The sequence below is a fragment of the Mobula birostris genome, chromosome 1 (assembly GCF_030028105.1).
Source record: "Mobula birostris isolate sMobBir1 chromosome 1, sMobBir1.hap1, whole genome shotgun sequence".
Taxonomy (NCBI): Eukaryota; Metazoa; Chordata; class Chondrichthyes; order Myliobatiformes; family Myliobatidae; genus Mobula; species Mobula birostris.
Window position 1 is genome coordinate 108,951,465 of NC_092370.1, and position 144,179 is coordinate 109,095,643.

The following is a 144,179-nucleotide window of genomic DNA, read 5'->3' on the forward strand; positions in this document are numbered from 1 at the left end:
TATACCCATCAAATTTACTTCTCATAGTTTTGCAGGTGTGTTTTCATACTTGTTGCAGCCCAGAAAGTGGCAGTCTTCCAGCCCATCCATTTTGGGGAAAAAAAAAAGTTAAATGGGAAAGTAAGCTGACAGGTGGTAATAATTGACTTTGCGATATGGCCTGAGTAGGCAAGGAAGTAGCATGTACTGTGTAATGAAAGTAAGTACGAGGCTATTTGTGCTGGTGGAAAGAAAGAAAACAGAATTATGAAACAATGCAACTATTAAATGTCATTGTTTCGGTATTTGGATCTCCATGTACATGAACTATAAGTTAGAATTCAAGTACAGCATGCTATTTGCTGAATTAATTACATGCTGATCTTTATAGCAAACAAGATTGACAAAGAAACAAAGATCTTTTGCTATAATTGTGCAGTATTTTGGTGAGATTTTGCCTTCAGTACTTCATACCATCACAGAAAGGTGTTCTTATAAGGAAAGACTGACAGGAATAGAATTACATTCCGTTAGGTTTTAGTAAAATGAACTTTAATCTCACAGAAGAATATAATATCCCAAAAAGGTTTGACATCATGGTTGCCCAGAGTGTTTACTTTAGCTAATGAGTCCATAAACTGGCGACACCACCTCAGGATATTTAAGACTGGTGAGTTACTCTTTAAAAAGAAGGGTGGCAACTTGTGCTTTCAATATCAGAAAAAGCTCAGATATCAAATTTATTTATTACTGAGATCGTTCGATTTATGAAATTCTAGAGAGAAGGTAGAGTTGAAGTATAAGATTAACCTTGAGCAAGAAACACAAAATGCTGGAGGAGCTCAGCAGGTCAGGCAGCATATATGGAAATGAACAAACGGTCGATGTTTTGCGCTGAGACCCTTCTTCAGATTAACCTTGATTTTGTTAAGTTGCAGCAGTCACATAATTTACTTCTGTTCAAGGTTCATTTATGGTCAAAGTACGTATGCAGTTTACAACCCTGAGATTCATCTTCTCCAGACAAAATGAAACAAAGAAAACCATGGAACCTGTTCAAATAAAGACATCAACCACCACCCCCCCACCCCCCATGCACAAAAAACAAATTGTGTAAACTGCAACAAGAAAGAATGAGGAAAAACGCAGAATATAAAAACACAAATTCAAAACAGTCCTATTGAACTACAGTCCAATTCAGAAACCTCAGACCCAGGACTTCAATACCATCCATCAACAGCATCGAGGGAGAGAGAGAGACCATTCAACCTCAGGACCTTCCTTCAGGAGCAGCGAGCAAGAGGGGGAGAGAGAGCGACCGTCACATGCAGACACCACCTTCCGGCAGCAGTGACTGAGAGGCTGTTTGGTGGTGCTGAATACTCGCTTGTCTTCCGTTATTACCTTCTGCACTTACCTCAGTTTTAGTCTTCCTTGGTGCTTTAATCAGTGAGAAATGGAGTTGATCTTGGTCTCTAAGCTTCTTGGCCTCAAGGTTGCTCACCTCCTGGAACCTTCTCAGAGACAGCAAAGTGTCAGATCACTCAATCGGCCTGAAAACTGCAGATCACAGGCTCCAACAGGACCAGGAACACATTTAAAAGAAGAAACAGTTTTGGAAATCTATTTTTTCTACAATTTCTAAAGCTTTAAAAATTAATTTACAACCTAATAAATTGACAGTTTTGTTTGGTATAATTCCTCAATATATTCATGGTATTTCTATATCAGACCAACATGTAATTGCATTTGTTACATTACTGGCTAGAAGGGCTATTTTATGAAAATGGAAAGATGCTTCTGCTCCCACTTTGATACAATGGTTCTCTCAGATGATGCTATGTCATAGTTTGGAAAAAATCCGAAGTTGAACTTTTGATCCTTGATCTGACTTTGAGAAAAGGAGGGGCTCTCTTGCCTGCTACTATCATTTGATTCGAGTTAAGTAAGATGGTCCCCTTCTGATTCTTGGGTAAATGGATTTGGTTGGCGGATTGATGTCTTTTTCTTTTATAGAAGCTTGTATGGCGTATAGCTCCATGTTTGTGCTCCAAATGGTTTTTTTACTTTTTTTTTGTTAGCTGGGTTTTTTTTTGTTTTCCTTAGTAGGGTTTCTTTTTTCTTTCTTTCTTTTGTCAAAAAAAATAGCTTTAACATTTTGTTTTTTTTATTATTATTCTTGATATACTGTTTAGCTTGGTTAATAGTTTGACTCTTATTATACATATTGAGATATTGACTTGATTATTTTAATGTTTTTTTGTTGTTGATTTTCAATAATAATTAATAAAAAGATTTAAAAATGAAAATAAAAGAAAAAGAAGACATAATAGAAGTTTAACAAAGAGTCTTGTGGATTATCTGGAACATGTTGCCCGAGGTAGCGTAGTTTTTGACCAGAAGTCTTAAGAAAGTGAGTTGAAATTCAGGAATATGAAACTGAGGAAATTAGGATACATGGGACTTTTGGTGCACAGTAAGTTTTACAAAGAAACATGAGACATTATTCTTTTGTACTTGTACATAAAACACAGGAACAGAGTTATGTTTCATTTGGCATAATGTAAATTATATAGAATAAGTGAAACTATAGATAAATTAAATCCCATTAGCTTGGTAAACATGGAAATAGAAAGTATTATCATCAGTTTCAAGTAAACAGAAGTTATATTTTAATGGTTGCATAATTAATGCAGGTTTATATGGCTTGTCATATGGAAGAAATAAGATAAGTGTATAAAAACATACAAATTGTGAAAGTTACTTCATGGCCAAGATACTGAATTCAGTACTGTAATGCTGAATCCCCTGTCAATCTATCTGAATCTATTGTTAAGTACGGCTCTTTATGTTCTTGTTTAAATTGCATTGCATGTAGTAGATAGTCAATAAATGTATGACATCTGACTTCCATGTTTATCAGCCTTACTGCTTTGAAGAAGAAAAGTACTTTCACATTACGCATTAATTCACTCAAATAAAAATTAGGTTTTTTTTTCAGGGAACACTTTACAAATGCCTTTTGAAATGATAGGTGGCTGAGAAATATAGTGCAGTTGGTGATGCTTTTCGACTTTCAATGGTTATTTCATAAAATGTTGCATAACATGGTATGAAAAATAAAGGCTAGAGTTCCAATTAATGGTTCAATTGCAAAGTATTGCAGATCATGGAAATGCAGGCCATTATATTGAGAAAGATGTTCATTCATTTTTAATGAAGAAACAATAGGTGGTATTGCATTGTGTATATGTTGAGGATTTCAAAGAATTGAATATATATTTAGCATTGATTTGTGGTCCAAAGAACGAAGTTTCATAACTCTTTAGCTGTGTGTTGAGTTTAACTCCAATATACTAAAGATCGAGGTAATGATGCAGCACGGCACTGTATACCCAAAGACCTACTATAGCTTCAGAAGAGTGAAAGAATGCTGCTATTTAAATTTAAGTGCCAATAGCTTTTGCTTGAACTTCTGGAAAGATCTCTCAAACGTGTCTATAACCACCTTTTTCCACATCTGCTAGGACAGTAATACTTCAAGGCAGAAGAATTTATGAGATCCCACAGTCCCATAAAACACATAGCCCATCAAATGCATGTATCCTTGTGGGTTACTATTTCAAATTTAAGCAGGAGAATTTTGATATCCATTCCCCAAGCTTTCTGGAACATATTTTGAACCCTCTACCTTTTGACTCACAGACAGAAATTACACTAACCAATTGTTTTGTTCCATGTGCAATTATGGAAAATGGTATTCTCTGACAGTAAACTAAACCCCTCTGCTGCTGTATCATCTTACCCTCAAATCAAGTCCCAATTTTCACATGGAAGCATAGACATAGAAGTTGAATGTAGATATGGAGGGTTCCTGTGTATTATATATAGAATGGGACGCTGAATAGCAAGAAGAGTGAAACTTTGCTGATTTTCTTGCCCTCCTAGAGTGCTCACTGGGGTCAAGTATTGTTCCTCCATTGTTTGATGTTTATTACTGAAGAATTGGTTTATCAATATTTACAATCCCATTAATTCATTTTTACAGATCAACACAACAATGTAAAATGCCTCATTAAAATTAGAGCCCAAATAACTACAAATTTCTTAAACAGATTATATCCAAAACAAGATAGAGCTGAAGAAATATTAAAAAGTTTATTAAAGCAAATTATGGGAATAAAAATAGAACAGGAAAGAAGAAGAACAGTTTGCAAGCAAAAAGACTTTGGGATTCCTGGTGGAGCTGATACATTGAATATACAACTAAAGTACAAAAGAAACTAGAGAAAAAGTAAGTAGAAAAATTGAACAGTAATGGATAATTGTAATCTAATTCAGAACACAACATTATGTCTTCATAAAAACAGGAAATATTAGTTATGTCACATATATGTGGTAATTCCACCTTTTTCAAATGCTATAAAATGGATGATATTGAATTGGCCACCAAATCTCCACCAAATTCAATTTTCTCATGGAGAGGAAAGAAAAATTGGTGATGATGTATATAATGTGTGGCTAATACAAAATAATCAGTTTTATTCCATCTATTAAAGTTAAAAGTACATGCCACAGATTTTAACTTCAGCACAGTATCAAATCTAGTCTCTGAGGACAGGGAAATTTTTCAATAAATTTCAGTTCTCTGGCTCTCAAACATTAATCAGTCAGATGATGTATTTTTCTATACCTTTCTAGAATGTTGATACTGTTTTTGTTTCAGTTTGACAATTGCAAAAAGTTGACATTCAGTATAAATCCTTTGTTAGCAATGATTCTGCTTTGGCAGCCCAAGGATGAGCACGTTATCCTAACTCCATAGAAGCTGACCCTGCATACTATATGCATACTTTGTTCATTTATCAGTTTCAACATGCGTTTTATTCCCCCTATCTGTGTTTCTTAGATCGGTGGTAGTTGTATGTTAAAGGATTGCAGCATCACTTTAATCTCTTCGCTGAACTGGGATTCTCAATAGAAAGAAACAAGCCTCCATCTTCCTCGATATTAGATCGTGAATCTTCAGCAGCCCTTGTCTAACTCTGCAGATGTCTATTAAGAAGGGGCGAAGCAACAACATCATACCTAGGTAGTGCTTGAACTACTTCATATGTGGATGACGTTGTTGACTCAGACTGCTTTGTGACAGTGGTTGAGGTTTTTGACGTGATAATTTTGTTCCCAAAACGATCAATTTCTTCATATTTTTCCATGATGGTCTTCGTACCAACTATTTCACCTCCATCAGGGCCTGTCTTGAACTCCACAACACTTTTGCTTCTCTGGGGCACTGGGCTCTGAGTTCTATCGACAACGTTGGTTTTAAATCCACTCAGAGAGATGCAACCTGTAGGTGAGTTGGCCACATTCTCACTCCCTTTAACAATGTTGCTTTCCTTTTTGCTTGTTTGAATGAACTCATTGTTGGTATCTTTTTGCACAAATTCCTTTCTTGGCACCGAATGTTGTTTTGGTAACTCTGTTTGTTTGCTGGCACTTTTGTATCCATTGCAAAGAAAAAAACCATTGCAATCGTCAATGGTTGTCACTTTTGCAGAACAGGGTGGGACAGCTTGATTTTGAGGAGAGGGTGAAAAGGACTCAATATCAAGATGTGAGGCAGATGATTTTGTTTTCAAAGGACCTGCAGGTTTTCTAACTGCTGATTCAATAGAAATGTAGGAAGGAGATGATAGAGAGCCCACACGAGCGGAAACAGGTGGAATATCCAATGATGGCCTGGCTTGATCCAGTGACTTTTCTAACTGTTCTTTGTGAGAATGATATTCTTTCAATTGCATGGTGTTCTCTGAGCTTGATTTGCTGGAGGCCAAACTGATTTTCTTGATATTGCCAGGAGTAGCGGAGTTTGTGGCAGCTCCCAGTGACTCTCCGAATAAACCAGAGAGACCTGCAATGTCAGACTCTGATTTCAGGTTGGAGACTGAATACAGGGCTTTCTTAATGGACTCCTCAATATGTAGTAACTTTGCCAATGTCTGCTCCTTCAGATATGTTATCTCTGCACTTGCCCTTTCAAGATCTTCAAACACAAGTTCCACTGAAGACAAACTTTCTGCTTCATCTTTGACCATCCTGGGCTGATTCTGCATCTCATCCTTCCGGCTGTCAACTGCTTTAAGTTGCTTTACCCCATTATTCTTAGGCACCACCCACTCAGGCACATTCTCAAATAAACTCTTCAGACCTTTCACATCAACTTTAAAAGTCTCCTCTTCAAATTCTTTAACTCTGGTCAATATTTTCTGCAATTCTTCTCTTTTCTTTAGGTTTTCAAAGATCTCCATTGCTGCTTTCACGTTTCCTCTCATTATCTCCTCCTTGTGAACAGATAACCTTTTTCTGCGGTCATCCTCTGTCTCTTTACATTGTTGTCGGCCCTCTCGCATGACAACTGCATCTGGTCGTGGGCTGTGCTGCAGCTGTTGGTCCAACAACACTTGTTGGTCATTTGCAGCTAGTGCTTGGTTACTAAACTGGTGCTGGTTGGAGCACCCATGACGTTGGACAGTCTGACACTCTGATTGTTCAAACGAAGCTTTGCCTGGCTGTCGGTGATGTGACTCGGCACTCAGTTGTGCTTGTTGGTAGCTCTGTGGGGCAATGATCCTGGCGGAGGTTGTCGGCGACACAGTTTTAACTTGCTTTGATAAATTAGATCTATCCTCGGTCATTGTCCGATTCCTTTCTGGGTTGTTCGGCAGGCCAATTTGAGTAGAATTTGGTTTGTTTTGGGTACCAGAAGTTTGAGGAGCAGATACCATTCCCTGAAACATTTCAGTGCTTGCTGTTCTTTCTTTTGAACAGGACTGTGCGAACCGCTGGACTTCCGCTGCAGCATTCTGTTGGTTAGGTATCACTTCTGGTTCTCTTGTCATGGAGACTTTGGTGTAATCAAGACATCCAGTGGAGTTTCTTCCTCTCTGCTGCATCTCTTGCAGTGGTATATTTGATAATGGGTGAGTTACCATCGCATTTAACTTGCTCTGCCCTTCCTTTTCTTTCCTGTATTTCTCCTCTGCCAACTGCAAAGGAGTTTTCTTTACCGTGGTGTAAGAAGGCATTGTGGTGGATTTTTCTTCCAAATGAAGCTGTTCTTGTTGCCTCTCTGGCTCCATTTCCTGACACTTTGATGGAGTGGTAGTTACTGTAGGAAGTGATGCTCTTGTAGGTTTTACTGGAGGTGATTTGCACACAACTGGAGGTAATGGGTTTGATTTAGGCATGACTGATGCATAGTTTCTTGGTGGAGGGGGTGGACTTGGAACAGCATGGATTGCTTGCAAATGTTCTGGTTTAGGAGGCAGAGTAGGTTTCCCACCCTGCACTGGCATGTGTCTTGGAGGGATTGAAGGTGGCTTTGGTGCAATAGATGGTTTATTTGCGATGTTTTGTTCCTTTGTCTTGAGTGGAAGTAGTGGAGGAAATTGCGACGAAGCTGGATTTTTCACTGCAGGTGGACTTGTCTGGTTTAAAGGAAGAGGGGTGCCTTCCACTGGAAGATGGCCACAAGCTTTGTTCGACGGTACAGTGGACTTTGTCACTGGAACTGCAGAAGGAAACTCAACATCAGACTGTGGTAGTGAAATCTGATTACAAACAGTTCTAACACCACTCTTCTTTTGGTCACGTGAATGTGACTGGCCTGCTGTTCTATATATCATGGCGGCTTTAAAATCGCCTTTGGATACGTTCATATTAGCTTTTCCCAGGGATTGGAGAGCTGCCTGCAAATTACCTCGGACCACCTCATCTTTCTCAACGGATCTTTGCTCTGTCACTGAATCCTTTAAAGCTTCTATAGTTGACTTTATGTCGCCCTTGACAATTATTTCCTGATCTGCCACTGCCCGATCTTCCTTCTCTAAGGTATTGAACAAGTGCTGACCGTGAGACAGCATCTGTTCTGAGGCAGCTCTCATCTCACCTCTGCTGCTTTGAACTATGTCAGTTAAGTGTTCACATTTCTGACTTTCACTTGAGCAAGCCACAAACGACACAAGTCCTTCCGTTCCCACAGAGGCACTGACCTGATGACTATCCTGTTGGCTCTTTGGTTGTTGGTACTGCTTGACAGTCACATGGGCACTTGCTTGATGTCTTGATGCTGCACTGCTTTGCTGTTGTGTGGAGATCTGAGTGTGCTTCTTTGTCTCTTTCTCCTGCGTATTCCCGAATTGATTGCCTTGGTGACAATGTTCTGGAGCTTCTGCTGTACTTTGTGATTTCCTCTGGAAATGTTCTTGCACCCTAGATTTCTGCTGTATGCTATGTGCTTCGGCAGTAACTTCTCTGAGGTTCTCCATTGCTGTCTGAAGGTCCTGACCTGTGGCATTTTCTGCACCCATCTTAGAAACTGTGTTGGAGGCTTCACTTCGTGAGCAAAAGCTGGATTCTGTACACTCTTTTACTCTCGCTTCTTTCTTATCACATATTGACTCCTGCAGCGGGTCCTTCACATTACCACGAGGAATATGTTCCATATCCAGGATTTTTGTTTGGTATTTTACATTCTCCAGTGACTGCATCTTGGTTTTAACATCACCAGGTGCAATTTCGTCTTTTAATCCTGCATTCGCAGCCTGCCCAAAGGTCTGATGAGCAAAACTGACAGCAGCACCAAATGCACCATCTCTCTGAGTAACACCTTGGCCTCGCTGTGCTTCTGTTAAAAAGTATTTTTTGGTTCCTTGGACATCTCCTGGTATAATATCAGCAACTGACTTTTCAATTTGGCCTCTGCTCTCTGTTAGGTTTCTTATGGCACCTTCAACATCACCACGTACAATCTCCTTTTCCTGAGAGGAAACATCAGGATCATCAGAATCCTCCTGATGGCCTTTGAGATAGTCCAGTGTCCCAGATTCAATGCACGTTGTGTAAAGTTGTACATTTCCTCTTTCATTTTTCTCACGTTTTACTGTTGATGCAGTCTGCTGCTGAGTTGAAGCAAGAAGACTATTAATTGTAGACTTTACATCTCCTTTGATTGTCCCAATTTCAACCTCCTCAAATTGAGGCCGGTTAACAAGAGAATAGATGGTAATCTGAGCAATTCCTTTGTCGGTTTCTTGTATCAAAATCCCTTGCTTCATTTTACTGTCTTCCATTAAAAAGCTAGAAATTGCATGAGTGCTTTCTTCTTTAACAATCTTTTCATTAATGTTAACTCCTGACTGGCCAAAAAGCTGAATCTTACTTTGAGAAATCCTTCCGTTTTCATCTTCCTTCAGCATGATACCTTCAGAATGAAGGGATTCCTTCCTTTGAAGTAACTGCATCAGAATTCTCTGCATGTTTCCACCTATAACCTCTTCTTTGAGAATATGTGGATCATTCTGACTCATCAGTTGATATTTGGCCATTTTTAGAATGCCTGTCTCACTTGATTCAATAATAAGTCCCTTTGACTTGATGGCTCCAGAGCTGATGAGGGTTTCCAAGCTTGTACGGATATTTTGTTCTGTCATCTTGGTGCTTTCTGTGCTACACTGTGAAAGAATGAATGTGTCTAAAGGTGTTGTTTCAAACAACCATGTTGTAGTCTTTACATCTGCACAAGTCACTTCCTCCTTGGTTTCTTTGTCAATTGAAAAGTCTGAATCTTTTAGGCTATCCAGTGGTTGGGACTCAAACAGCCAAGTACATCTCTTCACATCCCCTTTCTGTATATCTTCTCGTTGGACTGTCGTTGTACCCGTGGTTTCTTCAGTTTCTCCCTTCAAACAGTCAATGGGCATGTTTTCAAACAGCCAAGTTGATGTCCTGACATCTCCACTCTGAACATCACTGACACTAACCATCCTCACATATCTCTGGCTTGCTTGTTGCCCTTCAAAGCGTTGCTTGTTTGATTGAACATCTCCTCCCTGAACCTCATCCACTACCTTTATTCTTGGCTGTGCTTCATCTCTGATTGAATCCAAAGGCTGAGTCTCAAATTTCCATCGAGCTGCTGTCACATCTCCTTTGTGCACATCTTCCTGTGTGACAGCTCTGATCACAAATACCTCATCCATTGGCCTGATTGTGTCCAATGGTTTTGTTTCAAAGAGCCACCTGGTTCCTCTTACATCACCCTTCATGATTTCCTCTTTCTTTGCTGTAGTAACTTCATGATACTGGCCTTCCTTATCCCGAAGTGCATAGAGGGGTTGTGTTTCAAACAGCATGGTGCATGACTTCACATCACCCTTGGCATTAGTTTCTTCCTTTGTTGAATGCAATTCCTTCATATCAGTGTCCTCTTTTATTTGGTCCAGTGAATAGGTCTCAAAAACAAACCTTTTGCCACCAACATCGCCCCCCTTTACGTCAGTGATTGTGCTCTTGGGTATTGCCTCTTCAGGCATTTCTTTAATGGAGCTAATTGGGCAGTTTTCAAAGAGCCAAGTGAACTTGTGTACACAGCCCGATCCCGGCTGTGTGCCATCCTCTTCTGAGGATGTGAAGCTATTTCTCTTCTCTTCTGTGTCGCCTATTTCACTGAGTGAAGTGCTCTGATAAATTTCTTTCACTCTTGACACCTTCCCAGACTGGATGTCCACTTCACTTGTGTACCTCATGTTCTGAGCTGCATCAAATTCCCCAGCAAGATTTCCACATTGTTCTGTTTCAAACAGATATCTTTTAGTCTTCACATCAACCCCTTTAACATCATCCATTTGCATGGTGTGGACTTTCAGGTGTTGCTCTTCATTCTCATTGATGCTGTCCAGTGCTTGTGTTTCAAAGAGCCAGGTGTATGATTTGACATCACCTTTCGGTTGCATTTCACAGTCTTGCTTAACTTCAGCTTTTTCATACAAAGCATCCATTGGCTGTGTTTCAAACAGCCACCTACATGTCCTCACATCACCTTTCACTAAATCTTCCTTTTCAGAGCTCTGATTTTCTGTTTTGTTGACATTAGCGTGGATTACATCAAGCGGCTGTGTTTCAAATAGCCACCTTGTTGTCTCCATGTTGTTGGATCGGATCTCCTCTTTGGTGATGCCTTTAACCAATTCCACATTTTGTGTACTTTCATCAAACTGATCCAGGCGGCGGGTTTCAAACATCCACTTATAGTGTTTGACATCTCCACTAATGACTTGCTCTCGGCTTACTGTCTTGACTTGATGACAGTGGCCTGCACCATCCATGATAGCATAAAGGGGGACAGTTTCAAAGAGAACTCTGTTCTCATTTACATTTCCACCCAAGACTTCTACATGATTCCCCACTAATATTTCTTCCGAATTTTTAATACAATCAAGGGGAAGTGTTTCAAAAAGACACTTGTAAGCTTTGACATCTCCCTTCTGTATCTCCAATGTATCTTCACTGCTTTTGGAAGTGTCACATTGTTCTTTGTTGATGCTGTCTATAGAACAGCTTTCAAACACATGAGCCTTATGCTTCACATCTCCCTTTTCTTCTTCTGTAATAACTCTTTTTAATTGGCTAACTTCAAAGCTGTCTTTCAGGACTTCCATTGGCTGAGTCTCAAACAACCAAAGAGTAGAGTTCACATTACCTCCAATTACTGGTTCCTTAGATAGCTCTTCAGGTGAACTTTCTTTTAATGAGTCAAGAGGTTGAGTTTCAAAAAGCCAGCATTTCTGATTTACATCTCCTCCTTCTATCACCCTGACGTCGGCGTTACTTTCTGAATCCTCAGTCTGCTCTTTGATGGTGTCCAAGGCCTGTGTTTCAAAGAGCCATCGCTTTTTGCCAACACTTCCCCCCTGTTGTGTCCCTTCCAGGGAGATGCCTCGAATAATTTTCACCCTTGAGAAATCTCTGTTAATGCTACTGAGGGGCTGTGTTTCAAATAGCCACCGAGTGCTTTGCACATTACCACTCTGTTGGATTTCTTCTCTGCAGATAGATTTGATCTGGTGAATATTGCCGGCAGTATCACGAATGGCACACAGTGGCTCTGTTTCAAAAAGCTTCACGGTTCTGTTCACATCCCCTTTCACCTCTTGTACTTCTGAACGCAGTTGCAATAAGCTGCTTTCTTCCATTGAGTTGCTTCGTCCCAAGTCACTCAAGGGATGAGTTTCAAATAATAGCTTGGTACCTCTGACATCTCCTTTTTGTAATGGTTCCTTCAGAACTGCTTCTTGTAGATCATTGTCCTTGGAGTACATTTTATTCAGGGAATCCATTGGCTGAGTTTCAAACAGCCACAAAGCTGTGCGGACATCACCCTTTGTTTGCTCTTTTGCAACACTGGAATTTGCAGAAAATTCAGAGTGCTGGGAACTGATGGCATCTATTGTTTGGTTTTCAAACTTCCATGATGTGCTCCTCACATCTCCACTGAGGATGGCCTCCTCTTCCTTCAGCTTCTTAGTAGCTTGGTGATCTCCAATTGTGTCCAGTGGCCAGTTATCAAATATCCAGCGCATGGACTGGACCTCGGTTTGAAGTGCTGCATCACTGTTGCCATGGACACCAGTTGTTAAGTCTGCAGCCACGCGTTCAGCATCCAGCACTTCTGCCCAATCCTCAGTGACCACCTCCTGCAAATTTTTCCTTAGCTCTGGGTGCATGTGCTTATACAGCCTCTTCAATTCATTAATTTGCCGTTGCTGATGGAACTTGACAAAGGTCTGACGTGGAGGGGGTAAGATTTTTTGAGTCTGCTCTTTCATTGTTACATCTGGCTTGGTGGAAGCTTCAAGCAGATCAGGAGGTGGTGGTGGTAAAAATTCATCCTCCGTGGTCTGGCTCACTTCCGATGATCGGATCCTATCCAAGTTCCGAGCCATCTTTAGTAAAACAAGGTTATAGGTGAGGATTCATCAGCAAGGGCGCTTGCTTCATGCAGTGTGGTTTAGTGGTAATCAAAATGTAATTCAAATGGTTAGTTATGAACAACTTAAAATGGATTTGCAGAAGAAAAATTATTGAACCTTTCATCAGTGGTGTTGGCAGAAAACATGCAAAGTGAGTTGGCGAGAGAGGAGCATCGATGCACAGCACATAGTTCTCAGCTTTATCAAAACTCAGGAGGACATCCTCACGTTACAGAAAGCAGCACAGCAAGTTATTAAAAAAGTCAGACAACACAAAAGCAGCTGCTTCAACCCACTGAACCCACCTTGACCACCAACTCATCCTGTTATGCTCTCCCCCCATCCTCATCAACTCCTCTAGAATCCACCACTCACCTCCACGCCAGAGACAAATTACCAAGCAAGTCACACAACACTGGGATGTGGAAAAAAGCTAGGTGCAGTCGGAGAAGACTTGCACCGTCACGGCGTGATGTGAAAACACCACAAAGACACCAGATGAGGTCAGGATTGAAACAGAATGGCTGAGCTTTGAGGCTGCAGCTCTAAAAATTGTGCTGCCCCTAGACTTTTCCTCAATGAACAAGGCTCACGAAAAGAGTGAACGTGACATATTCCAGTCAAGGCTGCTTAAATTTATATAAAAATTGCAGTGACTGTGGGCATGGTTATCTTTCCAACATATTTATGCATCTGACCTTCAAAATGTAGTAAATGTATTGGAAAGCTTAAGAGAACAATGACAACTATTTCTGGAATATTCTAGAACTGATGTGTACTGAAAGACTCCAGCATTAAACACATGATGACCAACAAGAAACACACACAAAATGCTGCTGGAAGAAGGGTCTCGACCTGAAACATTGACTGTACTTCATCCTATAGATGCTGCTTGGCCTGCTGCGTTCCACTGGCATTTTGTGTGTGTTGCTTGAATTTCCAGCATCTGCAGATTTTCTCATGTTTGCATGATCAACAGGAATTTTCATTTATATTCTGGTCTTAACAAAACAATATCTGATAAATTATCAACACGACACATCAGGAAATATTAGGCTGGAGATGATAAACCTGACCAAAGAAGAACATTTCAAGACATGGATTGAAACAAGTGTGGGGCAGAGAATTTAGGGTAAGAATTTTAGAGATTCAGGCCTTGGTTCTCAATGGTGGAATAAGTAATTCAAAAATAAATGAGGAAGAGCAAGAATTAGAGCAAAGATATCTTACAGCCAGATAGAGTTGGAGGAGATCACAGAAACTGAGGGATAAGGCAATAAGAGTAAGAATTTTAGAACAGAGCACTATTATAGATCAGCCAATTACTACAAATGATTTCAGTGCTTTTTTAGCCAAGCTTACTCCCAATAAAATCCCATGCCAAAGAGCATATTTCAAGGGTTGGTGACCAGTGAGCTTGGGTTGCTTGCAGTCAGTGGAATATTCCATCTCCCCAATGGCTTTTGCAACAGTATTAGAACACAATTAGAAAGCTTGTGTCAATAGCCTTTTGATCACGATAGTCTCCTATTCTTTTAAAACATTGCTAATTCATTCACTGCAAATTTCACACATAAACAAGCATACTTCCAAATCAAAATACACAAATTTTCACATTAAAGAACACATCATCTCTTGCATTAGTAGTTAGCATGTGATATTAATATGGTTTGTCAATTTGAACAGCAAAAAGATGGGCAATAGTGTCAATTGAAGAGCACCAAATAAGTGATTATGATTGGATCCTGACCAGGGTGAGGAATTGGTGAATGTTGTTTATTACTAATGCAATATTAACAAAATAAATTTTTAACTCTAGTTCATTGGTATTTTTCTTTATGTAGAATGGCAGCAAGACATAGAGATGGTTTACTGAAATGGGCCTAACTGCATTAACCAATATCCAAAGATTAAGATTCATACTACTTTTTGACGGAGGTTAAAGTGAATCAGTGATAGATTATAAATAATAAAAAGTGGCAAAACAGTATCTTCTCAGATCTACCCAAAATCACCGAGGGCTGGAATTACAGTCTGCAGGTGTATTAACTAACATTTCTAAGGATTAATAGTAACATAAATGTAAATTGTTGCGCCTGACTTCCTCTTGGGGATATTCAACAATCAAGACCAAAAGATTCATCCAAAAATGAATCTCCTTGTGCTTTTAATATTTACAGAAAGTATTAAACATGAAAACAGAAGAAAGAAAATTGGTGAGGTGGACCATACTAGCCCTCTGCCGTGAAGTTCAGTGTAAAAGCTGCTGCATTTGACCCCCCACCTCCCAGTAGAGAATGGAAATTTGGAAGGAGAACTCCACAGGTGGTGGTGGGGGGTGGTGTGGAAGAAGGAAGAACAATCACTGATAGGAAATGGTTGTGCAATGTGCTTTCTTGATATAATATTAATAGTGGTGTAACAACTGGTTGGCTTAGAGCAGAACAACAAGTGGGAACTAGTGGAAGCCAAATTTAGGTAAGAAGTAAAGAACTAAAGTGTTGAGCACTCAGACAGTCAAAAACAATCAATTTCAGCAGCATCAAACACAGCCTTTTCTTACCTCTATCTGCTGAGACCTTTTTACTGCTTGTCAAGTACTATCAAGAAGTAACGTTCTAAAAATAAATCAAAGACATTTCATAATTTAGACGAGAATATGTTCTACAAATCTGTTGGAAAGACAGAAAGCCTATACAGGCATAACTGTGGAGCAAACATTCTCATCTTAATTAAACAGTGGTTAGGTCAAAAACAATGTACTACATTTAGTTCTAACAAAAGTTGGTGAACTTGAAATGTTAACTGCTTCTCTCTCTACAGACACTGCCAGGCCTGCTGCACATTTCCAGCTTTTTGTGTTTTTGCTGTATTCAGTTTTACTTACCAGAAATTTAGGAAAGTTCTTGTGACAGTGCAAAAAAGATTTACTGGAATAATTTCAAAGATAAAGGAATTTCAGTTCCTTCAGAATTAGATTGGAAAATATGGAGTTGTTCTTTTTTGAGATTTGTTAGAGAGATTACAAAGTTGTGGTGAGGGCAATGGAGAGAAGCTATTGTTATCAGCATATGGTTTTAGGACCAAGTCATGTGCTATGTATATTACCCGTTGATTTCTAACCTAGAAAGAACCGTGTGCAGAGTAACATACAAAAAATATGACCAGCTTTGAAAAGTGTTTCTTGTTCATTGAATGTTTATCCCAGTCTATACATGATGAAATATTTGCATATGTTTACAGCATAGCTCGTCATGAACAAGCACATTCAACATCCCATCCAACTCCTTGTCTGCAGTATGGTTGTTGCAGTAGCTTCCTTTTTATAGAGTGATAGAGTTGTACAGGATGGAAACAGGCCTTTCGCATCAACCAGATGCTCCATCCAAGCTAGTCTCATTTGACAGCATGTGGACAAAAACTTTGTAAACCTTTCCAATCCCTGTTCCTGTCCAACTGTCTACTAAAATTTGTTATTGTACCTGCCTCAACCACTTCCTCTGGCAGCTGATTCCAAATAGATAGCACCCCCTTTGTTGAAAAAAAATGCCCTCAAGTTTTCTTCAATCACTTCCCTGTCAACTTAAACATATATCCCTAGTTTTTGATTTCCCAAATGGAGGGAAACAGACGGAGTGTCTTTACCCTATCTATGCCCCTCTTGATTTCATACACCTCTCGGAGTTCTCCCCCCAGTCTAATTGTAGCCCATTCAAACTCTCCCTGTAACTAAATCCTGGCAGCATCCTTGTAAATCTGTCTCTACTCTTTCCAGTTTTAATACATCTTTCCTATAACAAGGTGACTGAAATGGAACAAAATACTCCAAGTGTAGCATCACCAATGTCCTCTACAACTGTATCATGACCTCCCAAATGTTATTCTTAATGCTGACTTGTAGAGGCCAGCGTGACAAAAGTCATCTTCTCCACCCCGTCTACCTGCGAATCCACTTTCAGTTTACCTTGTACTTGTACTCTAAGGTCCCTCTGATCTGCAACACTCCAAAGCCCTGTGAAAGTCCAAAGTGCAATACCTGATACTTATCTGAATTAAACTCCACTTGCCATTCCTTAGCCCACTCACTTAGCTGATCATGATCCCGCTATCGTGCATGCGATTCTTTTTCTGGCTTCACTTCGAGTTGTTTTTTTGCTCTCACAATGGCCATACCTGGACAACTTGTAGGATTCAGGATTGCCTGTCTTGAATGCCAAGATATGGCAGACTGTGAATCTTCTGGCTCATCCAGGGCTTCTGGTTTGAGAAGACTCAGTGTCTTCTCAAAGGCACATGCCAAGACCTGGGAGAAGTCAGTGACAGCCCTGAGATATTTCCTCAGATTCAAAGATGAATCCCAGAATATAGTCCAGTTCCACTGAATCTTGCAAATATTCCTCTGCTTCTTGGAGTTTTGCTGTCCCCAGCCCTGTACTGCAGTCCCGAGTCTGTGCCTATATGCCAGCTGTAATGGTTCTACTCATGAAGGGCACTCTTTTGTTCCTTTTTCGTTCTGAAGAACAAGTCGTTATCAATCAATCTATTCTTCTTTTTGTCTCTCTTCTAATTTTATGTCCGCAATGTTACAGTCCAATTGAATCCGTTACTTTTCATTTTACTAACAATATGGTGTGGTACTTTATTAACACCTTTAGGAAACTCATATAGTCAATGTCAGTCACACTACTTTCAATGTAAGGGCAAGTCAGCTCTTGGAGTTTGATAGGCGATTGTGGTGTGACATGATCAAGGACCAATGTTAATATTACAAAAAAGTGTGTGCTGCTCTAATTCTGTAGCGCCCCACAACTTCCAATAGGTGGCAGGAGTGTATTAAGTAAGGATATGCATCCATCATTTGGTTCAGAAATCATTTTAGTGTCGACCAGAAACTGCCCAGTACTGCAGAAGCTAAAACTGTCCGTCTGCTTCATTCTATGCTGAACTTCCAAAGAACTGCCACTAGTTGAGCAAACATTGACCAGAATCAAGTGGAAGATTAATAAACCACTTCAGATAAAAAAAAACAAAGACGGATAAAAATAGCATGGCAAGAATGTATATACTGTGTTTAACAAATACTATTGAATCAGTTCCTTAAAGGGACACAAGTTGTCCTTGTGGGAGATATTCAACTAACTTGTAGTTTGATTAGCAAGCTAGGGCATGCTTCTAAAATCCAAAATCCAGCCATGTTAAAGTATGTGATGCTCTTGCCTGATGCAAATTTAACCATTGTGCCTGATATATTGTACAACATAACCAATTCAGCCTCATGAGTAGCACAATGGAGTGAAACTTGCAATTATTTAGCGTCTTAAAACACTTTGCAGTCAATTAATTTATTATAAGCTACGTATAATTATTTCCAGGGTATCTTTTTCAGGAGTATCGAATAAATTACAAAAAAAATGATAAATAAATTGAGAAGGCAAAGCTACAGCAGATTTTATTGCAGGGCTGTGCAGCTGTTCATCTTGGATTTTGGTTCCAATCGCTTTTTTTAAAAAAATGTTGATGTGCTAAGTACTCTGGAGATTCTCAGAAGGAGGAACTGTTGTGGTTTGATACAAAAAATATAAATTAGACATGTCTTCCCTGAAATTGAGGTTATATGTGTGTTGGAATTTTGATAAATTGGCAAACTATTTCCAGTGATGTAGCAGAAGGTGACGTTCACAACTCCTACAACTGAACTTAGGGTCAGTATGGGCCACTTGTGCTGACGGGCCCATTTCGGTGTTGATCACTCTCTGAGGATTAAAAAAAATGAGCAAGAGGAGGCCATTCAGCACTTTAAAGCTGCCTCAGTATGATCATGGCTGGTCTGTCCTGGGCCTCAACTCCTCTTCTGTGCCAGATCCACATTGCCCTCAATTTGGTATTTTTTTCTACTTCCTACTTTCAGTATTTCCAAACACTTAAGTCTTCAGAGTCCTCTGGAGCGAAAATGCCAGAGATTCACTATCATCAGTGCAAACTTAAGCAGTAGTTTGTGATTGACTTACTAGCAGGAAGTTTGTGATGGTTCCCTAAAATAAAATAAAATAAAATAAAATGGAAAAGTTAAGTACTTGAGCTTTCAAAATTCTAAACTATTGGAACCATTTCAATATATACCTCATCATTGCATTTTTCAATAAAAGCACCTTCATTCTTCTAAACTTCAATGACTATAAATCAAATTTCTTTAGAAAACAAAGCACACCATGTCTGTATGCAGCAAAACCCAGACAACATTCAGGCAAAAGCTGGTAAGTGACAAATACCATTTGCACCACCGAACTGTAGGCAATAATGATTGCCAACAAGGGTCTGTTGACATTCAGCTGCATTACCTTCACTGCACTCCCCCTTTCAGTATCCTAGAGGGTGGTTATTAACTAGAAACTTATATAGAATGCCAACATAAATATGACGACAAGATAAGATAAAAGGTTGGTGATCCTGTGGAGATTAACTCATCGCCTCACACAACAAACCCTTTGTATCATCAACAAGGTGCAAGTCAGGAGTGTGTTCCACTCATTTGGATGAGTGCAACTCTCATGAAGCTCAGCACCATCCAGGACAAAGCAACTGGACTGATGCCCCATCCACCCATGGCGCAGAGTGAATGTAGTATGTACCATCCACAAAATAAATGAACTCCAATTACCCACCTAGCGACTCTGGCAGAACCTTCCAAATTATGAAGAAGGGGAGCATTGCAACCTACATGTTCCCCTCGAAATCATACATCATCTTGATTTGAAAATAAATCACCATTCATTCATCAATGCTGGGTTGAGATCCTTAAACACCCCACCCAATAGCACTACAAGAATAACTTCATCAGCGGGACTCAAGAGTTCCATAAGGTGTCCAGCACCACCTTTTCAAAGGCATTAAGGGACAGACAATAAATGCTGATCCCAGTTTCAGAGAAATGATGATTCAGCTGATTGGAGGAGATTAAAAGGCTTTTTTAAGCATAATGAGAGACAGATAAAGTATGTAAAAAATCTCTCTCATGTTAAGAAGTGGATTCTAGCTGATCAATAATTTAAATTTTGACTTTTGGTGGATTAAGATATTAAGAAATATGGAGTCAAGTGGGTTAAGGTACAGGCCAGCCATGATCTCATTGAACAGGATCAATGAAGGTGAATAACCCCCACCCTTCACCCCACACTCCATTCTTATTCTATCTTATGCCTACTGTAGTCCAACCCAGCTTTTACATTAATATTTTTAGACCAGTTTCAATGTCTCCACTTGAGTTGGTACATTTAATATGAATCACGTATCTAGATATGTAAATAAATAAGGAAGATCCTTATTGCTGCCCTACTGCATCCTTGAATCTACCTGGTTAATTTTCTCAGCTCTTTTTGAAATCTTTAGTGCACTCTCTTAACTCTCCTCTTTACCAAACAGAAAGCCCAAGTACTTAACTTTTCCATTTTATTTTAGGGAACCATCACAAACTTCCTGCTAGTAAGTCTAAGAATCCTCTAAGCAAGGTTTAATAAAACAGGTTCCCTTTTAAGAACACAAGCCAGAACTGCTCACTGCGTTCCCTTGACCTCCACAGCTATGACCGAGAAAGAAAATGAATGGAATGCTGAATACTTCACTCAGGGGCCAGCTTCAGCTTTAGACAGATAGATGGCTGACCTTTCTCCCACAGGGATGACCTCTTGTTCCAATAGTGGCTGGTTATTTCTCTTTGGTGTCCTCAGATACAACAATCTCCCCTCACCTGCAAAAGAAAAAGCCCTTATTATCAAATTTCAATTTTTTTTTTTTTTTACAAACATTGCTCCGAAAAATGATAACATTATTAATGTAAACACAAGAGATCTGCAGATGCTCGAAATCTAGAGCCACACACACAAAACACTGGAAGAACTCAGCAGGTCAGGCACTACCTATGGAAATTAATAAACTGTCGATGTTTTGGACCAAGTCCCTTCATCGTGATTAGAATGGAAGGGGTAAGATGCCAGAGTAAAAATGTGGGGGGAAGGGAAGAGAAGGAGGACAAGCTAGGAGGTGATAGGGGAAGCCAGATGGGTGGGGAAGGTGGAGATGAAGTCAGAAGCTAGTAGGTGATGGGTAGAAAAGGCAAAGGGCTGGAGAAAAAGGAATTTGATACAAGAGAAGAGTGGACCATGTGAGAAATGGAAGGAGGAGGGGCACCAACGGGTGGTGACAGGCAGATGAGGAGAAGAGACAGGAGGTCAGTAGGGAATAGAAGAAGGAAGGGGGAGAGAAAAGAAAATACTAGGAGGAGAAATCAAATAGAAGGAATATGAGGAGTTGTTCCTCCACCCTGAAAGTGGTCTCATCACAGCAGAAGAGGAGGCCATGAAGCAAAAGGTCAGATTAGGAGCGGGGATAGGACTTAAAATGGTTGGCCACCGGGAAATTCTGCTTTTTGTGGATTGAGCTGAGGTGCTCAACAAAGCTGTACCCCAATTTATATAGAGTCTCACCAATGTAGAGACCACACATCAGGATGGAGTAGGTGATCCCAGCAGATTCACAGGCCTCACCAGGAGGGATTATTTGGGGTTCTGAATGGAGGTGAGGGAAGAGGTGAAGGGGCAGGTGTCGCATTTCTGCTGCTTGCAGGGATACATGCCAGGAGGGAGATTAGTGCGAAGGGATAAATAGACAAAGAAATCATGGAGGGAGTAATCCTTGCAGAAACTGGAGAGTGGGGAGGAAGGTAAAGGGAAGTAAAACATTATTAATGTGTTTCTAATTTCCTGACCTCTGTTCCAAAGGCCCAGAACGGTCTACTGAAGATCATGCAGAGATGCCCATGATTTACTGAGACTGGGTTCTTGGAATTAAAGATTACTCTGAGACATAACTTCCTCACAGTTGCATTCCAGTCCTTTGAGATGCAGGTCAACATTCCATGAGCATATTAGTAACTGTGATCTGAGTACCGAGTGACTTGTGTTCACAGATAGACACCAAAGATATTTTACTCCTCGATGGCAACTGGTTTCTCATCATTAAGAAAATATTTCAGTTTGACTTTCTCAGTTTCAAAATGAATGACATCACAGTTTCTACATTAAACACCACCTGTCATAGTTCTGTCTACTCACTTACATTGTCTATATTCCCATGTAACCACTCTGCTCCCAACTACACAACTTACAGTATTCCACAGTTCAGTATCATCTCTTCCTAAGGTGCTTTATAGCGAAAATGATCAGATAGAAGCTGAAATTACAAGTTAGAGAGAGGCCTACAGCCATGTAGGTTATAAAAAGTGGATCTTGTGAGGATTTCCTTGTTTCGGGAAAGAATATAAAGATTGTTGTAGACAGGAACAGGAAACCTGCTTACTCTTCCTGTCGAACTCTGAATCAATCCACTTCCCACAGACTATGAGTGGAAGTCCAGCCTGAGTCATGAGTGTACTTCCTTGAGGTAAAATCTTAGCCCCCCATTTATTTTGATCATCTTACACATTCTAGCAATGTTTATGGATATAAAAGCATTACTACATAAGACAAGATTAGGGCTCTTTTCGATATCAACACCAGTTTTATGCAGTGTACCTATATTTCTCAATTCCCTTAATATCCAGAAATCTATTGACCTGTACTTTAAGGGAACTCGGTGACTGGAATTCCATAGTTCTTCTGAGTAGAAAATTCCAAAGACTTATCACTCTGTCTGCATGGTGAAATTTCTCTTCATTTCTGCCCTAAATGGGCTACACCTCTGAGACTGCAACCCGTCATTCCCGAAGCCTCAGTCAGGGGAAACATCCATTCCATCTTGCTTCCACCTTGTTGAGCCTGGTAAGAATCTCACTTACTCTTTTCAACATTGCTGGTATTCCAAGTGGGAAACCGAGCTCTTCATTTTGAATTCTTCAAGGTTTCTTTATTTATCATTTAAAGAACACTGACAGTGAAGACACATTCCTCACATTTCCCTCCTTTAATCTAAGTAAATATATTACATGTATTCACAAAATGGCCAGTAATGTCAAAGCGGAACTACTCATCTGCCAGTGTCTCATAGTCCTATACAGCTTTTGGAGAAATGTCCATCCAGTCTTTAGTGAGCCAACTGATAGCCAAAAAGGAGCAAGCACACATACACACAAAGAGGGAGCTGCAGTGTCAGCATGTAGCTGCTCCGAATTGTCAGCCAACAATTCAGAGCCTCAGTGCTAAATTAACAATGACCTCAAGCAAAGGGAATGCTAGCCCATCCATTGTGTAGAACAAGGGCAGGAAGAGGCAGTGATCCTTCTCTATAGGCATCACTGTCAACTGGCTTTAGGGCCTTAGGTTACTAACAATAAATAATCACAGGATCTGCTGCACAATCACATCACAGCTTGCTATCCCATTATTAAGCTTTCTAAGCTTTTATTGTCTAGGCAGCTAAATGTCTGACATGCATGGAGACCTTACGCTGCCCTCCAAAGATTCACCAAACCAAATTACGAGAGATCCACCTAGTGTTTTCATCCGTTGAAAGAAAGACCTTGAATTTACATGGCCCCTTTCAGGTCTTCAGTATGATCACTAAAACTAAGTAGGGCAAAATTGATAGCTAGACTCCACACATTTTGAGACACAAGAGAGTGTGGATGCTGGAATCTAGAGCAACAATCTGCTTGTGGAACTCATTAGGTTCAAGAGCATCTGTGAGGCTGTGGAGGAGAAAGGAATTGTTGATGTTTCAGGATGAAACCCTGCATCGGGTTTCTTTATAAAGAACAATGATATTTCTATTGGACACTTCAGCAAGCAATTTGTACATGAGATCACTGCTACCTAGAAATTGGATTTCACCCACTTTTGATGGATCTAGACTGGACATTTAATCCTAGTACCCAAATTACCCAATTCAGGTAACTGGAAGAAATGTCTCTTAATTTGGGAAAATCTCAATAGAAAGTGCTAGGATAATTTTAACCCATATTTATTTGTTATCATTTTAGCTGCACGTTTCCTTTCAGTAGCTGACAGCAAAGCTCATCCAATCAATCCAGCACTGACCCCTGGGAAGTGAGTCAGATCCTCAAAGGATACGCTCCATAGCAGCCTCAGTAAGTTAGCATAAAGGCTATCATGTACTGTAAGTGAGGGAAAAGGATTGGGAGGAGTGGGTATTTGGAGCTCAGAGATCCACATAAACACTCCATACCTACTGACTGGGATAGGTTGGTCTTCAGGCGATGAGGGTCCTGAAACCACTGTTAGGTATGTGAATATCACTGTGGTCCATGAATGCAACGTTTAGCCACATTATACAGAAATGCTATGAATTTTGTCCGTGGACCCTGTGGACAAGAGCACAGCACACAAAAGTGATTGTTGCAGAATTTGAGGCAAAACATCAATATTACAGCAAGCATCCTTTAATTTGCACGTGACCACCAGAGTCTTCTGGCTCTGAGGTGATTGGGAAAATCGATGAAGTTTGGACATGACATCTGATACCTTCATAGTATGAGCTACAGAAATGAGTATGGAAAAAATGACTAATTTATGTACAAGGCTGTCCACTATATTAAATAGCATTTTATGCAAAGTGTTCTCAAAAATAAATTCAGCTGTTGCCATAGCCAGATTCATGCTCAACAGCCAAATGCACGACCACAGTTCTTATTGCCTAGTTGTCTATTGGCTTTGAAAATGTTTGTGATTAACAGTATGACTCTGTGTGTCCTCCAGACATGGAGTGAAATGTTTATTTTCAATTAACTAAACACATGCCTTTGGATATTTTGAGAACTTTGGTAATATTACTACCTCTGTCATGGTTCCAGTAATCAAGAGGAGAATTGGCTGTGGTTCAGGTCTCCACAGGCATGACTGGGAATTGCCCAGAATTGTACCCACGTGACCTAGAGATGCACTCTAGAGGCTCTCCCTTGAGGATTCAGCCCTAATGATTTTCTTTCAGTTGTTGGGTTTCCCAAAGCTTTGGAAACACATCTGACTGTGGTTAAATATAAGAATGTTATGAAGGGGTGGTGTGTTAACATAACTGTCAGTGCAACAGTTTTCAGCGTCACCTGTGAGATTGGGGTTTCCTGCCATTGTCTATACGGAGGTTGTATGTTCTCCTAGTGATGGGATGCATTTCTTCCAGGTATTCTAGTTTTCTTCCACATTCCAAAGGCATATGAGTTGGGGTTAGTAAGTTCTGGGTATGCTAAATGAACGCCAGAAGCACGGCGGCACTTGTGGTCTGTCCAGCATATCCTTGATGCAAGCAATCCATTTCACATCATGTTTCAATGTTTCAACATACTTGTGCTAAATAAAGATAATCTTCCAAAAAAAATCTTTAAAATCTTTAAATGAAAGTAAGTTCCTAACAAGTTTAGGAGATAATCTTCACAACAAACTTTATGAGATAAAATGAGAAAAGTAAAGAGAGAAATAGATATATGGATTGCCACATATTGTTCTCTCATCAGGACTTCAAACTGTATGATGCCTTTAAGTTGATATGTTTTTATACTATTAATTATCGTTTCCTGGTTTGTTTCATTCTTACTTCTATTGCCTCCACACCACATGGGACTAGTTCCCACTGCATATGTATGTTGCTGCATCACAAGCACGTTTCCTACTACTGGGCTTCATCTTGCAGCTTAGTCCTTGGGCTCCAAACCACACATGTGGTTCTTTATTCTAAGCTTGGCCCTGTTCCTTTTCCCTCATTCCCGCAACAGTGGCTTTGTTGGCAAGCCTGGAATCAGCTGCCCATCTCCAATTATCTTTGAGAGGTGGTAGTGCGACACCTTGTTGAACACCATAACCTGTATGGTGAAGCTAACCTTAGCTACCTGTCAGATACGGAATTCCAAGATTTAGACTCGTGGTGATGAAGGAAAGATAATATATCTCCAAGTCAGGATGGTGTGTGACTTGAAGGGGAACTTGCTGATGGTAGAGTCCCTATGTACCCTTGAGATTGTGGAAGAGTTTGTGGCTTTGAGAGGTCCTGTTTAGGGAACCTTAAATAGTTTCTGGAATGCATGCTGGAGCCAATAAGCAATAGTCATTCACACCAGCGCTGGAGGAACTGAATGGTTAAGGCAGTAGAAAGGATATAAATCCAATGGCCCTTTTGCCCTAAATGGTGTCAATCTTCTCATGTGCTGTGAAATTATGTGGAGAGCATTCTCTCACGCTCCTAAATTATTTCGTGTAATTGGTAAGAAGACTTTGTGGGGTTTAGGAGGTCAGTTGCTTGCTGCAGTGTGCCCAGCCCTGTTTTTAGAGTCATCATTCTTATGTGGTTGCTTATGTTAAGTTTCTTGCCAATGGTTACATGCAGAATACTGCTGGTGGCAGCAGGGAGTGGTGAGCACTTCACAAAGACTATGCTGACACTGCTGAACATCAATGGGCTGTTAGATTTTCTCTACTGGAAGTTAGTCATTTCCTTACCCTTAAGTGGCATGAATAATACCTGACATTGATAAATCCATACCAGAATATTATAAAGGTCTTTCTCCAGGTAATTAGAAGCACTCCGAATGGAACAGAACACTCCAAGTCCCAGAGCTGAGATCTTTACCATCAAATATTCACATCTTTTTGTATTACCTCTCTATTACAGATCTTGAAATCTTGCCTTACTGACCTTGGCTCCCTATTATGGTCAAAAACTAGGCAATTTTATAAAATACCTGGCTAGACTCTATTTGGTGTTCTTCAAAACTGCAGATATTAAATCAAATATCAATTATTATCTATGACATGAACAGGCCATAAATCAGAAAGAATATCCATTAAGGCTTCTGCCAATTGTAAGGAATTAGAGGAATGTGAAGTTACTATTTCTGGAGAGGAATTTAAATGAAGATGACCTGAACACTGGCTGTTTAGGGAGCTGTAGTGTTCAGTTGTTGCAAGAGGGCAGGTTCAGAACATGAACTAATTATTTAGGTTCTGACACACTCATTGCCTTTCTTCACACAGTGCTATTTTGCTAGGAATCCCTCAGCAGTCCAGCAGCAGGTGGTAGCCCAGTCCCTCTCCCATTTTAAATTACTGAGTTGTGCCAATACTAGCACCGAATATCATGGAGGCAGATACTGACAGAGTCAGGACATTGATTATCACTGGATCAAAAGATTGTGCTTTGAACACACAAATTATAGGCCGACATTGCAACACACCAAGGCATGCAGCACTTTGAGATGTTCTGCACTGGTCGGACCTTAAATGAAAGCACAGCTCAGCTCTACAGGAGACCTAAAATGTACAATGGCATTGTCTAAAGGATGGCTTTGGCAGCCTCCCAGTGTGCTGTTCATCCATCGATCCAGATCATTAATGCAACCAATCTGGATTAAAAGTATGACAGTGATTATGAAACTACTAGATTGCATTCAAGGAAATCATATGGTTCACTAATATTCTTTAGCAAAGGAACACTGCAGAAAGGATATCATTCCTGTATAAAATTCCAGACATAACAATGTGAGTGACTTTTAATTGCTTCTGAAATGGTTCATAAGTCATAAATGCTGGCTTTATCCTATGAACAGATTTAAAACCAAATAAATCATTTCAATATTTTAACATCCTGCTTCTTCTGGTAGTTTACTGTGCTTAAATTGGCAGTCATTTTTCTTACACTACCACTAAGGTTGCACTTGAAAGTATTTCGTTCTCTGGGACTTCCTATGATTATTATAGATATTTTCTTTATTTGATTCAGGATATGTGCAGATGCTGTGGGCATCAGTGGATTGTTAGTTCCCAGTTTCCCATGCCTATGGCAGTAGTTAATATGCCACATAAAGTGTATGCATATAACATGACCGACAGCAACATACAAAGAATAACAGTGATTTAATTTTATTCAATAAAGCTTAATGATGCATCCTTGTATATTGCCACTGGCATACTGATGGGCAGGTGCATGGACACGTTTAAACCCACTTTGTGTCCATTCTTGTGTGTGAGCCTAAACAGTACAGAAATGATGGCATACTTGGCCATATGGCTACAACCAACATTCAAGTATCAACAGATGTTAATATACAAGTCAACATATATGGGATCTCAGAATGATTTTCCTTTCCCTATTCTTGGCAGTTATAATTATATTGAAATCTTGTCAACTTTTATCAATTAATGCACTTCTGATGGAACAAGAAACATCAACTACCTGGGGTTTTAATTAGAGGGAATCATCTCCAAGAATTTCACAGGACTACAAAAATTAACATTGAAGCAAAAGAGGAGACAACACCATAAGTGACCAAATCTGGGTCAAAGAAGTAAGGGAGATGAAAAGTCTAGCGAGAGAGCTCTTGAACTTCAGCCCTGAAAGCTCTAAAGCACATGAGTCCAGATTGGAGAAATACACGGGAGAGGAATGTTCTAGGGATAGTGAGAAAGGACAAAATGAGTGATTCCATCATAAAAATGAGGCACTGGTAAACAGACCCAGTGCAATGGTAATGACTGCTAGCAGACTTATTCATTGGTTTTCTCAGCTGTTTCTTATTCCTCCTGTAAACTAATTCCACCGACCTAGATTCAGATTGCTGCAATTATAATTGCTATGAAATGAAAAACCGTCAAATGAAGCTAATAAGGATTTATACCTTCTTTATCAAATGCCCCTTTGGCTACATGAATAGAATCTATAGTTTGGTCAACCCTTAGTTGGTTCCAAGGTTGTTCTTATCTGGGGTGCTTTGATTGGCTGCCGGGATGAGACATACAAGACAAGTCATTAGATGCTGCAGACAGTCATGTTTAGTTCTAATGCCTACTTGGTCAAAGAGCCTGTCTTTACTCACACATAGATGACATACAAGAAAGGGACTGGAAGGATACAGCCACTAATGGAATTTGTTCTATTGAAAAGTTGCAAGGTATTTGTAGAGAGAAAGAGCTTTAAGTCTGGAATCTGAATAAAGAAGTTATTGAGTTAATTTCTATTTAAAAGTTAAAAAACAGGTGATGAGTCACATTTTAATTCTTGTGCCAGTACTGACAGAGAATCTGCTTTCAAACAACATACCCACCCTTCCCCATTTACATCACCTCCATCTTCCCTTTCGTCATTCCTCTCTGTTCAGAGCAGGTCAAATTACATCAGGCGGTTCTTTTGGTAACCCTGTAGAACTCCAGATTCCACATGATCTCTCACATTAATTCTGCCTCACACAATTTCTGTTTATGATGAAAAATTCCTCTCCAGTTGATTTCAAAATAACATTCTGTAGATCCCACCATAAAGTCCCCAGCCCTTTAATATAGTCTGCTTTTCTAAGTTCACTCCACTATATACTTCCCCATTCACCCACTATCCAGACTTGAGCAGTTACTTCGAAATCTCTTACTAAAAGCTTCTTTTGGAACCTCTCATCCCAATGTTCTATTTTTGCTGAAATATACCCTTGACTCCTCCTTTTATTCTTCTTTAAGTCCATGCACAGCATGAGATGTTTTTGTTTTCTTGTTAGTTTTAGTATATAATTAGCAGGTTACATTTATTTGTAGCACCAGTCATATGTCCAACTAAATGACATATTAATTTGTTAAGCAGGCAAAGACACTATATAAACTTATATTCATGATGTCTGTGCTATTTGTAATACTCCCTTAGACATAACTAGAAAAGACTCTAGAGCTTTAACCATATGCTTCATATTCATGAGAAATTTCAACACAGACCATGCAACTGTCAATTAGAACATTTCCAGATCAGAGAAACAGGCTTTAAGCTTCCTGAACTTAACTATTCAGTTATGACAATATTTGTAGAATTAATTTTTCATGACAGACATGGTAGACTACCGTTTAAGTGATCAGTACTGCAGGTGTAATTTAGCCCAGATCGATTGTTCATCTTAAGCACTCAACAGCATACAAATAAAAATAAAGTACAATTTGTTAATAATAGTTCCTCAGCAAATATGAGAAGCCCAATGTTATGTACAACTTTTCTGCATCAATAATTTTGTTGTAAAATGCCATTATACTTATGTTCATACAAAAGTGTTTTAGATATTAAATGGCACGCAAAAAGAAAAAATCATTAGAAAAATATTAGGAGAGAGATCTACAACACCCCCCTCCCCTTCCAAATTTCATACTCAAATTAAAACTTACTGTAAGTCAGATATTTCAAACTGAGCTTCAGGCAACTTTCAAAAACTTTATATGGAAACAATTGAATTCCCAAATTGAAAGCTGTTGCTTGTGCTCTGTTACCACAGATGTGTTTCAAGTGGATTGACCAGAAACTGTTTGATGCCTAGCCAGACTGATTATGGTCAGCAGAATAGAAAGAATTTACTGAATCACTAGTCAGCCAGAGGAAACTACTCTCAGGCTGAGAACAAAAGTAACTATTCTGCAATGCAGCCTAATATGTAATAGCTAATGGTCAATAATGCCAATACTATAGGTCAATAATGCCAATATTATAAATAGGGCTAATTATTTATGTTAATGAACTAGACAGCTGTTTCGGCATAATATGCCTAATCAAATTTTGATTCGCGATCATAAATTTCAAGTCATCGTAGTACATCGATTACATGTATTATGCTCTATTTTACTTATGCATTATGATATCCCACTTCAAAAAGTTCCCTTAAAATTCACAAGCAGTATTGAGCTTACCAAAGTCTTTTTCTTCACTTTTCAGTCTTCTTTGGCTGTTTAAACATAGAATTCCAGTTGATAGATTTGAATTCTCAGTACTAATGGTAGGTGGAAGGAGACCTGCTCCAGCTATGTCTGGGTCTCTTTCAGGCTTAGGGAAAATGCCGACAGCTGATTCTCTCAGTGTTCTATGTTTAGGAGGATAAGCTTGCTCTATATATAGGGATTTGGAAGTCTGGCTGCTCCATCAGGCTGAGTCAATCACTGCTTCCAAAAGTCATTGGAAAACTCATGCTGTTGACATCCCTGCGAGCCAAGCGTGCTGATGGCACTTGCTCACTGGGCTGAGCCTTTGGACATAATAAGCGCATGAGTTCTCAGCTAAACTGATGGCGGGGATCCACTTCACTTCCTGCTGTCCTTTAAGATGTTAATGGTGGCTTGATAAGCAAATGACAATAGCATCACTCATGTTTCTTGGAGATATGGTTGCTTACCAAAGATGGGAAGCCTATGGACCAACAAATAATCATCATATCACCAGGCCCCTAACAGAATACAGACCAAATTCAAGAAAACTCATGTCAAGTTTTTCTGGCACATATCTGTCACAAATTTTCCTCTCAGCTGTTTATCATTTAATGTATTAAAAAAAACACTATCTGAATCTTTTAATTAACTTCTAGTCTGTAACTCACTTACAGGTATCCATTTTCCTTTCTGGAAAAGTATTAAACCGTTCAACCAGATTACAAAGGCATAGTGCTTATATCTTTGGTCTTTGGCATTGGGTAGACTCAGGTATATGGGCAGTACTTTCTGCAGTAACATAACCAATAGCTCCAAAAGCCTATAGGGACTGATAATCCACCATTGTTCATGTCAGATTGTTTTGTATTCAATATTTCAGTGATATGTGAGTATATTGTTTGATGAAGCATTCTTTGTATGCATAATTCATTACAGGTTATATGTAAGAAGTACGTGAATGACATACATCATTGCACCATCACTCACATCACATGTGAGTGCCTTACTAAATAAAAGGGAAGAAAAAAGCTAAGTAGACAAGTATCCTGGCTCCTGTGTTTTTCTTTCAATTAGCCTCTGAAGTTACAAAACATAACAAGGATTGCACGCAAGAAGTATCTTTGGATGAATCATAAAATCAAAACTCTAAAAGAAATGTGATTGTTTCAAAAAAGCTCAAAATATATTCCTCAGCCATTATCACAAACTGATTTATGCATCTTTATTTATCCCTTTGCTATGTATATGAATTTGTCCAATGATTTGGTTGCACAAGTTTGCTCAATTCATTGGCTATGGAACTCAGTGAGCATAGGAGGAGCTTTACAGAAATTAATTGAGGCTTTCGTTCAAGGACAATAATCCAAAAAGCTTGTGTGTCACTGAACTGCAAATGTGTGGATAAAAATATTATCAGCTAGAATTCCTGTTCTTCATTGTTTGTCAGTGATGTCTGCAGTACTGGAATTTATTGAAATTAACTGTCATGTTATCACTGTTTGCAGATATTTATAATAATAATAATCATCATCATCATCTCAGAAACAGAAGTGGCAATACAGAACAAGGTGGTTAACACAAAAAATATCAAAAATACATAATAAAAAACCAACAAATTCAAGACCATAAATGCAGAAAATGCCAAGAGAAACCAGAAATAATTCAACTGATTACTTCCTCAGGTATAATCAAGTGGCAAATATCATTCACCAAAGTTTTGCTTTAAAATACAAACTGACAAAAGATAATATATCTTATTAAAAATACAGCCCTGATCCAATTTTAGAGCGAGTCCTACAAGTTGTATTACAACCCATCCATTATTACAGATACAACTTAATTAATAGATATAGCTATTCCAAACACACATAACATACAGAAATCAATAAGTGAAAAACTCCAGGAAAATGCTGAATTAAAAGAGGAAATTGAAAGACTATGGAACAATGACAGGGTATATCTTGTCCCAGAAGTAATACAGTGTCTGCAACTGGTATCATCCCAAAGTCATTACATAAAAGCATTAAACAAGTAAGCCTATACAACAATATTCATGGAAGTCTCCGGAAGCCACAATACTAAATATCATTAGAATAGTCTGAAAGGTCCTAGCAATTAAGAACTGAGTGTGCTTGGCTATGCCCGTACCTTAGCTTTTAGCATCTTGAGCTGAGAAAAAAACTAAAATTATAATAATAATAATAATAATAATAACAACTCAGAAAAGGAGTGAGTAGCAATGACACATCTAATCTCATCTTAACTTTAAAACTTACTTTAAGCTTAACTTTAAGCTTTCTGCAATTTGTTGTTATCTTTGAGATTTCTACCATGTTTGGAAGGTGGGCGATCTGAATGGATCCCACACAGAACCGTATCACTGTAATAAAATTCTAGTGTACATACCGGAATATAGGATAACTGATGAGGAAGAAATATCAAGATATAAGCCTACATAGTCAAGGAGATACTTGTGGCACATTTCATCATGATCTTAATTTCAAACTTCAGGCAATTAATGAAAAGCTTGACCTAAAGTAACTGGCTGATTGACGGTACAAGAAAATCAGATATATAGCTGTGTTATCACTGACAAAACAAATTCACTCCAGTCAGATCATAGCCATTCAAAATAATCTTGTAAATCAAAATGAGAACACAATTCTTTTGGATTTCTCCAGTCATATGGTACAATTCAAAGACACAAGGTTCTGCGGATGCTGGAGATCTTGAGTAACACACACAAGGTGCTGGTGGAACTCAGCAGGTCAGGCAGAATCTACAGCGGGAAACAGACAGTTGACGTTTTGGGCTGACATCAAATTCAGCCCACATTGTCTTATGAGGATAGGTTGAGTGAACTAGGGTCTCCTCTTTGGAACAAGGGAGGATGAGCGGTGACTTGATTGAAGTGTATAAGATGAGAAGAGGCATAGTTAGAGTGGACAGCCAACACTTTTCTCCCAAGGCAGAAATAGTTAATATGAATGGGCAAAATTTAAAGTGATTGGAGGAAAGTATGGGGGGGGGGGGATGTCAGCGGTAAGGAACTTTAAATATTACAGTGTGTTTGTAATTGTAAATATTTCACATGTAGTGAAGATTGCAAATTACTCTTTTTAAAGCAAAGTTTGCAAACTTTATCAAAACCCAGCACCCTTTGACCTGCAATATAATAGCTTAAACCTGGTATATTCTCATGGGATACTGCCCAGCCAGTAGTGAGCAATAGCTTCCTATAATAGTAACTGACATCGATCAGCATTCCACGTCATGGCGTAGGTTGCTTTAGAGTTGAAAGAAAATTGGATACAGACATCAAGAAATATCAGATTTTATACTTCAATATTTATATCTTCAGTCATAGATTAGTCAATTCATTTAGAACTGTGACCTAATACTTCGTCTCTCAACCACCGAGTACAATGCTGCTAAAAAAGGGAAGGAGTCTCTCTGTCAAGCTCTCAAGTTTAGCAAGGTAAGAAAACATTGAAAGGAAATGTATTCTGAACTAATTTTTTCCATCACAACAGGACCTCTGTTAAAAACCAAGTCAACATCTTCAAAGTGACTTCAGAAGGTCTGAGGCTGGGTTAGTTTTATTGGGAGAAAAAGCAGCTTTGATTTTTTTGCCTTTAGGACTGATTTTGTTCCCAGTGACGAAAAGCATTCAGGGCACCAAGTACACGCTGGCTCTCAGCAGAGCAATCCCATTAGATTCAAAGCTTGAGCTTCCTTTTAAAGGAGATATTTGAGTGGGTGATGCAAAGTTGTACATGATAGAAATAGGACCTTTGGCCTGTTATGTCCACACTGAGTATCAAGTACTTTTATTTCAGTATAAAAGTAAATTAAGTAGTGTAATATGTAAACAAAGTGATAGTAGAGATTGCTTATCATTCCAGTCATTTTCTGCCCAGTCATCACACCAAAACTTACTAAATTCAGGTGTGTAAATTTCTGGCATTCCACCCAATTTAAAACACAAAACCCATATTACACAAGTCAGATATTCGATATTGTGGTCTCCACTGTTTTCCCAAGCCATTTCCAACAACATGACCAAGTGCACATGGTGTGTAACCCAACAAAAATCTATTATTTTTAGGATATTTGTCAATCCAGTTTTTAGAAAGTATACATTCAATAAGGCAGAGGTCTCCAACCTCTTTTATGTCCTGCTAAAGTAAATCAAAACACCCAGAGGTTTAACCAAGCAAATTAAAAATATTTCAGTGCAGCGAGCAGGTCATTGATGAAGTTATGCAGAAATCATCATTGGTGAGTAAAATATCACAGTTCATATTTATGACATTATCAGATACAAGTTGATGCAAATCTGAACTTGTTCAAATCTCTTAAAGCACCTCGAATCATTACCCTTGTAAGACCAGTTTTCAAATAACAAATTATCTTAGTATTAGAAAGTAAAAATATCTTAGCCAAGGAATAAATTAGCAAAATACTCCACTCTTTAGCCTATACTTCCACCAACTAACAAGCATCGTTGGATTTGTTTTAAAATGGAGTTAAAGCTTCCATTAGAACTTCGACTTCTATGATCCATAATTTAACCTGATGTCAAGAACCCCAGAAAAATTGGTTTCTCCAGGTCCTGCCAACCCTATTTGTGCACTGAGACTTAAGACTAGTGTTTTAATTGGAAATATTTACTGCATTATTTAGATTTGTGATGTGTATCATAATATTAAGTCACTCATAGGACTAGATATTAAGTATATTTTAAGTGTTGAGAGAAACAGAAGTTACTTTGAAGTCAAGCAACGCTGAAGGATGGGTTTCCTGCCATGTATTTACATCTGGGAACAAATCAATGAAAGAAATGGTAACTTTGGGAAGGGTAGGGAGATTTTAGAGGCCAAAAGGCATATCAGAGACCAAAAGCAAGATTGTAGACTAGAGCAGAGACCAGAATGGTAGAGAACAGAGCTGGAAGAAATTGAATGGTGGCCAATGACTAGTGGTGACCCAAAGGGGTCAGTATCAGGACCACTACTTTTCACGTTGTTTGTCAATGATTTGGATAGTGGAATTGATGGCTTTGTGTCAAAGTTTGCAGATGATACGAAGATAGGTGGAAGGATGGGTAGTGCTGAAGAAGCAACGTGATTGCAGCGGGACTTAGACAAATTGGAAGAATGGGCAAAAAAGATGGAAACAGTGTTGGGAAATGCATGATAATGCATTTTGGTAAAAGGAACAATAGTGCAGACTATTATCTAAATGGGGAGAAGGTTCAAACATCAGAGGTGCAGAGGGACTTAAGAGTTCTTGTGCAAGACTCCCAGAAGGTTAATTCACAGGTTGAATCTATGGTAAAGAAGGCAAATGCAATGTTGGGATTTATTTCAATATATAAAAGCAAGGAAATAATGCTGAGGCTTTATAAGACACGAGTCAGGCCACAGTGAGTATTGTCAACAGTTTTGGGTCCCATATCTCAGAAAGGATGTGTCATCATTGGAGAGAGTCCAGAGGAGGTTCACAGGGATGATTCCAGGAATGAAGGGGTTAACATACGTGGAGCATTTGGCACCTTTGGGCCTGTACTCACTGGAATTTAGAAGAATGTGGGGGATCTCATTGAAACCTACCAAATGTTGAAAGGACTAGATAAGGTGGATATAGAGAGAATGTTCCCTATCGTAGGGGTACCCAGAATTAGAGGGCATAGCCTCAAAACAGAGGGGCGACCTTTTAGAACAGAGGAAAGGAGGAATTTTTTTTTAGCTGGAGAGTAGTGAATCTGTGGAATGCTCTGCCACAGACTGCGGTGGAGGCCAAGCCTGTAGGTATACTTAAGGCGGAACTTGATCGTTTCCTAATAGGTCAGGGCATCAAAAGATATGACAAGCAGACAGGTGTATGGGGTTGAGTGGGACTCACGATCTGCCGTGATGGAATGGTGGAGCAGATTTGATGGGCTGAATGGCCTAATTCTGCTCCTATATCTTATGGTCTATCTTCATTGGGGCTTTATGGAGGTAACAGAATGATTTATGGAGGAAGACTGGAAGGGAGTGATGGTATTAGTGTTTATTCTCAGCAGTTAATTGTATTCAATAGGTACAATAAAAGCACTTTCTTCCTGGATCAAAATTTATTGTCTCCTTTTAACTTTTGGGCTTCATAAGGCCCAGATTAGGTTTCAAATATTGTATTTTGTGTTCTGTGAAAATTTTCTATTTTATCAACATTTTGTGTATCCTGATGAAGGGCTCGGCCTGAAACCATCAACTGTTTCTCCACAGATGCTGACTGACGTGTTGAGTCCCTCCAGCGTTCATATGCATTTCTCAGCTTTCAAACTGATGTTAAATAATTCACGTGGTCCCTTCTAATATTTAAGTACCAAAGGTGGCACAATGTTGTGATTCAGAATTTTAAACATTTTACCATTCCACACAAGCTTGACATTGACCCACAAGAGACCATAGCTTCTCCCAATGCTCACAATCACCAGAACCTTCTCCACTTCAAAAATGTTCAGATCCGATTGAGCATGACTTGTGTAATTCAGATGTACACCTTGGGTAAGCTTGTGAAGATCAATGGGCTCAAAGATGCACTTTCTTTCTGTGCAATGGTTTCCAAAATACCCTCTTGATGTCTTCTTACTCATTCTCTCATGCAATGCTTAACAAAAATGTTTATTATACAAGATTACAGATGAAAAAGTCTCCTCAGTATTGACCCAGATCCATTTCTATTTGTCTCTTCATTGCACCCCCACTTAAATAGAATCATATTTATTCAATGAATCAGTTTAGAACATTGTACAAGTGTTTTCATTAGAAATGATTTTGTTAAGGTAAGATTTAACTGAGGTGTTCTAAACCATACTCCATTTTCAAAGAGTAAATGAAGACATATTCTTATAAGATTATGTGTGGGCATTAGTTAAAGAAAGTTAAACATACCTTTTCTTTAAAAAAGGAAGTTCTTATGATCTAGAAATCCCTGCTTGATGGTGGAAGCAGATTCTATAGTATCTTTTCAAAAGGAATTGGATACATACCAAAAGAAAAAATAGCTAGGCAAATAAAGAAAGAAAGAAAGTAACTGGTAAAATATTCAGCCTGACACAATGAGTAGGATAGCTCCCTCTGTGTGGAAATTAGGATTATGTTTATCATGCGAAACTGCCTAGTATCAGTTCAGATTTAACATCTTGATACTTTAAAGTTCAGTTCTTCATCTGATTGTCAGCTTTAGCTGAAGTAATGTCTTGATATACACTCAGTAGCTACTTTATTAGGTACACCTGTACATCTGCTCATTAAGGCAAATTTCTAATCAGCCAATCCTGTGGCAGCAATTCAATGCATAAAAGCATGCTGACATGGTCAAGAGGTTCTGTTGTTGTTCAGACTAAATATCAGAATGGGGAAGGAATGTGATCTAGGTGACTTTGATGGCAGACGGGGTGGGTCATTCAGTGAGCACGTGTTCTGTGAATGAACAAGCCTTGAGAGAGCAGAGGAGAATGGCCAGACTGGTTGTACTTAGTACTTACCAGTTCCTCATTCCTTGCGGGTGCAGACGAAGGCAATCCAGCTTGCCTCAGGGAATGAACAGCACTGATGGGAGAGCCTTCCCGCAGAGGCCAGCTCCCAACCTAGCACGGACTTCAGCATGCCCACCGCTACTCCATTCTCACCCACACCGCCTCCAGCACATCCTCCCCTGGGTGGCTGTAATAGGAGACACCACGGCAAAGAGCACCTGGTCTGCACAACAACCAAGATCATGCAGCAACCTTGCCATCAGTCTTCTCAATGAACCAGAATGGGAGAGGAGAAGATGGCGGCGTGACGCAGCTTGCACGGCCACTCCGGTGAATGATATCTGTAATCTGTCAAGTAGGGTGCCGTGCACAATCCTGATTTGATGGAGACAGACATTGGAGAATGGAGGAACATCTGGAGAAACTTCTGAAATGCCTTTTTCACTGCTGCTGCTACTGTGTGATCCAGAATCTCCAGAGGAGAAGGCCCCAAATACTCGGCTTTGATTGTTGCTCAGTGGCCGGGATGGGGTCAAAGCACTCGGCAGAGATAGTGCTCGGTGTTCAGTGTTGAAGGGCTGGTTGGAGGCTCGAAGTTTTCGGACGGACTCAGAGTTGGCTGTGGTCGGGTGCTTCCAATGCATTGACAGTTGTCGGTGCCTGGAGGTTTATGGCAGAGAGAGTTTCTCCCTTTTGCTGCCTGCTATCGAGGGACTATTGGGAGTCGATTGGAACTTTGAGACTTCTTTTTTTACTGTTCATATGGTCTGCTCTTTATCAAATTATGGTATTGCTTTGCACTGCTGTAACTATATGCTATAATTATGTGGTCTTGTCAGTCTTTGGTTTGTCCTATTTTTTGTGATATCACTCTGGAGGAACATTGTATCATTTCTTAATGCATGCATGCATTTCTAAATGACAATAAATGAGGACTGAGTGTCCCCATGATCTAATCTAATCTAATTTTGTACTTCCAATATCTATCAGGGTCTGTTGATGACAAGAAAAATGTTTAAGACAAACATTTGTGCTTTCTGTTGGTCTCAGAGAGGCCTTTGTGAGCAAGCATGTCAAAATCTTACTGGAAACTACTAATGTTAATGAGAGAGGTCAGAGGAGAAAGGCCAGACTGGTTCAAGCTGAAGATGGGGTAACTCAAAGAGCATCTCTGAATACACAACACGTCAAACATTGAAGTGGATGGGCTACAGCAGCAGAAAGACAAACTCAGCGGTCACTTTATTAAGCTACAGGAAGTTACAAATAATGTGGCCAGAATGTATATAGCTTTCATTGTCTCTCTTTCTTGTCCACGCCATTCAAAATGGAAAGGCCCATATCCTTCCTCTCAGTCCCCTGAAAGTTGGGAATTTTTCCTTATCAATTGGCTTTGTACCATGCCAGTGAGTTCTCTCTCTGACATTCCCATGCTTTCCATTTGTGGTTGTTTCAAGTACCACATACACAACTCTTCATTGGCTGTTCCTGTGTTTCTCCTTCGGGCAGAAGCTTCCTGGTCCGATTTTTGTTCTTATTGACGTGGGATAGAAAAATACTAATATTTAAGTGAGAGATAAAGAATGTGTAGAATAAATGGGTAGTGTAGATAGTGATTTCTTGGCTGCAGGACCAAGATCTTAAGAGGCCTAAATGGTAGTGGAAATAAAAATTAGAACTATCAATACAGGAGGAGATCGGTGTAGTTAAAATTTTTCTTTGCTTAACACAGCATGATGTGGAACTACAATCATTTTGGCTTTAGCTAGGAAACGGTAAGAGGCAGGAAATTTAGGCAGGAATTATTTGTAGTCCAAAAAATTGCAGTTGTAACATTGGGTGTAGCATAAATCAATAATAATGGGAAACTTTAACCAGTGTCAGGACTGAATGAATCAAAACAAGGTAAAATCCTGGAATTCTTGTACATGAGATCCTTTCCTATACGAATATGTTAAGAAACCAGTTAGGAAGATAGCTCTTGGTATGTGTAATGAAATGGGATAATCTTGTTGAGGGGCTTTTGCCAGACAGAAACCATAATATGAAAGGATTTAAAACTGGGTTTGAAAGTTCAAACAAAACGAGGGCCTAAAATCTAAATGAAAGAAGCCATGAATACATGAGAGGAGAGCTGGCTGTGGATGAACGGGAGAATACTTTAAAAGGTGTGATGAAGGACAGGCAACAGTTAGCAGTAAAGAAATAGTGCGCAAGTTGTAAAAGGCACAAACATCGACTGGACAAATGATAAGAGAAATTGTCTGATAAGAGAAATGAAAGACAGCATTAAATCCAAGGAAGTTTCCAGAAACAGTAGTAGGCCTGAAAATAATAAGCATTTTAGAGCTCAGTAGAGAAGAACTAAGAAATGATAGGGAACACAACACAACACACACACGCGCGCACAAAATGCTGGAGGAAATCAACAACTCAGGCAGAATCTATGGAGAGGAACAAATAGTCAACATTTCTGACTGAGACCCTTTATCCGGACTGGAAAGGAAGGAGGCAGAAGCCAGAATAAGAGGTGGGGGAGGGAAAGGAGTAAGCAAGAGGGTGGGAGAGAAATTACCGGACCGTACCAGAAGTCCATGCCATCAGGTTGGAGGCTACTCAGATGGAATATGATGTGGTGTTCCTCCAACCTGAATTTGGCCTCAACATGGCAGCACAGGAGGCCATGGACAGACAGGTGAGAATAGGAGTGGGAAGTTGAGTTAAAATGGATATCCACCAGGATGTCCTGCTTCTTGCAGCAGACAGAGCAAGGGTGCTCCGCAAAGCAGTCACCCAATCTGTGTCAGGTTTCCCTGATGTGGAGGAGGCTGTACCATGAGTACCGGATAAAGTAGATGACCCTGACAGACCGGAGGCAAAGTGCACCTCACCAGGAAGGACTTTTTGGGGCCCTGAATGGTGGTGAGGAGGAGGTGTTATGGGAAGGTGTAGCATTTGTTTGGCTTCCAAGGTTAACTGCCAGTAGGGAGATTACTGGGAATTTATGAGTGGACAAGGGAGACCTGTGGAGTAATCTAAGACAACGTAGAATATATGAATGAACTGACAAAAAGAGAAAAATGTTTTTACAGGTACGTAAGAGGAAAAGATAAATGGGACAAAGTGCAAGGCGCTTTTCAACAGAACAGAGAATTTGTTATGGTGAATAAGAAAATGGCAGAGGATTTAAACAATTGCTTTGTATCTGTCCTTCCAGAAGACATGATAAACTTTCCAGGTAAGTTAGAGAAGAGAGGATTTAATGAGAATGAGGAAAATAATACTAGGGAAGTTGGTCTGCTTGAAAACCAATAAATCCAAGGGGTCGGATGAGTTGCTTCCCAGAGTTTTGACTGCAGGAATGTTAGATGCTTCTGTTATCACATTCCAAAGGTTTATAGATCCCAGAGTTGTTCCAGTGGTAGAAATGTGATCCTGTTATGTAAAAACAAAGGTCAATTTGTAATGGAGGATGTAATTAACTCTTGAAGAAGAAGAAGAAGAATAGGACTGAACAGTGCCAAAATGGACTAAAAAGAGAAAAATTATGTTTGACTAATGTACTGGAATTCTTTGATGATGGAGCTAGTACAATAAATAAAGGAAAAACAGTGGAGATGGTGTATTTGGATTTTTGAAAAGTATTCTCAATGGCCTGCACAGTAGATTGATCTATAATGTTCAAGCACATGGAGACAGGAGTAACATCCTGTCACAGATTGGGAACTGGTTTTCAATCAAGAACAAAAAGTGAGAGTAAACATGTTATTTTCAAGTTCAAAGTATATTTATTATTAAGGTACATATATGCTTTACTGTATGTTATCTTGAGATTCATTTTCTTGCAGGCATTTATAGGAAAAGAACAATAAAAATTTATTGTACCTAAAAAGACACGGCTGACAAACAACTAATGTGGAAAAGAGGATAAACGCTGCAAATAATAACAATCACACTGCGAACATGAGTTGTAAAGAGACTTTGAAAGTAAGTCAGTTCAGAGTAGCAGTGATTGAAGTTATCCTCGTTGGTTAATCAAGTTGGCTGGCTGTGACTAATGGGATACTGTTGTGATGGATGCTTGAGCCCCAGCTTTTCACACTATAAATAACTTGGCAAAAGCAACTGAACATCATACTGCTGATGATTTTAAACTTGATGGGATTGTGATGATTCAAAAGATATTTATTGACAAGTGGAACGAGTAGGTGAAAATATGTGGATGGAGTTTCCAATGAGTGGACAGTCGCAAGGCTGCGGGACCGGACGGCATCCCAGGGCAGGTACTCAGGATGTGCTCAGCACATCTGGCAGGTGTGTTTAAAGACATTTTTAATCCCTCCCTCTCCCAGCATAGAGTGCCCTCCTGCTTCAAAACATCCACCATTGTCCCTGTACCTATAAAGACCAAGATAACATGTCTGAAAGACTGGCATCCTGTTGCACTCACCTCAATAATAAGCAAATGCTTTGAGAGGCTGGTCAAGGATTACATCTGCAGCTTGCTGCCACCCACACTGGACCCCCTACAATTCGCTTACTGACACAACCGATCAACAGATGACAGAATAGCCACAGCTCAGCATACCGTCCTTACACACCCGGAGAAGAGGGATGCTTATGTGAGAATACTATTCTTGGACTACAGTTCAGCATTCAACACTATAACTCCCTCTAGGCTTGAGAAGAAGCTCAGAGACCTCGGCCTTCACTCTGCCTTGTGCAGCTGGATCCTGGACTTCCTGTCAGATTACCAGCAGGTGGTAAGAGTGGGCTCCCTCACCTCTGCCCCTCTGACCCTCAACACAGGAGCCCCTCAGGGCTATGTCCTAAGCCCCCTCCTTTACTCTCTGTAGACCCATGACCCACAGCTGGTTTTGGACTACGGGAGGAACGGAGACAGGCTAACTGCTATTGACATCAATGGATCTGGGGTTGAGAGGATGAACAGCTTTAAGTTCCTTGGCATACGCATCACCAAGGATCTCACGTGGTCTGTATATACTGGCTGTGTGGTGAAAAAAGCAAATCAGTGCCTCTTTCATCTCAGACAGTTGAATAAGTTTAGCAGGAGTCCCCAAATCCTAAAGGCTTCCTACAGGGCACATCCGGACTGGCTGCATCACTACCCGGTATGGGAACTGTACTTACCTCAGTCACAGGACTCTGCGGAGAGTGGTGCCGACAGCCCAGCACATCTGTGGATGTGAACTTCCCACTATTCGGGACAGGTGCGTAAAAAGGGCCTGAAGGATAAATAGGGACCCGAGTCACCCCAACCACAAACTGCTCCAGCTGCTACCATCTGTGACATTCTGTCAGAGACGTAATGTAAAGATATTTTACTCCTCGTGTATGTGAAGATGGAAGAAATAAAGTCAATTCAATTCATGTAAAAATGCAGAGTATTTGTTAAATGGTACAAGTATCGGTGCAATGGCCTCTGCAAAGGACTTAAGTGTGTTTTTATCCAAATCAATGAAGACCACAGGAAGTGGTCCCATCACAGCTTAAATTTGTAAAAGGTCGCACACATAAAATATTAGATGAACTCAGCAGATCAAGCAGCATCCATGGAGGGAAATGAACAGTTGATGTTTCAGGTGAAGACCCTTTATCAGGATTCTTGACTTGCTAAATTCCTCCAGTGTTTTGTGTGTGTGTGTTACTGCAGATTTCCAGTGCCTAAAGTCTCTCTTGGGTTTTCTTAAAGGGCCAGATTGGTTAAATGCCCAAAATGTCTCCTCTGGCTCAGGAGCTAAGAACTAGGGGACATAGTTTGAGAATAATTTAGGGCTGAAACGAGCAGTTTCTTCACTCATGGAGAAATGAATATTAAAAATTCTCTTTGTCTGTGGAGTCTCAGTCAATGTGTCCTGGACATTAAGGAAATCCAGAGTTAGGGGGATAGTTGTGAACTGGTGAGAAAGTGATTTGTTGTTGATGAGTAACATCAATTTAGAGTCTTGTTGTTGTTCCTCGGTGTTGAGGGTGATGTGTATTATAGATGAGTCAGGGTCCTGTGACCATCAGTCAGGATAGTTGATGCGGAAGGTTAGAGTTGGGGTCTTCTGAACACTAGTCAGGGTTGGTGATGGCCTTCAATGAGTCAGGACAGGGTTTGAGAGAGCGAGTCAGGATCATGTGATAGCTGGTCAAGGCTGTGGGGTTGGGGGTATGTGGCTAATATTGGTGAGATGGGGTCACTGGTCAGGATTGCAGATCAGTGGGTTGTGGGGTAGGGTTAGATCCATGAATTAGACTTCAGTAGGTCATAGGTATGTGACTGGAGGTCAAGAGGGGTGGGTGAATGGGTCCTTATCAGTGAATCAGTGGCTGGAAGAGGCAGGGCAAGGTTCTCAATGATACATCTGTGGAGTGGGAAGGTGAATGGAGTTACGGGATTGGGGAATCAGTATCTTGGCGAGTGTCAGGAAAGTAATAGGTCAATTTCTGGATTTGGCCTTTCAACACCAAACTGGGATCTGCTCATAGATGGCTGCTTTAAAGAGCACCCTTGATGAGCACAGTGCTATCAAATCATGTCTATGAGTGCCCAGTGACACTGGCATTCTGGAATATGCCCTAATTATATCCTGACGATGCTCTATTCCTGGTGCATGACACTAGGAATAGCACCGTTACATGCACATCCGATAAAGAACCCAGCTCATGTGCGCAAGCTTGATCCGCAATGTTGGTGCATAGTCAAATTTCTAGAGAGACCGATTCAATCGGGAAACCAGCTGTTGTTGTGGTTCATTTAGAAAGCCAATTATCGTATATGTAAAGGCTAATAAAACATATTCAAACTGTTAAAATACAACATTATGCTGACAAAAACTATCACACTTAAGTGTATTAAAAAGCAAATACATTTGATCAAGCAATTTAAAAAATAGATTATCCACTATTTAGTTGATTGCAGTTGGTCCCTTTAATTGAAATTAATGGGAGCAGGGTTCTAGCCAAGCATCCAGTAATGCATCCTGACACAGGATTCTCAAGTGGATTCCCCACTGTCAATGGTCGAGGACCCGTCACTGGATTTCATGAGGCACAGCCATGGAGCGTAGTCAGAAAAACAAACAGAAATATCAGGCTAAGGCTTCAGCCTAAATGTAGAGATAGTATTCAGTTACAAAGAGTTATGTAGACAGATGCCACCAGATTTCCGGAGATTTCCTTGAAATCTAAGATATAGGAGTAGAATTCGGCTGTTTGGGCCATCGAGTCTGGTCCACTATTTCATCATGGCTGGTCCAATTTTCCTCTCAGCCCCAATCTCCTGCCTTCTCCCCTTAACCCTTCATGTCCTGACCAATCAAGAATCTATCATCCTCTGCCTTAAGTATACACAAGACTCGGCCTCCACAGCTGCCCAGCCACTGAGGTCAGACTAACTGGTCTATATTTTCCTTTCTTCTGCCTCTCTCCCTTCTTGAAGAATGGAGTGACATTTGCAATTTTCCAGTTTTCTGGAACCATTCCTGAATCTAGTGATTCTTGTAAGATCATTACTAATGCCTCCACAATCTCTTCAGCCACCTCTTTCAGAACCCTGAGGAATACACCATCTGGTCCAGGTGACGCATCTACCTTCAGACCTTTTAATTTCCCAAAAACCTTATCTCTACTTATGGTAACTTCACACAGTTCATAACCCCTGACACCCAGAACTTCCACCAGACTGCCAGTGTCTTCCACTGTGAAGACTCATGAAAATATTTATTCAGTTTGTCCGCCATTTTGTGTTGTCCATTACTACCTCTCCAGTATCATTTTCCAGCGGTCTGATATTCACTCTTACCTCTCCTTTACACTTTATGTATCTGAAGAAACTTTTGGTATCCTCTTTAATATTATTGGCTAACTTACTTTTGTATTCAATCTTTGCCTTTTTAAAGACTTTTCGACTTGCCTTCTGTTGGTTTTTAAAAGCTTCCCAGTCCTCTAACTTTCCGCTAATATTTGCTCTATTATATGCCTTCTCTTTGGCTTTTATGTTGGCTTTGACTTCTCTTGTTAGTCATGGTTGTGTCATCTTGTCTTTAGAATACTTCTTCTTTGGGATGCATATATCCTGTGCCTTCCGAATTACTTCTAGAAGTTCCAGCCATTGCTACTCTGCCATCATCCCTGCCAGTGTTCTTTTCCAATCAATTCTGGCCAACTCTTCTCTCATACCTCTGTAATTCTCTTTACTCCACTGTCGTACTGATACATCTGACTTAGGCTTCTCTTTCTCAAATTTCAGGATGAATTCGATCATATAATGATTGTTTGGCCCTAAGGGTTCTTTTACCTTAAGCTCTCTAATCAATTCTGGTTCATTGTACAACACCCAATCCAGAATAGCTGATCCCCTAGTGGGCTTAACCACAACCTGTTCTTAAAAAGCCATCTCATAGACATTCTAGGAACTCACCCTCTTAGAATTCAGCACCAACCTAAGTTTCCCAATCTATCTGCATTTTGAAATCCCTCATGACTACTGTAACATTGCCCTTTTGGCATGTATTTTCTATTTCTATTGTAATTTCTAGACTACATCCTTACTACTGTTTGGGTTCTAAATACAACTCCCATCAGAGCTTTTTACCCTTGCAGTTCCTTAGCTGTATCCACAATGATTCAATACCTTCCGACCCTATGCCACATCTTTCTAAGGATTTTATTTTTTACCAACAGAGCAATGCCAACCCCTCTGCCTTCCTGTCTGTTTTTTTAATACAGTATGTATCCTTGGACATTAAGCTCCTAGCTATAATTTTCTTTCAGCCATGATTCAGTGATGCCCACAACATCATACATGCCGATTTGTAACTGTACTACAAGCTCATCTACCTTATTCCATACACTGCACACACTGAAGTATAACATTTCAGTCCTGTATTCACCCTTTTCAATTTTGACCACCTTTTACATTGCAACTCATCTGTTGCCCTATCAACAGCCTCTCCTCACTACATATCACTTCAGGTATGTTATGTAGGACTAGATGTTAATATCCCTTCTTTGCACTCCTGAGACATGCTGCCTAGACTCTGTGGGGTGGCCGAGTGAGTGGTGGCATCTTCTGGATTATCAAGTGGGCGTCTTCTTTCCTCAGTGTTTCGCTGATAGGCCCTCGACACCTCCAGAGGATTCAGCAGTGAATCCCGGCGGCCCGGGCTCACCCCCTGGATGCCTTTCACTCAATTGGGGCCCAGATGGAATCCTTTCTCTTCATCCAGAGCTACTGACTACACTTTTCAGCAGCTCTGGAACCTCATCTTCAACACTATCATCCACCTTACCTATGATACTTCCTGCACTGAAATATATGCAGCTCAAGACCTAGTCACACAATGCTCAACCTTTTGATTCCTAACTGTCTGAGGTCTTACCAACATCTGCTTCCACAACCTCTCCACGAAATGTTCTGGTATTCTGGTTCCCATCCTCCTGCATCTCAAGTTTAAACCCACCCCACTGTACAGCAAATGGTCCCACTAGGATATTAGGTCCCCTCCAGTTCACGTGCAAACTGTCCCTTCTGTACATGCCCCACCTTCTCTGGAAGAGAGCCCAAGCACTCCCTCCTGCACCATCTCCTTAGCCATGTATTAAACTGTATAGTCTTCCTAGTTCCAGCCTCACTAGCACGTGGCACAGGCAACAATCCAGAGATGACAACCCTGGAGGTATTGCCCATTAAATTAGCACCTAACTCCCTGAACTCCCTATGCAGAATTTGTCACTCATCCTACCCACATCATTGGTACCTACATGGAACACGACCTCTGGCTGTTCACTCTTACACGTAAGAATGCTGAGGTCTCAAACCGAGATGTTCTGGGCCGTGGCAGCTGGGAGGCAACATACCATCTGGGAATCTCGTTCTTGCCCACAGAACCTCCTGATTGTTCCCCTAACTAACGAATCCCCTATCACCAAAATGTGTCTTTTCTTCCCCCTTCTCTCCTGAGTCATAGAGACAGACTCAGAGCTAGAGGTCCGCCTACTGTGACTTTGCTCTGTTAGGCCAATCCCCGCAATAGTATCCAAAGTGATATACCTGTTGTTGAGGTGGATGGCCACGGGGATACTCTGCACTGGCTCCTTAACCCCTTTCCTCTGTCTGACTGTCACCCCAGTCTCCTGTGTCCTGCACATTGGGTGTAGCCACCTCTCTATTTGTCCTATCTATCACCCCTTCAGCCTCTCTCTATATCCAAGCTAAAGCAATCACAGTGAAGCCCATGCAAATCCATTGCAGCTCAAAGTAAAATCAGTTGGCTTGTGACAATGCATTTGACACAGAGGCAATGGTCTGATGAGTATCACAGTTACAGTAGGATAGAGAGTTAGAGGAAAGCCCTAAGATGAGGGGTTGCTTCAATCTGACCAAATTTAAATGACTTCGATAAAGTATTGGAAGGTTAGTTAGTTTGCAAAAATAAGCATGTATTTGTTAAAACTAGAAATTTATTTATTTTTTATTTAGCAATACAGCCTCCTGGTTCTTTGAACTATGCTGCCCCAGCAATGCCTGACCAACCCAATTATCTCCATTCTATTCACGGGAAAATTTAAAATGACCAGTTAATCTACCCGTTTCTTTGGATGGTGGGGGAAAAACTCGAGGATCCAGAAAAAAGCACACACATTCCACAGGTAGGGCATACAGATACTCCCTACAGAACAGCGCCAGAATTGAACTCCAAGCTCTAGTAGCGCTGTGCTAAAATGCGATGCTACAGAGGTGCCCCGCTTTCCTCATTATTGGATTCTGTGGCGTATAAAGGGCCAAATGCAATATTTAAACCATCACTAGGTGGAGGCATTAATATCCACTTCTACATGGGCTGTCGAGCCTTTCAAGTTGTGTTGTAATAAATGATCAGAATTACTGAAGTGAATTCTGACTTATCTTATTGACAGTACTTTCAGGATCAGTTATACTAAATGGCTTGTTCTCAGCTTCCTCCAGCTCCTTAGGGCAAATGCCTGTGTCTTCCTTCATTCATCCTGCACTGGGATAGCTTTAAGCTTGGAATTCTGAGACTTTTATCAGTTATTATGTTATTTGATTGGACAGTTTTGAGCTTTCAATATTTTTCATATGAAGGGAAGATACAGATTATGGTGGGAACAACATTCTCTGAGGATAAGATAGAGAATGGGACTCCACAGGGGAGAGTGTTGCCCATTCCTTTTTAATATTATGATTTATGATATTTTCTTTAATGTTGGCTCAGACATTTCCAAACTGTTAAATACTGATGATGGTGCAGTGTGGAAGAGAGGCAGGAATGTAAATTATATAGTTAGGGAAATGCAGGCAGCTATTAATGAAATAGAGGAATGGAGATGTTGGTGGGGGGTTATATTTTCTGTTGCAAAGACTCAAATTACTGCAACCCATCTTCCCCCCTTCTTTTTTGACATTCAGGGAAACAGTAATCAGGAAACTACTCCTGATGTTATATCTCACATCTGTACAATATCAATCAATGTTGGAATGCGATCTGAATATTGAGCCTTCACAATCCCAGCAGGCCAAGTATATTGGATTATCAACAATTGTTGATGCTCTCTTGTCCTATAAGTCATTAGCTAGCTTCTTTTTTAGCTTGGAGATAGTTCCCAGAATTACATCAGGAAAATGACATCACAATAAAGAAGTCCTACGCACAAATTATCTCTAATACCTTTGATAACTAGATATGACATAACCATAGTTTTGACAATTGTCAAGGATAAAGAATTTTTTTTATTATTGCATCTCTGACAGGTAAAAATCTTTTTGAAGTGAAGTAAGCAATTAGAAAATTAACATTTAAAATTATATGTTAATGATAAACATAACTTTTGATCATCTCTTTAGGTAAACAAAGTCTTCACGCGTCTTAAGTCTTATTCAGATATATTACATATAAGGATCCAGAATACAAAAGCAGAAAGTAAAAATGATCAAGTATTTGCAGAAAGACAGCTTCAAGGGTCTCAGACATGAAGTGTTAACTTTTTCTCATATTCTGTAGATGTTGCCTGACCCACTGTTCTTTTTTCTGGTAGATTCTGTTTTTATTTCTGTAGCCAAGTAATATTCCATGTCAATTAATGCAATGACTATCCCAATGTGTAAACCATCTAGAATAATTACTCACTGCCCATCTTTCTTCTGATTCTTGGCTTCTTAGATTCATTTTACTTTGATATCTCTAAGAACAAGCGAAGCACAGTTCAGTTACAATCAGTCATAACCAGAGAGAAGATCAAACATCAAGTGATTCCAGCAAGGAGTTGTACACTTCCTGTCAGGAGGCACAAGAGATCTCCCTCCAATCTCTCATTCTATCATGAGGGATGATGCAAACTTCACTTCACCTCATCTTCACACAGATCATGAAGCAACTGGAACTGGCTTTGGACCTGCTACCGTCTCTGCTGTGTGGTAGTCTGCAAGCTGCGGACAAGTGTGGAGGGTTGCCTGATCTATGCTTTGTACATGTTATCCCAGCTGTATTGATCATGAAAATCGCAAATCTCATATATATATTAAGTTACTTCCAATAGGGGCAACATCAGGTAGAAACTATTGTATGCCTAGGAATACCTTCATCACATAGACTATAAAATTGGAGAAGGTAGCAAACATCACTTCTTTAGCTCTTCATCTCCTCCATCCTCTTGGTAACCTCCTCCTCTGACAGAGCTTGGAACAGAGTCTTGGTTTTGGAAGTCTGATGTCAGGCACGCGAATTGTGGAACCTAAAAGAATAATAAAAGCCTCAATGCTCAGGATGTTGGTCAGGAAAGGATTTTTATCCCTTCAGTGTATTTGGAAGACACTGTGGAGACATCTTCTGTAGTACCTTCTCGATGCCTTGAGGTGTCCGCACTAGGTAATCAATGCCAAAGAAATGCATGGACAGCAAGAATTATTGCTTACCAGTAGCCCACAAGCTTTGAGCTCAGTTTGAGATTTTGATCTTCAAGCATCTTTTTCTCCAATTGATCAAACGTTGTCCTAGGACATTGAAGACAGTGGTGAATTTTATCATTGATGTCTGCCTTTGTCAAGAGGTGTCTTTGGGGGTACGAGAGCCACATAAATATCGACTATATTTTTCAGGGTTTCACCTGAATCTCTATTGTGAAAGGTTGATTATGTACAGTGGAGGCAGTTTGGTAGAGGAATGAGAGAATACTTGCAGTATTGCATAAAAGCTTGGTCTCCTACCAACAAAAAAATTACAAGTAAAGTTCCTGGAATGGTAAACTACACAGGAAGAAAGACTGAACAGAGTCAACGCCTCTATTCTTTGTTGGTTAGAGGATTGAGATGTGACTTTATTGAAATGTACAAAATATTCAGTGGGATCAACAAGCTGGGCGTGAATAGGATAATATCCTTGGATGAAGGGTCAAGAGTCAAAGGTCACAGTCTCAGAATAAGGGGTAGTCTTAATAGGAATGAGATACTTCTGTATTCAGAGGGCAGTGAATTTTTTTTTTTTAGAAATTGTCAGCCCTAGTGGTCTCTGAAGTCTTAGTCATTGAGTTTATTCAAAACAGAAATAGGTGCATTTATTGATATTAAGGGAATGAAATAATTCAATGATGGCATAGGAACATAGTGGTGAACAAGGTGATCAGACATGACCTCGTTCAATAGCATGATGGGCTTGAAGAGCCCTGTGACATACTACTGTCTTTATTTCTCTGTTCCCATGTTTTGATACTTCAGACTTTTAAACAAAGGGCTAAATCATGTTGATGGCTTGCTGGTGGGCCCATTGTGAACCAGCAGATGTAATACAGTGTATCTACCAAAGGTTTCAGACTTCTACGATCATAGTTAGGAACTGGTGCATCTAAACTCTGCTGCTTCAGCTAACACTAAGATTAGGGGCTTTCCATAAGTTCTGAGCTGAGGGGCTAGCAAGGTTTATTTTTGTTTATTTTTCTATATTTTGAAGCACTTTTGCAGTTTTAATTAATTAACAGCAGTTTCATGTGTTTGAAAAAAGTATCTTTGAATTAAAACATTATCGTGAATGCTTTTTTTGAATGTTTTGAGTTATTTAATCATTTAGCTGTCTTGGAGAGAGTGAACAGCTTCAACTTCCTGGGTGTCAAGATCTCTGAGGATCTATCCTGGTCCCAACATATCGATGTAGTTATAAAGAAGGCAAGACAGCAGCTATACTTTATTAGGAGTTTGAAGAGATTTGGCATGTCAACAAATACACTCAAAAACTTCTATAGTTGTACCGTGGAGAGCATTCTGACAGGCTGCATCAGTGTCTGGTATGGAGGGGCTACTGCACAGGACCGAAAGAAGCTGCAGAAGGTTGTAAATCTAATTAACTCCATCTTGGGTCCTAGCCTACAAAGTTCCCAGGACATCTTTAGGGAGCAGTGTCTCAGAAAACCAGTGTCCATTATTAAGGACCTCCAGCATCCAGGGCATGCCCTTTTCTCACTGTTACCATCAGGTAGGAGGTACAGAAGCCTGAAGGCACATACGCAGCGATTCAGGAACAGCTTCTTCCCCTCTGCCATCTGATTCCTAAATGGACATTGAAGAGTTGGACAGTACCTCACTTTTTTTTAAATATACAGAATTTCTGTTTCTGCACATTTAAAAGTCTATTCAATATACATAATTGATTTACTTGCTTATTATGTTTTATTTTATTTATTATTTTTTCTGTTAGATTATGCATTGCATTGAACTGCTGCTAAGTTAACAAATTTCACGTCACTTGCCGGTGATAATAAACCTGATTCTGATTCTGGATTACTGGGCTGTTTACTGGCAGAGCCTTACTTCCTTTAACCTGGGAATGCTTGCTAACTGCAGCCAGCTGGGTCATCCACAGGCAGCGGCAGAGCTGTCAGGCTCTTAGGAACAGTTGGCAGTGAGCACAAAGCACAGGTCAGGATCGGTGGTGCGTTCCTGTCTGTTGTCACCGGCCTTTTCCAAAGGAGGGGGGGTGGGAGGAAGAAATTCCAAAGTGTGATGGATTCCTGTGCATTTCAAAATTAACAGAACTGTGGGGTGATCTCTCCCTCTGCTGGTGGTTTATGAGAAAATAAAGGGCATGGAAAGTCTGCATTTTTATCAGTTTTTCAATAAGCAGCTCCTGCTGTAATGCAATTGCTTCTATTCCATGAATGGGTGTGGTAGTAATCATGAAGGCAAAGTGTGAAAGGAGAGGAAAGCGACGGGTATTTGTAACAGGAACATCATAATCAAGGAATACAAGACCACCGCCGTGGGCACAGTGGAGCCGCTGCTATGCAACACCAGAATGTGTGTTCAATCCTAACCTCAGTCACTGTCCTATAGAGTTTAAATTTTCACACTAGGACCATCTGGTGTTTTTCTGTGTGCTTCAGTTCCTCCCATGTCCTATAGACATATGGTAATTTAACTGGGCAACGAAAATTGCTTCTAGTGTGCAGGTGAGTGGTAGAATCTGAGGGAGTTGATGAGAGAGTTGGGGTATAAAAATTGGGATTAATGTAGGATTACAGTACATTAGTGTTCCATATTGCTATGATTCCATGAGTTTCCAGATAGGATTAAGGTTAGGATTGCTTATCCCACCTATTAGTCATGGAGACCTAGAAAAGTACAACACAGAAACAGGCTCTTTGACCCCTCCGGTCCACGCCAAATCGTTTCAACTGCCCTGTCCCATCAGACTGCACCTGGACCATAACCTGTCCCATCCATGTACCTATCCAAATTTCTCTTGAACATTGAAATTGAGATCGCATCCATCACTTGCACTGGGAGCTCGTTCCACTTTCGCCATTTTCTGAGTTAAGAAGCTTCTCCTCATGTTCCCTGAAAACATTGCACCATTCACCCTTAACCTCTAGTCATAGTCTTACCCAACCTCAGTGGAAAAAGCCTGTTTGCATTTGCCCTATCCATTCCCTTCATAATTTTGTGTATCTCTAGAAAATCTCCCCTCAATCTGTGTTCTAGGAAATAAAGTTTTAACTTATTCCATCTTATCTTATAACTCAGGTCCTCCAGTCCCAGCAACCTCCTTACATCCTCATTAATTTTCAAAAATGACATTTTCAAAATGTCAATCTTATTTACATCTTTCCTGTAGGTAGATGACCAAAACCACACACAATATCCAAATTAGTCCTCACCAATGTCTTATATAACTTCAACATAACATCCCAACACCTGTACTCAATACTTCTATCTATGAGGCCAATATGTCAAAAGCTTTCTTAACAACCCTATTGGTGATGTCTCTTTCAATAAAATATGGACCCGTATTCCCCGATTCCTTTGTTCTACATCACTCCTCAGAGACCTACCACTCACTGTGTAAGACCTACCCTGGTAGGTCCGCCCAAAGTGCAGCACATCATACTTGTCTGCATTAAATTCCATCTTCCATTTTTTAGCTCATTTATCCAGCTAGTCCAGATTCTATTGCAAGCTTTGATAGTCTTCCTCGCTGTCCAGTACACTCCCTGTCTTGGTGTCATCTGCAAACTTGCTGATCCAATTAACCACATTAACATCCAGATTGTTGATTTGGATGACAAACTACAACAGACCTAGCACCGATCACTGCGGCACACCACTAGTCACAGGACTCCAGTCAAAGAGGCAACCATCTACTACCACTCTCTGGCTTCTCTCACAAGCCAATGTCTAATCTAACTTACAAGCAATCTTGAATGCCAAGTAACTGAACCTTCTTAACCATGTGGGACGTTGTCAAATGCCCTGAAGTCCTGGTAGGTAAAATCCACTGCCTTGTCTTCATCAACTTTCCTGGTAACATCCTTGTAAAGCTCGATAAAATTGGTCACATAATTGAAGGATGGCTCTCCAGTCAAGTTGTAATTGTCTCAGCCAATCATGTCCCCTCAATGCTGGTCCTTCTGTTTTTACTACACACATGCTCAATGTGGCTTGTTGGTTGTTGTATTTCACAGCTACAAATGTCATTCCCACAGGAGTTATCTTTTCTCTAGTATAAGTTCTTAGTTGGATATCTGTAGGCTTCAGTCTAGTATGGTTGAAATGCCATTCAAACTCATTTCGTGGAAAGACTGAAACAGTCAAGCCAGTGACCAATTCCATTTTAATTAACTAACCATTCACTTTTGGTGTAAGTCATTTTGCTTGTGTGTTGTTAGTTTTAACAATGCAAATCTCAAGGCTGCTCATTCCCGTGTCTCTCTCATCATTATCAGATTTTTCATCAACAGCATGCAGATTAGTGCTCTTTTTGAAGCTGCACCTTAACTTTTTTTTTTATCTTTCTCTCTTCCCTGTGGAGTCCCTTTATTTTTGTTTGCCAAGTATACTCTTTGTATGTGTTCTATTTGTGCTTTTTCTGTAACTTTCTCCTTTAAACTTGCATTGGTCTGAATATCTGAGCCCCTGCCACAATGGTAGCACAATTTGATCAGCCAGTCAGATTTTATTTAAACATTGTAATTTTTTTCATGTTCACTTTCTTCCTGACTGCAACTCTCTGGTTGCTGTTTCCTTTGATACAATGATATCAATGGCTTGTTTGAATGACAGTTGTGCTTCAGTTAGGAGACGTTGTTGATACTTTCTTGCAAGATTTCATAATCTAACCAATCTCTCAATGTATCCTTAATCCCACCACTGAACTGATAATACTCAGACAATTTCTTCAATTCAGCAATGTAAGCCCCCCCTTTCTTTTGATTACGTTTATGAAACCTAAAGTGCCCTGCAATCAACAATGGCTTTGGTTCTAAATGTTCCCGCAATATGATTATGATACCAGCAAAGCTGATTTCCGCTGGATTGCTTGGAGAAGTTAAACTTCTATGCAAACTGTGTGCTTTTCCACACATTGCACTCAGCAACACTGGCACTCGTTTTTATCGGCTATTTCATTTGCTTCAGGGTACTGCTCAATTCATTCAGTATACATCATCCAGTTACCTGTTTTGCAATTGAACATGTCTATTTTTCTGATATAGCCAGACATTTCTGCTTTTTAAAAAATTTATCATTATCAACTGATACTATTTATGAATACATGATAGTACTCATAGCTTGTTAATTTTCTGCCCTTTTTTTTTAACTCAAACATTTCTCTCCCTTTCCAAAGAAAAACATGCTACACTTCAATAGGTAGGTAGTTGTCTCAGGTTCATTTTAAACCTTCCTCATTGCTATTGTTATGTTTTGTAACTCCAGAAACTAATTGAAAGAAAAACAGAAAAACAGGAGCTGGAATACTTGCCTATTTAGTTTCTTTTTTCTTCTTTTTTTATTAGTGAGGCATTCCAGTGACAGCGACTTTGATGAATGTGAGGGCAGTGTAGAATGTGCTGGAACATGCCGATGTTAAGGAAGAAGACATAGTAGACCTTTTATAAAACATTAAGATAGGTAAGTCCCTGGGCCCAGATGAGATACTCCAGTTACTAGAAGAGTTAAGGAGTTTGCTACATCTTTGGTGATGATTTTTGCATTCTCACTATCCACAGGAGCAGTGCCAGAAGATTGGAGTGTACCAAAAGTTATTCCTTTGTTCAAGAAAAGTAATAGCGATAATCCTCAGAATTATAGATCAGTGAGTCTTACTTCAGTGGTGGGAAAACTATTGGAGAGGATTCTTAGAAACAATTTACAAGCATTTGGGGAAGCATCATATGATTAAGGATTGCTAGAATATCCTTGTGAGAGGCTGGTCATGCCTCATGAGCCTGACTGAATTCTTTGAGGCAGTGACCAGACAAATTGATGAAGCACAAGCAGTGGATGTGGAGTATATGGACTTTAGTAAAACATTCAACAAGGTTCCCCATGGTTCCTCATTCAGAAAGACAGGAGGTATGGGATCCAGAGAAACTTGGCTGTGTAGATTCAGAATCTGCTTGCCCAGAGAAGCTAGGGGGTGGTTGTAGATGGAATGTATTCTGCCTGGAGGTTGGTGACCAGCGGTGTTCCGCAAGGATCTGTTCTGGGACCACCATTGCACATTGTGAAACTGAGTTCAGCAAATTTGGTAGTACGGGTAATCTCTAGGAAAAGGGTTGTGCAAAATATTGGGTTGGTTTTAGAGCCATGGAGCTGTTTAGCACAGAAACGGGCTCTGTGGTTAACCATGTCTATGCTGACCTTTTGCTCCTCTACAGGAATCGTATTTGCCTGTGTTAGAACTGTATCCTTTGATGCCTTGTTTAAACTAAGTGTAAAATAACCTGATCTACATAATGAAAGGCCCTTGATGACCCTGTGTACTTGCCCTTTAATTGACTTTGCACCATCATGAAGATATGATGAATACCACTCACAACTTAGTTCTGCAAAATACTCTCATGCACATACTGATAGTCCAAGTTCAATTAACATCGCAAATAGTTTGGTCAACATCAGAAAGAGAAGGGAAATGTTGAAACTATTTGTGGGATTCTTCACCAGAGATTACAATCAAATAAGTTACAGATGGTTTCTGACCTTCTGCATGCTTCCTAAGTTTTCTGATACTATGTTTTTGCTGAAGTTAGCAATGAATAGGTAGAGTTAAAATTCAAAGTTTAGTCCTGAAAAGTGAAAGGACTTCTGATAGTACTGTTGTCACATCCTGTTGATTTTTAGCTCCTTACTGTCTAATAAAATATATGATTTAAATACTGAAATAACTGACTTTCTCTGAATAAATTATAAATACAAAGTTGAAGATCATGAAGTGTCACTTGGAAATTTTTCTTCCCAAAAACTGAACTTCACTCATTTTTTTTGCACTAATCACAGCTGCATAGAGTGGCAGTGCTTAATTGCAATGCGTACAATATAAACATGATTTAAAGATATTGATTTGGTAGTTTGCATGCTGGAGCATGAGTAAGTGAGACCTGGGTGGTTCTCAATGTGACTTCATTCACAGCTGGAAACATTTGCTACACAGTATTGACACAAGTGTGTTAACCCTTAAAAGCACACTCCCCACAGAACCCAGTCAGCAGCAACACAAATTAAATTGGCTGGGAAGAAGGGGACTGGGGAAAGAGCACATGGTTAGCACAGTGAGATATAGCAGTCCTAGATTATCTGAAAAGCAAGAGCAGGACATTCGACCCTCTGTCGTTTTCAGCGTTCAATAAGAACGAGGCTGAACCAACTTCCATCATGTCCTACACCTTCCCTCAGCAATCAATTCCCATGCTGATCAAAAATCTACTTTATCTCAGCTTTGAATATATTCAAGGAATTAGCCACTACAGTTCTCTGTGGCAAGAAATTCCAAATATTCACAAGCCTTTGAGAGACAAAGGTTAACCACACCTCAGTCTGAGATTATGTCCTCAGATCCTAAACTCTCCAACAAGGGAAATTAACTGTCCAGCATTAGCTCCTGCTACTGTAAAAGTATAATTTTCATGGCATTTATACCCAAGGGTATGTACAGTATATCAATGACAATAAGCTTGAACTTTAACCTTGTCAAGCCCTCTAAAATTCTTATTTCAACATGATCACCTCTCATATGTCTATACTCCCTAAGTATAGATCCAACTTCTTCAATCTTTCCTTACAAGACCATCCCTCCATAACTGTAATCATCCGGGTGAACATTCTCTGAACTATCTCCAGTGAAAATATATTGTTCCTTAAATAAGCAGGTCAAAACTTCACAATACTTTTGAAGAGCTCCCACTAGTACTTGGAAAACTGGAGTAAGGCTTCCTCACTTCCTCACCAGCTCCCTTGAAATATATGTCTTTTAACTATATACATGTATACTGTCAAACAAGACAATGTTTCGCTGAACCAGGGTGTAGTACACATAACACACATAAAACACACTGTATCTTAGAATAGTAAGAATAAAAATCTACAGAAGAATTACGCATAAATAAACAAAGGAAAGTGCATAAATTAAATATTGTCAGGTACAGAACAGATTAACCGATGACACTTGGAAATTGATGTGGCTGAGAGTTCAGAAGCCTAATGCCCCGAGGGTAGAAACTATTTCCCATCCTTTTCTTTCTCGTTTTATGCATCGGAATCTCCTACCTGATGGTAGAAAGTCAAAGAGGATGCTGGATGGGTGGGTGGGATCCTTAAGGGTCCTGTGTACACAGTGCATCTGATAAAGGTCCCTGTTGGATGGTAAGGAGACCCCTGTGTTTCTTTCACTATTTTCCTCTCACAGAACTTTCTAGTGACTTCTGATCCAATATTCGGCTGCTCCAATACCAGATGGAGATGCAACTCGTCAGGACGCTCTAAATGGTGCTCCAATAAAATTCAGTTAAGATGTGGGGTGGTGGAGTGGGGAGCTTTGATTGCCTCAATCTCCTTAGGAAGTGGAGATGCTGCTGTGCCTTCTTGTTTAGGGACGTGATATTAAGGGACCAGGTGAGGTTATCCATGATGTGAACTCCCAGGATCTTGGTGTACTTAACTCTCTCTACCAAGGAGTCATGTATTCACAGATGGGGATGGTTCAAACGAAGCAGTTCTTTAGTTTTGTTTCCACTGAGAGGTAAAGGGGAAGGAGCATGGAATGGGGAACGATATTTTCAAGGGGTGACATTACATGAGGAGGATGGTTCCAAGAGAGGCATTTCATTAGGTTCCTAATTATCTGATATACTTGTATGCTAACTTTCTGTGAAAATGGGGGACACCTCCCTCTCCCTTGCCAGGGAGGGAGAGAACCTGTGGTTTGTCGAATTTCAGATGAAATGTGAAGCTTTAGGGGTAACTTTGGTCTGCGTCTTTGCTATTGCTTAGCACATGCTTGGGCTTGGTGATGGTACCGATGCGCACTTGTTCTTGCTGGTGGGGGCAGGGGGGATTGTTGCTCGCTGCTGCTTACACACAGGAGGTGGGAGCTGCGGGGGGACTTTGGGGTTCTCATGTTTAACTGTCGTTCATTCTTTGGGGCACTTCTCGGTTTTCATGGATGTTTGTGGAGAAAAAGCATTTCAAGATGTACACTGTATACATTTCTCTGACATTAAATTTGACCTTTGAACCGTTCATATACAAGGTCATTCAAAACCCTTTGTGCTACAGCTCCTGCAATCTTTCTCCATTTTATCATTCTTCCTTCCAAGTGAACAACTTCATATTAGCCCACATATACTCCATTTATCAACTTTTTGCCCTCTCATTTAACCTATCGATATTTCTCTGCAAGCTTTCTCCTACTCACAGTTTGCTTTCCTATCCATTTATCATTCACAAGTTTTGTTACATTCTTCAGTTCCCTTCTCTGCACTGATCCCAAATGGTTACCTATCACCAATCCATTGCATTTCTTGTTAGTTAGTTAAATCTCTAACCATGATAATATATTAATCTCCAATATCATGCAGAGCTAATAATGCTAATAATGAGAGGTGGTGGGGAAGGAGCAGGGAATGGGAGACAATATCTTCAAGGAAGGCCCTGCCAGGAAGAAGCTACAATAACTATTCCAGGAGTGAGATGCCCCATAAGCTTGCAAGGAACTTAATAATTTCACACAATATGCCAAGTTGAACTATACATCAACAGAACAAAATTCTAACATTTATTCAGGCACACAAACACAAGTTCACATGCACACAATGATCTGAAGTTCATATTAGGACAATATTGAAAATATTACTTAATAATGTTCATCTCTTCTATTGACCCAAAGACAGCAAGGTAGAAGAGGGGCCACATACACAAGCAGTTGAGCCAGATCGCTGAGACCATCCAGCTTCTTATTGGTAGAAAGGCATAGACCAGCTCAAAGACAAGTGCAACATTTAGTCTACCTGGTATTCTCTCATCAGTCATCAAATTTCATTATTCACCAGTGGATTTGAACACTAGCAGAAACTCTCAATACTATCTTGCTGCTACAGCTACAGAAAGGTGTTTTGCCTTCAGCTTACAAATCGAATCAACTTGTGCATTTACAAGTTATCAAGATAGGACACATTTCCTCTTTGCAGAAGAGGAGGAGACAGGGCTGGGGTAGCAGGAGGAGACACAAGATAGAGGCGAAAAGACAGGGGCTGGTGATGATGAAGAGCAAAATCTATTATTGTGGTTGACACCTTATTCCCACTAATTCACTCGCTGGCACTATGAAGGGTCAACACATTAGGTGAGAGGGACGTGTCACAGTGAGACAAATAGGTCACTAGTCAGCTTGGGAAATTCAGTGCAGGAGTCACCAGAGGGAGGTGTGTGCATCAGGACAGCCTCGGAAAAAGCAGGTGAGCATTACATTTCATCTGCTTTCAGGACAAGGCTGAAATAGTCAGATGCCCTGCATGGTGTCAGGATCTCCTGTCTGAAGGTGGAAATGATCTGTTCAGTTAACAGCTACAATTTAGAGGCAGATCAAGCAAAACAAAAATGTGTTGCTTTCAAACATCAAGAGGCCTGTTTTCTCCCACGCAGGAAGTCTAATTCAAAGTGAATTACTAGTGAGGAGCAGCTGGGTGTCCCTTATAGAACAGAGATGCATTCAAGAGCAGATTGCTGTTGTTGATAGATGCAGGGATGTCAAGCCATAAGCAGCTTGTGTGTGGAGCAAAAAGATGTTGATGTGCCTTGATTCGGTGCCCTACACCACCTACTCACAAACCATCCCAGCATGAACCGAATCCCACTCCGATGGTCGTGAGCAGAATCTGAATCCCACTCCGACTGTCATGAGCAGAATCCCACTCTGACTGTGCCTGGCCTCTGAAGGTGACAGGGACCAGACACCTACAAATCAGGATCTCTCAGCTCTGGCTCTAGAGTGAAATGCTGGTAAAGCAGTTTGAGTGCCAGTGGATTGCTGGCCCATTATCAATACAGTTACTTAAGAGGTTTTCTGGTGTGTCGATTCAGGACATAGATATTCCTTTTGCGAGAGCAACAAGTCACCTCCCACTATGGCTCCTCTGACATAAAACTCATCAGTGCATTGCAGCCAACCGTCCCAAACTTGTCTACCTCTCGGCTTTGGACTGGCTCTTCTGCAGCAAGTGTTTCTTTCTTGTGGGTCATCAAATCATTTTGCTGGGTCTTGAAAATCTACAAAAGGTACTGAAAATAGAAGTGTCTATAAGAAATATTGTTAATTTCTGTGTTGATAACATCTTTTTTCTTGCCATGATTGTGTCCATGGCATAGAATCAAAAACAGGTTTAATATCACTGGCAAAAAGAGAAAAGAAGTAGTGAGGTAGTGTTCATGGGTTCAATGTCCACTCAGAAATCTGATGGCAGAGGGGAAGAAGCTACTCTTGAATTGCTGAATGTGTGCCTTCAGGCTTCTGTACCTCCTCCCTGTTGGCAGCAATGAGAAGAGGGCATGTCCTGTGTGATGGATGCCGCTATTTGAGGCTTCTCTCCTTGAAGATGTCCTGGATGCTGGGGAGGCTAGTTCCAATGATGAAGCTGACTGAGCACAAATTGGTACTGTTGAAATACCTCCTTATTTAAGATAAATTACCTACAGTCCAACCCTGGGTTATAAATTCGTGATTTGTGGACACCCTTATTAATGGTCGCATAATATTATTTAATTCAAAAAGTCTAATGCATGTACAAATGTTTGTTCCTGCAAACAGCACAGTAGCATTGTGGCTAGTATAATGCTTTACAGCACCAACGATCGGGGATTAGTTCCTTCCACTGTTTGTAAAGAGTTTGTTCATTCTCCCCATGACTACATGGGCTTCCACTAGGTGCTCTGCTTTCTTCACAAGTAAACAATCATACAGGTTAGTTGGCGTTTGTGAGTTGTTTGCGCTGGAAGCATGGCGACACTTGGCGGCTGCCCTCAGGATCCTCCCACTGTACTGGTCATTGATGCATTTCACTGTATGTTTTGATGTTTCGATGTATATCTGACAAACAAAGCTAATCTTTATTCTTTAGTTTCCTCCCTCTCCATTTTTATTCGCTGTTCTTTCTTATCAGTATTCTATGCTTTTGATGCCTTTCATACTGTCAAATTATTTCTTATACTGAAAACGTCATCAAAAAAGTTAACAAAGAGAGAAACGAACTAGCTAATCAGTTAAAACAATTGGACCATAAATATGCTTCAATATCTGATCCTGAAACATATAAGAGACGTATTGAAACCAAAACTAAACATGATCTTCTTTTAACGTATCCAATTGAAAGCCAGCTTTTAAAAGATAGAAGTCAATTTTATATTCACGGAGATAAAACTGGTAAGCTACTGGCTAATCAATTGAAGCCAGTTATAGCCAAGCGGCAAATTAAAGAAATACGTAAAATTAATGGGGACGTGACAACTGACAACTTTAAAATTAATGACACTTTTAGGGAATGTTATCCCAAATTGTATAGTTCTGACTGTTAACGATAATATTGCAATGAATAATTTTTTAGATCAATTAAATATTCCTAATCTTTCGACAGATGATCGTAGGCAATTGGATCAACCTATTTCCCAGGAGGAAATCGCTCGGGCTATTCGAGAATTGCATTCTGGGAAATCCCCAGGACCCGATGGATTCTCTGGCAGGTTTTATAAGGCTTTTTCCTCCTTGCTTATACCACACTTATGTTCTACCCTTACAGATTCCTTTAATGTAGGAAGGTTACCGTAGTCTTTTTACGAAGCTTCTATTTCGCTTATTCTTAAAAAGAATAAGAATCCTACTGAATGTTCTTTGTACAGACCTATCTCTTTACTCAATTTTGATACTAAAATTTTATCTAAAGTGTTGGCTCGCAGACTTGAAAATATTATATCGTCTATAGTTTTGGATGATCAGATAGGATTTATTAAAAATCAATATTCCCATTTTAATATATGATGTTTGTTAAATGTTATGCATTCTCCATCCAAGGAAATATCGGAATGTGTGATATCTTTGCATGTGGAGAAGGCCTTTGACAGAGTTGAATGGAATTATCCTTTTACATCCTTAGAACAATTTAATTTTGCACCTAATTTTATTCATTAGATTAAATTACTTCATTTATTTCCCTCCGCTCAGGTTCTTACTAATCTTCAGAATTCTAAATCATTTAAACTCCAACGTGGGACTAGACAAGTTTGTCCTTCGAGCCCTCTGCTTTTTGATTTGGTATTAGAACCCTTAGCAATTGCTTTTCGAGAGTCTGAAGAGATTACTGGTATTTTAAGAAGAGGTACTATTCATAAAGTGTCGCTATATGCTGATGACTTATTGCTTTTTATATCTAATGTTAGAACCTTTTTACCATCTGTGTTCTGTTTACTGACTAACTTTAGTCAGTTCTCAGGATATAAATTAAATTTATATAAGAGTGAACTGTTTCCTTTAAACAATTTAATACCAACTGATATTAACCTTCCTTTTAAAATTCTAAGAAAACAATTTACATATTTAGGAGTAACAATTACTAAGAATTATAAAGATTTATTTAAGGGAAATTTTTTTAACTTTAATGAATTATGTTAAAAAAACACTTCCTAATTGGTCACCTCTCTCTTTATCACTGATTGGCGGAATTAATTCCATTAAAATGAATATCTTACCTAAATTTATTTACTTTTTTCAAGCTGTGCCTGTTTTAATTCCTAAATCTTTTTTCTTTGACTCTTTGGATTCAATTCCTTCTTCCTATATATGGAAGAATAAATAAAGCCTCAAATAAATAAAACTCACCTTCAAAAAACCAAACAGAATGGAGGCTTTGCCTTACCCAATTTTAGGTTATATTATTGGGCAGTTAATATACGAAATATTACGTTCTGGACATATTGCATTAACCATGAGAATTGTCCTATATGGGTCTCTTTGGAAGTCAACTCTGTTATGAAATTTTCCATTATTTCTTTACTTGGCTCCTCGCTTCCTTTATCTTTAAATAAACTAATTGACAATGTGGGGGTCAAACATACTTTGAGGATTTGGTTACAGTTTAGAAAACATTTCGGTTTATTGAGATTCTCCCTCTCGAATCCCATCTTTTCTAGTTTTTTTTAAAACCATCTATAATTGACTTATCTTTTAAAGAATAGGATAGATTGGGTATTAAATGATTTCAGAATTTGTTTGATAGAGGGACTCTCTTCTTTTGTGCAACTTTCAACGAAATTTAACCTTTCCAGTACCCACTTTTTTCCATACTTACAGATTAGAGACTTTTTAAGATCTCAATTACATACATTTCCTGCAAGTCCAGATAAGAATATAATATACAACTTTTAATCTGAAACCCTTTGACAACGGTTCAATACCTTACACTTACGGTCTGCTGTTGGAACTGAAAAAGGCTTCTTTAGCTAAAATTAAAGGAGACTGGGAAAAAGACTTCCAGCTTTTCATATCTGAAGAGAGCTGGAAGATTATTTTAGAATTGACTAATTCTTCATCATTATGTGCTTGTCATTCTTTATTACAATTCAAAGTGGTACATGGAGTTCATATGTCTAAAGACAAACTCTCGTTTCTGCGCAGATACTTCCCCTTACTGTGATAGATGTACTAATTGAGTGGCCACACTAATTCATATGTTTTGGACATGTCCAAGCCTTGAAAATTTTTGGAAAGATGTATTTCAAACTTTTTCTGCACTTTTCAATGTCAGCTTTAAGCCCAATCCTTTGACTGCCTTGTTTGGTATTGTTGAGGATCGTGCTACAAAATTGAAGCCGTCTAATTTGTGGGTATTGGCCTTTATGTCTCTTACGGTCAGGAGGGCGATCTTGCTCAAGTGGAAGGAGGCCGCCCCGCCTACTCATGCTCAATGGCTATCTGATGTTATATTATGCCTAGATCTAGAGGAGATTCGTTGTTCGATTTCTGATTCTAAACACGATTTCCTAATGTAATGGGGACCCTTTCAGAGTTATTTTCATAATCTTTGAACTAGTATTAAAGTATGGATCTCAGCCATTATTATAATAATATTATTATATGGTAAGGTATTTTTTTCTTCTCTTTTTTTAAACCAACCAGCTCATTTTGGTAGTGGGGGTAGATTTTTTTTTAAATAAAATAAAATTATTTTATTTTATTTCATGCCATAATTCAGTCTTTTTTTCCCTACATGATTGATTTGGAATATGGGATACTGAGACCATATTACTGTGATTTAAATGTAATGTAATTCGTATTACTTACTTGTATCCTTATGAATTCTGTATTTGTATTCATGCAATTTATATAATATTAATAAAAATGTTGAAAGAGATGCCTTTCATACTGTACTTTGGAGACAAGATTAAAAGTGTTTTTGCATAATTTTGGACTTAATAGACAAAATTGACTTATGGATGTATGCAAAGGCAGAACCTCTTTGCTACTCAGGGATGGCCTGTACTTCATTATGCAGAAGTAAGTGACAGTAGTGTTGCACATGTTTCACCCTGAGTAGTTGTTTATGGAATGGTGTCAGCAGTGTCTGCTGATGTCTCTGCAGTTCAAATAGTTTTCCTGTTATTTTAAACACATTCTTCAAACAATGGAAGGTGTTTGAGCAGCCTGAAATATTTTCTGAAGTAGCCGGTCAAATCTCGCACTGAGACCCGTGTCTTTAAATAAAACAAAGTCGTGCAATCTGCTTCTGACTGTATGTTGGTTTCAATGAAGATTGTAGTTTGTACCCAAAAGCTTCATATTCGAACACTGATGGAGGAAAAAAAACTGCAAATAACAGTAGGTGTGCATCTGATGTTTGATAAAGATCAGATATGTTAAAATGAATTGCACAAGGAAATTCCTGGAAGGCACATTTTCACCTAAAATAATCATTAATATGCTGTAGCTTGGGTTAAATCGCTTTTCAGTACTATTTGCCCCTACAAGACAGGCACTATTTTTCTTTATTTTCCTTTGTTAAGGGCACTAGATTATTTGCAAATTACCATTATAACTACTGACACTGCTGTAATCGTTGAGTCAAACGGCTGTGACTTCAGATCAGGCACATGATCTTCCACATGAAATCCTGACACTGAGATGATTCATGGACAGTTACTGATGGAATATCACGGCATAGACACTGTCCATTAATCTCTTGGAGCTTTGAAAATCAAACATCAGCCCTTGTGATTGCCCATTACTCATCTGATTATGATGTGGAAGGTGCAGAGTTGGGCAGTGGGGCGAGTTGGGGATTGGAAGCGAGAATTTTATCTAGTCAGGTGTTACTGGACAAAGCATAAACCCTCTGAATCTACGCTAACACTAACTTCAGGACTTTACTTACGTTGGTCAGCTATAGCAGTACTTTAGCTGTTCGCATCTCCTGGCCCTGTAATTGGAATTCTGTCTACTAGAGGAGTCCATCTTAATCTGAAAATAATATAATTTCAGAGGACACTGATTTTCAAGAATTACTGAGGCAGCTGCCTCATCCAAATAGCTGCCTTAATTTACTAAAACAAGGGTTGTGTTAAAGTGGAAATGCAGAAGACTAATTAGGTTCAGAGGTGATTTTAAAGGCTGCATGCAACGAGATGGGTAGAAAATAATCAATCAAGAACTAAAAGCCCTCTGAAGATTAAGGCAAAGTCAGAGAGAAAGCATTCAACACGCTATCTCAGTTACATTAAATCACATTTACATGACAAGTAGTATGTCACTTACTCTGAAGCAACTTTGTGTAGGTTTATACGTTGAATAATGGTTTGAAAATTTGAGAAATAAGGCATGCTCCTCTTTGGGCTGGATCTACAGAAAGCACTTGCTCCAGATTGATCAAAGTCCAGTTCCTGCTGACTGTAGTTGAACCTGTTCTGTGTCAGTCTACTTCAGCCCATCCATGTGGAGATCAAAGCGACAGCCACGTCGATCAAACTGTTCAGAATCTGCAAGGCAGACACGTGAGAGACTGCAGATGTTGAAATCTGGAGCAACAAAAAGCTGAAGGAGTTCAACAGGACAGGCAGCATCTACAGATAGAATTGTACAGTTATCATTTCGGGCCAAGACCCTTATCGGGACTGGAAAGAAAGAGGGGAGATAGCTAGTATAAAGAGATGGAGGGAAGGGGTGGAGAAAGTGCTGACAGATGTTAGGTGGATCCATGTGAGGAGGATGAGGGAGGGGGGAGTGGGAGGATGTAACAAGCTGTGAGGTGATAGGTTGAAGTGGCAAACGACTGAAGAAGATAGAACCTGATAGGATAGGACAGTGAATCATGGAATGCAGGGAAGGAGGTGGGGAGGGGAACTAGTGACAGATGGGGCAAGAGAAGCTGTGATAGGGCCAGTGTGATGAGACAGAGGGCAGTGGTTACTGGAAGTTAGATAAATTGATGTTCAGTCTGTCAGGTTGGTAAATGCCAAGGTGGAATATGAGGTGCTGTTCCTCTAACCTGTGTTTATTCTTAATTTGGTAAGAGAGGAAGCCATAGAGAGACATACTGTATTGGTGTGGAGTTGGGAAGATCAATTAAAATGATTGGTCACCAAGAGATCTTGACTGTTATGGCAGATGGAGTGAAAATGCTTAATGTAGTGATCCCTCATTCTGCATTGAAAGAGTGCTTCACCTGGAAGGACTGCTTGGGGTCCTGAACAGTGGTGACGGAGGAGATGTAGGGGCAGCATGGTTGTAGGGTTAAGTACCTGGAGGAGTTCAGTGAGCAGGAATGAGTGGACAAGAGGGTGACAAAGAGAACAATCCTTATGGAAAGGGGAGGGGAGGGGAGGGGAGGGAGGAATGGATTGGAGGGGAAAATGTTCCTGGCAGCTATGAAAAATTTAAAATGTATCTGCCATGGCCACTAGCATGTGTTAATTTGCCATAGTTTACCACTGCATACATCCAAAATGAAAACATTTCTGCCACTGAGCGTCGGAAAGATACCAAAGAGCCCATTAAAACAAGAAAATCTGCAGATGCTGGAAATCCAAGCACCACACACAAAATGCTGGAGGAGTTCAACAGGCCAAGCAGTATCCATGGAAAAGAGTAAACAGTCAACATTTTGGGCTGAGATCCTTCTTTTGGATTGGAAAAAAAGATGTGAAGATTTCTTTGTATATATTTCAACCCACCTATTTCTCTGAAGTGGAGGGTTGTGTGTTCTACTCCCATTCTAGCGACATAAACATAAAATTCGGGTTAATGTTCCAATGTAGTAATGAAATAATAATGATGCCTGTCTCACCTTGAGACATTTAGCTGAATAAAGTGATGATGTACAATCTTAAACTGGGCTGCTGAATAAAATTACAGGTTTCTCTCCCAATGCCGAAATTTGTCAACCACAGAGTTTCTACAAACCTGTAGCTTCATTAGGGCGAAGCTTAATAGAATAAATGAAGTAATTACAGAATTAGAAAGAGCCTTTACAGTAACAGACTACTTTTCTTTTAATTTAAAAAAATGGAAGTATCCAGACATAATGGAAGCTTCTCCCACAGACCACAAATATCCCAAATATTATGACTGCAATATCTGTTGTACTTAAACAAATTTATGAGTGTTGCTAAGTAACCATTGAGCAAACAGCAGAGGCAAACTGTAAAAAGTTGATATTCCTTGATAACATTTTTATGTTTGAAATAAAAATCTGAAGAGTTACTGAGAAGGAATTTAACTCTGCTGACTGTGGACTGTCCTCTGAATGTAATGTGGGAATTACAGTCCACAATTCCTTTTCCTTTCCCATTGGTCTTATGAAGTATTGCGATGCATTGAAAAGCATAGGAACAGTTTATTCAGTAAATAGATCTGATTAAGAATTTATATACTTTTTGTGTATGCCCATCAACATTTCCTCATATTCTTTCTCCCTGATGTGCTTATCAAATTTCCCCTTTAATGTTATCTGTTTCCCTTAGAAAACAGTTCCATATACTAACCATTTTATATCTGAGCCATACCTGTGGTTTTTCAAAATTAATTCCCAAATTTTATTTCATGGTGTTTTATTAACATTTTGGAGATTGATTCAGTGATTCAACTCATTAATTAGGGACGACAATCATATAACTTAAAATCAGTAATTATCTTCTTATCTACCTTCACCAAATACAGTGGATTCTGGTTAATTGGGACATATTGAGACTAGTACATTTTGGGCCAATTAAGCAGCTACTCCAATTAGCCGAAGTTCATGGAAAATAGTTAAAAAGGTATAAAAAACAAACTGCCATTTAGCTGAGTAACAAATTAGAACTCTGTCAATACTAATACAGTACTAATATATATTACTTGTTTTTGCACGATTTTTAAATTCAACATACCTATACTGTAATTGATTTTCTTATTTATTTATTATTTTTTCTCCTCTTCTACATTATGTATTGCATTGATCTGCTGCTGCTACGTTAACAAATTTCATGACATGTGCCAGTGATAATAAACCTGATTCTGATTCTGAACTATGTATTGGTTCCTAATGGTTACTGGTGGAGGAATTTATCTAGTGTACGCTGTTGTGTTCTTTTGATTGACTGTAAATGAACAAAATCAGTGCAGATAATGGACTGCCTTCATACAATGCTTTCTATGATTGCATCCTCCAAAGCTTCATTTTCATAACATTCAAGATGATTGTAAATACCTTCAAATTCTTCATAGGTCCTAACTTTTTGAAGCATTTCACTTGCACTTCCTGCAATTTCTGGCATCTCCAAGCCTGAATGCTTGAAACCACAGTGAGCAAAACGGTTCTGAATTGTCTTAATGCTTATTTCTTGCCAACTATCAGTAACAAAAATCATTGTTTTGAGCACAATCACACACAATTGACACTATTTAAAAACTGATTGCTCTAAGCACGATGTCGTGTCTAACAGCCACACAAGAATGTGTAATTGAAGCTAATTCGAAACTGTTCTGAAACAGATTCCTGTCCCAATTAAGCAACATAGTGTCCCAAATAAATGAGGGGAATCCCAGCTATATTCTTAATTAGTTTTGTACTTTAAGTGGCTGCCCTGGTTAACTGATGGCCCAATTAACCAGAATCCATATTTCTTTGCTGGCAATGTACACTCAGTGGCCACTCACCTGTACTACTGCTTGTTAATGCAAATATCTAATCAGCTAATCATATGGCAGCAACTCAATACTTAAAAGCATGCAGAGGTTCAGCTGTTGTTCAGACCAAAATGTCAGAATCAGGAAGAAATATGATCCAAGTGATTTGGACAGTGGAATGATTGTTGGTACCAGACAGGATGATTCATAGTGTGCAGAAGTTCTGGAGTCATGAAGGGCCTTGGCCTAGAGAGACAATTGATATTGAACCACTGGAAAATGACTCCAGATGTAGTAATGCAGGATAAGGAAATAATAGACAAACTGAATAAGTATTTTGCATCAGTCTCCATTGGGGAAGACACTAGCAATAGGCTGGAAGTTCGTAAGTATCAAGAGGCAGAGGTGAATGCAATTGCTATTACTAGGAAGAAGGTGCTTGAGAATCTGAAAGGTCTGAAGGAAGATGAGTCATCTCAAGCAGATGGACTACACACCAGGGTTGTGAAAGAGGTAGCTTGAAGAGATTGTGGAGGCATTAGGAATGATCTTTCAAGAATCACTTGATTCCGTAATTGTTTCAGAGGACCCGAAATTGCAAATAGCATTCCATTTTTCAAGGGGTTGGGGGGGGGGAGCAGAGAAAAGGAAATTATAGGCCAGTTAGTCTGACCTCAGAGATTGGGAAGGTCTTGCAGTCGATTGTTAAGGATGTGGTTTTGGGGTACTTAGAGCCACATGATAAAATTGGCTAAAGTCAGCATGGTTTCTTTAAGAGAATATCTTGCCTGACAACTCTTTGAAGAAATAACAAGTTGGATGGACAAAGGAGAATTGATGGAGATTGTGTACTTGGATTTTCAGTAGGCCTTTGACAAGATACCAGATATGAGGTTACTTAACAGATAAGAGACCATGGTATTACATAGTCTAGCATGGATAGAGCATTGGCTGATTGTCAGGAGGTAAAGAGTGGAAATAAAGGGAGCCTTTTCTGTTTGGTCACTGACGACTGGTGGTGTTCCACTGGGGTTGGTGTTGGGACTGTATTACATCCCGTGAGCATGATGTAATTATTTTGTGAACGTGATGTAATTATCTTGTGAGCATTATGTCATTATCTCATGATGGTCGTGATGTAATGGTCTCATGATAGCAGAGTGATGTGATGTCACGTGATGGCATGGTCTAAAAGAAAAGACCACCACTGTGACACAGTTCTCATTTTTATTTTTAGTGCAACGTTGTTGTTGCTGGTCAGATGTTTTGGAGATGCCACTGGTTTTGTTTGTTGCACGTTTATTTTCCCCTTACAATCCAGTATCAGAGAGTGAAGACATTACCAGCATTATCCGAACCCAAAGGATTGGGTAAAGTTAACGTCATTTGGCGTCTTGGGAATGATCGACTTTTTTGAATTTTCATTCTGGAATTGTGGCATGCATATTTGAGTTAAACCCCTGCAAGGTTGGGAAGGTTTATGCAGTGACCACCATCCAGCCAAAAGGTCAGTTCCTTTAGGCCACTTTATTTCTTCGTGATTTCTTTGGACAAGGCATCTCTCGGCTGTGATTGGCAGATTCGTCATTACTTCGATGGAATTGTTGTTTTGGGGAAGTATCTCCTTATTGACTGTATAAATCACTTGGACTTTTGAATTTATCACTTTAAGTCTGTGCTTGGATGAGAAAAGTTTGTAAGTTTGACTGTTTGTTTGATATAGCCGCCTAACTGTTAACTTCCAGTTAAGTTAGTCGTTCGTTTATTTTTCTGTTTTTGAGTAGAGGTTAATAAATTTCTTTGTTTATTTATAAAAACTTAACTCAGTTTGGTAGAAGGAATAAAAGGATAGAATATTTTCTAAATGGGGAGAAAATTCAAAAATCTGAGGTGCAAAGGGACTTTGGAGTCCTCACGCAGGGTTCCCAAAAGATTAATTTGCAGGTTAAGTCAGTGGTGAGCAAGGCAAATGCAATGTTAGTATTCATTTCAAGAAGACTAGGGTATAAACCCAAGGATGTAAAGCTCAGGCTTTATAAGGCACTGGTGAGACCTCAATAGGGGTATTGTGAGCAGCTTTGGGCCCCTTATTTAAGGAAGGATGTGCTGACATTAGCGGGGGTTCAGAGTAGGTTCACTTGAATGATCCCAGGAATGAAAGACTTTTCATTGGAGAAGCAATTGATGGCTCTGGGACTTCACTCACTGGAATTTAGAAGAATGTGGGAGGGATCCCCATTGAAACCTATCGAATGTTGAAAGGCCTGTATAGAGTGGATGTGGAAAGGATGTTTCTTTGGTGGGGGACTCTAGGACCAGAGGGCACAGCCTCAGATTAGAGGGGCAGTGCTTTAGGACAGAGATGAGAAGTAATTTCTTTATCCAGAGGGTGTTGTATCAATGGAATTCATTGCCATGGGTGGCTGTGAAGGCCAGGTCACTGGGAGTATTTAAGGCGGAAGTTGATAGGTTCTTGATTAGTCAGGATATGAGAGGTTATGGGGAGAAGGGAGGAGAATGGGGTCGAGAGGGAAATGGTGTAGCAGACTTGATAGGAGCAGAATTATGACATTCAGTCTCGGTCTTAAAGTCTTATAGTCTTAATACAACCAAATGAAACAGCGTTACTCAGGAGCCAAGGTGCGAAACATAGTACCAACAGTCATACACAACTCAAGGCACATATAGCAGATATAAAATATCTGATATTGTACATACTGTACAAGATAACAGTGAAATACAGTCACACACAAAAAATATTGTCCAAGTCCTTGAGTCCACGAATGTTGCAGCAGTCTGCAGTCGAACACAATCCAGCTTGTTTTTGGCTGCGTAAACACTGGGGATCTGCACTGACCCCCAGTATTGTACGCCATGCCCCACCACCTAAAGCACTCTGGTGGAGCACCTGACTCCAATGCCTCACCCGGGGCAGCTGCAAATAGACAACACCACAGTTTGAGGGCCTAGTTCTCCCTACCACCGAGGCCACCCAGCTCCCCTGTTGTCCGCCCCTGACGGTCATCAATATCCAATGAATTGGACCTGCAAAATTCTACACCACCAATTGTACGATCACAACAAAAGTGATTAAGATGATTACTCGCTGTTAGTCTTGCACACCTCCTTCGCACACCCACTCCTCTGTTTCAGGCAGCAGCATGGTCCACACCAAGTCCAGCTCCTCCAGTTTCTCTGCCTACAAGAAATTCGTTAATGAGGTAGACCTGAATCACTTTAAGTTCTTAATGTCCAGCAGGGACCTAAGATCATAAGTAGTACATTTATAAAACACAGTAACACCTTTGGTTCTCTCCATTGAAGCCACTGCATCTGAGCATGCTGCCATCTTACTGTAAGGTAAGCAGAGGTGTGTAGAAGAGCATCAATGAATTGAAACAGGCTAAAACTTGAAGTGGATCTGCTACAGCAGCAGAAGACCTCGGACATACACTCAGTGGCCATTTTTTTAAGATACAGAAACTACCTAATAATGTGGCCACTGTGTGTATATACTGTATGCCATTTTGAACCATTTTAGATTGCTTCTTAACTTAATAAAATAAGCAAACAGAAAGCAGCTTAAGGCTGTTATAATTTGTAAGAAATAATACAAAATATATTGCTAAGTTTACAAATACTATTTTGTAGTTGACAAGCAAAAATCTGAAGTTGCTGTGTATCTGAAATAAAAACAGAAAATGCTAGAAATATTCAGCAGTCAGGCAACAGCAGCGAGGAAAGAAACAGTCAGCATTTCAAGTCAAAGGCACAGAAGTTTGCAGGTGTTGGAATCTGAAGCAGCATAAGATGCAGTCCTGACGCAGGGTTTCAGCCTGAAACTTGAGCAAATCCTTTTCACCTATCTGTTAGGTTTTGTAACTCCAAAACATAAAACTAATTGCAAGAAAAACACCTGGAGCTAGAATAGTTCGTGTACGTTCTTAGTTTTACTTTTAGCAAGACACCAAAGTAGTATCGTGACATATGTAATGCATACAGTATACTATATAATACAACTACTACATAGACATTCATGTCATAGGTAACTTTAAATTGTCCCATTGAGGTTTAAAGGTTTAATTGCAATGGAGACTTTCTTACTCTTGTGAGATAATGTTTTTCCTGACAAGGGGGATCACTCTGCTTGACAGGTGAGACTTGCGGCTGTGAAAACAATCTCAGGTTCTGGGGCTTCTTCCATGGTGGTTGTTGGAGTTGACTCAGAGACTGCAGGAAGTGGTTCTGACAACTCTGCACACCTTCCTTCTCCTTTCTTCTCCGGATCTGCTTTGATCCTTGCTTCTCTCCCAGTCCTGGCTGCTTTCTTTCTCTTTATCCCGCTCTCGATCCCTTTCTCAGTAGCATTGTCTTTCCTTATCCTTGGTTCTCTCACAATCCCCATCGCAGTCTTGCACTCTGTTCTGATTCGGCTCACGATCTCATTCCAAGTGTTTTTCTTTCTTGCATTCCTTCTCCCTTTCACACCATTCTCTTTCTCGTTCACATTCTGTCTCTTCTCTCCTTTCCAACTTTGTCTTTCTTTTTCCTCGCCTTCCATTTTCTACATCTAGTTACTTGAGAGTATCTCTGAACTTGCTAATTTTAGAGAAATTAGTTGTTGTTTATCTTCTTCCATTTCCATAGCACTTATATCACCCTCTTCTTTCTCTTTGTTTTTTTTGTCTTTCTAGTTTTTGCATCTTGATCTTTTAAAGGTGCATTTAGTTCACTGGAGTATTCTCTTATTAATACTTCTATTGCTCCTTTTACGATCTGAACTCTTCTCTTGGTTTCCTCATCCACCACATCATCTGACAGATCCAGAATTTTTGCATCTTTTTGACCTTCCATTCATCCAGCTGGACTTCGGTCTTTGCATCTATTGTTACAAATAGCTTTTTTGTCACCCACTTGAAGTTCATGCAATAAATTCACACAGAGTAGATTTTGATTCACTACACTCACAAAAGCAGAATGCTTGCAACTGCTTTTTGTCAGTTTCATGATCCTCTGAGTAGCATGGTCCTTCCTTGGTCCAATATGCTTTCCAACCATAGGCACAGAAGTCAGCACCAACACCCATTTGCCCTCTTTTGGGCAACTGTTCATGGTGTACAGCATGGAGACAGCTGTGGCATTCACTTTCAGTTGACTGTATTGCAGGGGATGTGATGTGCAACTGTGGATGGATCTCCAATCAGGCTGTAGTTGTCTCAGTCAGTCAGTCAGTCCCCACAACGCTGGTCCTTCTATTTTTACCACATCCAAGCCCAACGTGGCTTGGTGATTGTTGTATTTCACTGTTACAAATGTCATTCCCACAAGAGATAACTTTTCTCCAGTACACGTTCTTAGTTGGATATCCGCAGGCTTCAGTTCAGTATCTTGAAATGTCATTGAAACTCATCTTGCGGAATAAAATTAAACAGCCGAGCCAGCTTCCAATTAAATTTTGAATAATTTGTCACTCACTCCAGATGTAAGCCATATTTGCTATCTGTTGTTAGTTTTCGTATTGTAAACCTCAATGCTACTCAGTCCTGTGTCACTCCCATCATCAGATTTTTCATCAACAGCATGCAGATTAATGCTCTTCCTGAGACTGCAACGTGCCTTTTTATCTTTCTCTCTTCCCCGTGCATCCGTTTATTTTTGTCTGCTCAACATGCTCTTGGCATGTGTCCTACTTTGTTGCATTTTCTGCAAGTTTCAACTTTAAATCTGCATTGGTCTGATGCATACGAGCTCCTGCCACAATGGTAACACAATTTGTTTGGCCAGGTTGGTTTCTGTTTAGATGTAGCAATTCATGCTCACTTTCAACTCAGTTTGGTCCGAAACCCTTTGGTAGGAATGGGTTTCAGCCTGAAACGTCGACTGTCCCTTTTTCCATAGATGCTGCCTGGTCTGCTGAGTTCCTCCAGCATCTTATGTGTATTGCTCAGACTTTTAAGCAAACTGTGCCTTTAAATCCAAGGCGCTCAGCAAAACTGGAACTATCTTCTCATTGAAGAAGTACAGTCAACGTTTCGGGCTGAGACCCTTTGTCAGGGTAACTGAAAGAAGAGCTAGTAAGAGATTTGAAAGTGGGAGGGGGAGGGGGAGATCCAAAATGATAGGAGAAGACAGGAGGGAGAGGGATGGAGCCAAGAGCTGGACAGGTGATAGGCAAAAGGGATATGAGAGGATCATTGGACAGGAAGCCTAGGGAGAAAGGGGGAGGGGGGGAAACCCAGAGGATGGGCAAGGGGTATAGTGAGAGGGACAGAGGGAGAAAAAGGAGATAGAGAAAAAGAATGTGTGTATAAAAATAAATAACAGATGGGGTACGAGGGGGAGGTGGGGCATTAGCCGAAGTTTGAGAAGTCAATGTTCATGCCATCAGGTTGGAGGCTACCCAAACGGAATATAAGGTGTTGTTCCCCCGACGGAATATAAGGTGTTGTTCCCCTCCTGTCTTCTCCTATCATTTTGGATCTCCCCCTCCCACTTTCAAATCTCTTACTAGCTCTTCTTTCAGTTAGTCCTGACGAAGGGTCTCAGCCTGAAATGTCAACTGTACCTCTTCCTAGAGATGCTGCCTGGCCTGCTGCATTCACCAGCCACTTTTATGTGTGTTGCTTGAAATTCCAGCATCTGCAGATTTCCTTGTGTTTACTATCTTCTCATTGGCCATTTCATTTGCTTCAAAATGCTGCTCAATTTGTTCAGTATACATGAGCCAGTTATCCATTGTGGAATGGAACGCATCTATTTTTGATGTAGCCAGACATTTCTGCTTTTCAAAAAATCATTACTATCACCCAGTACTCACTGTTTATGAACCCACGAATTTGTCTGTTTCCTGCCTTTTTTTTAAAACTCGAATGACTCCTCTTACGAAAAAAGCATACTGTGTGTTTTTTTCAAACTCGAATACCTCATTGCGCTTTAACAGGTGGTTAATCATCTTTGGTTCATTTTTAAAATATCCTGTCACCATTGTTATGTTTTGCAACTCCACAGCATAAAACATAAAACTAATTGCAAGAAAATCATGAACCTGGGATAACTTGTATATATTCTCTGTTTTACATTTAGTGAGACACACGTGTATGACATGATAGTGTCATGACTTATGCAATTCACATTTTTTTAAACATACATAACCCGTAATGAATTATTTAAAAGAAAAATGCTTAATCAAATATATTTACAATATTACTCAAATATTATTGAAATATTAAATACACAACGCTTTGGTGGTCCTCTAAGAAAGATACAGTAGTTGCCTTTTAATCTGGGGGTTCACACAAAAAAAAGATTTATGAATAGAATTTTACAAGTACTTGCCTGAAATAAATTAGGGCCCATTAGAATCTATGATTTGTCAAGTCGCCTTTAACATGCTTACTGGATTATAGCATTTGGTGGTGACTTTACTCTTTTAGTTATGTCCCTCCAGTCCCAGAGGATACAGACTGAAGTTCCTCTATCAGTGAAAAAAGGTCACCAGCTACTTGACTCATTGAGTTCCACCAGCAGATTGTTTGTTACTTAAAGTTAATGACTTGAAACATGACCCTGAAGCACTGGATTAGAAGTATACTCAAAAAGAGGGTACAAAAAGTATTTTTACAATGAACCAAAAATTTTAGTTATACCAACATGAAAAGAAGAACAGGCTGGTAACATGATCATCATCAATCTAAAATATTAGAACTGCTGCTCTTGCCACATATGTTGTCTAACCTGTGAGTATTTCCAACATTATTGGTTTCTAGCCCATTTGTGGAGAACTTACAAATTGTTACAAACTGTGCTTTGGAAAACAATGAGTTAATAGGGTGGCACATTTATGTACAAAGATGTCATACTGAATATGAAATAAAGTACTCGTTTCTCTTTAATGTTCGTGTCTGTCAAAATTTTTATATTCCCTCCAGAATTTCAGCCCAAAATGAATAAAGAAATCAAAACATTGAAGAAGCTTTCAGAAAATTTAACCAAAATGCAAAATAGCATTCAGCAGTTTTCTGAAAGTCAAGTAACAAAAAAAATAGCAGCATCCTTTTGTGGACAGGAGATGTAAGATCAGATATTTTCCCCCCAATCATTTGCACATGCGTAAAAAGAGTGAAAGTGATTCTGAAAAATTTGGTATAGGCCTTAAACTGAAATCAATTCCACATCCTGAGACAAAAAGCAGGTGAGATTGCTGATGATTTATCTGCATAACTTAGAAATGAGCTCAGCAAATGCAGAATTACATAAAAGTCATGTGGCTAGTTAACATGCGGGATGAATTGATCTCAAACATTGGGAAGGCAGATCAGAAAATGAATCAGAAAATGGCAAGTGGACAAAACATTTTTCCTAACAATGTACTTCAATCATAAAATCTGAAAATATACAATATAGCCTTCTCATATGTTATTCACAGTACATGACATCATTCCATTTGATACCAATTATATCAGCATGACATCAATTTTTCTTTCAAATACATGAGAAGCACGATTCATCTGAGCAGTTCTGGCTCCTCTGTATTTAACAGGAGGGACATGAACTGTGAGATTTCCCCATGAAGTCCCTGTGGCATTAGATTCAGAGCACCTCTCAGCATGTGGCATTAGATGTCAGAAAGTGTCATGATATACCATTCAGTTAAGAAAAGCTCCTGACACTAGAAGACTGGCAGAACCAAGTAACTCATTAATTTGACAATATTCCAGCAAAAGTTAATGATTGACTCATATACATGCGTGGGAACAGCCTGCAAAACACACTGTAAGTGTAGAACAGAGTTTGAGTCTTAAAAAAGGACATTGCATCACCTCCCCAGGTTGTTGCGTGAAATTAGGTTCACATGTTTGATGCGTGGGGACAAAAGACACTACTGGAAAGTAAGTTACTCATTTATCATGTGGCTTGATCATGTGGATAACCAGAGACTTTTCCCGGGCTGAAATAGCTAACACAAGGGGGCATAGTTTTAAGTAGGCACAAGGGGAATGTCAGAGGTAAGTTTTTCCACACAGATAGTGGTGGGTCCGTGGAAGGCACTGCCAGCAACGGTGGTAGAGGTGGATACAACAGGGTTTTTTTTTCCAAAAAGAGACTCTTAGATAGGTACATGGAGCTTAGAAAATTAGAAGGCTATGTGGTAGGGAAATTCTAGGCAGTTTCTAGAGTAGGTTACATGGCCAACACAACATTGTGGACTGAAGGGCCTGTAATGTGCTGTAGATTTCTATGTTTCTTTTTACAGGATACTAAACATTCAATTACACTCATTTACAAATACTTATCTAAAGTGTGTATTTGGGCCTTCTCTTGCTGCAACCCAATTTCACTGTTCCAGTACCATTTGTGACATTGTCCAAAGAGCAAATGAGAGCAGGTGCTTTCAGTGAGCTAGATTTATACTCTAACTGTGCCTTGCAACAGCTGATGATGGCAGCTACTAAATGGCAGCCAATGGGAGTACTGCAATGCTCGCTCCTTATATGGACCAGTCCCTAGCTAGCGTGGGTGTGGGTGTGGCTTTCAATAACCTGGTAAGATGGACACTTGCTGCAACACAGACATTCTAGGTTGGCAGACATTGCAGAATGAAGACATGGACATAATGCCATCACATCAAGCACAGTGTTGGTTGGCCCTGTAATGGGTTTCCTCACCACCAAGAAGTTTGTTTAGAAGTTCTGGAGATCATGCATTCTGCTAAATAATTTTGACAATTTGTGCAACCATCCAACAGAACCCAGCTTCTCCCTTTCCATTATGTACAAATGTGGTTAAAGGTGCACTTCTGAACATTTTTTTCCCCATGAGGGTTAAAGGTGCTCTCCAAGTTAAGAGAGAGAGAGTCTAGATTTGATTGGGAGTGCTTAGTTTAGGGATGTGATATTGTCATATTTGTGTTGAAGCAGTTATTTCTATTTGTGAGTTTCATCCCCAAACCCTATTTGGAGGAACAATCCATTTGGTACGGTACGTGTTCAATATTCTGTTACATTCTAGGCCAAAGAATTTAATACACAAGTCAATGACTATGGGGTCCACAATGAGTTAATCAATAGTTCATTTGCTGTTTGTCTCATTAAATCAACTGTGTCTTCTGCACGAAGAAGTGATGCTATGACCTTGTGTTATAAGTAAGGAGAATCTATCTGAGTTGCAAAAGACAGTACCATTATTAAACTTAACAAAGGTAAAGAGAAGTAAAGCAGAAAGTAGTTTTTCTTTAATTTATTCATGAGATGAAGGTATTGAGCACAACTATTGAGTACATCTATATGAAATGTTGACGTAGTAAAGCAGCATCCATCATCAGAGATCATCACTGCCAAGGCCATGGTTTTTTCTCACTGCTGCCATCAGGTTGAAGGTACAACAGCCTCAGGACTTGCACCAAAAGGTTCAAGAACGGTTACTACCCAACAACTATCTGTTCCCACAACCAATAATCTTACCTTAAGGATTCTTTATCTTGTTATTTCATGTTCTTGTTATTGATTGGCATTTATTTATACTTGCATTTGCACGGATTGTTATCTTCTGCACTCTAGTTAATCTTTCATTGACCCTATAATAGTCAATATTCTAATAATAGTTAATATTCTATTGATTGCCGAGTATGTCCACACAAAAATAAATCTCAGGGTTGCATGTAGTGACATACATGTACTCTGATAATAACATTTACTTTAAACTTCTTGAACTTTATTGTTGAAGATTGCAATGTTTATTGGTCATCCCTGATTTCATTGGACCATTTTAGAGGGCTGATAAAAATCTGTAGGACTAGTATCTCATATAAGCTAAACTGAACAGAAGTTTCCTTCCACAAATGGCATTAGCCAACCAGGAGGCCTTTTTGTCAGTCATCCAGGTACATGGACACTATTACCGGTCCAAGCCAGTAATATTTAAAATAATTTTTTATTTATATACTCATTGAATTTAATTTCCAGCACTGCTAGGACAGAGTTTGAATTTATCTCCCTGGATCTTTAGTAGAAGTTTTAGATTACTAGTCCAGTAACCTAATCAGTTGCTGTTTTGCAATGAATGGAGCAATAAACACTCTTTAAAACTGACATGTTCTCCATTGGGAACCCCTGATGCACAATTCCTTTAACAGATTGCTTGAGTTCCTGTAGATGTGAGTTCTGATATGGAATCCTGCCAAGGCTTTCCAACAGCTGCACAGACATTCTGCCAAGCAATGGGTGGGTCTCCCAAGTAATATAACATGTTGTAAACCACCCTGAAGCTTACATACTTCAGAATCAACAGCAGACTTGGTAAGGCAAAAGGAAAGAGGGAGAGGGTAATAGAGAAGGGCTTGAAAGAAAATCAGTGAGGAGTGGAAGATGAAAGAGATTTAACATAAGGATTGCAGGCAGTGAGAATGAATGTGTGAGAGATGAAAGAGAAATAGAGAATAAAAGAGAGGGATCTGGAATATGGAACTGAAAAATGAAGGAAGAAGAATAAGAAAAAGGAGAAACTACATGCAGTAAAAGTAACTGAAGGAAATATCGGAGAACAAATATAACAAATGAGGGAGGGAAAGGGTGAATAAATGTGAAAAGAGCAAAGAAACAATGCACATTCTATCAATAACACTTTAGGGATTTTGGTTATTGAAATGTTCTGGTGTAAGATTGCTATGAGGAAGGAAAAAATGACCGTTTGGGCAACACAACTTGATTGGCAACATCTGTCATTTAGTCATAGAAGTATACAAGCAGTGGTCACAGAACTACTCTGGAAATTGACAAACTGCCCTTGCAATTAACTGAATCTTTGTTGTGAAATTGAGAAAAACCTTTGTTTAGAGAATATTTGGTTTGAAAGTGAGATTGCAGTGTATGAGGCAGACTAAATAGATATATATTCTGGATATCCTTAAGTTTGAGAAAATATTTCTCTGTAAAAACCCAGGGTTACAAAACACCAGACCTTCCAAAGACCCCATCCCTGTGAGAGGAAGGATCTGTCAATGGTCTATGCCCCATTAAGAGTGATGGGCTTAAGAAAAAAGTTCAAAGTAAAATTTATTATGGGAGTACATACATGTCACCACATACAACCCTGTGATTATTTTTCCTGTGGGTATACTTAGCAAATCTATAGAACAGTAACTGTAAACGGGATCAATGAAAAGCAAACTGTACACATGCAAATATAAATACATAGAAATAAATAATGACAGCATGAAATAACAAAATAGGGTCCTTAAAGTGAGACTATCAGTTGTGGGAACACCAGAAATAGAATGAGTGTAGTTAGTTATCCCCTTTTATTCAACAGCCTAATGGTTGAGGGGTAGTAACTGGTTTTGAACCTGGTGGTGCGAGTGCTGAGGCTCCTGTACCAGATGGCAGCAGTAAGAAAAGAGCAAGTCCTAGATGGTGAGGATATTTGATGATGGATGCTGTTTCTCTATGGCAACGTTTCATGTAGATGTGCTTAGTGATTGGGAGGGCTTTACCCATGATGTACCGACCCAAATCCACTCCCTTTTAATCTGGACAATGAAGAATAAGTGAATGGGATGTTTTGTTTATAATTTGGAAGGAATTTTATGGGCTGAAAGGATATTTGTTGACTTCTAGTAACCAAGTGTTTTGGGCCATTGGATAGGCTTTGAGTGTGGGTCAGAAGGATTTGTTCCAGCCTTATCAGTGAAGTCAGACTTGGAAAGTGTGACTGCAAGTTCAGGAATGCCAACCTCATGGGGAAGGATATTGAGGAAAGAAGACAAGAATGACTCTAAACCAGGGATGTAACTCATGAGTAGGCACTCATAAAGTTGGACTTGTTATCATCGCAAAGAAGTTTGAAGGACAACGTCAGCCAACTGTGAAATTTGGGAACAAGCCATTTCTGAGCACCAAACTAAACGAACTGGTCTAAAATTACTAAAGAAAACTAATGCATAAAAAGGAGGAAAGTTTATCTCGTCTCCATACCTGGTCTTTCATTATTGTATAAACACAGAGTTGGATCAATATGTCAGGAACCACAATTTACTTACTGAATTCACCAAGATATGTTTGATACTTTTTGTGCAGGCTAGATATTGGGTGTAAACTTCACAATAAAAGTAACTGAAATCCAGACAAATTGCTCTTTAAAAATAAAGTTGGATAAATATCTGATAAAAACAAAAGATAAATACTCAGCACCTGTGGAATGAGTTAGTATCTGTGAAACAAGAAACAACTACTTCACAAGTGACAACCAATAGTTAGAGCTAATGCTCAAATGTTAAATTGTTGGTGGTGGTGATGGTGGGGGAGGGACTTGTGGTACTGATTGGGAAGCTTCTGAAAGTATGGAGAGATTTATCAAGATTCAGAGGCTGTTGGACTTAGTATCCTTCCACACACACTGTATGTTGGTCACAGTTTATCTGTTTCAACTGGAGTACTATCACTATCACAATCCTTGCCCCTTGATCACACACCCTGATCAACCAAAACAATTCTTTCAAGCTCCTCTATTTGACTATTCTAATATCAACCCCCAAACTCTCACAACTCCTTTTCTATTTCTTCCATGACTGTTTGGATTTACCAGATTTTCTGTCCTTTTGCTCTCCTCTTCAGATTTATTCCCATATGTTCCAATGCCTTCCTTCAGAACTTAGTTCAGAACTGAACAACTACTGCCCATCAAGCATCATGAAGAGGCACACATCAAAAACTCAATTTCTGCCTCACTGGCACTCACCGATATCCTTGCAGACAGATGCCACAGCATCTATCAGGCATTGGCCCCTGACACACGGAGGAAACAAGGATTCATGTCAGAATGCAGTTTGGCATCCAACGCTACTGTCCCACAGACCTTGGTGAACAAACTCCTACTCCTTGGAGTAAATACCCCACTGTGCCACTAGGTGTTGGACTTCCTAACCACAGACCTCAGATAGTCAGGAAGCACAACCACTCCTCCCTCCTCAACCTCAACATGAGTGCCCCCCCCCCTCCGGGCTGTGTGCTGAGCCCATTGCCGTACACTCTGCTCACACACAACTGCACAGCCTAAAACCAGGGTAATCACATCGTCAAATTTCCCCATGACACAACAGTGATAGGGCACATCGGCAGCAATGATGAGATGCCCCACAGAGAGGGGGTGGAAGAGCTCGAGACCTGGCGCCAATCAAAAAGCCTCATCCTCAATGTCAATAAGATAAAGGCAATGGTTATTGACTTGCGAACTCACACCTCTTTACATTAGTGGCTCAGTGGAAACTACGGGCACTTTCAAACTCCAGAGAGTGTACATCTCATACAAACACTCATGATCCCAAAATATGTCCTACACAGTCAGGAAAGTTCACCAATGCCTCTTCTTCCTGAAGAGGCTGCAGAGAGCTGGACTATGCACATCCATTCTCATGCCTTTCTACAGATGTGCAGTAGAGAGCATCCTAACGTACTGTATTATCTCATGGTATGGAAACTGCAAGGCAGTGGACAAAAAGGCTCTACAACAGATAGTCAAAGCTGCCAAAAGCATCACTGGCACAACCCTACCCACCATCAAAGCTCTCTATACAGAAAGGTGCTGGAAAAAGACCAATAACATCATGAGGAAGCAGGCTGGTATTCTTCATGGAAGTTGCTCCACTGCCATCAGGGAGGATGCTATGGTAGCATCCACACCAGGACCACGAGACCCAAAAGAGTTTATTTCCCCAAGAAGTAAGACTGATCAACACCTCGACCCACTTATCCACCCTACAACACCCCTCCCATCACCACTAATTTTTCCATTTCCTGTCAAAGTCACCTTATGTACAGACACTCCTGTACTGGCACTTCGTGCATACAATCAATGTATATAAGCTATCTCATGTATTTATAGTTATTGTGTTTTTTTTTTGGTGCTGCATCAGATTTTGTTCTCCTTTACACTTGTCTACTAGAAATGACATTAAACAATCTTGAATCTGGAATCTTAAATCTTCCTCCTTGTCACTCCCTGGCGATGATCTGAGACAAAAGGCTGATAATCAAATAATCCATTCAAACCAATTAACTAAGAGAAATCCATTCTAAATTATTTCTCAAAGTAAACACAGCCATTCAGCCGCACTCCACCACCCCTAGCTTACTTCCCATTTTAGAGTAAGTTTCTGCCCTCACATATTAAGTACTCCCCTTTGATGCTTTTCATTTCATGAGATTAGCTATATTAACCTTACTTATAAACAATGAAATCTATCAGGTTGGTGACTGAATCTCTTTTTCCAAATCTGAATTCAAGAAATTTGTTTACACAGGGCAGTGCCGCTTTATGTTGAAATAAAATGTGTATAAAACTGTAGTTCGCAAATAATTGAAATATGCAATGAATTTAAATACACACAATCTAGTGTAAACCTAAACCCCATGCTCCATTCTCTAAACTGTTTTACAGCTGTTTCATATTTCACTCTTCAGAACAGTCATATGGTCACTTATGTAGGCCACCTGGGTTGCCATGACATTTTTTCTCTCCTGCTGAGAATTATGCCCGAAAGATGTTAGTAAAAACACTGAGTTTCTGTGTAAATTGGACCATTTGTCGTTGCAGTATTGTGGTTGTCACCATGGTGATGGAAAAGTTCTAGATCCCTTTTGTTCTGTTTTCCAGCTTTGCCCATTTCATGCTATTACCCTGAGGGGACCAGCTTCTCCTGGACTTCTGGCACTCCTCCAATAATTCATTGTTCTTTTGTGAAAGATTATCCATCATCCGAGTCAGTTCTGGAGGGCATCACTATGGAGCCTGATCCAGTCTCCACCCTGTCATCCGAAGTGTGGTTCCAACTCAAAGTAGGTCTCTGGGAGTGGATTGCTGGCTCATTTTTTGCTGTCAGTAGCCTGAATCACTCATGCCTGTTTATTTCTCTTTACTACTTTTACCTCACTTTCCATCAAATACTAGTAAATACTCCTGGCCTGTAAACTGTAGAGGGTAAAGTGGTGAATGAGGGAACAGTGAACGGTGAGGCAGGACAAGGCCATTGCGAGAATAAGCCAAATACATGAATAATAATATTAAAATACCCCATGAGAAAAAGAAGCATATGAATGTATCACTGGCATCACATTCATAAAAGTTGCTGGTGAACGCAGCAGGCCAGGCAACATCTCTAGGAAGAGGTACATCGACGTTTCGGGCTGAGACCTTTCGTCAGGACTAACTCAAAGAAGAGCTAGTAAGAGATCACATTGTTGCTGTGGAGCCTTCAAATATTACCAACAAAAGTGAAGACATTGTTTTTAATCTAATCATTGGAGGCACAAGCTGTACCCAAAACAGTGCTGATCTGAGTATCATATTGGTCTCCAGCTTCCACTCAAAATCCTTCACATTTTGTAGTACAAAACATTTGCCAGATGCTAGCCCGATTAAATTTATTTTAAAGCAATTTCTTGTTTTTTTGTTTGAAAAACAATAGCTGTTGATACGTTTGAGGGTGGAGGCGTATTGTATTGTAATGTTAGTTTGCTGTCTTGATTAGTAGAACCAAAAAGGTTTTTTTTAAATGAATTTTACTTATGGTAACAACCACTGATCAGTGGCTTAAACACGAGGAATTCTGCAGATGCTGGAAATTCAAGCAACACACAAAGTAGCTGGTGAACGCAGCAGGCCAGGCAGCATCTCTAGGAAGAGGTACAGTCGACATTTCGGGCCAAGACCCTTCGTCAGCACTAACTATTAGTGGCTTGCTGTTTAAGCCATTCACATAGAAAATTTGCGTAAGAAACTATTGCTGTACCCGATTCATGGATTAAAAAATAAACTTGCTTACTGGCTCACTAAGCTCACTTCTTTCACATCCCATGTGCAGCTTGTCTTGCTGCAGTTTCATTTACCTGCTCTCTGAACTCCAAACACACATAATGAGTATACTTGCCTTGATCATGTATACTTGGCATGGATGAATATTTCCATGGCTGACATGGCTTGTCTGAGTCAACTCACGATCTTTGGAGCTGAATGCAGCCTTCCAATGCACTTTCAGTGGAAAGAAAATTCTGTGGAGCACAGAGTGATCCTGTAATATAGTGAGTTATGAGAGGGAATGGAGAATTAGAATTGGCATTGGTGTGCTACTGTCACATGCACCGAGATAGAGAAAAACTTAGTTTTGCAAGCAATCCATAAACAATTTTTCTAAACAAAAGTTAATTGGAAAAACAAAAAATAGAATGCAGAATCTAGTGCTGTATTTACAGCTGCAGCTAAAAATCTATTGTCATTTACTGTAACTATATATGTGCAGACCGTCTGTTTCTCCAAACCAGGGTATAAAGCAGAGTAGTACACATAACACACAATAACTTAGGAAAGCAAGGATAAAATTTACAGATGAATTACACATAAAAAAAGTAAAGTGCATAAATTAAATATTGTCAGGTATGGAAGAGATTAACCAGTGACATTTTGAATGCGATGCAGCAGGGAGTTCAGAAGCCTAATAGCCTGAAGGAAGAAACTTCTTCTCATCCTGACCGTTGTTGATTTTATATATCGGAGTCTCCTGCCTGATGGTAGAAAGTCAAAGAGGATGCTGGATGGATGGGTGGGATACCTGATGACACGGGTTGAACTGAATCCTGTGATATAGTCATGCATCAGCAGCGTAAACAGCAGTAGACTGAGCCCACAGACCTGGGGAGCGTAAAAGGATGAGAGACCACGAGGTCTGCCCACAAGGACTGACTATGGCCTTTCTGTGAAGAAATCCAGGATCCTGTTACAGAGGGAAGTGTTAAGACCCAGTGAGGATAGTTTCCCCACCATTATGATGGTGTTAAGTACTGTGCCAAAGTCTACAAATAGCAGCCTGGCATATGAGACCCCATTTTCCTGCTTCCAAGTTCCTGCCTGATAGCCTCATATTTCCCCTTACTCCAATTAAATACTTTCCTAACTTGTTTGTTCCTATCCCTCTCCAATGCTATGGTAAAGGAGATAGAATTGTGATCACTATCTCCAAAATGCTCTCCCACTGAGAGATCTGGCACTTGACCAGGTTCATTTTCCAAATACCAGATCAAGTACAGCCTCTCCTCTTGTAGGCTTATCTACATATTGTGTCAAGAAACCTTTCTGAACACACTTAAACTCCACCCCATCTAAACCCCTTGCTCTAGGGAGATGTCAATCAATACTTGGGAAATTAAAATCTCCCACCACGACAACCCTGTTATTATTACTCCTTTCCAGAATCTGTCTCCCTTTCTGCTCCTCGATGTCCCTGTTACTATTGGGTAGTCTGTAAAAAAAAAAAACACCCAGTAGAGTTATTGACCCCTTCCTATTCCTAACTTCCACCCACAGAGACTCAGTAGATAACCCCTCCACGACTTCCTCCTTTTCTGTAGCCGTGACACTATCTCTGATCAACAGTGCCACGCCCCACCTCTTTTGCTTCCCTCCCTGTCCTTTCTGAAACATCTAAAGCCTGGCACTCGAAGTAACCATTCCTGCCCCGAGCCATCCAAGTCTCTGTAATGGCCACAACATTATAGCCCCAAGTACCTATCCACGCTCTAAGCTCATCTGCTTTGTTCATAATACTCCTTGTATTAAAATAGACACATCTCAAACCATCGGTCTGAGCGCTTCCCTTCTCTATCACCTGCCTATCCTCCCTCAGACACCCTTTCCAAGCTTTCTCTATTTGTGAGCCAACCGCCTGTTTCTCCGTCTCTTCAGTTTGGGTCCCACCCACCCACCCAGCAATCCTAGTTTAAACTAAGGTAAGAGATAGCATACATTAGAATATTAAACTCTAGTATTCTAGCAACAAAATGCTGGATGAACTCAGTATTTGTAGGGAAAATGAATTGTCAATGATTTTAGTCAAAATCCTGCATCAGGCAGTGTGAAGACGATAAGTATGATGTCAGTAATAGAATTTCACCCCTGCTATGGTTCTGGGAATCACCAATCCAATTGTGATCAACACTGGTTCCTCCACAGGAGTAAGAGATGCAGTTATTTCTGCACCAAACCTTCTGCAAATACATGTCACAGTGCTCTGCAAGAGAGACAGAAGTATACTAATAAAGTCTGTACTGTGTATGTGTGATGTCATTGCCTCAGCTGAGCAGGTGCACTCGTTGGCCTTATCCATTGATATAATACATCCAAGCTTTCTCATCCACCTACATGCTTACTTTTTGGAATCATCTTTGTTGTTAGAACTATTTCCTGCCACTTTCTTTGCTGTTTGTGACCTCCTGAAAACAATGGCCTTTTTCTGCCCTCCGTATGTCATTTCTCCACCATCTACATACAGATGCACGCAAGCTGAATTGGAACTGGAAACTGAAATGAAATTGGTTTATTATCGTCACATGTACTGAGGTACGGTGAAAAGCTTGTCTTCCATGCATTTCATACAGATTGAATTTTACACGGTGCTGTGAACAATAACAGAATGCAGAATGGAGTGTAACAGTCACAGAGAAAGTGTAGTGCAGGTAAACAATAAGGTAGAGACCATAACCAGGAAGATTGAGAGGGCAAGGGTCCACCCTATCATACTAGGGAACCATTCAACAATCTTACTTTATAACAGTGAAGTAGAAGCTGTCCTTGAGCCTGCTGGTAGTTCCATCTCTGTTTACGTAAATAGGAGAGGATTTCATCTGACAAAGTTTTATGATTAATGCATTAATCCATAAATCACAATACTTATCTAGCTGATGAAGTCAATATTTTTTCTGGATTTCCTCGTTACCAACCTCTATCAAGTAATTACTGTTTAAAGTATTTATTCCTCCAAGTTTTTTAACAGAAATCTCAGGCACCTTCTCATATTTTATTCATTTGACCAAACTAGAGCTATGCAATATTGTGGAGATTGATGGAAATCATGGCTCAATATTTTATCTGAAAAATGGCACCTCTGACAGTGAAACTAACATTCAGGACTGCACCAAATATTAGCTCGAATTACTTGCACAAATTTCTGGAGTGGGACTTCAGCCCAGAATCTTTTGACTCAAAGACATTGTTGTGTTGAGTTATGGATAATACCTAAATAGACTTCAGTTAAATGTATTTTGTTTTTTTATGATCGCAGGACCCTGCTGGACATTAATAATTTAAAGTACTGCACGTCAACCTCATCAGCGAGTTGCTTGTTGGTGGAGAAAGTGGAGGAGCTGGATTTGGTATGGATTGTGCTGCTGCCTGCGTCAGGGAGGCGTCAATGTGCAAAGGAGGTTTCCAGTCTAACAAGTGAGTGGTCCGCTTAGTCGCTTCCCTTGTGATCGAAAGACCCCTTTTGGACATTGGTGGTGTGGAATACTGCATGTCCAATTCATTGTTTATTGGTGAATGGTGGGGAGCTACGTGGCCTTGACATAGTAAGAACCGGGCCTCAAGCCGCAGTGACACTTGTTTGCAGATGCTGGGGTGGGTGGTGGGTGGGCATTGGAGTTGGGTGCTCCATCAGAACGTCAGAGGCAGTGTGGTGCAGTATCTATGCTGGAATCAGTGTTGCCCCCAGATTGACTTGGCAGAAAACAAGCTGTATTGTCTTTGACTGCAGACTGCTGCAACATTCATGGACTCAGGGACCTGGACATTTTTTGTGTGACTCTGTTTTATTGCTGTCCTATGTGTGTTATATGTGCCTTGTACTGTGTATGACTGTTGGCACTGTGTTTGACTTTGTTTCGTTTGGCTGTAGTCATGGTTATGTATGGATGAATGGCAATTAAACTTAAACTTGAGAAATGGGAGAAAATTCTCCAACTAGTTAACACTTCTTCAATGTGTGCTTGACACACTTTGATACAATTTAAGGTGGTTCATAGGGCCCATATGTCTAAGGATAAGTTAGCTCGTTTTTATGGTCATATAAATCCTGTCTGTGACAGAGGTAATTCTGAGGTAGCTTCCTTGACACATATGTTCTGGTCTTGCCCTCTTTTGGAAAAATATTGGAAAGGCATTTTTGATATTATTTCAGTAGTTTTACATATTGATTTACAACCTCATTCCATTACTGCAATTTTTGGATTACCAATGATAGACTTTATTCATTTATCCCCTTCAGCTTGTCGTTTGATTGCATTTGTTACATTAATAGCCAGAAGATCCATTTTATTTAAATGGAAAGATTCTAATCCCCCTACTACATTTCAATGGTTTTCCCAAACTATAACATGTTTAAATTTGGAAAAAAATTAGGAGTGGTACCACTGATCCTTCAGTTAAATTTGAAGATACTTGGAGGCCACTTATTCAACATTTTCATATGATGTAAGTTGACCTTTTCCGAATCCTTTTTAATAAATTTTTGCTTGTGTTTAGAGGAGCGGAGTTAATGACAAATAATGATCTTAACCGATGAAATATGGCAGCCCAGTTTCTGTTTTGTTTTGTTTTTTTTTTTTAAGCGTAGGGAGTAAAAACTTCTTTTTGAATCTTTTTCATGTTCAGTTATTAAGAGATTGGGAGGTTTAAATTAAATATGTTACTCGGAGTCTGTGTCTGTATATGTTAACCATTATTAATGTAATCCCGATCTCTTTGTATCATTATCATTGTTATGTTTATCAATTTGAAACTCAATAAAAAAGATTGAAAAAGAAAAAGGATGAACTTAAACTTGGACTTGAGTTTGGTGCCAAGGCAGTGCATCAGTGACAGAGGCACATAGATTGCTTTCGTCCATTACCACAATCTAATCTCAAGTGTACTGAACATGGCTAGAAATAATTGAACCTTACACACAAGAAACTTCCTCTGATTTCTCTTGCTGAGCAATTACAACCAGGAAATTATTGTTCTCTGCAAAAGAAAAGCAAAGGATGATCCTGTGTGAGTTCCCACCTTTCGTAGCTCTGAGGCTTCCATTGTTCTGTGGAATAAATGCATCAGCAAATACATTTTAGTTTCAACTTTTCCATAGTTAGGTCTTTTCTTCATAAGCTTCCTGTTGAGTAGCTAATTCATAAAACAGCAGTCTTCAGATTCATGCCGAGCAAAAGTTAACATACAACTGCCTATGGATTGAAGTTTGGAATCTGTTTTATAAACATTCATTAATCCTTTTAATTCAATCTTCTATTAAAATGCTGGATCAGAGTATTAATATGTTTGTACAGATTTCCTTACTATTTTAGTTCATACTGCCATGAGGAAGAAGTGATGCGATCAATTTTTTTAAAAATTACATATGTAACCAGGTCTAATACTGTTCAGGAACAGTAAATACCCATCAACCCTCAGGCTCCGAAACCAGAGTGGATAACCTCACTCACCTCGACACTGACCTGATTCCATAAACTATAGACTCATTTTCAAGGGACTCTGCAGCTCATGTCCTCAATATGGTTTATTTATTTATTTAAACATCATTTCTTTTTGTACTTGCACAATTTGGTATCTTTTGCAGATTGGTTGTTTGTCCATTCTTTGTTTGTGTGCATTTTATTTTCCATTGATTCTGTTGTGTTTCTTCGTATTTACTATAAATGCTTGCAAGAAAATAGAATGAATCTCAGGGTTATATATGGTGACATACATGTACTTTGATAATAAATTTGATTTAAACTTTGAACAGAAGAAAAAGGACTAAGACTGGGCTAGTTTGAAATTTACTTTGGAATCAGTTCTTTTGCCTATTCCACGTCGGCAAGCCAACAAAAGCCAGCTTTGTGAGGTGAAGAATGCACTGATGAATGGTTGTTGAAGAAGGTATAATGATTACAAATGATGTTGCAACAGTGGGAAGTGAGTGGTCATGCCAACTGTGCTGTTCTGAGGCTTAGGGCTGAGCTTAGAGTTGAACAGGTCCCAAAGCTGTGTGAACGAGCAGAAAGAGATGCAACCAGATTGCATTCCTGGGATGGTAGGACTTTCATATGATGAAAGACTGGATTGACTAGGCTTATACTCACTGGAATTTAGAAGATTGAGGGGGGAACTTATTGAAACATATAAAATCCTAAAAGGATTGGACAGGCTAAATGCAGGGAGATTGTTCCCGAAGTTGGGGAAGTCCAGAACAAGGGGTCACAGTTTGAGGACAAAGGGGAAGCCCTTTAGGACCGAGATTAAGAAAAACTTCTTCACACAGAGAGTAGTGAATCTGTGGAATTCTCTGCCACAGAAAACAGTTGAGGCCAGTTCATTGGCTATACTTAAGAGGGAGTTAGATATGGCCCTTGTGGCTAAAGGGATCAGGGGGTATGGAGGGAAGGCTGGTACAGGGTTCTGAGTTGGATGATCAGCCATGATCATACTGAATGGTGGTGCAGGCTCGAAGGGCTGAATGGCCTACTCCTGCACCTATTTTCTATGTTTCTATCCCAAAACAATTCCGGCACAAGGGTAGTCCCACTATTTAAAGCTGAAGATACCTTTTGTGACAGACAAATGCTCATGGAAAGATAGAGGAATTTGATTAAAAGGTGGGCCCAATGTACTTTTGTTTGGGTAAGGAGATCAAAGTCTGGCATCATGCAGTAGAAAAAGGTGGACTGATCAATCCCATACATATACTGCTTTACTTTGTTATCCATGGGATGGATTCAGAACAGGATGAACAACCCAAAGATGAACATGGTTCAGCTGTAGCTGGAATAGAACTGTACTCCCCCATGATCTATAATCCCATAGTGTAGCTCATTCTTCACATCACAACTACCCCCATCAAATCAGCAGACCAGTCCTGATTCAGGAAAGAACGCAGAAGGTTGTCCCAGTTGCAGAGTCCGAAATAAATGAAAATGTGTTACAAAAGCAGAAGAGCTAAGCAATCCTACAAGAGACGTAACCAAAGCTCTACATGCCTGCCACATTCACTCATGGGCAATAAAAAACAATCAAGCACCCCACATTTTCCAGCCTCAGCAAGATTCAAGGTTAAAGATTGTTTAATGTCATGTCCTGTACACAAGTGTAAAGGAGAACAAATTAATTGTTACTCCAGAGCTGATGCAGCAGCATAAAACAAGATAAAGAACACAATAATAATTAAAAACAATAGATATAAATACAGAAGAAAGCTTATAAGCATAGATTGATTGTTTGGCCATCCATAAAGTGATATTAGGCACAGAAGTGTCTGTATATAAGGGAGCTGACAGGAAATAAAGTAGTGGTGGTTAAGGGAGTGGAGGGGTGGGTTAGTGGGTGGAAGTATTGATCAGCCTTACTGCTTGGGGAAAGTAACTGTTTTTGAGTCTGGTGGCCCTGGTGTGGATGTTATAGAGCCTCCTCTTTGATGGGAGTGAGACAAACAGTCCATGAGTAGGGTGGGTGGGATCCTTCATGATGTTTCTAGCCCTTTGCTGGCATCTTTTTGTATATCTGTCCTTGATGGTGGGTAGGCTGCTGCCAGCAATGTGTTGGACAGCTTTGACTACCCGTTGTAGAGCCTTCCCATCTGTAGCAGTGCAGTTACTGCACCGAGCAGTAAGCTTGTTAGGATCCTCTCAACTGCACAACTGTAAAATGACACAAGTATGGATGTACATAGTCCAACTCTTTTCAGCCTCCGCATAAAGTAGAGGCATTGGTCAGCTTCAATGACCGCGTAGGCTGTGTTCTGGGACAATTGTTGGGAGGAGGAGAAGATGGCGACGCAGTGCGCGCGGCCTCTCCGCTGATGAACATCTGTAATCTGTCAAGTAGGAGGCTGTGCACAATTCTGATTTGATGGAGGCAGACGTGAGAGCATGGAGGAACATCTGGTAAAACTTCTGAAATGCCTGCTTCACTGCCGCTGCTACTGTGTGATCCGAAATCTCTGGAGGGGAAGGCTCCGAATCCTTGACTTTGTCTGTTGCTTGGTGGCCGGGGTCGGGGTTGAAGCGCTGGGCAGGGTTGGTGCTCGGTGTCGGAGGCTCAAAGTTTTCGGACGGACTCAGAGAGGGACTGTGGTCGGGTGCTTCCAGGATGCTGCATCGGCAACTTTGCGGCGCTGGAAGCTCATGGCAGGGGGAGTTTCTTCCTTCTACCGTCTGCGTGAGATGTTGGGGCTATCGGGACTTTGAGACTTTTTTTACCGTGTCCATGGTCTGCTCTTTATCAGATTACGATATTGCTTTGCACTGTTGTAACTATCCTTGCCATAGAGGGAGTACAAAGAAGGTTCACCAGATTGATTCCTGGGATGGCAGGACTTTCATATGAGGAAAGACTGGATCGACTAAGCTTATACTCATTGGAATTTAAAAGGTTGAGGGGGGATCTTATTGAAACGTATAAAATTCTAAAGGGATTGGACAGGCTAGATGCAGGAACATTGTTCCCGATGTTGGGGAAGTCCAGAACGAGGGGTCACAGTTTGAGGATAGAGGGGAAGCCTTTTAGGACCGAGATTAGGAAAAACTTCTTCACACAGAGAGTGGTGAATTTGTGGAATTCTCTGCCACAGGAAAGAGTTGAGGCCAGTTCATTGGCTATATTTAAGAGGGAGTTAGATATGGCCCTTGTAGCTACAGGGATCAGGGGGTATGGAGGGAAGGCTGGGGCGGTGTTCTGAGTTGGATGATCAGCCATGATCATAATAAATGGTGGTGCAGGCTCGAAGGGCCAAATGGCCTACTCCTACACCTATTTTCTATGTTTCTATATGTTATAATTATGTGTTTTTTGTCAGTTTTGGTCTTGGTCTGTCTTGTGTTTCTGTGATATCATACTGGAAGAACTTTGTATCATTTTTTAATGCATGCATTTCTAAATGACAATAAACGAGGACTGAGTGTCCTCATAATCTAATCTAATGAGAGGTTGTATGAGACATGCATTCCGAGGAGTTTGAAACTGCTTGCAGTTTCCACGGCTGTGTCACCCATATAAAAGGAGGGTGCGTGGCGCAAGTTCTCCTGAAATTGATAACCATCTTCTTTGCCTTGTTGTTATTAAGGAGGGTATCTGCCTGTCACCAGGCCTTCAGCTCTTCCACCTCCTCCCTTGTAGATTGTCTGGTCATTGTTGGTGATGAGTACCACCACTGTTGTATCATCAGTGAACTTAACAATGTGATTACTCAGGTGTTTGGTCATGCAGACCTGCGTGAGCAGTTTACAGCAACAGGCTCATCCCACAGCCCTGGGGGGCGCCCATGCTGACTATCTGAGGTCTGTTCGTTAGGAAGTCCAGCAGCCAGTTGCACAGTGGTGTATTTAGGCTGAGGAGTAGGAGTTAGTTCACCAGGATCTGTGGGACAACAGTAATGAATGCTGAACTGAAATCCAGACACAACATTCTGACACAAGCATTCTGCTTTTCTCTGTGTATCGGGGCCAGGTTCATGACAGATACTGTGACACCTGTCATAGAGCAATGGCGTAATCCAGCACAGAAATGCGACAGGTTAAGCAGAATGTTTTGCAACAATCTTCAGCTCAATATGTAATGATATTAGCATCTTCCCAAGGCTCTATTCATCACTGAAGTAAGTTCTCAATCAGTTAGATTCAAAGTGTTATCAAGAATAGCTTTATGCAAATACAAAATAGACAGATGGTAGTAATATTTCTTAGAAGATTGCTGAAGATATCATATAGAGATAGGGTAACTAATGAGACAGTACTCTAACGTGCCCACACGAAAAGATCTTTTGTGAGAACATTAAATGACAGGAAACTTAAATTCCTGGGCCATGTCATCAGAAAGGGAGAAATAGAATGCCTTACATTACAAAGTCGTATGCCTGGGAAACACGGAAGAGGAAGGCAAAGAAGAAAATATATGGACACTGTGAAAGAACTAACAGATCTAAGTGTGTGAGATATCATTGACGCTGCGAGGGATCGTTTGATGTCAAGAGCCATGATCGCCCAAGTGTGTAACGCGCAAGGCACATGAAAAAGTAGTAATATCAGATGGTAATGCTATTTTTAAAAAAAAATGAGAGAAGCAGCCTAATTAAGGAAGACAGATTTATTTCCTTGAAGGAAACCCGGGGTGTTTTTATGAAAATCCATTAGCTTTACAATTGTCATTATAGATGCTGGGGACTTTCTAACCAGAAGATCACAATCTGTGTGGATTGGTGATAACATCTCCTCCTCACTGACGATCAACATTGGTGCACCTCAGCGGTGTGTGCTTAGTCCACTGCTCTACTCTCTCTATACCCATGACTGTGTGGCTAGGCATAGCTCAAACACAATCTATAAATTTGCTGATGATACAATAATTGTTGGTAGAATCTCAGATGGTGACGAGAGGGCATACAAGAGCGAGATATGCCAACTAGTGAAGTGGTGTTGGAGCAACAACCTTGTGCTCAGTGTTCATAAGAGGAAAGAACTGATTGTGGACTTCAGGAAGGGTAAGACGAAGGAACACATACCAATCCTCAGAGAGATCAGAAGTGGATAGAGTGAGCAGTTTCAACTTCCTGGGTGTCAAGATCTCTGAGGACCTAACCTGGTCTCAACATATTGATGCAGTTATAAAGGCGGCAAAACAGCGACTATACTTCATTAGGAGTTTGAAGAGATTTGGCATGTCAACAAATACACTCAAAAACTTCTATAGATGTATTGTGGAGAGCATTCTGACAGGCTGCATCACTGTCTGGTATGGAGGGGCTACTGCAGAGGACCGAAAGAAGCTGCAGAAGGTTGTAAATCTGGTCAGCTCCACCTTGGGTATTCACCTACAAATTACCCAGGACATCTTCAAGGAGCGGTGTCTCAGAAAGGCAGTGTCCATTATTAAGGACCTCCAGCACCCAGGGAATGCCCTTTTCTCACTGCTACCATCAAGTAGGAGGTACAGAAGCCTGACGACACACACTCAGCGATTCAGGAACAGCTTCTTCCCCTCTGCCATTCGATTCCTAAATGGCCATTGAACCCATGAACACTACCTCACCTTTTAATATATATTACTTCTGTTCTTTGCACAATTTTTAATCTATTCAATGTATGTATACTGTAATTTACTTATTAATTTTTTTTCTTCTATATTATGTATTGCATTGAACTGCTGCTGCTAAGTTAATAAATTTCACAACACATGCCAATGATAATAAACCTGATTCTGAAAATAATTTATGAAGAGGATGAATGGGTGGTGCGGGTGGTTTTGTAAAATGAAATACAAAGCATGCTAATAGGGTATATCAATGGGATAAACCAACAGTGATTCGTAGCCACACATCAGAATGAAGAGCAAATGAGATCTAAGTGACTTTGACTGTGGAATGATTATTGTTGCCAGAGGGTGTAGTTAAGTATCTCAAAACCTGCTAAACTTCTGGGACTTTCACCCACAGTCTCTAGATATTACAGAAAATGATGCAATCATTCAGCGAGCGGCAATTCAATGGACAAAACATTACCCTGATGAGTTATATACAGGCCCCTAAACAGTAGCCAGGATGTGGGATATAAATTTAAAGAGAAAATAGAAAAGGTATGTAAATGGGGCAATGTCATGATAGTCATGGGGGATTTCAATGTGTAGCTAGAATGGGAAAATTGGGTTGGTGTGTAATCTCATGAAAGGGAATTTGCAGAATGCTACAAGATGGGTTTCCAGAGCAGCTTGTGGTCGAGCCCGTTAAGGGAAAGACAATTCTGGATTGGGTGTTGAATACTGAACTAGATTTGATTAATGAGCATGAGGTAAATGAACCTATAGGAGGCAGTGATCATAACATGATAGAATTCACCCTGTCAAAATGTGAGAATGCAGAAATTAAATGTCGTTGCTATTAATAAAGAGAAGCTGCTTGGGAAGCTAAAAGGTCTGAAGGTGGATAAGTCACCTGCACCAGATGCACCACACTCCAGAGTTCTGAATGAGGTTGCTGAAGAGATTGTGGAGGCAACCGTGATAATATTTCAATAATCACTGGGTTCTGAAATGCTTTCTGGGGACTGGAAAATTACAAATGTCACTCCACTCTTTAAGAAGGGAGGGAGGCAGAACGAAGGAAAGTTAGCCTGATTTCAGTGGCTGGGAAGATGTTGGGATCCGTTAGTAAAAACTGGTTTCGGGTACTTGGAGGCACATGTTAAAATAGGTCAAAATCAGCATGCTTCCCTTAAGGGGAAATCTTTCCAGACAAATCTGTTGGAATTCTTTGAGGAGATAATAAGCAGGATAGACAAAGGAGAGTCAGTGGATGTTGTTTACTTGGATTTTTTTTTTTAAAAAAAGGCCTTTGACAAGGTGCTGCACACGAGGCTGTTTAATATGATAATAACATGATATTACAGGAAAGATTTTAGTATGGATAGAAGATTGGCTGATTGGCAGGAGGCAAAGTCAGAATAAAGGAGGCCTATTCCAGTTGGCTGCTGAGGACCATTGGTGTTGATACTGAGACTGCTTCTTTTCACGTTATATGTCAATGATTTGGATGATGGAATTGATTGACTTGAGAGGTGAGGGCAGCTAGTGTTGAGGAAGCAGAGAGTTGGCAGAAGGACAGATTGGGAGAATGGGGAAAGAAATTACAGGTGGAATATAGTGTAGAGAAGTGTATGGTCATGCACTTTGGTAAGGAGGAATTAAGGCATAGACTATTTTTCTAAATGGAGTGAAAATTCAAAAAAAATCAGGGATGCAAAGGGATTTGGTAGTGCTTGTGTGGGATTCCCTAAATGTTAACTTGCAGGTTGAATCGGTGGTAAGGAAAGCAAATGCAATATTAGCATTCAGTTTAAGAGGACTGTAAGTCAAGAGCAAGGATGTGATTCTGAGGCTTTATAAGGCATTGGTCAGGCCACACTTGAAGTATTGTGAGCAGTTTTGGGCCCTTATCTAAGAAAAAAAATGCTGGCATTGGAGAGGATTTCCATGACAATGATTCTGGGAATAAAAGTATTAAAGAATGAGGAGCATTTGATGGCTCTGGGCATGTACTCACTGGAGTTTAGAAGAATGACGGAGAATCTCAATGAAACTTATTGAATATTGAAAGACCTATCTGGAGTGGCCATGGAGAGGATGGATGCTTCCTATAATGGGTAAGTCCAGGACCAGAGGGCATAGACTCAGAATAGAGGGAAATCCATTCAGAACAGAGATGAGAAGGGATTTCCTTAGTGATGAATCTGTGGAGTTTATTGCCACAGATGGCTGTGGAGTCCAAGTCATTGGATATATTTAAAGCAGTGGTTGATAAGTTCTTGGTTAGTCAGGAAGTCAAAGGATATGGGGAGAATGTGGTTGACAGGGACAACAAATCAACCTTAGATTAGATTGAGGACACGCAGTCCTCTTTTATTGTCATTTAGTAATGCATGCATTAAGAAATGATACAATATTCCTCCAGTGTGATATCACAGAAACACAAGACAGACCAAGACTGAAAAACTGACAAGAACCACATAATTATAACATATAGTTACAACAGTGCAAGCAAAACTGTAATTTGATGAAGAACAGACCATGGGCACTGTAAAAAAGTCTCCAGGTCTCTCAAAAGTCCCATCATCTCACGCAGATGGGAGAAAGAAGAAAACTCTTCCTGCCATGAGCTTCCAGCGCCGCAAACTTACCGATGCAACATCTTGGAAGCACCCGACCACAGTCCGACTCTGAGTCCGTCTGAAAACTTTGAGCCTCCGACCAGCCCTCCAACACCAAGCACCACCTCTGCCCAGCGCTTCAACCCCGACCCCGGCTGCCAGTAACAGACAAAGCCGAGGATTTGGGGCCTTCCCCTCTGGAGATTCCCGATCGCACAGTAGTAGCGGCAACGAACCGGGCATTTCAGAAGTTTCTCCAGATGTTCCTTCGTGTTTCTCACGGCTGTCTCCATTAAATCAGAATTGTGCACGGCCCCTATTTAACAAATATGATATCATTCACCGGAGAGGCCGGACACACTTTAATGGGTAGTTCTGTTCCAGATGAGCACAGAAATTGAGTGGTTATGCATAAAATCAACTTTATGCTCTTATGGTTACAACAGTGGTGTGCAGAAGAGCATCTCTGAACACACAGCACATTGAACCTTGTGCCACAGCTGTAGAAGACCACAAACATACACCCAGTGGCCACTTTATTAGGCACAAGAGATACCTAATAAAGTGGACAATGAATGTATATCACCAATGCCATCTCTGCAAAATCCTATAAGCTCACTACTGAAAGGATGAGTAAACCAACATAAGCATTCTGAATTTTGCCAACATTACCAGCAGTGAAACCTTTATACCAATTCAGTTAAACAGAGCATCAGAATCAGGTTTAATATCACCAGCATATGTCATGAAACTTGTTGACTTTACAGCAGCAGTATAATGCAATCCATAATAATAGAGAAAAAAACTGAATTATATTAAAAATATATAAATAGTTAAATTAAATAAGTGGTGCAAAAATAGAAATAAAAACATACTGAGTTAGTGTCCATGGCTTCAATGCTTATTCAGAAATGGGATGGCAGAGGGGAAGAAGCTTTTCCTGAATCATTGAGAGTGTGCCTCCTTCCTGATGGTAGCAATGAGAACTGCATGACCTGTATGATGGGGGTCCTGAGTGATGGACACCACCTTTTTGAGGCATTGCTCCTTGAAGATGTTCTGGATACTACAGAGGCTAGTCTATGTCTTCAGGTTTGTACGCCAATAACTTAAGCACAATACTAACATGCCTAGTGACCATGAACACCTGGGCTTCATTTGATTAACTAAGGATCAAATGTCCATAAATTCTTTTCCACAGCACAGCAACTTTGTATCTAAAATCTAATTTCTAAATGGAAGCAAGTACTTGGTGTGATTTTGATGTGCATCTTCAACATGTTTGATTCCCATATGCATGGGAGGGGACCAAACATGTATCATGATGTCCAAAAACACTTTCTGTGCTCATCTGGAACAGAACTACCCATTAAAGCAAAGCTGGCCTCCATTTTTTACTCTTCATTTTAAAAATATATTACAATATCTACAGAAAATGCAATCACATGCATTTTTCCTCTAAATTCATTTTACCATCATTTCAATATACTTCTTCATTAGTGCATTCCCATTTCCTCCTGAAACATTGCACTCGTGAAATATTTGAAAGGTTCTACTCTTTCAGCACTTGCAGCTGTCATGGGCCAGGTATTTCCAATACTCAGTGAGGAAGTTGCATCACATTGAGGAGGTTTTGAGAACTTCCATCTTTTCCTCTCTCCTCCTGGTGATTTATTTTCATGACAGAATGCAGAACAAAATGTCTGTTTTGAGTATCTGAGAACTATGTATCCCACCTAGAGGAATCAACTGTAAATAACTAGGATGTCAATAATGGGAGACTTACCTAGGGATTGGTTTAATTGTCCTTCCAGTGCACTTGGAGGATTTTGTGGATAAACTGTTGCAATTATCACAGTTTGATCAACTTGGTATGCTTTAATGATTTTCATCACTAGAGGGCAGCAGAGTCACAAGTTGTGCGCACTAAGAGGATTACACAATTCCTTCCAAAAGATAGCATTTAACTAAATATAGAACACTATCACAGTTTCAAGCATCTCAATGCATTTGCCTCTCGATAAGTTCCTTAGAGCTGCCACTATGCAAACACAGGAGACCCAATTTATCAGGTGTCTGCTTTGGAGAGAAAACAAGAACCGCATTGGAAGAAATTTCCTGAAAGACTATTATTATCAAAAAAAACCCAGAAATATTGAGAAAGTGTTTTGATGTGACTATGCTATCACACTTGCTCTTAAGGAAACAATGAAAAGATAAAAAGAAAAATGTAAACAAATTTCCAGCATTTTCTCTTTTCATATTGATGTAAAATACTGCAAATGTTGGAAATCTGATAATTGGCATCCGTTAGTCTCGTGAGACCATGGATTTGCGCATTGGAAGGTTTCCAGGGTGCAGGCTTGGGCAAGGTTGTGTGGAAGACTGCAACTGCCTATGCTGCAAGTCTCCCCTCTCCACGCCACCGATGTTGTCCAAGGGAGGGGCACTAGGGCCGATACAGCTTGGCAGCAGTGTCGTCACAGAGCAATGTGTGGTTAAGTGCCTTGCTCAAGGACACAACACTCTGTCTCATCTGAGGCTTGAACTAGCAACCTTCAGAACACTAGACTGACACCTTAACCACTTAGCCACACGCCAACTGGAAATCTGAAATAAAAAGAAAAATGCTGGGGTAAAAAAAGCTGAGGAAGTCAGGTAGCATCTGTGAAATGAGAAACAGAATTAACAGTGGCTTTTCTTCAGAACGAACAGCTAGAAACAAAATGAAATACAAGATGCAGAAAATTGCTGGGGTGTGGAAAGAAAAAAAAATTAATTCCAAATTAGACATTTCTATTTCTGATAGGTTCAAAGCTCAAATTAAATTTATTATCAAAGTACATATGTTAGCATCTACTTCCTTGTGATTCAATTTCCTGTGAGTATTTATAGGGAATAAAAGAAATACAAGACAATTTTATGAAAACTTATACATTAAAAAAAAAAGCTGACAAACGTTATGTGCAATATGCAAAAGACCATCTGTCCAAATAATAGAAATACTGAGAACATGAGTTGTAAACAGTCCTGGAAAGTGAGTCTGTATATTGTAGCATCAGTTCAGAGTTGTGAATGGTGTTTATGCAAGCTGGTTTAGGAGCCAAATGATTGTAGGGTAATAACTGTTCCTGAACTTGGAACAGAAAGCAGAAGCATAAAGCAGAAAGAGGCAAACGTGTTGGAAGTGTGAGGCCACCAAGGTCTACAGGAAACGTAAATGTAGTCCAAGTATCTGAAATTACCAAAGGACCATATAAGAAATGCAAGAAATCTGAAATAGGAATGCAAGAATTGTTGATTAAGAAGCAAAGGGCAGACTGATCAAAGCTGGATGGAGACAGAGAATAACAGGAAGATCAAATGGGAGTGATCCACTGGTCACTGAGATCCTGTATCTCCTTTTTACTACTATTAATATGCTAACCGTGAAGCTGTATCAAAAAATGAGGAGGCAAGAATCACACAGGTGGCTTATGAGGAGGCTAAAAGCTGGTTTGAGGCAGGTAACAAATAGACTCTGTTTCTACAGATATCCAGAAGTCAATTCTGTCCATTAATCAGAAAATACACCAAAATCACTTGATAAGGTAACTATACCTCTGCAGTGTTAGATAAATGGCATTGAAAGCACATAACACTGATAAGAAACAATTACTAAAAGTGGAGAGGGAGAGGTAACTAGTTCTACTGTAAGTAAGTTGTGATCTTGAGCTAAATATTATGGGAACACAATCATATGCAGGGGATGTCCATAATCGAGTAGGACAGCCAGTCTTAGCAGCCTAGGGCGAATAATTGTAAAATTGAATAAAATTCTCCCTAGTATACTACAAACTGCTAAACGCATTTGAGATCATATTCTTTGAATGTATTCTTGTATTATGCATGCTAGCTTTTATTCTTTGAATGCTCCCTACTGGTGCATCTTCCTCATATGCAGTTGCTTGAGATTGAGGATTAGGACACAAAGAGGCTGCGCAGGTTGACTCTGTGGTTAAGGTATACGGTGTATTGGCCTTCATCAATCGTGGAATTGAATTTAGGAGCCGAGAGGTAATGTTGCAGCTTTATAGGACCCAGGTCAGACCCTACTTGGAGTACTGTGCTCAGTTCTGGTCGCCTCACTACAGGAAGGATGTGGAAGCTATAGAAAGGATGCAGAGGAGATTTACAAGGATGTTGCCTGGATTGGGGAGCATGCCTTATGAAAACAGGTTGAGTGAACTCGGCCTTTTCTCCTTGGAGCGACGGAGGATGAGAGGTGACCTGATAGAGGTGTATAAGATGATGAGGGGCATTGATCGTGTGGATAATCGGAGGCTTTTTCCTAGGGCTGAAATGGCTGCCACAAGAGGACACAGGTTTAAGGTGCTTGGGAGTAGGTACAGAGGAGATGTCAGGGGTATCCTTTTTAAAACACAGAGAGTGGTGAGTGCGTGGAATGAGCTGCCAGCAACAGTGGTGCAGGCGGATACGATAGGGTCTTTTAACAGACTTTTGGATAGGTATATGGAGCTTAAAAAAAAAAAGAGGGCTATGGGGAAGTCTAGTAATTTCTAAGGTAGGGACATGTTCAGCACAACTTTGTGGGTCGAGGGGCCTGTATTGTTCTGTAGGTTTTCTATGTTTTCTGTGTTCTATTATTTGCTTCACCCCATTTTCATAGAGACTGAGATGGATAGAGTGCAGTGTGGGACCTAAAGATTCTGCAATAGGTAGAGGAGGAAGTGTTTGAGGAGTTGAGCAGTTTGTCAGCTGTTGTGCTCCTGTCACCAGCTCTCTAGGTTTCTATGTGCTCCCGACACATTTGAGCAATCTTGGGCCAAAGACATCTGTCAGGCGATGGGGGTATGTCCAGTTGAAAATATTTCATCTTGACAGAATTCAGAAAAGAGTTTCTTCTCCAGGAATCTGTTCTCAGGCATGTGAACAGCATGATCTCCCCAAGAGATCTGACTGAGCACGTGTAGGGTCTCAGCATTGGAATGTTGGCCTGGGAGAGGATGATGATGTTAGTTCACTTATCCTGTAAGTGGATTGCTCTTCTGCTTGTCCTCAGTGGTCTGACGTAATATGGCTCATTCTCAGCAACTTCCCAAAAGAGCTGTCTAATTCGGCCCTGGCCTCTATTCCTTCTGTTGCCCTGCAATGTTTCTTTCTCAGATGTACACCCACTTCTAAACATTACTATTGAATTTGTTTCATGCACGTTCACAGGCATTGCATCTCACATTCTAAAACCTCACTACATTAAAAATTTATTTTCCAGCAACCATCAATGTTTCTCTAGGTAGTTTCCATTACATTGAATATAGTCATCAGTCTGTCAATGGAAACAATTTTGCATTTCCCACCTCCTGCAAAATTTGCTTACCCTCATTAAATTTCTCCCAAGCCTTCTTTTGACTAAAGAGGTAGAACAAAGTAAAACAATAACAATGCACAATAACATTTAAAAGGTACAGAGAAAGTGCAGAGTAGATAAACAAGGGTATGGTGGGTGGTTCCTTCCTCTGACTGCACAAACTTTGGCAACTTCACTGGAGGAGTTCAGTCATGTGTAATCCCAGCGGGAGTTCATATTCTCATAGCTTTGGGATTAGTGAGTGTAGGGAGGCTGAATAATAACAACTATGATATTTTAAAATTCATAGAGCACAATCTTTCTTATGGAATTTTCAAGGTTAACTTAAAATTAAAGCAAAAGCTGAAAGAATATATTTTCTATGCAAACAGTAGCAGTAATATGGAAATTGCTATATTAGTTGTGTTCAGGAAAGTCTGTGATCGATAAGTCCAGTTTTATGTGAATGGATACAGTGGATAAAGGCAATTAGTTGTATCTATAACCCCCATGAATTGTGATGCAAACCCTTCTGGTAACACAAACTTGGAGTAATATCCACTAATTTGACTCCATTGTGGCACCATAACTCTTGATTTGATGCAATGAATCCTAACAAAGTTCTGGAAGTTTGGACACAATGCCTCAGGTAGTGCTGAGAGGCTACTCTAACTGTTGGGTTGGGAGGGGGGCAGGGGAGGGAATCATTTGAAGAAATCTTCAAACTGTCCATTCAGCTGGAGGAAAAAGATTGATTGGAATTATTTGAAAAAGGATAGTGAAGTTCTATCAGTATCCCAGCCAGTACTGATCTCTCAACCAATGTCACAGAAATAGAAAACCTGATCATTATCACTCTATAGTTGATGCAGATGAGCATTAGTTAGTGCCATAGAAAAATACACAGTGTAGAATCAAACCCTTCAGACCATCTAGTCCATGCTGAATAATTTTGACTGCCTACTCCCATCGGCCTGCATCTGGACCATAGCTCTCCATGCCCATCATCCATGTATCCATCCATATTTCTCTTAATCATTGAAATCGAGCTCACATGCACCACTTGTGCTAGCAGCTCATTCCACACTCTCATAACCCCGAGCGAAGAAGGTTCCCCTCATGTTCCCCTTAAACATCTCACATTTTACACTTAACCCATGACCTCTAGTTGTAGTCCCACCCAACCTCAGTGGAAAAAGCCTGCTTGTATTTCCCCTATCTATACCCCTCATAATTTTGTATACCTCTGCTAAATCTCCTCTCAGTCTTCCATGCTCTAAGGAATAAAGTGATAATCTAATCAATCTTTCCTGATAACTCTGGTCCTCCAGTCCCGGCAACATCCTTTTAAATATTCTCTGTACTCTTTCAATCTTATTTACACCTTTCCTATAGGTTAGTGGTCGCCAAACTTTTTAAGCCCAAAATCCCCTACCTCGGCCTTAGTGAAAGGCAAGATCGACCTACTAAATCGTTTAGTCACACGCACCGGGCAGAAAAGACCGGAAGTAAAACCCCGCAACCCAGAAACAACCTCTCTTTACAAACAGCTTTCCGTAGCGGGAGTATTGCTATATTACCATTATCTTTAATTAGTATTATTTATTTTTATAATGCTTACATTACAACACCTTTAATTCCATATTTCATTATTTAATTTTATTTCAAGATGAAAAATAAATGATTAAAAATTGACTGTTGCACTTAGTATGATCACTGGGGCTGAATACATTCTGCTAGTTCCTTGAAATTTAGCTCATAACTACAGACAGCCAGTTTGAGACAGTCTGTGAGGTCTCTGTCAGTAAGTCAGCTCCTGTACTTAGATTTCATAATTTTCATCTGTTGCAGCACAGCACCCTCGCAAACCTCCTGACAGACTGAATATTTGAATGGACAGTTTCCTTTGTTAAACTGAATGTTCAATCTGCCATGTTTTTCAGGTGTTTTGTATTGGTAAGCTGTTACTGAGACAATAGTATAAGTTTCAGAGGTACACAAGATAATGACACCACTGTTTTTTGTTTCCCAATTATTTACATTTGGGAAATGTTGGAATTTAAAGGGGGATAAGTGTTGTAATGTGAGCATTATAAAGACAAGTTAACACAAATTAGGATAATGGTAATATAGCAATACTCCTGCTATGGAAACTGTTTCTAAAGAGAGGTTGCTTCCAGGTTGTGGGGTTTTACTTCCGGCCTTTTCTACCGCGGTTCATGACGGGGGAACTATAACACACATGCGCACTGGGCAGAAAGAACGGAACTAAAACCCCACAACCCGGAAACAATCTCTCTTTACAAACAGCTTTCAGTAGCGGGAGTATTACTATATTACCATTATCCCAATTAGTATTACTTGTTTTTACAATGCTCACATTACAACAGTATGTGTATTTATTTTTCATTTTTTTCAGGATCTACTGGGAAAATCTCAAAGATCAACCGGTGGATCGCGATCGACCAGTTGGCAACCACTACTATGGGTAAATGACCAAAATTGTACACAATACTACAAATTACACCTCACCAACATCTTATACAACTCCAACATAACATCTCATCTCCTGTACTCAGTATCTTTGTTTATGAAGGCCAATGTGCCAAAAGCTTTTATTATGACCCCATCTACCTGTGAAGCCACTTTCAATGAATTATGTACCTGCATTCTGAGATCCCTTTGTTCTACCACACTCATCTGTGTCTGTATAGAAGGATTCCTTATTGCTGCTCCCTAACAATTGTTTTTAGCAGTCAGGGTTGTTATCTGTGAACTGAACCCCCAAACCTGAAGGACCGGTGGACCACTCTTAGTCTGGCCTCTACTCTTTGACCTGTTCAGCATGGGTGACCCTACCAAGAGCCAAAGTGCAAGACCCTGACTCCAAGCAACATAGCTCTCTAGCACACAAGCCTCCAAACCCTACAACAAGTTTGTGGTCTTCTTGGAGAAAAAGTATTTCAGAAGAGCATTAAAACAATTTCATGTCTACATGTGCCTCTACAGAAAACCCAGCCTTTTCTTCTCAACTAGAGTTTCTACATTTAATATGAAATACTGATGCCATGGTGCTGTCTTGTGAAATGTTATGCATTGAAGTACATCAGGACATTAAGAATTCTGCACATGCAAGCTAATGAGATCACCTTATCTTATGCACCTATATGCATTATAGTCTGGAGCAATCAGGAAGTGGTGCTGTAGGTGTTATTGAGAAGCCTTAAAACCTTTATCAGGCACCTCTCTGTTCCACAACACTCATGAAACTGGTTTGTAATTATCCAGGATTGATGGTGACATTACATTCAGTATGGAACTGCACTCCTCCTCCTCAACGGAAAGTTGAGAACCAAAAAACGAGCATTTGAAGGTATTTTCTAAATGTCGTGAATAACTAAAAAGAATATCGTGGTCTCAGCTAGTCCTGTACAGTCCTATGCTTTACTAAATTTATGCAGAGAGTGGGGTTGGAGGCTTGATGAGGTCCTGGTGAAAGGTCTTGGCCTGAAACATCGACTCTTTATTCCATTTCATAGATGCTAACTAACCTGTTGAGATCCTCCAGCATTTTGTGTGTGCTGCTGAGATTGGTAGCGGTGGGTGGTTGCTCTTCCACATTATTGGCACTAAGCTTGGCATTGGAAATTGGCTGCCCACAATAGGAACCATCTGATTTTCATTTCCACTGAGGGGGAAGAGAAAGGGAAAGAAAATGATGCGTGTGAACTGTGTGTTTCTAAATTCAAATTAAACAGACTCCTTCTGAGTAAGTTCACTTGTCAGATTTCTCTCCTGGATCAGAGCCAATCCTTTCAACAGTTGGAGTCTGTAATGTGGCCAAGGTCTCACGCTTTCAAGTGGAATGAACTTATCTGCTCAGTTGGTAGAGCACTGGGGCTCTGCTGAAAATTACATCATTGTTGGATTGTCTTTTAGCTGCCCCACACACTCAAAACAAATGTACAAACTGATATGTGGTAGCTGAGAAACCAGGACAAAACTTCAGAAAACTAAATCATGAAAGTGACTTTCAATACTAACATGTGTGGCGAGTACAGCTGCAGTGAGCTGTTCTGGCTGAGGCAGGCCTCATTTCAGTTTCATTGTTCATGCTTTCAGCAATGGTCAGCCAGGGAGACTTCAGGCAAGCGAAGGAAAATGGATCTGGAAAGCTGAGTCTTTGATCAAAAAATAGAAACATAGAAAAAAAACCTACAGCACAATACAGGTCCTTCGGCCCACAAAGTTGTGCCAAAAGATGGAACCTGCGCACGAGAAGTCTGAATGAATAGTATGGAGATGGCTAGACACAGAGGAGTGTGGCTCTGCACCTTATTAAATATATTGCTGCTGACTATAGTGTGCACAGAGGAATTCAGGAAGCTTGAGGTGCAGCAGATCAGTCTGACCACTGATAGTGACCACAGGTTAGCTGTGTGGCCAGATTTACAGGGACCATTCAGCAGATCATTTAACACTGAATCTAAATGCATACCTGAAATGAATGAAGTAATTGGTAACACCTTTCAGTGGTCCAGCTTTCATTTTTTTCTCCTCCTGCCCTCACCATTTCTCCTCATAGCAGAGCAACTGCCATTAACAAGCCTTTAGACCATTAGCCAAAACTCCAAGATTCTTCTCTTCCTTGCAAATTAAAGCAAATTTGATTTACTTCAGACAAAAAGTCATTGACATAAAACATTAATTTTCAAAATTTTTTAATTTAGAGATGCAGCATGGAACAGGCCATTCTGGCCCAACAAGCTGTCCCACCAGCAAACCACATACTTAACCTTAGCCTAATCACAGGACAATTTACCAAGACCAATTAACCTAAGTGGTACATCTTTGAATGGCGGGAGGAAACTGGAGCACCCAGAGGAAACCCAGGTAGTCACAGAAAGATCGTACAAACTCCTTACAGAAGGTGGTGGAATTAAACTCTGAACTCCGATGCCCCGAGCTGTATAGAGTGGCACTAACCACTATACTAGCGTGGCACTGCAACTTTTCAGTCTATTTTCTTGAAATTTTAAGAAGATTCTACATGTCATCCACGACTCTGCCAAATTTTAACGGGTGTAGGGTGGACCAGTGGATTCAATGAACTTGTATTTACTTTCAACACAAAGACACATGAAATATTTTACATTTCCAGCCCGTCTCTGTACAAAATATGATTTTGTTAAGTGGCGGGGCTGTTAAATGTATCCTCAGAGGGTTAATTGCAGAGCATCCTGTAGGCATATTGAAAGTGGAACGGAGAGGGTGAAAGTGAGTCTCGGAGCAGGAAGAGCAATTACATTTTTACCAGTAGAGACAAAGCAGAGACAATATTGTACTGCAGATCCCACTGCTCAACTTGCCGTGTCTTTCCTAGCCCTGATATGTTGATGCTTAAAACAGATACCACATCATTAGTCTGCTACGAAGCAGCAATGCACATGTCTTCACTTCAGCTGGTCACAGTACAGGCAGTATAAGTCCCATTTACTGGAACTAGCCAGAGGTGCTTAAAGTTGCTCCAAATACTGAAATGGTTTAAGTGAAACAAGTAAGCAGCTGAGCTGCTGCCAAATCTAGCAGTCACTATCATAGAAAAATGGAAACAGTGTAACCAAATGTTAATCACCATGTTATGTTTTGGCACTTCAAAACATAAAACTAATTGCAAGAAAAAGCCAGGAGCCCAGGGGAATGTGTCTTAGACCTGTTTTTAGTTAAAGCAAGGTTTGCACTTATTGTATTGGGCATGATGATGCCTATGATTCACGTTCTTTTACAGATTACCCATAATTAATTACGTAAAGAACAAAGAATGCTTAATCAAACAATATATGTACAATATTACTCAAGTATTACTGAAATAATATATACACAGTAAGTGATGTTTGGCTTAAATTATTCACACTTGTCACATCACGATCTGGGCCCGTTATCTTCTAATCAATTTTAAGATTATGAGATTTTGGAGATGCTCATGTCATCCTCACTGGTACAATGATGTCATCCAGGTAACACTGCCAGAATGTAAGTGCAGATACTAATCAAAAAAATAAGCCTATTATAGTGATAAAGGCCTTTATGAGTGTTTATAGTGAGAAACGTTTTGGATTCTTCTTCCATCTCCATCTATAGGTGGGCCTCAGCTAAGTTCACTTTGCTGAAGTGTTTCCCTCCAGAAAGGTTTGCCAAGGTATCCTCTATCCAGGGCATAGGGTATTGATCTACCTTCAGTAATGGGTTGATGGTGACCTTAGGATCACTACAGATCATGAAAAAAAACATTATTCTTGTCTGCTGGGACCACCGACATCACCCATGGGCTCTACTCAACCTTGGAATGAATTCCTAGAGCCTCCATCGGTCTAGCTCACTGGTTACTTTATCATGGATGGTACAAGCAACCCGACGTGCTTTGTAAAACTTGGGTGCAGCATTTTTATTAAACACTATTTTACCCTTGATATGTTTGAGTTTTGCAATGCCATCCTTGAACACTGCTGTGGCATCATCTAATAACTTCCTTAATTTGCTTCCAGTTGACTCTGTTGCAGTGTGTGTGCCATGCAAATGGTGGAAGGATCTCCAATCAAGTTGTAGTTGTCTCAGCTTATCATGACCCCACAATACTGGCAATCTTGTTTTTACCATACACAAGCCCAATGTGGCTTGTCAGTTGTTGCATTTCACTGTTACGAATGTCATTCCCATAGGAGTTACCTTTTCTCCACTGTAAGTTCTTAGTTGGATACCTGCAAGCTTCAGTTCAGTATCTTTGAAGTGCTGTAAAAAAAGTTTTGAGGGATGACTGAGACAGCCAAGCCAGTGTACAATTCCCTTTCAATTAATTTGCCTTTCATTTCTGGTGCAAGCCATGTTGTATCCACGGCCTCCTCTACTGTAAAGATGAATCTATCCACGGCCTCCTCTACTATAAAGATGAAACCCCACTAGGAATAGAGTTCCCCCAGTCCTCCCCTACCACCCCACCAGCCTCTGGGTCCAACATATTATTCTCCGTAACTTCCGCCACCTCCAACGGGATCCCACCACTAAGCACATCTTTCCCTCCCCCCCTCCTCTGCATTCCGCAGGGATCGCTCCCTACGCGACTCCCTTGTCCATTCGTTTCCCCCCCCCCCATCCCTCCCCACTGATCTCCCTCCTGGCACTTATCCGTGTAAGTGGAACAAGTGCAACACATGCCCTTACACTTCCTCCCTTACCACCATTCAGGGCCCCAAACAGTCCTTCCAGGTGAGGCAACACTTCACCTGTGAGTCAGCTGGGGTGATATACCGCGTCCGGTGCTCCCGATGTGGCCTTTTATATATTGGTGAGACCCGACGCAGGCTGGGAGACTGCTTTGCTGAACACCTACACTCTGTCCGCCAGAGAAAGCAGGATCTCCCAGTGGCCACACATTTTAATTCCACATCCCATTCCCATTCTGACATGTCTATCCACGGCCTCCTCTACTGTAAAGATGAAGCCACACTCAGGTTGGAGGAGGAACAACTTATATTCCGTCTGGGTAGCTTCCAACCTGATGGCACGAACATCGACTTCTCTAACTTCTACTAATGCCCCACCTCCCCCTCGTATCCCATCTGTTACTTATTTTTATACACACATTCTTTCTCTCACTCTCCTTTTTCTCCCTCTGAATATACCCCTTGCCCATCCTCTGGGAGCCCCCCCCCCCCTGTCTTTCTTCCCAGACCTCCTGTCCCATGATCCTCTCGTATCCCCTTTTGCGAATCACCTGTCCAGCTCTTGGCTCCATCCCTCCCCCTCCTGTCTTCTCCTATCATTTTGGATCTCCCCCTTCCCCTTTCAAATCTCTTACTAACTCTCCCTTCAGTTAGTCCTGACGAAGGGTCTCGGCCTGAAACGTCGACTGCACCTCTTCCTAGAGATGCCGCCTGGCCTGCTGCGTTCACCAGCAACTTTGATGTGTGTTGTTTGTCTCTTGTTGGTTTTCACATTGTAAGTTTCAAGGCTACCCAGTCTGGTGTCACTCTCATCATTATCAGATTTTTCATCAACATGATGCAATTTCTGCACTTTTTGAAACTGCAAATTGACATCTTATCTTTGTCTCCTCCCTATGCAGTCCATTTATTTTTGTCTGCCCAACATGCTCCTTGTATGTATCCTACTTTGTTGCATTTTCTGCAAATTTCACCTTTAAATCTGCATCGGTCTAGTGAACGGGAGCCCTTATCACAAAGGTAACACAATTTGTTCAGCCAGGCCGATTTATGTTTCAGACTTTGTAATTTTGTTCTGTCACTTTAATTCACTATTGCAACTTAGTTGCATCTCTCTCTGCTCTTTCCATTGAAACAACAATTTCAACTGCTTTTTAAATGTACTTTGTACTTCAGTTAGGGGGCATTTTGAATGCTTTCTTGTAAGATTCCACAAACTAAACGATCCCTCATTGCATCATTAAGCCCATCATTGAACTGAAAATGCTCAGATGCGAACCTGTGTTCACTGTCAACACAATTCAACAAAAATACACATGCAAGCGAGATCAGATAGGAGAGTCTGCCCAAGAATCAGAATACATTGTAGTTTAGACATTTGGGTTACAATGATAGTCATTGTGCAGAGATTAACATACAGAGATGGCCCTTTAAGCCCACTTTATCCATGCCACTGTATACTAATCCCACTTGCCTGCATTCAGTCTATACCCCTCCATGCCTTCCCTACATCAAAACCAAATCATTTTTCAACATTTTCTTCTATCACCTCCTCTAGCAGCTTGTTCCAGATAACAGTGTTTAAATTTCTCCTCTCTCATCTTAAACCTGTTCCCTCCGATTTTAGACTCCAATCTTGGAAAAAAGAATTATTTTTCTGAAGAAGGGTCTCGGCCTGAGACACTGTTTATTCATTTCCATAGATGCTGCCTGACCTGCTGAGTTCCTCCAGCATCTTGCGTGTATTGCTTTGGATTTCCAGCATCTGCAGAATTTCTTGTGTCTATGTTTATGCCCCTCATAATTTCATAAACAGCTATAAAGTTACCTACACTGAGGGTAAACCTAAAATAAACTGCTGTTTATCCAATCTCCCCTTGTAAATAAAGTCCACATCCTGATGAACTTCTATGCAAATGCTCTCTATTGCTACCACATCCTTCCTGCAGAGTGGTAAAAGAAATGTACGTAATACCCAAAGTGTGGTCTGGCAACATAAATGTCCATCTGTACATCAATGCCAACAAGGTCCCTGCCATTTATTCTATATATCTTACCAGAATTTATCTTCCCAAAATGCATTCCCTCAAACAGGTCTGGACTAGATCCCATCTGTCACTGCTCGACCCAGCTAATACTATGAGAACCAAATCTGTCAAATGAATACAGTCTGTGAACACATTATACAGCTGGCAGTTTAATCAGGAACAATTGTTTTGGCACAGGGTATCATATCTGTCTGTCTCTTCTTAATCACAGTTTATTGGGAATCAATGTTTCTATGAGGCATTGTAGAAAAAACAAAAAAGGGAAAAAATGAGAGAATGAGGTAAAATGGAAGAATGAGGGGTGACCTTATCAAAGAATTTAAAATGAAGAGGAGCATTGATAAGGTGAACAGTTTTTTCCCTAGGTTGAAGGAATGAGAGGGAAAAGGGAGGGGATGGGGAACATATCTCGGGATTATTGCCTGTGCCACGCGACAGTGAGAGTGGGAATGCAATGAGGTGGAGGATAAATGCGTGGTTGAGGGATTGGAGCAGGGGGCAGGGATTCAAGTTTTTGGATCATTGGGATCTCTTTTGGCGCAGGTGTGACCTGTACAAAAAGGACGGGTTACACTTGAATCCTAGGGGGACCAATATCCTGGCGGAGAGATCTGCGAGGGCTACTGAGGTGACTTTAAACTTGAATACTTGGGGGGTGGGAATCAAATTAAAGAGACTAGGAGAGAGGAGGTTAGTTCACAACAGGGGGATGGGAACCAGTGCAGAGAGACAGAGGGGTGTAAAATGAGGGTAGAAGCAAAAAGTAGTAAGGTGAAAAATAAAAGTGGCAGGCCGGCAAATCCAGGGCAAAAATCAAAAAGGGCCACTTTTCAACATAATTGTATAAGGGCTAAGAGTGTTGTAAAAGAGCGCCTGAAGGCTTTGTGTATCAATACAAGGAGCATTGGTAACAAGGTGGGTGAATTAAAAGTGCAGGTTGTTTTTAATGAATATGATATAGTTGGGATCACAGAGACATGGCTCCAGGGTGACCAAGGCTGGGAGCTCAACATTCAGGGATATTCAATATTCAAGAAGGATAGACATGAAAAAGGAGGTGGGGTAGCATTGCTGGTTAGGGAGGAGATTAACGCAATAGAAAGGAAGGACATTAGCCGGGAGGATATGGAATCGATATGGGTAGAGCTGCATAACACTAAGAGGCAGAAAACACTGGTGGGAGTTGTGTACAGGCCAACTAACAGTAGTAGTGAGGTTGGGGATGGTATTAAACAGGAAATTAGAAATGTGTGCAATAAAGGAACAGCAGTTATAATGGGTGACTTCAATCTACATATAGATTGGGTGCTCCAAATTGGTAAGGGTGCTGAGGAAGACGATTTCTTGGAATGTATGCGGGATGGTTTTTTGAACCAACATGTCGGGGAACCAACTAGAGAGCAGGCTATTCTAGACTGGGTATTGAGCAATGAGGAAGGGTTAATTAGCAATCTTGTCGTGAGAGGCCCCTTGGGTAAGAGTGACCATAATATGGTGGAATTCTTCATTAAGATGGAGAGTGACATAGTTAATTCAGAAACAAAGTTTCTGAACTTTAAGAATGGTAACTTTGAAGGTATGAGACGTGAATTAGCTAAGATAGACTGGCAAATGACACTTAAATGGTTGACGGTGGATATGCAATGGCAAGCATTTAAAGGTCGCATGGATGAACTACAACAATTGTTCATCCCAGTTTGGCAAAAGAATAAATCAAGGAAGGTAGTGCACCCGTGGCTGACAAGGGAAATTAGGGATAGTATCAATTCCAAAGAAGAAGCATACAAATTAGCCAGAAAAAGTGGCTCACCTGAGGACTGGGAGAAATTTAGAGTCCAGCAGAGGAGGACAAAGGGCTTAATTAGGAAGGGGAAAAAAAGATTATGAGAGAAAACTGGCAGGGAACATAAAAACTGACTGTAAAAGCTTTTATAGATATGTGAAAAGAAAAAGATTGGTTAAGACAAATGGAGGTCCCCTACAGACAGAAACAGGTGAATTGATTATCGGGAGCAAGGACATGGCAGACCAATTGAATAACTACTTTGGTTCTGTCTTCACTGAGGACATAAATAATCTTCCGGAAATAGTAGGGGACAGAGGGTCCAGTGAGATGGAGGAACTGAGGGAAATACATGTTAGTAGGGAAGTGGTGTTAGGTAAATTGAAGGGATTAAAGGTAGATAAATCTCCAGGGCCAGATGGTCTGCATCCCAGAGTGCTTAAGGAAGTAGCCCAAGAAATAGTGGATGCATTAGTGATAATTTTTCAAAACTCTTTAGATTCTGGAGTAGTTCCTGAGGATTGGAGGGTGGCTAATGTAACCCCACTTTTTAAAAAAAAAGGAGGGAGAGAGAAACTAGGGAATTATAGACCGGTTAGCCTAACGTCGGTGGTGGGGAAAATGCTGGAGTCAGTTATCAAAGATGTGATAACAGCACATTTGGAAAGTGGTGAAATCATCAGACAAAGCATGGATTTGTGAAAGGAAAGTCATGTCTGACAAATCTCATAGAATTTTTTGAGGATGTAACTAGTAGAGTGGATAGGGGAGAACCAGTGGATGTGGTATATTTGGATTTTCAAAAGGCTTTTGACAAGGTCCCACACAGGAGATTAGTTTGCAAACTTAAAGCACATGGTATTGGGGGTAAGGTATTGATGTGGATAGAGAATTGGTTGGCAGACAGGGAGCAAAGAGTGGGAATAAACAGGACCTTTTCAGAATGGCAGGCAGTGACTAGTGGGGTACCGCAAGGCTCAGTGCTGGGACCCCAGTTGTTTACAAGATATATTAATGACTTAGATGAGGGAATTAAATGCAGCATCTCCAAATTTGCGGATGACACGAAGCTGGGCAGCAGTGTTAGCTGTGAGGAGTATTCTAAGAGGATGCAGGGTGACTTGGATAGGTTAGGTGAGTGGGCAAATTCATGGCAGATGCAATTTAATGTGGATAAATGTGAGGTTATCCACTTTGGTGGCAAAAACAGGAAAACATTATTATCTGAATGGTGGCTAATTAGGAAAAGGGGAGGTGCAACGAGACCTGGGTGTCATTATACACCAGTCATTGAAAGTGGGCATGCAGGTACAGCAAGTGGTGATAAAGGCAAATGGTATGCTGGCATTCATAGCAAGAGGATTCGAGTACAGGAGCAGGGAGGTACTACTGCAGTTGTACAAGGCCTTGGTGAGACCACACCTGGAGTATTGTGTGCAGTTTTGGTCCCCTAATCTGAGGAAAGACATCCTTGCCATAGAGGGAGTACAAAGAAGGTTCACCAGATTGATTCCTGGGATGGCAGGACTTTCATATGAAGAAAGACTGGATGAACTGGGCTTGTACTCGTTGGAATTTAGAAGATTGAGGGGGATCTGATTGAAACGTATAAAATCCTAAAGGGATTGAACAGGCAAGATGCAGGAAGATTGTTCCCAATGTTGGGGAAGTCCAGAATGAGGGGTCACAGTTTGAGGATAAAGGGGAAGCCTTTTAGGACCGAGATTAGGAAAAACTTCTTCACACAGAGGGTGGTGAATCTGTGGAATTCTCTGCCACAGGAAACAGTTGAGGCCAGTTCATTGGCTATATTTAAGAGGGAGTTAGATATGGCCCTTGTGGCTAAAGGGATCAGTTGGTATGGAGGGAAGGCTGGTACAGGGTTCTGAGTTCTATGATCAGCCATGATCATACTGAATGGCAGTACAGGCTCGAAGGGCCAAATGGCCTACTCCTGTACCTATTTTCTGTGCTTCTATGTTTCTCACAAAGGGGGTGGTGAGTATATGGAATGAGCTGCCACAGGAAGTGGTTGAGGTAGGTACAATGGCATAATTTAAGAACCACTTGGATAGGGTCATGGGGCATAGAGGGATATGGGCTGCAGAGGAAATTAGTGCTAGGTGGTCAGAATGAACTTGGTGGGCCAAAGGGCGTGTATCTGGGCTGTGTTGCTCTGTGACTATGCAAATTCTTCACTCGCACTGTGATTCACGACACTAAATTTATCAGCTTAGTTTATCAGTTGGTTAGTTCAAGATTATTGAGCATAATAATAAACTAATATCAATAATCTTATTCTGCCCCTACCCAAGTAGGTTCCATGTTTTATCTGTGGTTAAAAATCTAATGCATTATCTCAGAGCTGAGTCGAATTAGTGATTACGTTCTAGGTTACTTAAACATAAGTCACATCTTTCCTCATATTAACATGCTCAAAGGAAATAACATGCCCATTCTAAAAATTAGTTTGTGATAGATCTAAGTAATTCCTACTTAACAGAAGTATTTTTATTTTCTTATTCCAAAATCCAATATACTGGCTAATTATGCAGATGGACAGTTAATAAGTACACAATATAAAAGCCAGTTGAGCACAAGAGACAAGTAGATTCAGAAAGCACTCTCAGCAAACTAGTCTACCATTCAACAGAGGAATGCTCAGTAAATGAGGATTGGTGCCACTTTGACAGACATTAAAGCCTTTAGCTTCATGACCTTCATTAGAAGCTCAAAGCTAAGAGGGCATCCTCATCTACTGGAATTATGTCTCCAGAACATTGACAGTGGTAATAACAACATTACAAGTACTCACTCAGTCTTTTAAGAGCAGTCTTTCAGGTGTTCTCAGTGGAGTTCTTCTTCCACCTTATAGGACATGTTTCCTGATCAAATATAGCTACTCAGAAAGTCATTGATAACTACTCTCAGTACAGCTGAATGTGTTCAGCTAAATGGGCTTATGAACACCCTGTGGATTGAAGAATTACCTAGAGGGTCAAATAGAGCATGATGGAAACTGGGAATATTCATGATAAACTAAGAAAATATTACCTACCTTGTTTTATAGACCTCTCCATTTAAAACAAACAAAAATGTGTTAGAAGTTCCTATTTTTCTTTTCTAATTATTTTCCCAGAATTTCTCATTATGTGTGCCAGGTGGAAAATTAACCCTAGAGACCCATGTTTGAGTTGTTATTTTTGTGCCCTTTGGGCAAATAAGGGTATTATTTAAATTACCAGCGATATAATTCCCAAAACAAATGATTTAAAAAATAAATGTGAAATGAAAAGTTGTTGCTAAATCTTCAAACTTGTTCCTTTTCCAAATCACAAAGATGCTGCCTCTTTGCCCTCTTCGATTTCTGTTATTATTCAATTTCATCTTTCAAACTTCACATCTCTTCCCAAATTGCAAACACAAATGCTTTATTTTGAAAACAGCTTTTCACACTTGACTTTCACTAGCAGAGGAAGAAAATCCATTTATTTAGCAGCCATCCAGTCTAATTGCCACTTTAAAGGATTAAGCTTCCACAGGGATTGAGAAAGGGAACACTCAGCACCTGATCTGGCACTAGCGAGATTATGAAAGAAACATTCCCAGCAGTAAACTGCTCCTTCCCACAAATGAAACCTCAAAACAGTAGGGTAACTTGCAAAATGTACCATGCTTTCTGTGTATGTATCCTGAAAGGATGCAATGGATGAAACTAGCATCTGAAAGGTAAGCACAATTCAGCAAAGAACTTGAGCACAGGGAAACAGCTTGAGTCAAGCTAATTAAAATGGGCACTGTTGTGTGAGGCTGGCACAGGAAGAGACAGCTGTTGCAAGACAATATAGTTGGCACAAAAATGGAAAGAAAAGAGAGAGGAATAAATCAAAATGACTTCCAGGCTTGTGTATTTGTCATCAATGTATGAAATAGTAGCCATCTGGAAACAATAAAAAAGTATAAGGAGGTTCATTGTTAATTCACTAGAGCTTGAAGAGACAAGTCACTTATTCATTCACGCCAGATAGATTTAAAAAGTATTAAAACTGCAGCTATTGCTGCCTTCAGTTTTACTTGTCCTGGCTTCTAAATACTCATTAACTCTCAAAGACCCAACTTAAAATTATCTCTAAGAGCATAATTTATCATTGTCTTTCTATATTGACAATGCAAAGGCTGACAGAACAAAAGTAAATCACTGGTTTATTGAGTCAAAGAAAATTGCAGTACATAAGGATACCATTTTGGATGATGAATTTCACATGCCCACCAAGCTGAGGGAAGTTTTTTTTAATCTTAACTGCTCTTAAATCCTATTCCCTATAACCTTAAATCTATGATCTCTGAATATTGCCTTTCCTGCTAAGAAAAGCAGACCTTTTATTATTCACTCTAATTTGGATTTTCATAATTTTATTCACCTGGATTAAATCACTTATTAGCCTTCTCAGTTCTCGTAAAAACATTTTGAGACAACTCAATGGTAGAGTTGCTGCCTTATAACTCTAGTGTGGTGATTTGATCATGGCATCTTGTGCTGTCACTGTGGAGTTTGCATGCTCTCCACGTGACTATGGATCTCCTCCATTTTCTTCCCATTTCCAAAACATGCAGATTGGTAGGTTAATTAGACTCTGCACATTGTCCCTAGGGGAAATGATAGAAACTGAGGTGGGTGCAAAGGATATTTGATGGAATATAGAGAGAATAAAATAGAATTAGTTTTAAAATTATTGTAAGTGGGTGCTTCATGGTTGGCATATGCTCGATGGATTGAAGTGCTTGTTTCTTTGATGTATGACTATAATCTGTAAATCCAATGTAACTGATATTTCTTCACAGTTGCTTTTCTCTTTGGAACAATGGAGGATGAGAGGTGGCTTGATAGGGGAGGTATAAAATAATAAGGAACATAGAGTGGACATTCATTCCTTTTTCTCAGAGTGCAATGGGTAATGTGAGAGGACAGACATTTAAGATGATCGGAGGAAAGTTCAGGGGGATATCAGAGGTATTTCTTTATACAGAGAATGGTAAATGCCTGGAATACACTGCCAGGAGTGGTGATAGAGGTAAGTACATTAGGGACACCTAAAAGGCTCTTAGAGAGGCACATGGATGAAAGAAAAAATGAAGGCTATGTGGGCCAGAAGCATTAGCTTGATATTGAAGTACGTTAAAAGATTGGCACAACATATTGGGCCAAAGGGTCTGTACTGTGCAGCACTGTTCAATTTCTATGTTCTACGTAAAGTTGGAAAGAAAAGTAGAGCAGTGGAGTACTTAGGAAAGGAATTCCAACACTTGGCAATGAATGGCACTGCTAGCCATTAGAGAGGCCTGTACTAGAAGAGCACTCATTTCTCCAGGGATTGTTTACAATTTCAAACGTAGTGAAGTGAAAGGTAAAGGAGCGATATAATTTTTCTAAGTTAAGATGTTATTTAAGATGTTATTTAATCCGGAGCCAATTTCGGTCAGCACATCAAAGTTACCAACACTGTGTTTCAAGTTATGAGAGGAGCTTATGCAAAACCATTTCTGTTTCTCTCTTCACAGATCCTGCCTGAGCCTGCAGATTATTTCCAGTATTTTCTGTTTTTACAACCAGTGAATAAACTTTTTTTTACAAACTCAATCAAGTGGAAAAACATCTTGCGCTAAGTGAGAAGCTAGACACAGCCTACGTCCTGTCTACCCTCAATGCCTTTTGTGCATTGCAACATCAGCTCTGTCTAGAATAGTTCATATACATGTGCCTATCATTAGTAGGAGTGAAGTCTGGGAAGGAATCTACAAGGCGTCAAGGACACAGTCCGCCTTTGGATGGTCCCCAGTCTCTCAGACCTGGCATTGCCTGGGCCCAGTGGACTTAGGCCTGGCAATAGATGGAATGACCCAGAATCCATTGTGTCTTGGGCCTATGATTGAAAGGACTTTGAGAACTCTTGCCCAGAGTGGGTTTGGCATCAGAGTTTAGTTCTTCCTCGAGTTTGCAAATGGCACACAGTCATTAGGCAAACTGGGTAATGAGAGGATCTATCACTTTTTTGTTTGGTTGTCCAGTTGCAGCTGTCTGCAGGATTCCCTACCCAATCACCAGGGGATATTTTTTATATATGAAAGCTAGCATTGTTGATCAATGTCATATGAGATAGACAATTCTCATTTATGGTATTAAGAAAACCACATAATGTGGGTTTGGTACTGGAAATGGCATTGAGGTTAATAAAACAGTTAATCACATAGTTTTTGTAAGATAGAATAGGTACAAGTGGCCAAATGGACTCCTCTTGCTTCTACCTTTTAAAAGGAAGTACTGTATAAAATAGGACTTTTGCCAATTGTCGTCAGCATGAATAGCATTGATGCATGAATAGTACTTGGTGCAAGTTAGTGCATGAGCAAATAGAGATTTGGATGAGGTTGAGTTTATCATTAGACTGTAAAAGATAAGGCTGGGTGAGAAACGTCCAGGTTTCTTCCTCCTTCAAACTAATCTCAGAAGAAAAGTTTACATGTGCAGACATGATTGCCAGTGCAGCCAGGTGCACTCAGTACCTGCAAATGTATAATACTATTTTGATCTCCAGGCTAGAGAATTCACCACCCAACAGTTGATTTTTCTGTTTTAGGGCAATGACTGCGTTCCTCTGAATAGTGTTCTTCCTGTTTATCTTTGGTTACAGTTCGTAGCTGAAGTTACAAGTGAAATCTTAAACGGACATTGATTGCATAAGCTCTTTGTTCATGATCTTGCAATACAAATCAACCTCCAGCTGCTTTTTTATATAAGATCTCTAGGATGCAAATCTCAATGTCACCATCATGTCATATTGGCTCAGCTGGAACCAATCACACTTCTGAGTCACAATACCAGGTTCAAATCCCACTGTAAACTTTGAAACTGAGGTTCAACCTCCACATTGGGCCGAAAGAAGTGTCTTGTTTCCTTCCAAGAATATCCCCCTGGTGATCATGTCAAACACTTGAATTAGCTAATCAATAAATGTATGACCTTACTGTATAAAAGAATGGGTTATCCTACCCAGCAATGTCGGCTGCATTACACAGGTGATTAATATGATACTTTCCTGAAAACTTACCAGAGTTGCCACAGGCATCAAATAAACGCTGTGGATTGGATGATGCTCAATTTGGCCTGTGGCACACACTCAGTCCTCACACAAGCACTGTCAATTCAGTATGTGGCCCAATGAATCCACTGAAATGGAAGGCCAGGAGGTGAAGTGATCTACCAGAGTTAACTCGGCCAAGATGATCCTGACGATTATTCTAAAGCCTTTTTACAGCTTGTAGAGTCAAAGGCTTTTTCAATTACAGTACTTTGAAATGTCTCAATGCTGATCGCAGTGGCCAAGTAGGAGGTCCAATTCTCTAGCATCTGATATTCAGCACAGTATTTTTTTTATTGAATACATGAAAAGGTGTGCACCTATACAATGATGTTAGCCAACAATTTTCTTTCAAACTGCCGACTGAAGGGGAGCATGGCACCTGCCAACGTTTCCTTGGTTAAATAAAACAAGCCTAGAATTTTCACACCTTCACCAGCCATTTAGTATAATAACAGCTCATTGTGTTTACACGGCACCTCGATTATAGACATAAAGTATGTCCCAATAGCTTTAGAGATGTGCAAGTGTACAAAACAAAAGATGTCAGGAGGGCACAACAGAAATTTGGTCAAAATGGGGGGAACTTCTGAGATTTTACATTTGATAGTGATCTAAATTCCTGTGAGCATACCTCTTTTGCACGTACTGTTGTAATGCATGGTTGTTTAAGTTACTGTCACCTTCCTGTCAACTTGAACCAGTCTTGCTATTCTCCAGCATTTTCACCCACAGAACTGCCACTCTCTGGATGTTTTTTGTTTCTTGCACCATTCTCTGTAAACTCTAGAGACTGTTGTACATGAAAATCCCAGGCAATCAGCAGTTTCTGAGATCCTCAAACCACCTCGTCTGGCACCAATAATCATTCCATGGTCAAAGACAATCACATTTCTTCCCCTTTCTGATGTTAAGTCTGAACAACAACTGAACCTTTTGGCCATGTCTGCATGCTTTTATGCATTGTGTTGCAGCCACATGATTGGCTGATTAGGTACTTGCATTATTTATTTATTGTAATACAGCATTGAATAGGCCCTTCCGGGCCATTGAGTCACACCACCCAGCAACCCCCAATTTAACCCTAGCCTAATCACAGGATAATTTACAGTGACCAATTAACCTATCAATTGGTACTTCGTTCAACTATGGGAGGAAACTGTAGCACACAAAGGAAACAGACGCAGTCACGGGGAGAACGTACTAACTCCTTACAGGCAACAGTGGGAGCTGAACCCGGGTTGCCTGTACTGTAAAGCATTGTGCTAACCATTACGCTGCTGTGCATTAATGAGCAGGTGTACCTGTGTAACTATTAAAGTGGTCACTGAGTGTAGAATAAATAGTCCTGTTTGGGGAGATGGACAGTCTTCAGTATTTTATAAAAACTTCTTCTGATGGAGTTGAATTAAGATATGCAGTACTAAGATGCTTCAGGATGAATTGTGACAAGAGGAGGAGGAGAAATAGAGAAGGCATCTACAAATATTGGCCAAGGTATAAACCTTGTCATCGTTCTTGACTGCATTCCTCTTTTCTCTTAGATGAGTAAACATTTGGATTCAAGTAAATATCTGGTTTTCTGTCTTTTTTCTGCTTCCATCTCCCTTCCAGACAGTGCATTCCTCATGATAACCCTTCACAAAAAAAAGTGGGGATAGAAATGGGTGAAGTTCCAGGGGTGAAAAAAATCCATAATAAGGGAAATGTAGTGTCAGACCTGGTAAATTCGCTGCCTTGGGTTTAATCCTGACTTTCGGTGTTCTCTGTGTGGAGTTGACATATTTTTCCTGCGTCTGTGTGGGTTTCCTCCAGATACCTTAGTTTCTTCCTACATCCCAGAGTTGTGGGGTTTAGTAGGTTATTTGGCCACCATAGATTGGCCCTACTGTGTAGTGAATGGTAGAGTCTGGGGCGTGTTGAGGGGAATGTGAAGATAATAGTGAGATGAGTGTAAATATGTGCTTGATATGAATTGAAGAGAATATGCACCATTAGGTTATGGCTGAAGAGAAGGGAGGCTAGGAAATGGAGTCTGAGGCTAGGTTACGTATTTCTAAATGTGAGTTACAAAGATGTAACAAAATCGTGAAATCATGGGGTTGTGGTCAAGAGACTCGCCCTAATACATTTGTGTGACTTTCCTTTTCCCATATCAGCCATCATGGTAAGCTCTCTGAAAATATTATTACTTGGTTTTAAGCATTAAGGAGTCTAATGTGTTTAATAAAATGCAGGTTCAGCTCAAACAGGTCTACAGAACTGATGGGGTAAAGGAGGTTTTAATTTCTCTTTGTGACAACTGGATTCAGGCCCTGCTGTAGCATCTGTTGTTAAGGACCCCCATCACCCAGGACATGCCCTCTTCTCTTTGTTACCATCAGGCAGGAGGTACAGAAGTCTGAAGGCACACACTCAGCGATTCAGGAACAGCTTCTTCCCCTCTGCCATCCGATCCATTGAACCCATGAGCACTACCTCACTTTTTAAAAAATTTATATTATTTCTGTTTTTGCACTATTTTTAATTTAACTATTTAATATATATACTTACCGTAACTGATTTCCTATATTTTTCTATAATATCATGCATTGTACTGCTGCCACTAAGTTAACAAATTTCAGGACGTATGCTGGAGATATTAAACCTCATTCTGATTCTGCTTCCCGTCTGATTGATGATTAAAGTGTGAAGGAATCACTGTTATGTCCTGTTCTTCCTTTGGTCAATTGTTAACATAGTTTCCTGTCTGTTTCATCGAGCAGTTCAGCTGGAGCTAAGGGACCCAAAAAAGGAATAAAATGTTAGAGGAGCTACTTCTACAGTCATCTCCTTTTTAGTTCACAAGGTGGAGCTATAATATCTTTACTAAAGGAAGTTCACTTCTTTACAATGACTGTGTCTGTTAGGGACTTTTTGATAGAGATTGACTGCTGTGATTAATTTATGATTCTATGATTCAGTTTTGTTGCATTACACCATTACTAAAATGGAAGAATAAAATAGATGAACATTTTTCCTGGAAAGCACAGACCTCCTACCCAAGAATTATACTAATGAATAGGCCTTACACATTTAATCTCCAAGTGTTCAGCCTTTGTGGGGTGCACAATAGTAAGTTCCAGGTGAGTTTGCTAAATAAAGTAAACATGCACATGAAGCTGCTAAACAACAGAGGAGTCTATGGAATTACAGGAAAAATATTAGCAGATTGGCTGACTGGCAAGAAGTAAAGAGTGGCGAGAAAAAGGGTGCCTTTTCTGGTTAGCTGCCGATGACTGGTGGTGTTCCACAGGGATCGGTGTTGGGACCACTTGTTTTCATGTTGTATGTCAATGATTTGGATGACAGAATTGATGGATTTGTAGCCAAGTTTGGGATGACACAAAGATGGGTGAAGGGATAGGTAGTGTTGAGGAAGCAGAAAGAATGAAAGAAGGCTTAAACAGATAAGAAGAAATGGCAAAGAAGTGGCAGATGGAAAATGGTATAGGAAGTTGCCTGTGCACTTTAGTGGAAGGAATAACGGCAGAGACAATTTTCTAAATGTGGAAAAAATTCGTGCAGGATTCCCTTAATTTTAACTTGTGGATTGAATTGGTTGGTAAGAAAGGCAACTACAATGTTAGCATTCATTTCGAGAGACTTAGCATATGAAAGCAAAGATAATGCTGAGGCTTTATAAGGCAGAACTTGTGGGCCAAAGGGCCTGTACTGTGCTAAAATACTTTATGTTCTACGTAATGTGAATTCTTCTGGGTTAGTGCATTTCCTTGAGCAAGGAGACCCAATTCTAAATTTAGTACTGCAGATATGTCATGCTATCCACAGCTGTGCATGTATATATGATCATCAATAAGTGATATCCTGGACAGTCTTGTATATCACTTAGACAAAAGTTGGATGCCACTTGGCAGGTCTAGATGCCTTTACACATAAATGCACCAGATGCATGATTGACAGAGAACTGTGAACAATTGTTGAATTTTTAATGCTTTTCTGTCCAAATTTATGTGCATAGTTTACAGAAGCAGTGTGCTAAGGCATGATTACTGATGTATAAATGTACATAATTTCACAAGACTGTATATTAAATTTCATTCTCCCATGTCCCTGTGATGTCTACTGTTATACTCCTAATCATTTACCATAAGGCTGACTTTCAGGTTACCTGCAAATTTTGGAATTATTTCATAGAAATGATAGCTGTAAGTGTACGCTAAATGACCAGGTTATTACAAGGCACAAATGTTTTGTTGAAGAATCTATTTCCGGAAAAACAAGCAGAGCATGAAATCCAGTGCCATCCCTTTATATATTTTGTTAGTGGATTGGTAAGTTTTTTTTTGTTTTGGTGGTCAGATAAATGAATGGAGAAGCTTGTGGATGACCTGATTGTCACAAAGTAAGTAATTACTTACCATTATAGGAACCCTTCTAAGTCAGGTTCCTATTTCTGTCTTGGGACCTGCTCTGGAAGTCAACTTGTATTAATTAGAAGGAGGCTCTGCTAGATGCTATAAATGTTTGGTTCTTCATGATCATGTAACACCTGTGTAGTGCTGGTCTTATCCCGTGTGACTGATCGCCGCACTCTTTATGAGAAAATCAAATTACATAGTACCTCACTAGGTGCTATTAGGCCATTTGAAGCTGTAGGTATTGGAAGGAGGCAGTGAACAGAAAACACACACTCTAAAGATAAGTTTGTTTATAAAAAATAGCAATATATGGAAAATATTTACATGAGTAAGAACCACTCAAAATTCCAACGTTCTGTTTAGATTCCAAATCTCAGCTATCAAACGAAAACCGAATTCCTTTTCAATTAGAATCAGTGAGATTCATTAGAATAATCCTTGTTACTCCAATCTTTCTAATTAATTAGATCTAGTGTCATTCCCTATTTAAAGGTTTACAGACTAACAATTGCCTTTCTATTTATTGCTAGTTAGTTAAGAAACTAATTGAGTTCCTGTTCTTAAGTATTATGGTTAACTTCAGTTTCAATTCCAGGTCAGTGTGTCTACAAACTCAAATTCAACCCCAAAAAATACATGTATACAGTTTAACTCCTTTCATGACAAATTCTCCAACATCACAATTTTTAAACAAAGTAAATCTCATTTAGTCTTTGCAAAAATAATCAGTTCTTGGAGAAAATCAAATTCAGATCATTCAAGTGAAAATAAATTTATGCATCTAACCGTATTAAATCCTTTATGTCATGAACCATTTAGTTCCTGCACTGGTTCTTCAATCTTGGGTAGCTCACCATCTTGTTTCTTGGTTCATTGGATGAAATAGTTCATCAACCACAGAAAGTCGATTCACAAAACTTACACAACAAAAAACTTGACCAAATCTCTTGGTATTATTTAACAGAACTAATTTACGGTAACACAGTAGAGATCTTGGACTCTCGCAGGTATCCCACCTCTCCCGGAAGTTCCGGGAGTCTCCCACAAATTGATGGTGCTACCTCCCTGAAATGAGTTTTTGCAGGGTGGGATGTCTGCACTTGTCTCTGCCAATATTGTCTCACTGTAGCTGTTGCTTGTTATAGCCATAGCTTCAATAAACCTTTTATTGATATCATCTCTCCTCCAGGGATTTCACTCTGAGGTTTTCAAGTAAGCAGGGTAGAGATATTCATTATATCTTTAGTTTCTAATAGCTTTGCTGCATTTCTCTCACTTGTCCGTGCCTGCGTCAACCATGCTTCATTCTCGCATAGATTTTTTCCCCCAAGTTCTTTTTTTTTTAATTCGTTAAACCTCATTTTCATCCCTCCACAGGTGGAGCTTTCTAACGTTACATCTTTGAGTTTAACTAACCTGGATTACAATTAGCTTGCAAGCACTTCAGGCAACAATTGCACAAGTGAAAATTAGAAAAGAAGTGTCGAAGGCAGCCACCGTGCCTGCTTGGAGTTCTCCTTCTGTCATCTGGTGCACAAGGCCGAGAATGAAAATTACTGACTTTGTGCAACGTACGTGACAATACTAATTTTGAAACAATTGATTTTTCTTTGAAAATTGCTCATGCAGCACTCATGGAAGCAGAGTTGCCAAATAGGGAGATAATCATGACAATGGTTATGCTATTCCTTCCTATTACCACCTCTCTTCCCTCTCTTCCTACGCAACCTGGATCATCAACTGCAGCAGTCTCCATCAGATAGTCATCTGTACCCGCTCACGCTTCTTGCAAAACCTTGTCATTGACTATCCTTTCTTTCGGTTCTGAAAATAAGACTTTGGGAAGCATGAAGAAGATGCCCTGAAGAAAGAGCCCCATTTAATCTTGCTATAACAAACCACAGCTCATAGACTGGCAAGACGTACTTTATCAGGTATTCTGGAAGTACGCTGAATAAACAGACTTGTCTGTAGGAATCAGTAAAGTAGATCTCATAGATAGCAACTTGCAGTAACTTTTTATTACTAAAGTGTAAGACCTCACATTTTTCTACATTATACTTCATTATCCCATTTATTTAACCTGTTTATATCCATTCCTCTAAGCATCCTCCTCACACCCCATGATGACACTTAGCTTTGTATCTTTCACAAACTTGGATCTCCTCAGTAATATGGATTGTGAACAGTTGCACACACCTAGCACCAATCTCTGTAACAACCCAAAAATTGCAACCTTCCAAGCTGAAAATGATGCATCTATTTTGATCGATTGGTGCTATTGTTACTGCTTGTTGATTTACTGGGGCCATTTTCAGAACATGAAAGGAGATTGGTTGCATAAACTACAGAAGTTTACAGATGTCTTATAGAGTATAAAATTTACAGTAATCCAACTAAGCATGACTTTAGCCCGAGGACTTATACTTCCATAAAATCATTGAGTGATAGAATCGAACAGCATGGAAACAAACCCTTTGGCCCAATTTATCTGTATCACCAAGGTGGCCACAACTCTTTCTTATCCCACTTACCTGATATATGCCGTAATTGTACTTGCCTCCATCACTTGCTCTGGCAGCTTATTCCATATACCCACCCCCGGGTGGGAAAACGTTGCCCCTTGAGTGCCCTTTAAATCTTCCCCCTCTCATCTTAACTTCATGCCCTCTCCCTTACCTTGGAAAAAATGACGGTGACTATTTACATTATCTCAGCCTATTAAGTGCCAGGAGAACAAAAGCTTCAGCTTATTGACTGTCTGCATGTGTTTTAATATTCTAGTCAGCAGCACAGTTTTTTGAGTAATTTTGTTAGTCCATCTCATTAGAGTTAAAAATTCCTAACCTCCTCTCATCAAGTCCTAATGCATGGAGAGAAGTTATAATCCTTCATTGGAAGGAGTGGAGGTGGGGGGGACGGAAAGTCATGGGGAAGATTTCACAGCTTCAAAACCATTTCAAGTATGCCTACCAGCAATGAAAATATTAGATGACCATGGACTGATTGTGGTTCTGGAAAAGGAAGAGTCCATTTAAAAATCTGTTCTAACATCATTAGTTGGTGTCGGATTAAAGTTGCTCTTGAATAAGAACTGGAGATATGTAGATAATTGAAATATCAAGGAATTGAGGATTATGAAGAACTAACACAGAGAGAATTGAGACCAGCATAGATCAGCCATGATTGGTGGGGAAGGCTTTGGAGACCAAGTGGCCTACTCCTGCTCTTGTTCACGTGTGTGCAGTGCTAAAGGAAGTGCTGTCCTTTGTAAAGGAGAGTTAAATCAAGGTCTCATCTGTCTGCCCAGAAGGAGTTAGGGCTCTGGTGGACATCCCCTGATACTCAGCCAAACACACTGTCTTCTAAAAGTGGTGGAAATATTCAGCAAGTTAGGAAGCTTCTGTGGAAAGAAAATCAAAATAACTGATTCATGTCTAAAACAATTCATCGGGAGTAGTACTGAGTGAGAAACAATGTTAGTTTTAAGTTGCAGTGAAAGAATTATGTTTTGTAACATCAAAGCATAAAGGCAGTGTTTCGTGGCAGTTTCTCTGAGTTGAGGAGAGTCAGCAAGAGGGATTTATTAGAAAGGGTCAATAAAAATAATTCAAATGCAAGCAGAACAGCCATTCTTGTGAGTATGCCAGTCTTTAGAGTGGCTTTGGCTCATCGGGCCTGGGTGAGGCAATTTGTCTTCAAGTTGCTCTCTCTGTTCTTGTTTGTTCATTCCTCGTCTATTAGGGCATAGTGGTTTAGTGAGAATGGTTCCAGGGGCAGTGTTTTGTACTCTTGTGAGATGTGAGATGTCTGGGAGAAGTCCAGCCTCCCAGATAAACATATCTGCACCAGGTGCACGGAGTTGCAGATCCTGCGAGAATGTAATAAGGAGCTGGAGCTGCAGCTTGATAACCTTCGACTCATATAGGAGTATAAGGAGGTGATAGAGAGGAGCTACAGGGAATTAGTCACCCCTAGGGTGCAGGAGACAGGTAACTGGGTGACTTTCAGGAGAAGGAAGGGAAATACACAGCCAGTGCAGAGTTCACCTGTGGCCATTCCTATCAATAGTAAGTATACAAAATTCGTGTGCCACATGGCCAAGTGGTTAAGGCGTCGGTCTAGTGATATGAAGGTTGCTAGTTCGAGCCTCAGCTGAGGCAGTGTGTTGTGTCCTTGAACAAGGCAATTAACCACACATCGCTCTGTGACGACACCGGTGCCAAGCTGTATGGGTCCTAATGCCCTTCCCTTGGACAACATCGGTGGCGTGGAGAGGGGAGACTTGCAGCATGGGCAACTGCGGTCTTCCATAATAAAAACCTTGCCCAGGCCTCAGCCAACATCTGAAGAAGAAAGAAGATACAAATTTAGATACTATTGAGAGGGATGAGCCACAGTGACAGAGTCTCTGACACTAAGTCTGGTGTTACGGCTCAGAAGAGCAGAGGATTGCAGTGGTTGCAGTGGATTGTTGTGGCTAAGAGTTGAAGAGGATTGCAGTGTTGATTGGAGTTTCCTTATTCAGAGGAACAGAGGTGAGGTTCTGAGTGCGTGACACAGACATACGGATGGTATGTTGCCTCCCTGGTGGCCATGCCTGTTGTCCATGGCATTCTCAAGGGCAAGGGTGAGCAGCCTGAAGTCTTGGTACATATTGGCACCAATGACATAGGTAGACAAGGTGAGGAGGTCCTGAAGAGAGATTCTAGGGAATCTGAGAAACAGGATCTCCAGGGTAGTAATCTTTGGATTGCTGCCTGTGCCATGTGCCAGTGAGGGTAAGAATAGGATATTCAATAATTGAATAGGACCCTCAATAATTTCTTTTTTGGCTCCTCTCATTTCCTTCAAACAAAAGGTGGGGCCATGCGTACTTGCATGGGTTCCAGGTGTGTTTGTCGGCTATGTTCCAAGCCTACATCGCTGTCACTCCCCCACTTCTCCTACGCTACAATGATGACTGCATTGGTGCTGCTTCCTGCACCCATGCTGAGCTCATCAACTTCATTAACTTTGCCTCCAATTTCCACCCTGCCCTCAAATTTATTTGGTCCATTTCCGACACCTCCTCCCCCTTCTCAACCTCATTGTCTCGGTGAGACCCAAAATATGTTGGGAGACTGCTTCACTGGGCACTTACGCTCCATCCACCAGAAGAAGCAGGATCTCCCAGTGGCCACTCATTTTAATTCCACTTCCTATTCCCATTCTGACATGTCCATCCATGGCCTCCTCTACTGTCGCAATGATGCCACACTCAGGTTGGAGTAGCAACACCTTGTATTCCGTCTGGGGAGCCTTCAAGGGTGGAATATAAGGCTTTGCTCCTCCAGCCTGAGTGTGGCCTCATTGTGCCAGTAGAGGAGGCCATGGATGGAAACGTCAACTGTACTTTTTTCCATAGTTGCTGCCTGGCCTGCTGAGTTCCTCCAGCATTTTGTGTGTGTTTTAAGAATAGGATGATTTGGCAGTTGAATGTGTGGCTGAGGAACTGGTGCAGTGGGGGACAGTGGTTCAGATTTATGGAACATTGGAATCTCTTCCAGGGATGGTATGACCTGGACAAAAGGGATGGGTTACACTTGAACCCAAGGGAGTCCAATATCGTTGTGAGCAAGTTGGCTAGAGTGTTTTTTGGGTGGGTTTAAACTAATTTGGCAGGGAGATGGGAACTGGAGTGATAGTGCTGAAGATGAGGTAGTTGGTTTAAATCAGAGGTAACGTGTAGTGAGGCTGTTAGCAAGGAGAGGCTGATGATAGGGCAAAATTGCAGTCAACAGGATGGGTTGCAATGTAAAAGGTGGACAAAATTGAAAAGAGAGAATACAGAACTGGAGGTATTATATTTGAATGCGTGCAACAAATGGAATAAGGTCGATGAACTTGTAGCACAGTGTCAGATCACCATGTATGATGTTGTAGGCATCATTAAATCATGGCTGAAAGAAGATTTTAGCTGGGAACTCAATGTCCAAGGATACACATTGTATCAAAAGGACATGCAGGAAGGCAGAGGTGGTGGCATGGCTCTGTTGGTAAAAAATGAAATTTGATCATTAGAAAAAGGTGACATAGGGTCGGAAGGTGTTGGATTGTTGTGGATACAGCAAAGGAATTTCAGGGATAAAAAGACCCTGATGGGATACCTGATACATACCCCCAAACAGTAGAAAGGTTGTGGTATACAAGTTACAATGGGAGACAGAAAATGCATGCCAAAAGAGCAATGTTACAATAGTCTTGGGGGAATTCAATATGTAGATAGATTGGGAAAATCAGGTTGGTGCTGGATTCAAAGAGGGGATTTCTAGAATGCCTATGAGATGGCTTTTTATACTTGCTGGTGGTCAAGCCCACTAGGGGATCAGCTACTCTGGATTGAGCGTTGTGCAGTGAACCAGAACTGATTAGAGAGCTTAAGTAAAGGATCCCTTCTGGGCAAGTGGTCATAACCTGATTGAATTCACCCTGAAATTGAGAAGGAGAAGCTAATGTCATTTGTATCGGTATCTTGTCTTGTCCATGCTGCACCAACCGCCGCCTATAAACATGCAGGAGCAATGTGTGGTTAAGTGCCTTGCTCAAGGACACAACATGCTGCCTCAGCTGAGGCTCGAACTTGTAACCTTCAGATCACTAGTCCAACGCCTTAACCACTTGGCCACGTGCCACGGTATCAGTACCAGATGTTACAGTGGAGTAAAGAGAATTACAAAAGCATGTGAGAGGAGATGGCCAGAATTGATTGGAAAAGAACACTGGCAGGAATGACGGCAGAGTATCAATGGCTGGAATTTCTGGAAGCAATTTGGGAGGCACAGGATATATACATCCAAAAGAGGAATAAGTATTCTGAAGGCAAGTTGACATAACCATGGCTTACAAGTGAAGTCAAAGCCAACATAAAAGCCAAAGAGAGAGCATATAATAGAGCAAAAATTAGTGGGAAGTTAGAAAATTGGAAAACTTTTAAATATCAACAGAAGGCTACTAAAAAAGTCACTAGGAAGGTAAAGCCGGAATACAAAAGTGAGTTAGTTAATAATATTAAAGAACATACCAAAAGTTTCTTCAGATACATAAAGTGTAAAAGAGAGGCGAGAGTGGATATCGGACTGCCGGAAAACGATGCTGGAGAGGTAATAATGGGGAACAAGGAAATGGTGGACAAACTGAGTAAGTATTTAGCATCAATCTTCACTGTGGAAGACCATAGCAGTATGGTGGAAGTTCCAGGTGTCAGGGGTTATGAACTGTGTGAAGGTAACATTACCAGGGGGAAGGTTCTTGAGAAACTGAAAAGTAAAAAAGTCACCTGGACCAGCTGATGTGCACCCTAGGGTTCTGAAGGAGGTGGCTGAAGAAATTGTGGAGGCATTAGTAATTCTTGAAAGAATCACTAGATTCTGGAATGGTTCTAGAAGATTGGAAAATTGCAAATGTCACTCCACTCTTCAAGAAAGGACAGAGGCAGAAGAAAATAAATTATAGGCTAGTTAGTCTAACCTCAGAGTTTGGGGAGATGTTGGAGTAGATTGTTAAGGATGTGGTCTCGGGGTACTTGGAGGCACATGATAAAATAAGCCATAGTCAGCATGGTTTCCTCATGGGAAAATCTTGCCTGACAAATCTTTTAGAATTCTTTGCAGCAATAACAAGCAGGATAGACAAAGGAGAATGGGTTGCTGTTGTACACTTGGAATTTTAGAAGGCCTTTGACAAGGTGCCACACAAAGCTGCTTAACAAGCTACAAGTCCATGGTATTACAGGAAAGAGTCTAGCATGGATAAAGTAATGGTTGATTGGCAGCAGGCAAAGAGTGGAAATAAAGGGAGCCTTTTCTGGTTGGCTGCCAGTGACTAGTGGTGTTACACAGGGGTCTTTGTTGGGACTAATTCTTTTTATATTATATGTCAATGATTGGATGATGAAATTGATGGCTTTGTTGCGAAGTTTGCAGATGATACTAAGCCAGGTGGAAGGGCAGGTAGTTTTGAGGAAGTAGAGAGGCTACAGAATGACTTGGACAGATTAGGAGAATGGACAAAGAAGTGGCATATGGAATATAGTATTGGGGAGTGTGTGGTCATGCACTTTGATAGAAGAAATGAAAGGGTTGACTATTTCCTAAATAGAGAGAAAATATACAAAACTGAGGTGCAAAGGGAGTCCTTGCGCAGGACTCCCTAAAGGTTAATTTGCAGTTTGAGTCTGGGGTGAGGAAGGCAAATGCAATGTTAACATTCATTTCAAGAGGACCAGAATATAAAAGCAAGGATGTAATGTTGAGGCATTATGAAGCATTGGTGAGGCCTCACTTTGGGGTATTGTGAGCAGTTTTGGGCCCTTAGCTTTGAAAGGATGTGCTGAAACTGGAGAGGGTTGAAAGGAGGTTCACAAAAATAATTCCAGCATTAAATGGCTTCTCATATGAAGAACATTTGATGGCTCTGGGGCTGTATTCGGTGAAATTCAGAAGAATGAGGGGTGACCACATTGAAACCTATCGAATTATGAAAGGCGTTGATAGAGTGGATGTGGAGAGGTTGTTTCAATGGTGGGAGAGTCTAAGACCGGATGACACAGCCTCAGAATAGAGGGGAGTCCTTCTCGAATGGAGATGTGGTGGAATTTCTTTAGCCAGTGAGTGGTGAATCTATGGAATTCATTGCCACAGGCAGCTGTGGGGATCAAGTCTTTATGAACATTTAAGGCAGAGATTGATAGATTGTTGATTGGTCAAGGCATTAAGGGATACAAGGGGGAAGATGGGAGATTGGGGCTGAGAGGGAAATTGCATCAGACATGATGAAATAGTGGAGTAGACTCGATGGGCCAAATGGCCTAATTCTGCTCCTATATCTTATCTTATCTTAAAACATTAAACTAATTCAAAGAAAGACACAGAAATCTGGGAATTCAGGTGGAATTTTGTCTTTACTTTAAGCGATGCGCACACGTTTCACATGGTAGTGTGATGACGTATGCAATTCACATATAACCTGTAATTAATTATTTTAAAAAACAGGAATACTTAATGAAACTATATATTCAATATTACTGAAATATCAATTACACAGCAGACTGATAAGTTAAAAATGGTTTATTCGATTTTGATCAGTTGTTCTTTATTCATTGTGTGTTGGGTGCCATCCTTCTCCATAGATAAATCATGACCACTGCTACAAATATTACAACTTGATTGCAAGTGAATTACATGGAATATTCTTCTTAGGAACTGCAGTTGGTAGGTGTACGCCTTCCTCATATGGGTTTCTATGGAATGGCTTCAATGCCATTAAAGGTATAAGGACTAGGTTTAAATACTGGTGCACCAATACCTGAAAAGCTAAAGGTTCCACTCCAAGAGAAAATGGAAGGGATGCAGTTTTTTTTTATCAATTGATCTTTTCTTTCTGAAGGATGTCAGTATGGGATAGTGAAATATAGGTACTTTGTATCAAGCCCCAGGAACAGACAGATAAAACGAGCAACAAACGTTTTTCTGAAGGAAGTCCATGGGTTGAGCAACGTCTTTGGGGAGTGTGTGCTGAGTGTGGGAGAGGTGAAGAAATTGAGTGTTGGTCGAAACCGTACATCAGAACTGAGAGTGGAGAGGGGAAGGGGTGAGGCAGGGGCCAGTAAGTGATTGGAGGGCTCGGGCAGGGTGAAGCACGGGGAGATGGAGCCAGGCTGGGGAAACATGGAGAGCTGGGAGGCAGGCAGGTAGATAAAAAATGGAGGCAAGCAAAAAAAGGCAGATGGAGCCAGGTAAGGGGAGAGGAATGCGAAGCGGGAGACAGGGAAGAATACAATGGTTGCCAGTGCTGGAGTCTAACAAGCAAGGAAAATGATAATGTATCTTATTGGGGGAGAGGTGAAGGGCAAAAGGGATCAAATAGAGGAGAGGGAACCAACAGATAAAAAGTATGTCATAGTAGGTGCTTGGAACCAAGAGGGAAAGGGGGATGATAATGGATGATGTGGGGCTGAAAGTGGACCAAAAGGAGAGAGATTGGGGGGTAGGCACAGAAAGTAAGGAGTATCTGAAATTGGAAAATTCATTGTTAATATGATTGGGGTATAGATCACCCAGGGTGAATATGAGCTGTTGTTACTTTAGAACATAGAACATAGAAATTTACAGCAGATTAAAGGCCTTTCAGCCCACAATGTTGGGCCGACCATGTAACCTACTCTAGAGACTGCCTAGAATTTCCCTAGTGCATAGCCTTTTATTTTTATAAGCTCCATGTACCTATCTAAGAGGCTCATAAAAGACCCTATTGTATCCACTTCCACCACCCTGACATCCCCTGACATCCCTTGGTACCTATTTCCAAGCACCTTAAAACTATGCCCCCTCATGTTAGCCATTTCACCCTGGGGAAAAAGCCTCTGGCTATCCACACAATCAATGATCTTCATCATCTTATACATCTCTATCACATCACCTCTCATCTCCATTGCTCCAAGGAGAAAAGGCCAAATACACACAACCTATTCTCATGAGGTATGCCCTCCAATCCTTGTAAGTCTCCTCTGCAATCTCTCTGTAGTGTCCACATCCTTCCTGTAGTGAGGTGATCAGAACTGAACACAGTAGGGTCTGACCAAGGTCTTATATAGCCGTAACATTACCTCACGGCTCTTGAACTCAATCCCATGGTTGATGAATGCCAACACACAATGTGCCTTCTTAACAACACTGTCAACCTGTGCAGCAACTTTTATCGACACGGACCTCAAGATCTCTCAGATCCTCCACACTACCAAGAGTCTTACCATTTATATTATATTCTGTCTTCAAATTGGACCTACCAAAGTGAACCACTTCACACTTATCCGGGTTGAAGTCCATCTGCCACTTCTCAGCCCAGTTCTGCATCCTATCAATGTCACACAGTAATCTCTGACAACTCTCCAGACTATCCACAACACCCCCAACCTTTGTGTCATCAGCAAACTTACTAACTCACCCTTCTACTTCATCCAGGTCATTTATAAAAGTAACAAAGTGGAGGGGTCCCAGAACAGGTCCCTGCAGAACACCACTTATCACCATCCTCCATGCAGAATATGAACAATCTACAATCACCCTTTGCCTTCTGTGGACAAGCCAATTCTGGATCCACAAAGCAAGGTCTCCTTGGATCCCATGCCTCCTTACTTTCTGAAGGAGTCTTGCATTGGGAACCTTATCAAATACCATACTGAAATCCATATACCCTACTTCCACTGCTCTACCTTCATTAATTTATTTTGTTACATCCTCAAAGAATTCAATCAGGCTCATAAGGCATGACCTGTTCTTGACAAAGCCATGCTGACTATCCCTAATCAGAGTATGTTTCTCCAAATGCACATAAATCCTGCCTCTCAGGATCTTCTCCAACAACTTGCCCACCACTGATGTCAGACTCACTGGTCTATAATTTCATCTGTTATCTCTACTCCCTTTCTTGAACAAGGGAACAACATTTGCAACCCTTCAATCCTCCGGTACTTCTCCCATCCCTATTGATGACGCAAAGATCATTGCAAGAGACTCAGCAGTCTCCTCCCTCACCTCCCATAGTAGCCTGGGGTATGTCTCATCCGGTCCCGGTGACTTATCTGACTTAATACTTTTCAAAAGCTCCAGCACATTCTGTTTCTTAATGTCTATATTCTCAAGCGTTGCAGTCCGCTGTAAGTCATCGCGACAATTGCCAAGGTCTTTTTCCCTGGTGAATACTGAAGCAAAGTGTTCATTAAGTACCTCTGCTACCTTCTCCGACTCCATGTACACGTTTCCACTATCGCACGTGATTGGTCCTATTATAACATGGCTTGTCTTCTTGATCTTCACATACTTGTAGAATGCCTTGGGGTTTTCCTTAATCCTGCTCACCAAGGCCTTCTTGTGGCCCTTTCTGGCTCTCCTAATTCCATTCTTAAGCTCCTTCCTAGCAACCTTGTACTTTCTTAGAGCTCTTGCAGCACCTAGTTTTTCAAACCTTTTGTAAGCTTTTCTTTTCTTCTCTTCTGAACTAGATTTTCTACATACTTTGTACACCATGGTTCTTTCATTCTACAAGCCTTTCCCTGCCTCAATGGAACACTCCTATGCAGAACTCCATGCAAATGTTCTCCGAACCTACCTTTAGTTTGCTTTGGGCGTGGAAAAAGGAGGATGGTCAGATGGTGAGAAAATTAGTAGGGAAGTTGCAATAGCATGCGATGGGAGCTTGGGATGGCCATTGAAGATGTTCTGCTCATGGGTTACCTAATGACATACAAATGGCTTGGGTTAACAAAATTGCTGAGCTCCTCCAAAAGTGGAGTTCAGTAAATCCATCCAATGGAAATACTGAGTTACAATACTAGAGGCAAAGTCTCACTTAATAGCACTGTAGCAGTGTGCATTTCTTCATGCATGTATGGTAGTGCAATAGTTAAATTACTGGGCTCACAGCCAGAGATCTGGGTCATTGATCTAGAAATATGAGTTCAGATCACAGTGCGGCAGTTGGGGAATTTAACTTTAAGTAGCTAGATGTCATTTTTTTCTAACCAAGGTAGCTTCAGTAAGTGTAACTAGGAAGCTACTAGGTTGTTCTAAAACCCATTTGTTTCACGATTGTTCTTCAGGAAAGAATGCCTGCTGTCCTTTTTTGGCCTATACTTGGAAGGTAAATGCTTCAGGAACAATAAATTCTTACCCAGTCAATAAAGTTCATATCCTGTTAATGAATAATAAAAAAAATCAATGTTTTTGATTTCAAGGTTACAAAGAAAGAACTATGAAATTCATGAACAAGATGAACAAATATCACAAGCAATTCAGTCTCCAACTTCCTGTAGGTATTGAGGAAAGAAACTTTTCTTTGAATTCCATCTAGTACATGTCCCAATCTCATCATATAATAAATAATTATCATCACTTACAATAATAACATCTCACACTTACAAAGCATAGGGTGCAAAGAAATTAGCCTCAGATCTGCAGCATTTCACATAAGGAGTCAAGATGAGAAGAACTGAAATCAAGCAACACACATCAAAGTTGCTGGTGAACGCAACAGGCCAGGCAGCATCTCTAGGAAGAGGTACAGTCGACGTTTCAGGCCGAGACCCTTCGTCAGGACTAACTGAAGGAAGAGCTAGTAAGAGATTTGAAAGTGGGAGGGGGAGGGGAAGATCTGAAATGATAGGAGAAGACAGGAGGGGGAGGGATGGAGCCAAGAGCTGGACAGTTGATTGGCAAAAGGGATATGAGAGGATCATGGGACAGGAGGCCCAGGGAGAAGGAAAAGGGGGAGGGGGGAAACAAAAACCCAGAGGATGGGCAAGGGGTATAGTCAGAGGGACAGAGGGAGAAAAAGGAGAGAGAGAGAAAGAATGTGTGTATATAAATAATGGATGGGGTACGAGGGGGAGGTGGGGCATTAGCAGAAGTTAGAGAAGTCAGTGTTCATGCCATCAGGTTGGAGGCTACCCAGATGGAATATAAGGTGTTGTTCCTCCAACCTGAGTGTGGCTTCATCTTTACAGTAGAGGATGTGTGGATAGACATATCAGAACGGGAATGGGATGTGGAATTAAAATGTGTGGCCACTGGGAGATCCTGCTTTCTCTGGCGGACAGAGCGCAGGTGTTCAGCAAAACGATCTGCCAGTCTGCGTCGGGTCTCGCCAATATATAGAAGGCCACATCGGGAGCACCGGACGCAGTATACGCTACATCCAATTTCCATTGGGTGCACACCTACGCTCTGTCCGCCAGAGAAAGCAGGATCTCCCAGTGGCCACATATTTTAATTCCACATCCCATTCCCATTCTGATATGTCTATCCACGCCTCCTCTACTGTAAACATGAAGCCACACTCAGGTTGGAGGAACAACACCTTATATTCCGTCTGGATAGCCTCCAACCTGATGGCATGAACACTGACTTCTCTAACTTCCGCTAATGCCCCACATCCCCCTTGTACCCTATCTGTTATTTATTTATATACACACATTCTTTCTCTCTCTCTCCTTTTTCTCCCTCTGTCCCTCTCACTATACCCCTTGCCCATCCTCTGGGTTTTTTCCCCCTTCCCCCCTTTCCTTCTCCCTGCGCCTCCTGTCCTATGATCCTCTCATATCCCTTTTGCCAATCACCTGTCCAGCTCTTGGCTCCATCCCTCCCCCTCCTGTCTTCTCCTATCATTTTGGATCTCCCCTCCCCTTCCCACTTTCAAATCTCTCACTAGCTCTTACTTCAGTTAGGCCTGACGAAGGGTCTTGGCCTGAAACGTCGACTGTACCTCTTCCTAGAGATGCTGCCTGGCCTGCTGCGTTCACCAGCAATTTTGATGTGTGTTGCTTGAATTTCCAGCATCTGCAGAATTCCTTGTGTTTAAGAACTGAAATCAAGTTTGATTTCTAACTCCTTTCCAGATTTAGTCCAGGCTGAAATTTTCCCGTTGCATTGTTGGAGGGGGGAACGCTTACTTGCACTGTTAAGCAATTGCTCTATCTACCTATTCAGAGCAATGTAAATGATACTATGACACTCTTTAATGAAGTGTAAGAGCTCTTACACTCTCCTCACCAATGTATATCCAACAACCAACACTGCTCAAAACTGATAATGAATTCATCTATTCACTTACTGGTACATGCTTGAGACTGCCACAGTTGTCTACACAGTAGTTGTTACTGCACTTTACAACTAACTCAGTGTTTGCTTCTCTGGCTGTGAGTGCAATGAATATCATTGAGTCAAGAGTTTGATGATAATCTGTGTTTTCATACATAACAGCGAATGTTGTCATTTTCTTCTGCAGTGTGGTGAAATTGGTCAAGTGCAATCTGTTC

At 40.4% G+C, this 144,179-nt stretch overlaps 1 protein-coding gene and 1 long non-coding RNA gene across 3 annotated transcripts; one reads left to right on the forward strand and one right to left on the reverse strand.

Moving 5' to 3' along the window:
* Positions 1–4,118: 4,118 nt before the first annotated feature.
* Positions 4,119–30,619, reverse strand: LOC140198822 (xin actin-binding repeat-containing protein 1-like). Its single transcript, XM_072259896.1, has 4 exons — positions 30,434–30,619; positions 20,451–20,535; positions 15,355–15,409; positions 4,119–12,764 (listed from the first exon to the last, which is right to left on the reverse strand). Exon 4 carries the CDS (start codon positions 12,762–12,764, stop codon positions 5,019–5,021), a length of 7,746 nt encoding a protein of 2,581 aa, XP_072115997.1. The 5' UTR covers positions 15,355–15,409; positions 20,451–20,535; positions 30,434–30,619; the 3' UTR covers positions 4,119–5,018.
* A 3,202-nt stretch (positions 30,620–33,821) lies between these two features.
* On the forward strand, positions 33,822–109,209 carry LOC140202783 (uncharacterized). Of its 2 annotated transcripts, none has more exons than XR_011887192.1 (4): positions 33,822–33,923; positions 63,384–63,489; positions 90,999–91,156; positions 109,140–109,209. It is a non-coding gene; the product is annotated as an uncharacterized lncRNA (long non-coding RNA). The 2 variants fall into 2 exon arrangements; XR_011887190.1 differs by having other exon boundaries at positions 63,384–63,485.
* Positions 109,210–144,179: the final 34,970 nt, after the last annotated feature.

Bases quoted from the DNA above. Each gene is read 5' to 3' on its own strand.
- LOC140198822 (XM_072259896.1), bottom strand. From the start codon at position 12,764: ATGGCTCGGAACTTGGATAGGATCCGATCATCGGAAGTGAGCCAGACC.